The sequence below is a fragment of the Triticum dicoccoides genome, chromosome 1A (assembly GCF_002162155.2).
Source record: "Triticum dicoccoides isolate Atlit2015 ecotype Zavitan chromosome 1A, WEW_v2.0, whole genome shotgun sequence".
Lineage (NCBI taxonomy): Eukaryota > Viridiplantae > Streptophyta > Magnoliopsida > Poales > Poaceae > Triticum > Triticum dicoccoides.
In genome coordinates, this window is record NC_041380.1 from 138329226 (window position 1) to 138473404 (window position 144179).

Here is a 144179-nt window from a genome sequence, read left to right on the forward strand (position 1 = left end):
GTTGATAAAGGCTTAGTGGCCATATACCCCTGCACTAGGGGCTTCACACCTATAAAATAAGAGACAATAAAGCTCAATTTTTCATATTTTACTTTACGCTTTGTTTATTTCATATAACTTTTGTTCAGCACGCCCCTTTTTCAACTTAGTTGCTCTCTTTTTACAGATGAACGTGGTGGTGCGCCCGTCCAGGATACGGCACAACGGAGACACAGGCGCAGACATGCAGCAGGGACCCGTTCCAAGGATTCTTTTCAGATTAAGACCCTGCGTAAACCTTCTTTACTGTCTCTTGTTGATACACATCCCCTGGCTCTATGACCAAGGAGGAGGCTGGCGTCTTGGCATGTGGCCATGTCAGAATTCTTGCGCGTACCTGGACACTAGGGGCTTATACCTCAGAGCATTACCTCGCCCGCTCTCATAAAGACCGAATACCTTAAGGAGTGTTCGGCCTCGCGAGTTTGGCATTATATGCATCAGCTCCGAGTCATGATTTTGGTCAAATGTTGGGTTGCCCGGCTCCTGTGTTCGGCCGCCTTACGTTCCGCTCTATCGGCTAAGGAGGCACCAGGAGAACTACTGCGATTGTGCCCTGGTTCGGCCAGGCGAGCACCTCAGTAGAGAAAGCCGAAAACCGACTGTCATGATATGGCGTGAGACTGGTCAACCACTCGATGACTCTCCGGAATATGTAGGATTCCTCCGCATTAACGAAGGGCCGTTTCCCGGCCAGGCACATATGCACCCCGAATTTGGGTGAGCGCAGTCGCCACCAGGGGCTACCTAAATAGTCCCATTGTGAAGCTCCTATGGCTAAATGAAAGTGTTAAAGCATTATAGTCCGGTTGCCTAGCTCGCTGCGCTATCACCTCCTTTGTAGGACCAAGATGTTGGATTAAGTGTGAAAATGCGCCTTCTGCGAGCACCCCCGCACTATGTGCGTGGGGGCTGAAGCCAACGACTGCAATCTTTCAGATTTTGTATATATTTCTTAAAACGGCCGCACAAGAGGTGTTCCAAATACTTGAAGGCACAAGTATAAAAGGCTACTACAATTCATCAAAATATTGCTTTATAATTACATATGCTATCAAAACATAGCATCCTTCGAGCATTGCGCCTCTATTACACGAGCGCCTTCAAGGACTTCCTGAAAATAGTGCTCGGAGGGTACTCGGCTTTTGTCCGAATCTCGGGATGCAACAACGATGGTCTCCATCTGTGCCCAGTATGTCTTGACACGGGCGCCCTCTATGCATGTTGACCTCTTCATCGCATTGATATGTGGCACCGTGTCAAGGAATTGCTGCACCAAGCTGAAATAACTTTTCGGCTCTGATCTCCCCGGCCACAGATGACCCATGACGTACTTCATGGCGAGTCCGGACAATCTATTCAGTTTGGCCCATTGAGCCAGACGATTGTCCACTGCCAGTGGACGCTCTGGATTCTGGAATTGCGACCAGAAAAGCCTTTCCACTTCGCGATCTTCTTGATCTCGAAAGTATTCGGTCGCATCAGCAGCACTCGCTGCCAAATCCAGATAGGTGTTGAGGGAGTCCCGGATTAGGGGGTGTTCGGGTAGCCAGACTATACCTTCAGCCGGACTCCAGGACTATGAAGATAGAAGATTGAAGACTTCGTCCCGTGTCCGGATGGGACTTTCCTTGGCGTGGAAGGCAAGCTTGGCGATGCGAATATTCAAGATCTCCTACCATTGTAACCGACACTATGTAACCCTAACCCTATCCGGTGTCTATATAAACCGGAGGGTTGTAGTCCATAGGCAATCAACTCCATATACAGCAATCATACCATAGGCTAGCTTCTAGGGTTTAGCCTCCTTGATCTCGTGGTAGATCTACTCTTGTACTACCCATATCATCAATATTAATCAAGTAGGATGTAGGGTTTTACCTCCATCAAGAGGGCCCGAACCTGGGTAAAACATCGTGTTCCCTGCCTCCTGTTACCATCCGGCCTAGACGCACAGTTCGGGACCCCCTACCCGAGATCCGCCGGTTTTGACACCGACATTGGTGCTTTCATTGAGAGTTCCTCTGTGCCGTCACAATCAGGAAGGATGCCTCCTCCCGTCTATAAAGACGGCACCGTTGCTAAGGGAGCCTTGGCTGTCGGCCAAACCCTCCGGCTAGGTGGTTTCCTCATGACCGCCTGTTCGGCTGTTGCACCGACGGTGACCTCTCGGGTCATCAAAAGCAACCTACACGTCAGCTCGGAGCTCGTCGAGCAGCTAGATCCAATGGAGCTCTCTTCCGTAAACGAGCTCTTGGATCGCATCACCGCCCTGGGGGTCGCTACGGATTACGACCAGGTTGGGCTTAAACCCGATCTAAGAGAAATTAACTCTCCCCAAGTCACCCACCACGTTGCTGTGGTAGAAACGCTGTGCGGCGACCCTTCATCTATTTTAAGGACTAGCTACGTCCGAATTCCCGACCCCTCCAAGCCGGATACCCGCGGAGGGGGAGATATAACTCAAGACCTGAGCTTAGGATCAGGCAACGGGCCAGATTCATTGGACAACATCCAAGAATCCGAACTTTAGAGTTCGGAAACTCTTCGGCCTTCGAATCTTGGATTGGGTGAGGTTTCAGATTCAACGACACCCACCCACCCGATCATAAGCGATCTCTCCCAAATCAGGCAGAGGCCCGAGGAAACAGTACATCATTACTGGGCCAGATTCCTCCTGGTTATAAACAGGATAAAGGATTGCCGCGAGGAAGACGCAATCTCATTTTTTTGCAGTAATTGCACGGACAAGGGAATCCTTAACGCCGTAAGTCTGTCGTGATATCACACGCTTCGCTCACTTGGCGTCCATAGTACAAAAATACTGTGCGATCGAAAGCGCCTGGAAAAACGAAATAAATTTTTGGGATAATCCGGCCTTGAATAGTAATCCCGTCCGAACTAAGAGGGTGCATTATCATAAGACACCCGGGATAAACACCAAAAAACCAAAACCCTCTACAGGGCATGGAACCGTACTGGAAAGATGGCTTGATGGACCCTGTAGAATTCACAGTACAGAGGACGCCACACCAACTCACAGCCTTAGAGCATGTTGGATACTCCGGCAGGTGGCCAAAATCGGCGAAGACCTCTTAATTCCGGAGGCCACAGAAAGCCAGCCCAAGGACACCAGTACCATTCTCACAGTCTTTGAGACTTTTGCATCAAACAATGTGCGAAAAAGAACACTCCGCAGCCTCGCCGAAGTCTATCAAGTTGCAACAATAAATCCATGGAGCGACACTGCCATTACCTTCAACGCAAGTGATGAACCTAGATTCCGAACAGCCCGAGCACCAGCCGCATTGGTCCTCAGTCCCATAGTGGACGGCTTTCGCCTCACAAAGGTGCTCATGGATGGAGGCAGCGGACTGAACCTCATTTATGAGGAAACCCTTCAAAAAATGGAAATATACTGGAACCGCGTCGAGCGAAGCAGCACAACCTTTAGAGGAATAATCCCCAGTCGGGAAGTGCGCTGCACAGAAAAAATCACACTAGAAGTCCGAAGAAGTCACGTTTCAGGTGGCCCCGTTCAAAAGCGGATATCACGCTTTACTAGGGCGGGAAGCATTCACAATCTTCCAAGCAATACCCCATTACGGGTACATGAAGCTTAAGATGCCCGGGCCCAATGGAATTATCACTCTAGCTAGTGATCCGGACATAGCACTCTGCGCCAAAAACAAGACGGCCGCATTAGCCCTTGAGGCGCTATCCGAAGCCTTAGCGGCCGAGGAACTGACTGTGCTGCGCTCCACGGTTAACAGGGATGATGTGATACTCGATAAGAGATCCAAATCCACGTCCTTCAAGCCAGCTGACAAAATAGTCAAATTCCAGGTCCATCCAACGGACCCTAATAAAACAGCTTCCATCGGGGCACGACTGACCCCTGATGCAGACGCCGCACTGCGAGAGTTCCTACGAGAGAACCGGGACATCTTCGCCTGGCACCCTTCAGACATGCCAGGGATCCCACGCAGGCTGGCCGAACACAGCTTAAATATCCTAAAAGGATTTAAACCTGTCAAACAAGCCCTTCGGTGTTTTTCCAAACCCAAGAGATAGGCTATGGGAGAGGAGCTAGCCAAGCTATTAGAGGCTGGATTCATCAGAGACATAAAACATTCGGACTGGCTAGCAAACCTGGTCATGGTACCAAAGAAGGACAAATCCTGGTGTCTGTGTGTCGATTTTAAAGACCTTAACAATGCTTGCCCAAAGGATCCCTTCCCCCTCCCCCATATCGATCAAATTATCGATGCCACCGCAGGACACGATTTGTTGTGTTTCCTCGACGCATACTCCGATTACCATCAAATCAAGATGGCAGAATCAGACCAAGCTGCAACAGCATTCATCACACCATACGACCCATTCTGCTTCAACACAATGCCCTTCGGGCTGAAAAACGCCGGCGCAACATATCAGCGCATGATCCAGACATGTCTGGCAAACCAGATCGGCAAAACAGTGGAGGCGTATGTGGATGATGTGGTCGTCAAATCAATACATGTCGAATCCCTAGTAAATTACTTGAGGCTTACATTCGATAACCTCCGAAAATATGAGATCAAGCTCAACCCAGAAAAATGCGTCTTTGGCGTTCCAGCCGGAAAGCTCTTGGGCTTCATTGTATCCGGTAGAGGAATTGAAGCAAACCCAGCCAAGATCCGAGCTTTGTCACAATTGGATGTCCCAAAGGACCTTAAACAAATACAAAAACTAACTGGATGCGTGGCGGCTTTAAGCCGCTTCATCTCCCGCTTGGGAGAAAAGGCACTACCCCTTTATCGCCTCCTTCGGCGCACCGAACACTTCGAGTGGACGGATGCCGCCACGGCCGGACTTGATGAAATAAAAGCCATAATGGCAACAAACCCAGTCCTGGCCGCGCCAATCACCGGCGAACCGATGTTATTGTACATTGCAGCAACACACCAAGTTGTCAGCGCAGTGCTCGTTGTCGAGCGGGAAACAGACGGACACAAATTCCCCCTTCAAAGGCCGGTCTACTACGTGTCCACTGTCCTCACTCCATGCAAATCACGGTACATGCATTATCAATAGATTGCATACGCGGTATTCATGGCATCCCGGAAGCTATGACACTACTTTCAAGAGTGTTCCATAACAGTGGCCTCGGAAGTACCACTCAACGATATTATCAACAACCGCGATGCAACGGGCCGGATTGCAAAATGGGCCATCGAGCTTCTCCCGTTCGATATAACCTATAAGCCACGGCGAGCTATTAAATCGCAAGTTTTGGCCGACTTCGTCGCAGAATGGACAGAGGCCGAGCTCCCTAAAGAGTACGACACATATTCAAACTGGATTATGCATTTCGACGGCTCCAAAATGTTGGCCGGACTGGGGGCTGGCGTCGTCCTGACGTCCCCCACAGGAGACATAGTCCAATATGTGCTCCAGATCATGTACATGGATTCCAACAATGCAGCCAAATATGAGGCCCTCCTACATGGTCTCCGGATAGCAGTATCCATGGGTATCCAGCGCCTAGAGGTACGCGGGGATTCAAACCTCGCGATATCCCAAATAAATGGAGACTTCGACGCCAAGGACCCAAAAATGGCAGATTACCGCAACGTCGTCCTAAAAATGTCAGCTCGGTTCGAAGGGCTGGAGTTTCACCATATAGCCCGAGAAAACAATCAAGCAGCGGACGTCCTGGCACGCATCGGAGCAAAACGCGATGCAGTCCCCCCCAACATCTTTTTGGAAAGATTGTTCAAGCCATCTATAGCATGGGAGGGGAACCTGCAAATAACAGCTCGGACCCAGCCGCACCACTCGACGCCGAACAATCTGACACAATTGGAGGCTCTGCCAATGAAATTACACCTTCAGCCCACGTAATAATGGCGGTTATCGCCCCGTGGACAGAACCATTCCTAGCCTACCTTACTAGGCAGGAACTCCCGGAGGACCAAAACGAGGCCCGCTGCATAGTGCGGCGATCTAAAGCCTATAGAGTCCATGAGGGAGAACTTTATAAGAAAAGCACTACCGGAGTCCTTCAAAGGTGCATCTCCGAAGAGGAAGGGCGGAACCTTCTGGCTGAAATTCATGCCGGACTCGGTGGTCACCACGCCGCTGCTTGGTCCCTTGTTAGCAAGGCTTTATGTACAGGCTTTTATTGGCCAACGGCCCGGGCAGACGCTCAGGACCTAGTCCAACGATGCGCTGTTGCCAACTTTTTGCCAACCAAAGCCATATGCCACCCACCGCACTCCAAACTATACCCATCACCTGGCCTTTTGCAGTCTGGGGGCTTGACATGGTCGGACCCCTTAAAGGTGGGACCGATAGGAAAAAATACTTACTGGTCATGGTGGATAAATTCACCAAATGGATAGAAGCCAAGCTTGTTAAAACGACCGAATCCGGACCTGTGATAGATTTCATATCCGGGGTAGTACACCGTTATGGCGTTCCCCACAGCATCATAACCGATAACGGTACAAACTTAACCGCCGACGAGGTAAAACTCTGGTGCAAAAACATGGGCATCAAGCTCGATTATGCTTCCATCTATCACCCACAAACCAACGGCCAGGTCGAACATGCAAATGGTCTTATCATGAGCGGCATTAAACCCAGACTGGTGCGGTCCCTCAAGGAATCTAACACGCACTGGGTAGAGGAGCTCGACTCCGTGCTATGGGGGCTGCGGACCACGCCAAATCGCACCACCGGATACACACCATTTTTTATGGTGTACGGCGCAGAGGCAGTTCTGCCCTGCGACATAATTCATGACTCACCTAGAGTGCGCATGTACGAAGAAAGAGAAGCCGAGCTTGATCGGCAGGACAGCTTGGACACCTTGGAGGAGGAGCGTGACATGGCAAAAGCCCGTTCCGCATTTTATCAACAGCAGGCCCGAAGATATCAAAGCAGAGAAGTACGGGCCAAAAATTACAATGTTGGCGAACTAGTTCTACGCCTGCCGGATAATAAAAAGGACAAACTCAAGCCTAAGTGGGAAGGTCCATTCATAATCGACCAAGTCCTGAGTGGTGGGGCGTACCGCCTGCGAGATGCGTCGGATAACCGACTCGAGCCGAACCCGTGGAACGCCACCCATCTCCGAAGATTCTACACCAAGCGCCGGACTTTGTGTTCGTCTCCTTCCTCTGTCCATTTTTTGCATTTTTCTGTCTTACATTTCTCTCCTTCCCCTCTTTTCTTTTATAGCCCTTAAAGGCTCATCTAGTGACGCGCCACTCACACTCATTAAACCTGGGGGCTTCTTTAACAGAAGCTTATTTATACGGGCTTCACGCCCAACACATGCGTCAAACTTCCGCATGTACCTTTTTCTTCACCATTATATGCATCGATATGACTTAAGTTTTGGCCAAGCTGGGTTGCCTGGCTCCTGTGCTTACCCCTACGTTCCCGATTGCTCGGCTAGGCGGTAAAGGGAGCACCTCTGCGATTGTTACTGCCGGGTCAACCGGATGTGTACCTCAGACTGGGTGAAGTCGAAAGCTAGCGTTCTTAAGGGAATATTCGGTCGGTGAAATAAAAGATGATCTTTTTACTCATTTTACGCGCCCCCAGATGCTTTTTTCTGCGTCTTTTCACGCAGTCCGGACATGCACTTTAGGGCATGCCTCCCAGCGAAAGGATCCCCTAACGGAACTATTCTCTTTGGAAGATGTTTCTTACTAACCATGTAATATAACATAACTAGTTGGGCACTTGTCTGATAAAGCACTAATGACCCCTACGCTTGGTGTCCACGCATACCCCGGTTCTTATATAACCGCTATGGTATTCGGACACACTCCGGACCGTCAGGTCCCGAGGTTGAAGCGAAAAGGTCGGCAATGACAAACGATCTACAATCCGGCTAGAAGGCATTACACATGTCAATTCAAAATTACATAGTCATCCTGACTGATTGTATTCCTCTTCTATACCATCTAACAAGCTGTCTAATTTACAGTCCTGCTGGGAATACTTCGCGGCCAACTCTACTTGGCCGTATACTAAGCTCACAGGGATCTCCTTCCCGTCAGGCCCCACTGGTCCGACCTCGGCCATGTGGTTTGGGTCAGACTTCGTAAAACGGGTCTTCACCATGGCCCAGGCCTCCCTAGCGCCTTGTCGGCAGGCCGATATCTTCCACAATTGGAAGCGCCGCTGAGCTCCCTTCAGCTTCTCCACAAGCTCTCCAAGGCCCTCGGGCACGGAGTGGGCAGGCCATAAGGCTTGGGCAATACCCCGCATCACCTGCCGAATTCGCTCGTGCAGTTGCAAGAGTTCGGGAAGAAGGTCACCCGTAGAACCGGGCATCTCCTCTGCAGGACGACCTGTGAGCATACCTACAGACATTACTCTGTTAGTCGACTTCCTCGCTGAAGTTTTTTTTTCGAAGTTCGTTCAAGCACTTACTAAAAATGCCGCGTCGAAGCCGCTGATTCTCCTTCATGGAGTCCGACAGCTGGCCACGAACATCTTTAAGTTTGACGTCCAGCTTGGTGTTGGCATCCTGAAGATCATTCTTCTCTCGCCTCACCTTTGTCAACATACTCTCACCGGCCTTTAGCCGGCGCAAGAGTTGTTGCTTGTCCGGATCGAGTCTGGCGCCATCTGCAATATGATTTGTCAGATTTGCACCCACACCGCACAATACTAATCTTTCAAAGTGTATCTTACCTGAGGGGGTCTCTTTGGGCTCCCCTGCTACGGCTAGTGCGGCCTCTAGTTGGGCCTTGCACTTTTCCAGCTCCTGGGATAGTACGGTATTCTTCTCTGTAAGAACCTGCATATTAAATGATCCTTAAATCAGTTGCTCTAACTGCTTCAAGTCTCGGGGGCTACTGGCATATATATGTTTAACCAAAACTTTCTTACCCGTATGTCTTTTACATACTGCTCCGTGGCTCTGGCTAAACCATTTTGAGCGGCACGGAGGTACGCATCTCCCGAATTAAAGGCATCTAAAGCCTCTTGGGAGAAACAAGCGTCGCGTAGAACTGTCCGGCGACGCCTATGGTTCATGGCACTCTCCACTTCAGAATTTGTGGCAGACAGCCTGTCCGCATCCTCTGTCGGAGGAGCGTCCGGTGCGCGCCTTGTGCTCGCCTCCACTTCTTGGCCAGACGTTGGAGCCTGGCTGGTGGAGGCGCGATTGGCAACCTCTCCGGATGTAGTCCGGCGAGGTCTCTTCATTCTGAAGATAGCACGAACGTCAATATGCCCTAACAGAATAAACACCAGGGAAACAGAGGGTGCGCTATACCTTTGCGCCGGCATCTCAGTCCGGACTGCATTCCTTTTTGTCCACAGGGCCCTGCGGCCCCTCGTTGGCTAGCCACCGCAGGTTCGGCCTCCTGCCTCGGAAATCTCCCCTGCAAAACACGGTTGTCGTCAGAAACACTGGAATACGTGAGAGTGGAATCTCTCTCAAGGGAATGAGACTCCGGTTTCTGTCACCTGGGAGGTCGGGATTAACCCTGGGTAATCAGCCGTGATGGCTACCAAGGTATTGTCCTTGCTTAGCTGATAGAACACCCCGTCGATAAGCTCCACCGATATGTCCTGATCCTCTTCAGAGTCCGGATCGAGGGACCGTTCTGGGTCCTCGGGCTATGGAGGGCGGCTGTTTATATCCTTTACCTCCTATCGCAGTTCCTGCACTGAAGTCGTTAGACTACATATCTAACTGTGGGAGTATAAAACAAACGGGCAAGCGCAATTGTTCACTTACCCAACTTGGAGGATCGTACATAGTAAATCCGGCCTGTGGGTTGACGCGGAGGAATTCCTCCTTTTCTCCCTTGTACAAAGAGGATAAGATCTTTACTAGAGCGGCAGCTGAGGCCGGCCCCTTACGACCGTAAAGGGTGGCGTCATCCTCCCCGTTGAAGTCCCACATGGGGTGGCCTCTATATTGAAGCGGCTGCACCCCCCGCATAATGCATGCGGCCATGACTCCAATCATGGTTAGTCCGGAATGAGCCAACAGTCTTATCCGGCTCATCAAGTAAAGGACGTCTCTGTCGTTTTCTCTCTGAGAGCTCCGCGGACGCCAGCTCAAGCGTTTCTTCAATGGAGCACTATTGAACTCAAGGAGACCGACCTGGATAGGGTCCGGTAGCGGGACGTCATCTATGTAAAACCATTCCGAAGGCCAGTCCTCGGATGCCTCCTTTGGGGTTCTGGATAGGTATCCGGTCCCGGCGTGCGCCATACTTCGGCTCCACCCACTTGGTATATGGACCCCTCTTGAGAACGGGGCACCAGGCAGAATAACCTCTTCCACAGTGCGAAATGAGCCTCAACGCCTAAAAATAGCTCGCAAAGGGCGACAAAACCCGCGATATGCAATACGGATGCGGGCGTGAGATTGTGCAGCTGGAGGCCGTAGAACTCCAGAAGCCCGCGGAGAAATGGATGAATTGGAAATCCCAGTCCCCTTATTAGATAGGGGACGAGGCACACCCGCTCTCCTTTAGAAGGATTAGGGGTGCTCTCCGCTTGTTTTCCGTCATTGTAGGTGGCGAGACCGGCTCGGACCGGGACCATGTATGCCTGAGGGAGAAATCCCTTGGCCTGAAGCGACACTAACTCGCTATGCAGGATGGTGCAACTCTCCCAGTCCCCGGGTTTGGGACCGGGGGGGCGAGGGGAGGAGCTGCGACGGCTGGTCATGTTGGAATGGACCTTTGCTGGAAGCGCTCTAATGATAACTCGTGGAGAGGAGAGGATGTGATTTGGACCTAAATCCCCATCCCGTTAAATAGGCGGCTCGTTTATATGGCTAGGGGTGTGGATGTAAAAACGCCTCGGCTTTCCGCATTCGTTTGACACATGGAAGACGGCCATTATTGGGCGTGGAAGCCGAGGAGCACTACATTACAAAAATCGGACATTATTCCTACAGGTACACAAGATTTGGAGAAGAACCCGCCTTGCAATGCCGAACAATCTGCGTGCCGGACTCGTCGTCATTGAAGCCTGGTTCGGGGGCTACTGAGGGAGTCCCGGATTAGGGGGTGTTCGGGTAGCCGGACTATACCTTCAGCCGGACTCCAGGACTATGAAGATACAAGATTGAAGACTTCGTCCCGTGTCCGGATGGGACTTTCCTTGGCGTGGAAGGCAAGCTTGGCGATGCGGATATTCAAGATCTCCTACCATTGTAACCGACTCTATGTAACCCTAACCCTATCCGGTGTCTATATAAACCGGAGGGTTGTAGTCCATAGGCAATCAACTCCATATACAACAATCATACCATAGGCTAGCTTCTAGGGTTTAGCCTCCTTGATCTCGTGGTAGATCTACTCTTGTACTACCCATATCATCAATATTAATCAAGCAGGACGTAGGGTTTTACCTCCATCAAGAGGGCCCGAACCTGGGTAAAACATCATGTTCCCTACCTCCTGTTACCATCCGGCCTAGACGCACAATTCGGGACCCCCTACCCGAGATCCGCCGGTTTTGACACCGACAGGTGTCCTCCGCACTCCACATCCGGTCCAACGGAGTAAACTTCGGATCGCAAAACTTCCTCCGCAGCATAAAGGGCTTTCCAGCCGCAATCTGTCCGGCCTGACGCAGCTCCTCCTTCGCAACTCTCATCACAGAGCGAGCGTCCTTGGCATCAGCAACGGCCTTCTCTAAGTCCGTTTGTCTTGCCCAGTCTTCTTTCTCAAGAAACTTGCAACAGTCAGCAGCAGTTTTTAACTTCACGGCTGTCTCGGCCATCTCCTTCTTGCTTCGGTAGTGAGCAGCCTGTTCGGCTCTCAGGTCTTCAAGGGCCTTCTCGGCAGCCGCATCACTTTTCCTGGCTTGTTCCTTAGCTCGGGCAAGTTCCGCCCGAAGACTCTCCACGGTGGCCGCACCATCTGCGTCAAGCACACACATTGTAAGATACTGGCATAAAGCTCCTCTTACCAGATGCCGCCCGAGGAATTGCATACCTTGAGCCTCATCAAGCCGCTCGTTGACGAGCGCGATGTCGGCATTTGCCACGTCAAGTTGTCGCTTTAGTTCGGCAAAATCATCAGTTCGGCTCGATTCCGGACACTTCGCCACCTGTATACAAAGGCGACATTTTAGACCTGGGATTATGATCCTCTGCGCGCCGTCAATTTTGACAACGCACAGAGTCTCAGGGGCTACTATATACATAGGGTGCATCTTGTTTATGCGCAACTGACAAAGAAGTACATTATCAAACGTACCTCAAAACCCGTCAGCAAACTTCTGACGGCCTCATGCAATCTGCTTTCCGCGGACGAAATCCTTCCAATAACCATACCCATCAATGCACGGTGCTCCTCTGAGATAGAAGCTCGCCCCAGCAGAATCATCAGCTCCTCCAACCACGCATCGGATGGTGCCGGACTCGTCCTATGACCTCCATCGAAAGCCGGACGCGGAGAACCTTGGGGGGACATATGTCTACCTTCCACCCCTGCCGGATTCGGAGAAACCCTCCGCGACGACACCTCAGGGTCGCCCGCCTCGCCAGGCGGTACGGCAGGGGGAGGCGTTCCACTGTCCATCATCTCCGGAAGAAGATCCCCCGAAGACGAGCTCTGCTGAGAAGGGCCGAGGTCCGAGCTACAAAGTAAAAATTCGGTTAATATTCTCAGATGAAAAGCAAGGATTTCTCTCATCCCTCTAAAGGAAAATCTTTCTCTACTTACGGCTCACTGGAGGGCTGATCCCTTTGAGGGCGTAGTTCGGCCGAGGATCTCCCCGGCATCGGACCCTCTGACGAGGACTTTTTTCCCTGCTTTGAGGCTATGGTCTCTGGGTCGTCAGAGGCGGCCCTCTTCTTCCCCTTAGGAGAGGAATTGTCGGTTCCTCCCTTTGGAGCAGCCTCCTTCGAGGAGGCCATAGTTTCCTTGTCCTCCCCCTCACTTCCCTCCAAAGGCACGATCTGACTAGCACGGGATCCGGCCTGGTCTCAGGAAGGGGAGCCGGACACCTGATCAGCTTTTCCTTCGCTATCCACTCTTGTTTAAAAGGACAACTCTTTTAGGGGCGAATTTATGACAATTTTACGAATAGTGAGTCCGGGCACAAGGTTACTTACTTGAGTATCCGGGCGATTGCAGCTTAAACCTGCGTCCTCGGTCAAATCCGGACACATTGCTTGTGATCTGAAGAACATTTTATACATCTCCACGGGCGTTGCACCCATAAAATGCTGGAGAGCTCGTGGTCCCTCCGGATTAAACTCCAACAGACGAAGGGAGCGACGTTTGCCGGGTAGTGTTCGGCGAATCAGCATGACCTGCGTCACCTTGACCAGGTTGAGGTCTCTTTCTAAGAGATCCCTAATGCGGCCCTGCAACAAGGGCACGTCTTTGGATAACCCCCAATCTAATCCTTTGTTGACCCATGACCCTAGCCGTGGTGGGGGACCCAAGGGAAAGGCAGGAGGCGCCACCCACTTGGTGCTCCTGGGAGCGGTGATATAGAACCACTCTCGTTGCCACAAGCCGAGCTCCTCTCGAAAGGAGCCCTCGGGCCATCGAGCATCGGCATTCTTACTTATGATAGCACCTTCGCACTCTGCGTGCCGTCCCTCGATCATCTTCGGCTCCACTCCAAAAGTCTTGAGCCATAATCCGAAGTGAGGAGTAACACGGAGGAATGCTTCGCACACAATGATGAATGAGGAAATGTGGAGGATGGACTCCGGAGCTAAGTCATGAAATTCCAACCCATAATAGAACATCAGCCCCCTCACGAAGGGATCCATCGGGAAGCCTAACCCCCGAAGGAAGTGAGACATGAACACTACGCTCTCACCGGGCTGGGGACTGGGAATAGCCTGCCCTTGAGCAGGCAACCTATGCGAAATTTTGGCGGTCAAGAACTTAGCCTCTCTTAACTTTAGCACATCCTCCTCCGTGACGGAGGAGGGCATCCATCGGCCTTGAAGGTCGGAACCGGACATTGTCGAAGGTCCGAAGCGCCGGGAATCTGGAGCCTAGGGTGTTGGAACTCGAGGCGACGGGCGAACTCGTTTTGAGATTGGGGAAAAGGGGTAAGGCCCTGGTCTCTTTATAAGAGGTTGAATACTAGGAGCCCTCCCCGTAACCGTTTGGGACTCGCCTTTAATTGAGAAGACATGCTAACGGGCATGATTGGGTTACCCACGTCCGTATTGATGAGAATCCCGTAAATAAAGGGGATACGATCTCTGCTTTAACAAGACGTGCCAAGGAAACCGCCTCGCAAAACACGCTGAGGTGAAAAAGTGAAAATGATTCGAATAAAGGCTTGGCCGTAGTGTGATGTCACACCGTGGAATGCATCAGCAGATTAGATTTGTGTTAATATTATTCTCTCTATGGCAATACATGGAAACTTATTTTGCAGAGCCGGACACTACTCTTGGTGTTTACAAACTTTTATGAAGAATTTGGAGGAGGAACCCGCCTTGCAATGCCGAAGACAATCTACGCGCCGGACTCGTCATCATTGAAGCCTGGTTCAGGGGCTACTGAGGGAGTCCTGGATTAGGGGGTGTTCGGGTAGCCGGACTATACCTTCAGCCGGACTCCAGGACTATGAAGATACAAGATTGAAGACTTCGTCCCGTGTCCGGATGGGACTTTCCTTGGCGTGGAAGGCAAGCTTGGCGATGCGGATATTCAAGATCTCCTACCATTGTAACCGACTTTGTGTAACCCTAACCCTCTCCGGTGTCTATATAAACCGAAGGGTTTTAGTCCATAGGACAACTTCATCATACAACAATCATACCATAGGCTAGCTTCTAGGGTTTAGCCTCCTTGATCTCGTGGTAGATCTACTCTTGTACTACCCATATCATCAATATTAATCAAGCAGGACATAGGGTTTTACCTCCATCAAGAGGGCCCGAACCTGGGTAAAACATCGTGTTCCTTGCCTCATATTACCATCTGGCCTAGACGCACAGTTCGGGACCCCCTACCTGAGATCCGCCGGTTTTGACACCGACAATGGGTACTTGGTATGTTGACTTTTGCACAGACTCCCCGACAACGGCGCCAGAAATTCTTCTTGCTACCTCTTGAGCACTGCATTGGATTTCCCCAAAGTGGAGAGGATGATGCACCAAAGTAGCGTAAGTATTTCCCTAAGTTTTTGAGAACCAAGGTATCAATCCAGTAGGAGGCTACGCGCGAGTCCCTCGTACCAACACAAAAACAATAGCTAACGCAACCAACGCGCTTAGGGGTTGTCAATCCCTTCACGGTCACTTACGAAAGTGAGACCTGATAGAGATGATAAATAATATTTTTGGTATAATGATGCAAAGTAAAAAAGTAAAAGCAAAGCAATAATAAAGTGATGGAGATTGATATGATGTGAAAGACACCCGGGGGCCATAGGTTTCACTAGTGGCTTCTCTCAAGAGCATAACTATTCTACGGTGGGTGAACAAATTATTGTTGAGCAATTGACAGAATTGAGCATAGTTATGAGAATATCTAGGTATGATCATGTATATAGGCATCACGTCCGAGACAAATAGACCAACTCCTGCCTGCATCTACTACTATTACTCCACTCATCGACCACTATCCAGCATGCATCTAGAATATTGATTTAAAAATAGAGTAACGCCTTAAGCAAGATGACATGATGTAGAGGGATAGTTTCATGCAATATGATAAAAACCCCATCTTGTTATCCTCGATGGAAACAATACAATACATGCCTTGCTGCCCCTTCTGTCACTGGGAAAGGACACCGCAAGATCGAACCCAAAGCTAAGCACTTCTCCCATGGCAAGAACAACCAATTCTAGTAGGCCAAACCAAACTGATAATTTGAAGGGACTTGCAAAGATAACCAATCATACATAAAAGAATTCAGAGAAGATTCAAATATTATTCATAGATAGACTGGATCATAAACCCACAATTCATCGGTCTCAACAAACACACTGCAAAAAGAAGATTACATCGAATAGATCTTCACAAGAGAGGGGAGAACATTGTATTGAGATCCAAAAAGAGAGAAGAAGCCATCTAGCTACTAACTATGGACCCGTAGGTCTGAAGTAAACTACTCACACTTCATCGGAGGGGCTTGGATGATGATGTAGAAGCCCTCCGTGATCGATGCCCCCTTCGGTGGAGCTCCGGAACAGGCCCCAAGATGGGATCTCGTGGATACAGAAAGTTGCGGCGGTGGAATTAGGTTTTTGGCTCTTTCCACGATCGTTTGGGGATACGTAGGTATATATAGGAGGAAGGAGTAAGTCGGTGGAGCTTCGAGGGGCCCACGAGGCAGGGGCACGCCCTAGGGGGCACGCCCTCCACCCTCGTGACCGCCTCGTGGCTTTCTTGATGGAGGGTCCAAGTCTCTTGGATCTTATCTGATGAGAAAATCACGTTTCCGAAGGTTTCATTCCGTTTGGACTCCGTTTGATATTTTGTTTCTTCGAAACACTGAAATAGGCAAAAAAACAGCAATTCTGGGCTGGGCCTCCGGTTAATTGGTTAGTCCCAAAAATAATATATAAGTGGAAAATAAAGCCCAATATTGTCCAAAACAGTAGATAATATAGCATGGAGCAATAAAAAATTATAGATACGTTGGAGACGTATCAGACTACACGCAAGTCCCTCGTACCTACACAAACAAATAAGAACCTCGCAACCAATGCGATAAAGGGGTTGTCAATCCCTTCACGGTCACTTACGAGAGTGGGATCTGATAGAGATAATAATAAGATAGGTATTTTTGGTATTTTTATGATATAGATTGAAAGTAAAGATTGGAAAATAAAATAGTTTGGAAACTTTATATGATAAAAGATAGACACGGGGCCATAGGTTTCACTAGTGGCTTCTCTCAAGATAGCATAAGTATTACGGTGGGTGAACGAATTACTGTCGAGCAATTGATAGAAAAGTGCATAATTATGAGAATATCTAGGCATGATCATGTATGTAGGCATCACGTCCGTGACAAGTAGACCGAAACGATTCTGCATCTACTCCTATTACTCCACACATCGACCGCTATCCAGCATGCATCTAGAGTATTAAGTTCATAAGAACATAGTAACGCATTAGGCAAGATGACATGATGTAGAGGGATAAACTCAAGCAATATGATATAAACCCCATCTTTTTATCCTCGATGGCAACAATACAATATGTGCCTTGCTGCCCTTGCTGTCACTTGGAAAGGACACCGCAAGATTGAACCCAAAGCTAACCACTTCTCCCATTGCAAGAAAGATCAATCTAGTAGGCCAAACCAAACTGATAACTCGATAAACTTCATCATAAACCCACAATTCATCGGATCTCGGCAAACACACCACAAAAAGAGTTACATCGAATAGATCTCCAAGAAGATCAAGGAGAACATTGTATTGAGATCCAAAGAGAGAGAAGAAGCCATCTAGCTAATAACTATGGACCCGAAGGTTTGTGGTAAATTACTCACACATCATCGGAGAGGCTATGGTGTTGATGTAGAAGCCCTCCGTGATCGATTCCCCCTCCGGCAGAGCTCCGGAAAAGGCCCCAAGATGGGATCTCTTGGTTATAGAGTTGCGGCGGTGGAAATAGGGTTTCATGGTGCTCCTGGATGTTTTTGGGTTATATGGACATATATAGGAGAAAAAAAGTAGGTTGGTGGAGCTACGAGGGGCCCATGAGGGTGGGGGGGGGTGCCTCCCTGCCTCATGGCCTCCTCGTTGATTTCTTGATGTCTACTCCAAGTCCCCTGGATCACGTTTGTTCCAAAAATAACTCTCCCGAAGGTTTCATTCCGTTTGGATTCCGTTTGATATTCCTTTTCTGCGAAACACTGAAATAGGCAAAAAAAATAGCAATTTGCACTGGGCCTTGGGTTAGTAGGTTAGTCCCAAAAATAATATAAAAGTGTATAAATAAGCCCATTAACATCCAAAACAGATAATATAATAGCATGGAACAATAAAAAATTATAGATATGTTGGAGAAGTATCAAGCATCCCCAAGCTTAATTCCTGCTCGTCCTCGAGTAGGTAAATGATAAAAACATAATTTTTGATGTGGAATGCTACCTAGCATAATTCTCAATGTAATTTTCTTTATTGTGGCATGAATGTTCAGATCCGAAAGATTCAAGACAAAAGTTTAATATTAACATAAAAATAATAATACTTCAAGCATACTAACAAAGCAATCATGTCTTCTCAAAATAACATGGCCAAAGAAAGTTATCCCTACAAAATCATATAGTCTGGCTATGCTCTATCTTCATCACACAAAGTATTTAAATCATGCACAACCCGATGACAAGCCAAGCAATTGTTTCATACTTTTGATGTTCTCAAACTTTTTCAATCTCCACACAATATATGAGCGTGAGCCATGGACATAGCACTATAGGTGGAATAGAATGGTGGTTGTGGAGAAGACAAAAAAGGAGAAGATAGTCTCACATCAACTAGGCGTATCAAGGGGCTATGGAGATGCCCAGCAATAGATATCAATGTGAGTGAGTAGGGATTGCCATGCAATGGATGCACTAGAGCTGTAAGTGTATGAAAGCTCAACAAAAGAAAGTAAGTGGGTGTGCATCCAACTTGCTTGCTCACGAAGACCTAGGGCATTTTGAGGAAGCCCATCATTGGAATATACAAGCCAAGTTCTATAATGTAAAATTCCCACTAGTATATGAAAGTGACAACATAGGAGACTCTCTATCATGAAGATCATGGTGCTACTTTTAAGCACAAGTGTGGCAAAAGGATAGTAACATTGTCCCTTCTCTCTTTTTCTCTCATTACTTTTTTTTCATTTGGGCCTTCTCTCTTTTTTATGGCCTCTTTTATTTATTTATTTTTCATCTGGAGTCTCATCCCGACTTGTGGGGGAATCATAGCCTCCATCATCCTTTCCTCACATGGGACAATGCTCTAATAATGATGATCATCACACTTTATTTACTTACAACTCAAAAATTACAAAGTATGACTCTATGTGAATGCCTCCAGTGGTGTACCGGGATGTGCAATGACTCATGAGTGACATGTATGAAAGAATTATAAAGGTGGCTTTGCCACAAGTACAATGTCAACTACATGATCATGCAAAGCAATATGACAATGATGAAGCGTGTCATAATAAATGGAACGGTGGAAAGTTGCATGGCAATATATCTCAGAATGGCTATGGAAATGCCATAATAGGTAGGTATGGTGGCTGTTTTGACGAAGGTATATGGTGGGCTTATGGTACAGGCGAAAGTTGCGGTACTAGAGAGGCTAGCAATTGTGGAAGGGTGAGAGTGCGTATAATCCATGGACTAACCATTAGTCATAAAGAACTCACATACTTATTACAAGAATTTATTAGTTATCGAAACAAAGTACTACGTGCATGCTCCTAGGGGGATATATTGGTAGGAAAAGACCATCGCTCGTCCCCGACCGCCACTCATAAGGAAGACAATCAATAAATAAATCATGCTTCGACTTCATCACATAACGGTTCACCATACATGCATGCTATGGGAATCACAAACTTTAACACAAGTATTTATCAAATTCACAACTACCCAACTAGCATATCTCTAATATCACCATCTTCATATCTCAAAAAAATCATCAAGTATCGAACTTCTCATAGTATCCAATGCACTTTTTATGATAGTTTTTATTATACCCATCTTGGATGCCTATCATATTAGAACTAATTTTATAACCAAAGCAAATTACCATGCTGTTCTAAAAGACTCTCAAAATAATATAAGTGAAGCATGAGAGATCAATAATTTCTATAAAAATAAAACCACCACCGTGCTCTAAAAGATATAAGTGAAGCACTAGAGCAAAATTATCTAGCTCAAAATATATAAGTGAAGCACATAGAGTATTCTAATAAATTCCAATTCATGTCTGTGTCTCCCAAAAGGTGTGTACAGCAAGGATGATTGTGGTAAACTAAAAATCAAAGACTCAAATCATACAAGACGGTCCAAGCAAAACACATATCATGTGGTGAATAAAAATATAGTCTCAAGTAAAGTTACCGATGGAAGAAGACGAAAGAGGGGATGCCTTGCGGGGCATCCCCAAGCTTAGGATTTTGGTTGTCCTTGAATTTTACCTTGGGGTGCCTTGGGAATCCACAAGCTTAGGCTCTTGCCACTCCTTATTCCATAATCCATCAAATCTTCACCCAAAACTTGAAAACTTCACAACACAAAACTCAACAGAAAATCTCATGAGCTCCGTTAGTATAAGAAAAAAATCACCACTTAAGGTACTGTAATGAACTCATTCTTTACTTATATTGGTGTTAAACCTACTGTATTACAACTTCTCTATGATTCATACCCTCCGATACTAGCCATAGATGCATCAAAATAAGCAAACAGCACACGAAAAACAGAATATGTCAAAAACAGAACAGTCTGTAGTAATCTGTAATTTTAGAATACTTATGTAACCCAAAAAATTCTGAAATAAATTTTTGGACGTTAGGAATTTTTCTATTAATCATATGCAAAAAGAATTAACCTAATTGCACTCTCCAGTAAAAAAAGGCAGCAAATCTCGTGAGTGCTAAAATTTCTGTTTTTTACAGCAATATCACAAAGACTTCCCCCAAGTCTTCCCAAAGGTTCTACTTGGCACAAACACTAATTAAAAACATAAAACCACATATAAACAGAATCTAGATGAATTATTTACTACTAAACAGAAACAAAAAACAAGAAACCAAAAATAAAATTGGGTTGCCTCGCAACAAGCGCTATCGTTTAACGCCCCTAGCTAGGCATCTATAATTTTAATGATGCTCACATGAAAGATAGAAATTGAAACACGAAGGGAGCATCATGAAGCATATGAAAATCACATCTAAGTCTAACATACTTCCTATGCATAGGCATTAGATAATCAAAACAAATTATCAAGACAAGCAAAAACTAGCATATGCAAGGAAGGAGAAAGAAACAATAGCAATCTCAACATAATGAGAGGTAATTTAGTGACACGAAAATTTCTACAACCATATTTTCCCCTTTAATAATAATTACATGTAGGATCATAAGCAAATCCAACAATATAGCTATCGCAAAACATATTCTTAAGACGATCCACATGTATGCAAAGTTGACACTCTTCCAAAATAGTGGGATTAACATTAACTAAAGTCATGACCTATCCAAACCCACTTTTATCAAAAATACCATAAGATTGAACATTCTCCAAATATGTGGGATCTAAAGTTGACACTCTTCCAAACCCACTTTCAATATTATTGAAAACACAATTATCAATCTCATATTCATCATGGGGCTTAAATAAATTTTCAAGATCATAAGAAGAATCACCCCAGTCATGATCATTGTTGCAACAAGTAGTAGACATAGAAAAACTAGCATCCCCAAGCTTAGGGTTTTGCATATTATTAGCACAATTGACATCAATAGAATTTATAGTAAAATCATTGCAATCATGCTTTTGATTCAAGGAACTATCAAGTATGGGTGCAATAGCAGTAATCTCGTGTTTAACATAAGGAACTATAGCAAATTCATCTCCATAAATATTGGCATCATGGCCATAAGAATAGCAAGCATCATGTTCGTCAAGGGATATTTCAATCAAATCATTGGAATCATAATTATCTACAGATTCATGCATATCCATTATTTTCTTCCAAAGCAACGGTCATTCTCTCAATAAATTCCTTAACATAGGCATTGCGAGCATAGTTTTCATAGCAATATTTAAGTATGTAGGAATTTTTAGATTTGTAGAGAGTAATATCGTACTTTTCAATCAAAGAAGCAACTTCATGAGCACCCTTAAAAACGACAAATTCTTCAATTTGTTCGATATCATAGTAACTATAAACACCCTTTCCATAAGAAGATAAGATTTCATTATCATTAAACTCACATAGGTAGGGAAGGTGTTTTTTAGGGTTCTTAGAGCAACAATTAAAGTCATAAATTTCACAAAGATTCGAAGCATAGCATAGAAAACTATTTATTTAATACCATAAGAGCTTCCCCTTTTCAGACAAACGATGACGCACAAAATGAGCATGCTCATCTAAAGATTTCCCATCAACTAGGCTAGTTGGGGTTTTAGCACGAGCGCATAAGGATCGAAGATGATCCAAGTAGAACACTTTAAGTGGATCCATATCAATAGATTTTTAGCAAGCAAAGATGCAAGCAAATAGAAGGCATATGGAAACACAAACAAAAAGGCATACGGGAAGAACGCGAAGAAAAGGAAAAGGTTAAGTGGGGGAGAGGAAAACGAGAGGCAAATGGCAAATAATGTAATGCGAGGGATAAGAGTTTGTGATGGGTACTTGGTATGTCTTGACTTGTGAGTAGATCTCCCCGGCAACGGCGCCAGAAATCCTTCTTGCTACCTCTTGAGCACGGCGTTGGTTTTCCCTTGAAGAGGAAAGGGTGATGCAGCAAAGTAGCATAAGTATTTCCCTCAGTTTTTGAGAAGCAAGGTATCAATCCAGTAGGAGACTACACGCAAGTCCCTCGTACCTACACAAACAAATAAGAACCTCGCAACCAACGCAATAAAGGGGTTGTCAATACCTTCACGGTCACTTACTTACGAGTGAGATCTGATAGAGATAATAATAAGATAAATAATTTTTGGTATTTTTATGATATAGATTGGAAAATAAAATAGATTGGAAACTTTATATGATAAAAGATAGACCCGGGTTGGCTTCCTTCAACGACAAAACCCAGGCGGAGGATTTCCCCAATCCATCTGCGGGGGAACGAGTGTACTTCATCCCCTATCTGCTGAGGGGAATGGGATTTCCAATTCACCCATTCCTCCGAGGGCTTCTGGAGTATTATGGCCTCCAACTGCACAATTTTACCCCGGCCTCCATCCAGCACATTGCGGGTTATGTCATTTTATGCGAACTATTCCTGGGTTGTGAGGCCCATTTTGATCTGTGGAGAAGGTTGTTTTGTCTTGTCCGACGCAACCATGAGGGATCGATATTTGAAATGGGCGGGGTCGAAATATGGTGCATTGCTGAGACCGGATACCTATCCGGCACACTGAAGAAAGCTTCCGAAGAGTGGACCTCTGAATGGTTTTACATTGAGGACGTCATACTTCCAGATCTAGTCCGGATGGGCCTCCCCTAATTTTCAAGTGCTCCATTGAAGAAACGCCATAGCTGGCGTCCTCGGAGCCTCGAGGAAGAGGATAGTGCAGGCTGCTGGGTAAGATTAAGATGTTTGCCCAGTCCGGATTGTCAATAGTCGAGGTAATGGCTGTCTCCATAACGCGGGGGGTCCAACCACTCCAATGTAGAGGGCTACCCATGTGACATTACAATGGGGAAGATGACGCCTCCCGCTGTGGTCGGAAGGGCCCGAAGACTCCCGCCGCTCTGGCCAAAATATTGGCCGAACTGTATAAAGGGGAGCAGGAGGAGTTCACTCGTCTCCAATATCGAGACGGGTTTTCCATGTACAACTCTCCTAGCTGGGTAAGCTCTAACTCCACTATTCGACTCCTCTCCCAAAATTATTTTTGAAGGGCGATATATTATTCATTCATGACAGGAATGGCGAAAGGCTGTTGAGGGGATCCATGACCCCGCCCCTCAGCCGAAGAATCGCAATCGGGATCTTGACCCCGGATATGAGGAAGATCCTGACATATTCGTGGAGCTCAAAGATGGAGTTTTCTATCAGACGTGCTATGATGGCACGGATGTACCCATCATCGCCGATTACCCCGGCCTCCTGCCTGCTTCGCACGTAAGTAATTTTAGCCGGTACTTTCTTCTAGAGAGTTCCCTTACTATGCCTCACCCACCACACTATTCCGTGTTTCAAAGGGGAGACGCTCAGTACCACAACATGCACCAGAAGCGTCTCCGAGGAGAGCAGTGTCCGCACCTGGCACATGTTCGAAGAGGAAGGCCAATGATAGCACGGCAGAACCCTCGTCAAAGAGGTAAGGCTTTTATTTTCAAGAATACCCGTTCTGATCGTCACATCCAACTCAAATGCCACTCACCGTATTCCAGTAGGAAAAGTATCCTTCAGACTGTGTCCTGGGATCGGCCGATCGTGCCTTTACTAGGCACGTTCCGGACTCCGCCCAAAGAACGGGGGCTGATACGGGAGCGGCGCCGGACTGTCGTCCCACAGAGGATTTGGACGATGTGTCCGTCACGAACTCTAAAGTGGAGAGCGCTATGAATCATCGTCATCGGAGGGCCATTCTTCGTAAACCTGGTTTTTCGAAAGCATCATTTGATGCCTTCAATTCGGCCAATGCGTATATTCAAGATGCTCGGGATGGGCTTGTCAGAGCCACAAACCAGCATCTGAAAGATATGCAGGTAAGCGTAGATTTAATAATCATACACCAGTAGCCCCCAAGACTTAAAGTAGTTGCTACAACTGATTTAAGGATCAATGTATAACCAGGTGCTTACGAAGAAGAACACCCTCTTAACTTGGGAACTAGAAAAGTGTTGGAGCCAGCTAACTGCTACCAATGCCGAACTAGAGAAATCCAAGAAGGCATCCCGTGGTAATGTTTCCCTCCATCGAGAAAACACAATGGTACACTAATAATGCTAACTTGGTTGCTTACCTTTTTATTGGATCATTAGACCAACTACAAGAACAACTGGACGCCGCTCGAAGCGGAGAACCTGGAGCCAAAAAACTACTAGCCGTGGACGAGTGTGTGCTAACAAAAGTTGTTCAGGAGAAAAACAAGCTCCAGGATTCGAACACCCAAATGAGCGAGGAACTGAAAGATGTACGGGCCCAGCTAGCAGACTCCGTAAAGGAGAATAAAAGGCTGCAAGGCGGCATATTCAGTATGTAGTTCGAACTTACCTTCGAATAATTTGGAGGTAGAAAGGGCTGACAGACTTATGTCTGCAGGTATGCTAACTGGTCGTCCCGAAGAGGAGATGTCCGGATCGTCAAGCGATCTACTACAAGAACTATCACAGGTGCACGAGCAGGCTCATCAGGCGATGCGAAGTGTTGCAAGGGCCCTATGGCCAGCCGCCTCCCTTCCGGGAAAGATGGAGGAGCTGATACAACTATTTAAGGGAGTGCGGCGACGCTTTCGACTTTGGAAGATATCGGCCTGTCGGAAAGGCGCACGGGAAGCCTGGGCCATGGTGAAAACGCAGTATACCAAGCTTGATCCGAATCATATGGCTCGGGTCGGACCTTTATGGTCAGATGGAAAATAAATTCCCATGAATTTGGTATGTAACCAAGTAGAAGTAGCCGCCAAATATTCCCAACAGGATTGTAAATTAGACCGCCTGCTGGACGGCATAGAGGAGGAAATTTTTGAGTCGTGGTGACTATGTACTTTCCCTGACATATGTGATTCTAGCTGGATTATAAAAATAATTGTCATGGCCGACCTTTTCGCTTCGACCTCTGGACCCGAAGGTGCGGAGTGTTTCTGAATACCCTAGCGGTAGAATATACCGGGGTATGCATGGGAACCAGGCGTAGGGGTCATAGTTGCTTGAACAGACAATGTGTATCCAGCTAGTTATGTTATATTACATTATGTAAGAAACATCTTCCAGAGAAAATAGTTCAGTTAAGGGTTCCTTTCCCTGGGTGTGCATGCGTTTAATGTGCATGTCCGAACTGTGATTGAAAAAATCGTAGAGTGAGTAACTTCTGGGGTTTCACAATGGAGTGCATGCGGAAACGTCTTTAATTCACCGACCGAACATTCCCTTAAGAACACTAGCTTCCGGCTTCACCCAGTCTGAGGTACACATCCGGATGACCCAGAAGTAACAATCATAGAGGTTCTCCCTTTATGCCCTAGCCGAACTAACGGGAACGTAGGGCATAAGCACAGGAGCCAGGCAACCCAGCTTGGCCAAAACTTAAGTCATATCGATGCATATAATGGCGAAGAAAAGGTACATATGGGAATAACGCATATGTGGTGAGCTTGATGCTCAAAGAATAATAGCAAGCTTCTATACAAGAAGCCCCCAGGTATAATGGACGTACATATTTGGAGATGTACGCATCAGGGGAGCACGGTCTAGCCGTAGGGCTAAAGAGCAAAACAAGAAGAGATAAAAACAAAAAGAGAGAAAAAATAACGTTAACAACAGGAGGAAGGAGACGAACACAGAGTTCGGCGCTAGGCATAGAATCGTCGGAGTCTGGACGCATTCCAGGGGTTCGGCTCTAAGTGATTGTCTGACGCATCACGCAAGCAGTACGCTCCTCCGGTGAGAACTTCGTCAATGATGAAGGGACCCTCCCACTTTTGCTTGAGTTTGTCCTTTTTCTTCTCCGGTATGCATAGAACGAGTTCACTAACGTTATAAGTCTTGGCTCGCACTTCTCTGCTTTGATACCTGCGAGCCTGCTATTGATAAAATGTGGAACGGGCTTTTGCGACATTGCGCTCCTCCTCCAGGGCATCTAAGTTGTCCTGCCGATCAAGATCGGCCTCTCTCTCTTCGTACATGCGCACTCGAGGTGAGTCATGAATAATGTCGCAGGGTAACACTACTTCCGCACCGTACACCATGAAGAAAGGTGTATATCCAGTAGTGCGGTTGGGCGTGGTCCGCAGCCCCTAGAGTACGGAGTCAAGTTCCTCCACCCGGTGCTTGTCTGATTCTTTCAAAGACCGCACTAGTCTAGGTTTGATGACGCTCATAATAAGACCATTAGCCCGTTCGACTTGACCGTTTGTCTGTGGGTGATAGACAGAGGCGTAATCAAGCTTAATGCCCAGATTAGCACACCAACTTTTCACTTCATCGGCTGTGAAATTGGAGCCATTATCAGTGATGATGCTGTGTGGAACACCATAACAGTGTACCATGCCGGATATGAAATCTATTACCGGCCCCGCCTCGGCCATTTTGACTGGTTTAGCCTCTATCCACTTAGTGAATTTATCCACCATGACCAGCAGATACTTTCTCTTATGGCTTCCTCCTTTAAGGGGTCCAACCATATCGAGTCCCCAGACCGCAAAAGGCCAAGTTATGGGGATTGTTTGTAAGGCAGTGGGGGCATATGGCTTTGGTTGGCAAAGAGTTGGCATCCGACACAATGTTGGAAAAGGTCCTATGCATCTGCTCGGGCCGTCGGCCAATAAAACCCTAAACGGAAGGCCTTGCTAACAAGGGCCCGAGCTGCGGTGTGGTGCCTGCCGAGACCTGCATGAATCTCAGCCAGAAGTTGTCGCCCCTCCTCTTCAGAGATACATCTTTGAAGGACTTCGGTAGCGCTTTTCTTATAGAGCTCTCCGTCATGAACCATGTAGGCCTTTGAACGCCGAACAATGCAGCGGGCCTCATTCTGATCCTCGGGAAGCTCCTTCTTATTAGGGTAGGCTAGGAATGGTTTGGTCCATTGGGCAATGACTTCCATAATGTGATGGGCCGATGGTGTTATTTCAGTGGTTGAGCCTCCGACGATATCGGTGTGTTCAGAATCTGGGGTTGTGTTCGGATCCGGACTAGTGTTGCCGCCCTCCCCCTGCCACACCACGGATGGCTTAAAAAGCATTTCCAGAAAAATGTTAGGTGGGACGGGGTCGCGCTTAGCACCTATGCGAGCAAGAATGTCCGTCGCTTGATTACTTTCTCTGGCCACATGATGGAACTCGAGTCCCTCGAACCGAGCCGACATTTTTAGGACGGCATTACAATAAGCTGCCATCTTCGGGTCTTTGGCATCGAAGTCTCCATTTATTTGAGATATTGCAAGGTTTGAGTCCCCGCACACTTCCAGGTGATGTATGCCCATGGAGACAGCCATCCGGAGACCATGCAATAAGGCCTCGTATTCGGCTGCGTTATTGGAGTCTGTGTATAGTATTTGGAGTACATACTGAATGACGTCTCCAGTAGGGGACGTTAAAACGACGCCCACCCCTAGTCCTGCCAGCATTTTGGAGCCATCGAAATACATAACCCAATTGGAATATGTGTCGTACTCTTTAGGGAGTCCAGCCTCTGTCCATTCGGCGACGAAGTCAGCCGGTACTTGGGATTTAATAGCTCGACATGGTTTATATGTAATGTCAAATGGGAGGAGCTCAATGGCCCATTTGGCAATCCGACCCGTGGCATCGCGGTTGTTTATTATGTCGTTGAATGGTACTTCAGAAGCCACCGTGATCGAACACTCCTGGAAGTAGTGGCGTAGCTTTCGGGATGCCATGAAGACCGTGTATGATATCTTTTGATAATGGGGGTACCGGGATTTTCATGGTGTAAGGACAGTGGATACATAGTATACTGGCTTCTGAAGCGGGAATTTGTGTCTGTCCTGTTCTCGTTCAACGACGAGTACGGTGCTCACCACCTGATGTGTTGCCGATATGTATAGCAACATGGGTTCGCTAACGTTTGGTGCGGCCAGGATTGGGTTGCTCGCTAGAAGGGTTTTTATTTCTTCCAGTCTAGTTGTTATCGCGTCCATCCATTCGAAGTGATCGGTTCGTCGTAGAAGACGGTAGAGTGGCAGTGCCTTTTCTCCCAATCTGGAGATAAAGCGGCTTAGAGTTGCCACGCAACCCGCGAGTTTTTGGACTTGTTCAAGGTCTGTTGGCGTAGCCAATTGTGACAGACCTCGGATTTTGGCTGGATTTGCTTCAACTCCTCTATTGGAAACGATGAAGCCCAACAGCTGTCCTGCAGGGACGCCAAAAACACACTTTTCCGGATTGAGCTTAATGTCATATGCGCGGAGGTTGTCAAATGTGAGGCGTAGGTCGTCTATTGGTGTTTCGACGTGCCTTGTCTTGATTACGACGTCATCCACATAGGCTTCAACTGTCTTTCCGATCTGTTTCTCCAGGCATGTTTGGATCATGCTTTGATAAGTGGCGCCAACGTTCTTGAGTCCGAACGGGATAAAAACTGACGGAGATTTTTTTGGGAATATATATGATTTTTGGGAATAAAAATCCACGCGAGACAGTGCCCGAGGGAGGCACGAGGCAGGGAGGCGCACCCCACCCCCCTGGGCACGCCCCTGACCCTCGTGGCCACCCTGTAAGGCGGTTGGTGCCCTTCTTTTGCCGCAAGAAAGCTAATATCCGGATAGAGATCGTGTTAAAATTTCAGCCCAATCGGAGTTACGGATCTCCGGGAATATAAGAGACGGTGAAAGGGAAGAATCTGAGAACGCAGAAACGGAGAGAGACAGAGAGACAGATCCAATCTCGGAGGGGCTCTCGCCCCTCCCATGCCATGGAGGCCATGCACCAGAGGGGAAACTCTTCTCCCATCTAGGAGGAATGTCAAGGAAGAATAAGAAGAAGGGGGGATCTCTCCCCCTCGCTTCCGGTGGCACCGGAGTGCCACCGGGGGCCATCATCATCACCGCAATCTTCACCAACAACTTCACCGCCATCATCACCAACTCTTCCCCCCTCTATGCAGCGGTGTAACCTCTCTCTTACCCGCTATAATCTCTACTTAAACATGGTGCTCAATGCTATATATTATTTCCCAATGATGTATGGCTATCCTATGATGTTTGAGTAGATCTGTTTTGTCCTATGTGCTATTTGATGATCAAGATTGGTTTGAGTTGCATGTTTTATTATTGGTGTTGTCCTATTGTGCTCTCCGTGTCGCACAAGCGTGAGGTATTCCCGTTGTAGGGTGTTGCAATACGTTCATGATTCGCTTATAGTGGGTTGCGTGAGTGACTGAAACACAAACCCGAGTAAGGGGGTTGTTGCGTATGGGATAAAAGGACTTGATGCTTTAATGCTATGGTTGGGTTTTACCTTAATGATCTTTAGTAGTTGCAGATGCTTGCTAGAGTTCCAATCATAAGTGCATATGATCCAAGTAGAGAAAGTATGTTAGCTTATGCCTCTCCCTCAAATAAAATTGCAATAATGATTACCGGTCTAGTTATCGATTGCCTAGGGACAAATAACTTTCTCGTAACAAAAAGCTCTTTACTAAAACTAACTTAGTTGTGTCTTTATCTAAACAGCCCCTACTTTTTATTTACGTAATCTTTATTATCTTGCAAACCTATCCAACAACACCTACAAAGTACTTCTAGTTTCATACTTGTTCTAGGTAAAGCGAACGTCAAGCGTGCGTAGAGTTGTATCGGTGGTCGATAGAACTTGAGGGAATATTTGTTCTGCATTTAGCTCCTCGTTGGGTTCGACACTCTTACTTATCGAAAACTATTGCGATCCCCTATACTTGGGGGTTATCAAGACCTTTTTCTGGCGCCGTTGCCGGGGAGCAATAGCGTGGGGTGAATATTCTCGTGTGTGCTTGTTTGCTTTATCACTAAGTAATTTTTATTTGCTGTTCTAAGTTGTTCTCTATCTTTATTTATGTATATGGAACACGAAATACCAAAAAAGTAGGTGTACTTGCTGCTCATCGAGATGAGGAACCTCCTAAAACCCTCGATGCTCGTTATGTGACAGATATTATGTACTACTTTGATAATCCAGAGAAAACCCCATTCAATTTGGTAATGGGAGACACGTTGGATCAACATGAATACTTTAGGGATTATCGCTTAACTCAAAAAGGGAAACTATTATGGGATCAAATTTATGTGTTGTATTGGTATGCTAGGCAACTATGCTTGTGATATGATTATACTTGTTGCTCTAGGATGAAGGCTCCACACCTTCTGTTTTCATGCAAATTTAATGATAATTAAACCTTGGCTTCTTATGCTAGAGGTATATATGATTACTATGATGTGGAACAAATAGAAGAATTTGTTGCTTTTATGGGTGCTTATGAAATTGAATCTATGTTCAAAGAGTTTGAAAATCTTTATGATGTTGTTTATAGACCTAAAAATTTAGCTATCCTTTAATATTCCTATGCCAATTATGAATTCAATTCCGATATTGATGCATTTATTGAGAAAGTCTCCGCTGTCCAAGAAGAGACTAATATTTTGCAGGAGTCTATGGAAGAAGAATTGATGAAACTATGAGCTCATTGGATGAAAAAGATGAGGAGGAGAGCGAAGAACAAAAGGAGGAAGAGCGGATTGATCACCCATGCCCACCTTCTAATGAGAGTAACTCTTCAACTCATACATTGTTTAATTTCCCTTCATGCTTGCCGAAGGATGAATGCTATGATAGTTGCTATGATCCCGTTGATTCTTTTGAAATATCCCTTTTTGATGATGCTTGCTATGCTTGTGGCCAAGATGCCAATATGAATTATGCTTATGGAGATGAACTTGCTATAGTTCCTTATGTTAAACATGAAATTGTTGCTATTGCACTCACACATGATAGTCCTATTATCTTTTTGAATTCTCCAAACTACACTATATCGGAGAAGTTTGTGCTTATTAAGGATTATATTGATGGGTTGCCTTTTACTACTACAGGTGATGATTTTGATAGATATAATACGCATGTGCTTGCTGCTCCTACTTGCAATTATTATGAGAGAGGAACTATATCTCCATCTCTCTATGTTTCCAATACGATAAAATTGCAAGAAACTGTTTATACTATGCATTGGCCTTCACTATGTATGCATGAATTGTTCTTTTATGACATGCCGATGCATAGGAAGAGAGTTAGACTTCGTTGTTACATGATATATGTTACTTTGTGCTCACTACTAAATTACAAATCATTGTTAATTAAAATTGGCTTTGATATACCTTGGGATCCGGGTGGATTCACTACTCGAGCACTATATGCCTAGCTTAATGGCTTTCAAGAAAGCGCTGCCAGGAAGACAACTCGGAAGTTTTAGAGAGTCATTTCTTTCTGTTGAGTGCTTTAATATAGTTTAAAAATAAAAAAATAAAGAGGGGAACCAAAACTTTTCAAAAAGAAAAGCGAAAGTGAGAAAGACAAGCATTGTTGAAGTGGGAGCTAGTCTTGAACTTTGTTCATGCTCACGGAAACTTTGTGAATCTTGATTACAGAAACTTTTCAACAAAAATAATTATCCCCTTGTACAATTCCATTTTATTATAAAAATAATGTGCCAAGGTTTGCCTATAGGATGTTTACAATGCTTGTTGGTTTGTGCGGTGCAGGACAGAAACTTTGGCTGTAGTGCGCGATTTTACATTTTTTTACTGGAACGTCAAATGGTTATGATTCTTTTTGAACTGTCTTTCTAAACAAATTGTTTATTTTTCCTAATTTTTGCAGAATTTTTGAAGTATCAGAAGTATGGTGAATGTTCAGATTATTACAGACTGTTCTGTTTTAGACAGATTCTGTTTTTGATGCATAGTTTGCTTGTTTTGATGAAACTATCGATTTATATCAGTGGATTAAGCCATGAAAAGTTATATTAAAGTAGATACAATGCCAAAACAAAATATGAATTCGTTTGCAATAGTACTTAGAGTAGTGATTTGCTTTATTATACTAACGGATCTTACCGAGTTTTCTGTTGAAGTTTTGTGTGGATGAAATGTTCGGTGATCGAAAAGGTCTCGATGTGAGAAGAAGGAAGAGAGGCAATAGCTCAAGCTTGTGTATGCCCGAGGCACCCCAAGTAAATATTCAAGGAGATTTAAGCGTCTAAGCTTGGGGATGCCCCAGAAGGCATCCCCTCTTTCTTCAACAAGTATCGGTATGTTTTCGGATTTGTTTCGTTCATGCGATATGTGCAATCTTGGAGCGTCTTTTGCATTTAGCTTTCACTTTTCTTTTATGCACGATGCTGGTATGAGATAGTCCTTGGTTGATTTATAGAATGCTCTATGCAATCCACTTATATCTTTTGAGTATGGCTTTATAGAATGCTTCATGTGCTTCACTTATATCATTTGAAGTTTGGATTGCCTGTTTCTCTTCACATAGAAAACCGCCATTTGTAGAATGCTCTTTTGCTTCACTTATATTTGTTAGAGTGTGGGCATATCTTTCGTAGAAAGAATTAAACTCTCTTGCTTCACTTATATCTATTTAGAGAGATGACAGGAATTGGTCATTCACATGGTTAGTCATAAAATCCTACATAAAACTTGTAGATCACTGAATATGATATGTTTGATTCCTTGCAATAGTTTTGCGATATAAAGATGGTGATATTAGAGTCATGATAGTGGGTAGTTGTGGATTAGTAGAAATACTTGTGTTGAAGTTTGTGATTCCCGTAGCACGCACGTATGGTGAACCGTTATGTGATGAAGTCGGAGCATGATTTATTTATTGATTGTCCTCCTTATGAGTGGCGGTCGGGGATGAGCGATGATCTTTTCCTACCAATCTACCCCCCTAGGAGCATGCACGTAGTCCTATGTTTCAATGACTAATAGATTTTTGCAATAAGTATGTGAGTTCTTTATGACTAATGTTGAGTCCATGGATTATACGCACTCTCACCCTTCCACCATTGCTAGCCTCTCTAGTATTGCGCAACTTTCGCCGGTACCTTAAACCCACCATATACCTTCCTCAAAACAGCCACCATACCTACCTATCATGGCATTCCCGTAGCCATTCCGAGATATATTGCCATGCAACTTCCATCATCATCAAATACATGACTTGAGCATTCATTGTCATATTGCTTTGCATGATCGTAAGATAGCTAGCATGATGTTTTCATGGCTTGTCTGTTTTTTGATGTCATTGCTACGCTATATCATTCCACATCCCGGTATACCGCCGGAGGCATTCATATAGAGTCATATCTTTGTTCTAGATATCGAGTTGTAATATTGAGGTGTAAGTAAATAAAAGTGTGATGATCATCATTATTAGAGCATTGCCCCGGTGAGGAAAGGATGATGGAGACTATGATTCCCCCACAAGTCGGGATGAGACTCCGGACTTTAAAAATAAATAAAAGAGGCCAAAGAAGCCCAAATAAAAAAGAGAGGCCAAAGAAGCCCACCAAAAAAACAAAAACAAAAAACAAAAAAATGAGAGAAAAAGAGAGAAGGGGCAATGTTACTATCCTTTTACCACACTTGTGCTTCAGAGTAGCACCATGATCTTCATATAGAGAGTCTCTTGAGTTATCACTTTCATATACTAGTGGGAATTTTCATTATAGAACTTGGCTTGTATATTTCGATGATGGGCTTCCTCAAACGCTCGAGGTCTTCATGAGCAAGCAAGTTGGATGCACACCCACTTAGTTTTCAGTTTGAGCTTTCATACACTTATAGCTCTGGTGCATCCGTTGCATGGCAATCCCTACTCACTCACATTGATATCTATTGATGGGCATCTCCATAGCCCGTTGATACGCCTAGTTCATGTGAGACTATCTTCTCATTTTTGTCTTCTCCACAACCACCATTCTAGTCCACCTATAGTGCTATGTCCATGGCTCACGCTCATGTATTGCATGAAAGTTGAAAAGTTTTGAGAACGTCAAAAGTATGAAACAATTTCTTGGCTTGTCATCAGGGTTGTGCATGATGTGAATATTTTGTGTGGTGAAGATGGAGCATAGCTAGACTATATGATTTTGTAGGGATAACTTTCTTTGGCCATGTTATTTTGAAAAGACATGATTGCTTTATTAGTAGGCTTGAAGTATTATTGTTTTATGTCAAATGATAGACTATTGCTTTGAATCACTTGTGTCTTAATATTCATGCCATGATTAGATACATGATCAAGATTATGCTAGGTAGCATTCCACATCAAAAATTATCTTTTTTAGCATTTACCTACTCGAGGACGAGCAGGAATTAAGCTTGGGGATGCTGATACGTCTTCGTCGTATCTATAATTTTTGATTGTTCCATGCCAATATTCTACAACTTTCATATACTTTTGGCAACTTTTTATACTATTTTTGGGACTAACATATTGATCCAGTGCCTAGTGCCAGTTCCTGTTTGTTGCATGTTGTTTGTTTCGCAGAATATCCATATCAAACAGAGTCCAAACAGATAAAAACTGATGGAGATTTTTTTGGAATATATATGATTTTTGGGAATAAAAATCCACGCGAGACAGTGCCCGAGGGAAGCACGAGGCAGGGGCACGCCCCACCCCCTGGGCGCGCCACTGACCCTCGTGGCCACGCTATAAGGCGGTTGGTTCCCTTCTTTCGTCGCAAGAAAGCTAATATCCGGATAGAGATCGGGTTAAAATTTTAGCCCAATCGGAGTTACGAATCTCCTGGAATATAAGAAACGATGAAAGGGAAGAATCTGAGAACGCAGAAACAGAGAGAGACAGAGACAGATCCAATCTCGGAGGGGATCTCGCCCCTCCCGTGCCATTGAGGCCATGGACTAGAGGGGAAACCCTTCTCCCATCTAGGGGGAAGGTCAAGGAAGAAGAAGAAGAAGGGGGGCTCTCTCCCCCTCGCTTCCGGTGGCACCGGAGTGCCACCGGGGGCCATCATCATAACCGCAATCTTCACCAACAACTTCACTGCCATCATCACTAACTCTTCCCCCCTCTTGTCACAGCCCTAGATTTTGATTGCAATTAGTTTCATAAGCATCCATGCATCATGTCTATATTTGTTTGAAATTTGAAATGGGGATGACAAGCCCTAGCACTAAATGAAATGCAATTAGGATCAAAATAAAAATATTTTCAATGAACCCAGAATGCCCTTTAGAAAAGTTAATTATTTTTGATAAAGGTGAAAACCTCTGCCAAAAATGATGCACATATTTTTTAGGCCATTCTGGATTTTTGAATAACCCATATTGTATTTGAATTGGGGCACTTAAATACTATTAATATCTTTAAATGCTCCAATAATTCTGAAAATAGTTAAGGGCCTCTGTAATAATTAATTTAATGGCCACAATTATTTTCCAGGATTTATTAAAATGATTTGGGCTATAAACTAAATCAAAACAAAATAACAAAATTAGAAAAGCAAAACAAATTAGACAGAGGAGAGAGATACGGCTTACCTGGCGCTCACCTGACATGGCCCAGCATGGCCCAGCCCACCAGAGCCAGGCACCAGTCATCTCCTTCCTTGCCAGGAGGACGACGGTGTGGCGCACGCACATGAGGCAAAGCCACCTCCTGCTTCCACCTCCTGCTTCCTCCCCCGTCCTCACTCGAGTGCCACGGAGACGCCCGCAACCCCCTGATCACTCTCCCCCTCTCTCCTGTGCCTATCCCTCGTCTGTCCCCGTCGCCGCCGCTCACCGTCACCGTAGCTACTGCCCACGCCGAGCCCTGTTGCCGTGTCCCACTAGTCCGCCGTCGAGCACCGCCTCACCAAGACGAAGGTCACATCGCCGGACTCCCTGTGACGATGCCTCCGAGCTCGTCACCGCCGCCTCTGCTGCCGGACTTCGCACGTCGATCTGCGTTGTCTAGTGCCTCCCCGAGCTCAACGACGGCGCCGTTCGAATCTCTGTGAGCTCCCGCATCGGAACCCCCCTCTCCTCGAGCTCGTTTGCGCCGTGTAGCCACCGTTTCACCCGAGCCGAAAGCTCACAGCCACCGACCATCTCGCCATCGTGGCCACAACTGTCGCCGCTCGCTTTTGAGCGTGTCCTCGTGCTCTCTGTGCTCCCAGGAGACCGCCCAGATGCCTAGCTCGCTAGCTAGCCAAGCGTAGTGCCTCACCGTGCTAACCCGTACTCTGGCCGCCGCCCGTCGTCATTGCAGCCGACGCTGTGGACCACCCCAGCCGCTGCTACCTGCTCCTTTGGACGCGGACGAGCATCAGCTACACGCCGGGCCCCTCCGCCGTCCATTTGGTCGACGGAGGGCGAAACCCGACGCGCTCCGCCGCCACTGACCTCGCCAGCGACAAGCCGCCGGCCTAATCCCGGTTTAGTTAGCACTAATGACCCGCTAAACACCCCTAGAACCACTACCATGTGGGCCCCTGTGCCTGTTTAGGTAGTTTAATTCCTTGTTTAGAATAGTGCTAATCCTGTGGACCCCACGTGTGAGCTTTGACTTTGACCAAGTCAGCGCTGACCGGTCCCACATGTCATCCACACAAACCAGCCCCAAGACACTGACGTGTGGGTCCCAACCGTCGGGTTGACCTGGACTGGACCTGTTGACCGTTGACATCACAGTGACATCATGCTGACGCAGTAATCCTTTTCTGGAATTTAAATAAATCTTAAATGATTTATTTATTTCAGAAAATAGCCAAAACTTCTAAAAATCATAGAAACTTATCTATAACTCCAAATGAAATAATTTATATATGAAAATGATCAGAAAAATCCAATATTTCCATCCGTACTAGTTTCATGCATGTTAGAACACTTTAACCTTGCTGTTTAGGTGAAACAAGTTAATGCACTAATATGACTTCATAAAATGGGTTTGCATTTGAATCTTTGGTTCAAATGGACTCATTTCAATATGTTCTACCTTGCATTAGCCCAAAACACATTCATATTGCCATGTCATAGCATGCATCATATTGTTGCATATTGTCATGTGTTGATTATGTTCTTTCTGTTGGGGAACGTAGCATAAATTCTAAATTTTCCTACGTGTCACCAAGATCTATCTATGGAGTCATCTAGCAACGAGGGAGGAGTGGATCTACATACCCTTGTAGATCGCGAGCGGAAGCATTCAAGAGAACGGGGTTGATGGAGTCGTACTCGTCGTGATCCAAATCACCGATGATCCTAGCGCCGAACGGACGTCACCTCCGTGTTCAACACACGTACGGAGCAGCGACGTCTCCTCCTTCTTGATCCAGCAAGGGGGGAGGAGAGGTTGATGGAGATCCAACAGCACGACGGCGTGGTGGTGGAAGTAGCGGGATTCCAACAGGGCTTCGCCAAGCGCTGTGGGAGGAGGGAGATGTGTCATGGGAGGGAGAGGGAGGCGCCAGGGCTTAGATTGGATTGCCCTCCCTTTCCCCCACTATATATAGGGCCAAGGGAGAGGGGGAGGGCGCAGCCTTGCCCCTTCCTCCAAGGAAGGGTGCGGCCAAGGGGGGGAGGAGTCCATCCTCCCCAAGGCACCTCGGAGGTGCCTTCCCCCTTTAGGACTCTTCCTTTCCCCTCTTCTCTTGGCGCATGGGCCTCTTGGGGCTGGTGCCCTTGGCCCATATGGGCCAAGGCGCACCCCCTACAGCCCATGTGCCCCCCCGGGGCAGGTGGCCCCACCCGGTGGACCCCCGGGACCCTTCCGGTGGTCCCGGTACAATACGGGTGACCCCGAAACTTGTCCCGATGGCCGAAATAGCACTTCCTATATATAATTCTTCACCTCCGGACCATTCCGGAACTCCTCGTGACGTCCGGGATCTCATCCGGGACTCCAAACAACTTTCGGGTTACCGCATACTAATATCTCTATAACCCTAGCGTCACCGAACCTTAAGTGTGTAGACCCTACGGGTTCGGGAGACATGCAGACATGACCGAGATGACTCTCCGGTCAATAACCAACAGCGGGATCTGGATACCCATGTTGGCTCCCACATGTTCCACGATGATCTCATCGGATGAACCATGATGTCAAGGACTTAATCAACCCCGTATACAATTCCCTTTGTCTAGCGGTACGATACTTGCCCGAGATTCGATCGTCGGTATCCCGATACCTTGTTCAACCTCGTTACCGGCAAGTCTCTTTACTCTTTCCGTAACACATCATCCCGTGATCAACTCCTTGATCACATTGTGCACATTATGATGATGTCCTACTGAGTGGGCCCAGAGGTACCTCTCCATTTACACGGAGTGACAAATCCCAGTCTCGATTCATGCCAACCCAACAGACACTTTCGGAGATACCTGTAGTGTACCTTTATAGCCACCCAGTTACGTTGTGACGTTTGGCACACCCAAAGCACTCCTACAGTATCCTGGAGTTGCACAATCTCATGGTCTAAGGAAAAGATACTTGACATTAGAAAAGCTTTAGCATACGAACTACATGATCTTTGTGCTAGGCTTAGGATTGGGTCTTGTCCATCACATCATTCTCCTAATGATGTGATCCCGTTATCAATGACATCCAATATCCATGGTCAGGAAACCGTAACCATCTTATTGATCAACGAGCTAGTCAACTAGAGGCTTACTAGGGACATGGTGTTGTCTATGTATCCACACATGTATCTGAGTTTCCTATCAATACAATTCTAGCATGGATAATAAACGATTATCATGAACAAGGAAATATAATAATAACTAATTTATTATTGCCTCTAGGGCATATTTCCAACACTTTCTCAGTTGCCGGTGCTTGTCCCCCCTCAGTAGACGTTGATTCAGCGATGAATTCGATGACACCGATGAAGAACTATACTATCTTCAGAAGTGCCAGGCAAGCAAAACCCCCTTGTTCATTCCGATACAATCCCACTCTCTCGCTCCTGCTATCTTTTACTGCATTAGGACAACAACGTTTCAACTGTTACCTGTTGCGGTAGCTGAACCCCTTTCCCTGCATGACCTGTCATTGCCATAGTAAATAGATGAAACCCACTAGCATGAGTAGGAGTTGTTTGAGCCTTGATGTGTCTACTCATTCATGCTTGTTGTCATGCCTGCTACTGCTTAGAGTTGAGATAGGTATGATTCATCGGGAATGAATTGGAACGTGGTGAACATGTCCTACCGTTGAGAGCTAAGTGTGTGAACACGGTTTGGTAAACGTAGCGGTCAGAGGCCATGTAGGAGTACATGGTGGGTTGTCTCATTGCAGCCTTTCTCAGGAACTGAGTTTTGTGTTTGTGATCCATGAACAGTTACTACCACACATTGGGTTCCAGTAACTTGGCCCCTCTTGGCTTATTAATCAACTCGATCCCCGTCCAGGAGTTGCAACTAGTTTCTGGTGTTTGTAGGTAGTGTTAGTAGTCTACCAAGTGGCACCCGGTACAGGTGGGCTTGGGACAGACTAGGCACAGTGGCACGGTGTACCAAGTGGCACCCAGATGGTGGGCTTGGGAGCCCTGCTCACATCGTTTGGGGCCGTGAGTGACACCCCGGCCGGATCTCCTTGCAGATGGAACCCGAATAGGCAATAAACCTGGACTAGAGACTTGTTGGTTAGTCAGGTCGTGGCCGACTCCCTCGCCCGGCTTCCGCTTGAAGGTTGCCGAGGTACATGACGTGTACAGGGCGATAAGTGGCGAGAGCGTGTCTGAAGAAGTACACCCCTGCAGGGTTATCATTATATATTAGAATAGCCGGATTCCTCAGATATGGAAACTTGGACCCCTTGCATAGTTCGTAGACAAGTGAAATTGGATACTCCAAAATGCGCAAGATAAGCAAGAGTGCTACTACGCTATATTTGGAGCTATTCCAAATAACTGTTCTACTATACGAATCCAGTCTACTACTCAGAATAATCTGGATTAGTGTCAAGGTATGTGCTCATTTGAAAGTACCATTAAGTGTTTTGATCTATCCTTATAGATCTTGATGCTCTATGTTCAAGTAGCTTAATCCAGGCTTTCCATTGAAAAACACTTTCCAAATAACCCTATATGCTTTCCAGAAATTCTACGTCATTTCTGATCAACAATATGTCAACAACATATATTTATCAGAAATTCTATAGTGCTCCCACTCACTTCTTTGGAAATACAAGTTTCTCATAAACTTTGTATAAACCCAAAATCTTTGATCATCATCAAAGCGTACATTCCAACTCCGAGATGCTTACTCCAGTCCCTAGAAGGATTGCTGGAGCTTTGCATGCTTATTAGCATCTTTCAGGATTGACAAAACCTTCCGGTTGTATCACATACAACCTTTCCTCAAGAAAATCGTCGAGGAAACGATGTTTTGACATCCTATCTGCAAGATTTCATAAATAATGCAGTAATCGCTAATATAATTCCAACAGACTCTTAGCATCGCTACGAGTGAGAAAGTCTCATCGTAGTCAACTCTTTGAACTTGTCGGAAAACATCTTAATGACAAGTCGAGCTTTCTTAATGGTGACATTTACCATCATTGCCCGTCTTCCTTTTAAAATCCATCTGCACTCAACAGCCTTATGACCATCGAGTTGTTCTGTCAAAGTCTACACTTTGTTTCCATACATGGATCCTCTCTCGGATTTTATGGCCTCGAGCCATTTATCGGAATCCAGGCCCACCATCGCTTCTCCATAGCTCGTAGGTTCATTGTTGTCTAGCAACATGACTTCCAAGACAGGATTACGTACCACTCTGAAGTAGTATGCATCCTTGTCATCCCATGAGGTTTGGTAGTGACTTGATCTGAAGTTTCATGATCACTATCATAAGCTTCCACTTCAATTGGTGTAGGTGCCACAGGAACAACTTCATGTGCCCTGCCACACACTAGTTGAAGAGACGGTTCAATAACCTCATCAAGTCTCCACCATCCTCCCACTCAATTCTTTCGAGAGAAACTTTTCCTCGAGAAAGGGCCCGATTCTAGAAACAATCCCTTATTGCTTTCAGATCTGAGACAGGAGGTATACCCAACTGTTTTGGGTGTCCTATGAAGATGCATTTATCCGCTTTGGGTTCGAGCTTATCAGCCTGAAACTTTTTCACATAAGCGTCACAGCCCCAAACTTTTAAGAAATGACAGCTTAGGTTTCCCTAAACCATAGTTCATACGGTGTCATCTCATCGGAATTATGTGGTGCCCCTTTTAAAGTGAATGTGGTTGTCTCTAATGCCTAACCCATAAACTATCATGGTAATTCGATAAGAGACATCATGGTTTGCATCATATCCAATAGGGTGCAGTTATGATATTCGGACACACCACCACACTACGGTGTTCTAGGCAGTATTAGTTGTGAAACAATTTCCACAATGTCTTAATTCTGTGCCAAACTCGTAATTCAGATATTCATCTCTATGATCATATCATAGATATTTTATCCTCTTGTCACGACGATCTTTCAACTTCACCCTGAAATTACTTGAACCTTTCAATAATTCAGACTCGTGATTCATCAAGTAAATATACTCAACATCTACTCAAATCATCTGTGAAGTAAGAACATAACGATATCCACTACATGCCTCAGCACTCATTGGACTACACACATCAAAATGTATTACTTCCAACAAGTTGCTTTCTAGTTCCATTTTACTGAAAACGAGGCTTTCAGTCATCTTGCCCATGTGGTATGATTTGCATGTCTCAAGTGATTCAAAATCAAGTGAGTCCAAACGGTCCATTTGCATGGAGTTTCTTCATGCATATATACCAATAGGCATGGTTCGCATGTCTCAAGTGATTCAAAATCAAGTGAGTCCAAAGATCCATCAACATGGAGCTTCTTCATGCGTTTTATACCAATATGACTCAAATTGCAGTGCCACAAGTATGTGGTACTATCATTACTATCTTTTGGCATGAACATGTGCATCACTACGATCGAGATTCAATAAACCATTCATTTTAGGTGCAAGACCATTGAAGGTATTATTCAAATAAACAGAGTAACCATTATTCTCTTTAAATGAATAACTGTATTGCGATAGACATAATCCAATCATGTCTATGCTCAACGCAAACACCAAATAACAATTATTTAGGTTTAACACCAATCTCGATGGTAGAGGGAGCGTGTGATGCTTGATCGTATCAACATTGGAAACACTTCCAACACATATCGTCAGCTCACCTTTAGCTAGTCTCCGTTTATTCCGTAGCTTTTATTTCGAGTTACTAACATTTAGTAACCGAACCGGTATCTAATACCCTGGTGCTACTAGGACTACTAGTAAAGTACACATTAACATAATGTATATTCAATATACTTCTATCGATAGCCTTCTCATCTACCAAGTATCTAGGGTAATTCTGCTCCAGTGGTTGTCCCCTTTATTACAGAAGCACTTAGTCTCGGGTTTGGGTTCAACCTTGGGTTTCTTCACTAGAGCAGCAGCTGAATTGCCGTTTCATGAAGTATCCCTTCGTGCCCTTGCCTTTCTTGAAACTAGTGGTTTCACCAACCATCAACAATTGATGCTCCTTCTTGATTTCTACTTTTGTGGTGTCAAACATCGCGAATATCTCAAGGATCATCATATATGTCCCTGATATATTATAGTTCATCACGAAGCTCTAGCAGCTTGGTGGTAATGACTTCGGAGAAACATCACTATCTCATTTGGAAGATCAACTCCCACTTGATTCAAATGATTGTTGTACTCAGACAATCTGAGCATAAGTTCAACAATTGAGCTTTTCTCCCTTAGTTTGCAGGCTAAGAAAATCGTCGGAGGTCTTATACCTCTTGACGTGGGCACGAGCCTGAAATCCCAATTTCAGTCCTCGAAACATCTCATATGTTTCGCGATGTTTCAAAAATGTCTTCGGTGCCTCAACTCTAAGTCGTTTAACTAAACTATCACGTAGTTATCAAAATGTGTATGTCAGATGTTCGTAACATCCACAGACAACGTTCGAGGTTCAGCACACTGAGAGGTGCATTAAGGACATAAGCCTTCTATGAAGCAATGAGGACAATCCTCAGTTTACGGACCTAGTCCGCATAATTGCTACTATGAACTTTCAACTAAATTTTCTCTAGGAACATATCTAAACAGTAGAACTAAAGCGCGAGCTATGACATAATTTGCGAAGACCTTTTGACTATGTTCAGGATAATTAAGTTCATCTTATGAACTCCCACTCAGATAGACATCCCTCTAGTCATATAAGTGATTACATGATCCGAGTCAACCAGGCCGTGTCCGATCATCACGTGAGACGGACTAGTCAACATCGGTGAACATCTTCATGTTGATCGTATCTACCATACGACTCATGCTCGACCTTTCGGTCTTCTGTGTTCCGAGGCCATGTCTGTACACATGCTAGGCTCGTCAAGTCAACCTAAGTGTTTCGCGTGTGTAAATCTATCTTACACCCGTTGTATGTGAACGTTAGAATCTATCACACCCGATCATCACGTGGTGCTTCGAAACAACGAACTGTCGCAACGGTGCACAGTTAGGGGGAACACTTTCTTGAAATTTTAATGAGGGATCATCTTATTTACTACCGTCGTTCTAAGCAAATAAGATGTATAAACATGATAAACATCACATGCAATCAAATAATAGTGACATGATATGGCCAATATCATATAGCTCCTTTGATCTCCATCTTGGGGCTCCATGATCATCTTATCACCGGCATGACACCATGATCTCCATCATCATGATCTCCATCATCGTGTCTTCTTGAAGTTGTCTAGTCAACTATTACTTCTACTACTACAGCTAACGGTTAGCAATAAAGTAAAGTAATTACATGACGTTTATGTTGACACGCAGGTCATAAATAAATTAAGACAACTCCTATGGCTCCTGCCGGTTGTCATACTCATCGACATGCAAGTCGTGATTCCTATTACAAGAATATGATCAATCTCATACATCACATATATCATTCATCACATCCTTTTGGCCATATCACATCACATAGCATACCCTGCAAAAACAAGTTAGACGTCCTCTAATTGTTGTTTGCATGTTTTACGTGGCTGCTATGGGTTTCTAGCAAGAACGTTTCTTACCTACGCAAAAACCACAACGTGATATGCCAATTGCTATTTACCCTTCATAAGGACCCTTTTCCTCGAATCCGATCCGACTAAAGTGGGAGAGACAGACACCCGCCAGCCACCTTATGCAACTAGTGCATGCCAGTCGGTGGAACCGGTCTCACGTAAGCGTACGTGTAAGGTTGGTCCGGGCCGCTTCATCCCACGATGCTGCCGAATCAAGATAAGACTAGTAACGGCAAGCATATTGAACAAAATCAACACCCACAACAACTTTGTGTTCTACTCGTGCATAGAAACTACGCATAGACCTAGCTCATGATGCCACTGTCGGGGAACGTAGCATAAATTCTAAATTTTCCTACGTGTCACCAAGATCTATCTATGGAGTCATCTAGGAACGAGGGAGGAGTGGATCTACATACCCTTGTAGATCGCGAGCGGAAGCGTTCAAGAGAACGGGGTTGATGGAGTCGTACTCGTCATGATCCAAATCACCGATGATCCTAGCGCCGAACGGACGGCACCTCCGTGTTCAACACACGTACGGAGCAGCGACGTCTCCTCCTTCTTGATCCAGCAAGGGGGGAGGAGAGGTTGATGGAGATCCAACAGCACGACGGCGTGGTGGTGGAAGTAGCGGGATTCCAACAGGGCTTCGCCAAGCGCTGTGGGAGGAGGGAGATGTGTCATGGGAGGGAGAGGGAGGCGCCAGGGCTTAGATTGGATTGCCCTCCCTTTCCCCCACTATATATAGGGCCAAGGGAGAGGGGGAGGGCGCAGCCTTGCCCCTTCCTCCAAGGAAGGGTGCGGCCAAGGGGGGGGGGAGGAGTCCATCCTCCCCAAGGCACCTCGGAGCTGCCTTCCCCCTTTAGGACTCTTCCTTTCCCCTCTTCTCTTGGCGCATGGGCCTCTTGGGGCTGGTGCCCTTGGCCCATATGGGCCAAGGCACACCCCCTACAGCCCATGTGGCCCCCCGGGGCAGGTGGCCCCACCCGGTGGACCCCCGGGACCCTTCCGATGGTCCCGGTACAATACCGGTGACCTCGAAACTTGTCCCGATGGCCGAAATAGCACTTCCTATATATAATTCTTTACCTCTGGACCATTCCGGAACTCCTCGTGACGTCCGGGATCTCATCCGGGACTCCGAACAACTTTCGGGTTACCGCATACTAATATCTCTATAACCCTAGCGTCACCGAACCTTAAGTGTGTAGACCCTACGGGTTCGGGAGACATGCAGACATGACCGAGATGACTCACCGGTCAATAACCAACAGCGGGATCTGGATACCCATGTTGGATCCCACATGTTCCATGATGATCTCATCGGATGAACCACGGTGTCAAGGACTTAATCAATCCCGTATACAATTCCCTTTGTCTAGCGGTACGATACTTGCCCGAGATTCGATCGTCGGTATCCCGATACCTTGTTCAACCTCGTTACCGGCAAGTCTCTTTAGTCATTCCGTAACACATCATCCCGTGATCAACTCCTTGATCACATTGTGCACATTATGATGATGTCCTACTGAGTGAGCCCACAGATACCTCCCCGTTTACACGGAGTGACAAATCCCAGTCTCGATTCGTGCCAACCCAACAGACACTTTCGGAGATACCTGTAGTGTACCTTTATAGCCACCTAGTTACGTTGTGACGTTTGGCACACCCAAAGCACTCCTACGGTATCCGGGAGTTGCACAATCTCATGGTCTAAGGAAATGATACTTGACATTAGAAAAGCTTTAGCATACGAACTACATGATCTTTGTGCTAGGCTTAGGATTGGGTCTTGTCCATCACATCATTCTCCTAATGATGTGATCCCGTTATCAATGACATCCAATGTCCATGGTCAGGAAACCGTAACCATCTTATTGATCAACGAGCTAGTCAACTAGAGGCTTACTAGGGACATGGTGGTGTCTATGTATCCACACATGTATCTGAGTTTCCTATCAATACAATTCTAGCATGGATAATAAATGATTATCATGAACAAGGAAATATAATAATAACTAATTTATTATTGCCTCTAGGGCATATTTCCAACACTTTCTCAGTTGCCGGTGTTTGTCCCCCCTCAGTAGACGTTGATCCAGCGATGAATTCGATGACACCGATGAAGAACTATACTATCTTCAGAAGTGCCAGGCAAGCAAAACCCCCCTTGTTCATTCCGATACAATCCCACTCTCTCGCTCCTGCTATCTTTTACTGCATTAGGACAACAACGTTTCAACTGTTACCTGTTGCGGTAGCTGAACCCCTTTCCCTGCATGACCTGTCATTGCCACAGTAAATAGATGAAACCCACTAGCATGAGTAGGAGTTGTTTGAGCCTTGATGTGTCTACTCATTCATGCTTGTTGTCATGCCTGCTACTGCTTAGAGTTGAGATAGGTCTGATTCATCGGGAATGAATTGGAACATGGTGAACATGTCCTACCGTTGAGAGCTAAGTGTGTGAACACGATTTGGTAAAGGTAGCGGTCAGAGGCCATGTAGGAGTACATGGTGGGTTGTCTCATTGCAGCCGTTCTCAGGAACTGAGTTCTGTGTTTGTGATCCATGAACAGTTACTACCACACATTGGGTTCCGGTAACTTGGCCCCTCTCGGCTTATTAATCAACTCGATCTCCGTCCAGGAGTTGCAACTAGTTTCTGGTGTTTGTAGGTAGTGTTAGTAGTATACCAAGTGGCACCCGGTACAGGTGGGCTTGGGACAGACTAGGCACAGTGGCACGGTGTACCAAGTGGCACCCGGATGGTGGGCTTGGGAGCCCTGCTCACATCGTTTGGGGCCGTGAGCGACACCCCGGCCGGATCTCCTTGCGGATGGAACCCGAATAGGCAATAAACCTAGACTAGAGACTTGTTGGTTAGTCAAGTCATGGCCGACTCCCTCGCCCGGGTTCCGCTTGAAGGTTGCCGAGGTACGTGACGTGTACAGGGCGATAAGTGGCGAGAGCGTGTCTGAAGAAGTACACCCCTGCAGGGTTATCATTATATATTAGAATAGCCGGATTCCTCAGATATGGAAACTTGGACCCCTTGCATAGTTCATAGACAAGTGAAAGTGGATACTCTAAAATGCGCAAGATAAGCGTGAGTGCTATGGATGGCCTTCTCTGAGGGAGACGGGAGCGGATCCATAGTGGTGTATTGATATGGTGAATATGTGGACTCGTGTGCGCCACCCCAAAAGAGTTACTCGCAGTCGTAGTATAGGATAGCCACTGAGTCAAAGCTGGCTTACTGCAGTCAAACTCCACCACCCCCTTTATTGATACTGATGCATATGTAGTTAGTTCTGATGTAAGTCTTGCTGGGTACATTTGTACTCACGTTTGCTTATTTTATGTTTTGCAGAGAGACTTCAGTCTCGCTAGTAGTTCCACGTGGACTTCGACGTTTAGCTTGTTACCTCAGCTATGATCTTGTACCCTTGGGAGGGTCTTGTAGATAGTCAGGCTTCTGAGCCTTCTTCATTTGTAGTTGTCTGTACTCAGACAACTTAAGCTTCCGCATGTGCTTGTTGCTTGTATGCTCTGTATGTTGGGTCATGAGACCCATGTTTGTAATATCTCGCTCCTCGGAGCCCAATGAATAAATACTTGAGTCGTAGAGTTATGTTGTGATGCCTTGTTGTATTTACACATATCGAGCATATTCTGTATATGATTGAAATGCTTGGTATGTGTGGGATCCAAAAACCTAGTTGTTTATCCTTGGTAGCCTCTCTTATGGGGAAATGTAGTCTTGTGCTTCCATGAGCCATAGTAGTCCGCTACAGCCCGGTTCACCGGAGTCCAGCTAGCCCAACACTACTGCTCCGGAGCACTTGACTGGCCGGCATGTGATTCACTTTGTTCCTGTGTCTGTCCCTTCGGGGAAATGTCACACGGTGACATCCGGAGTCCTGCCTAGCCTGCTACAGCCTGGGTTCCTGGAGTCCTGTTAGCCCAGTGCTATAGCCCGGATTCACACGCTGCTGACCGACATGCTCGATGTTGATTCATGTATGCCTGTCCCCGTAAGTTAGTGCCACTTTGGGTTCATGACTAGTCATGTTGGCCCGGGTTCTCTGTCATATGGATGCTAGCGGCACTATCATATACGTGAGCCAAAAGGCGCAAACGGTCTCGGGCCATGGTAAGGCGACACCCGTGGGAATACCGTGCGTGAGGCCGTAAAGTGATATGAGGTGCCATAGGCTAGATCGGTGTGACTTAGAATCGGGGTCCTGACAGCTTTGGTATGAGAGCCTGACTGCCTGTAGGATTACCAAGCCAAGCCGGTCGAAGTTGAGTCTAGAAATGCTTTAGTTATATAAGGGAATTGATTGTGGATGGGAACGTAAGGCTCTTTTTACTCCTTATACCTCATGCCCTCTGATCTGGTTCATCCTCTTCCTTTCTACGGGGATTAAGAACTAGGCTTCTCTTCTATCTCTCAGGATGACATGTTACTAAACCGTAGTTGCCTAGGATTGTTGGGTTCAAGCCTCAGTTCAGTTCCTCCTACTTCCATATGTTCATAGATGGCCTCAGAACCTTGATATTGCGATGTTGAGTGGTTATGCCACCATTTTTGCAGGATGTCTCAAATCATTTTGAGCATTTGCAGCCGTTATGCTGTCCGAGTCATCCCAGGTCTCTAAATAGTCTGATGCACTTGCAAATCTTTCCTCCATGTTTCCGTTGTATTTTTAGGCCAGATTAAGCACACTAATCGGTGTGTTGAGGTACTCCGTTGTCTTGACGTGTATGTTGGAGTTAGTATTATGACCCTAGGTGTCCTTGAGAATTTAGCAATGCTTTCGTATCCCCAGTGTGATGATTCTGGCCATCATTCTTGAAAGCATCCCGTGATGCCATTTAGTAGTAGATATTCTATTTCTGCGTTCTTAAGCCCAAGATTCACCCTACTTGCTTCATGTTGATAGTGTTGCTAGTTCCTTTAGGATATTAGTAACCTTGCGATAGTCCTCGAGGTTTGTGGTATTTCCTTCTTCCAAATACCATGAAGTGCTTGTGGCAGAAGTTCTTTTGAACCAAAAGATCACAACCAGAGTGCTCTTAATGAGTTCTCCATTCTACATTGTGACTCTGCCAGTTCTACCTTTCTGCATGGGTTATCCGGAAGAAATATGTTGAACTCGTTCGGCATACTAATCTATGCATCCACAACTCAGAAAGTTAATACGTTCCTTTGAGTTGTCCCTCTCTTTAGTTGTATCTTGATCTCCGTCTATCACTTGATAGTTAAGAGCATGTCTTGCATTCATGCTCATCGATACCTCTTATTCTTGTGGTCTGTCAAGCCATTCTATTCTAGAATGACTAGGAGAAATAAGCTCCGGTACCTCATCCATTTCCAGGATTCGGTCAAAGAAGTTGTATTCTATAGATCAAATGCAATCAAGCTTTTGGTCTGTTCTACCCTAAAGTATTACCCACTTTATGTTAGGAACGTCATGAGAATTGCACCTTCTCTTATGAATTCTTGACGTAGTGACACTTCTCGCCATCATTATTCATTCCTCGGTGTCGTGTTATCGCAACCGGAATGCCGACAAGTGAATCGTCATGTGTGAAATCAATACTCCTAGCAACCGTGTTGCTTGGTAGTTAACGGAGAATAATATCATTCTTAGCGTGTTGGATTTTGGACCACTATTCTAAGACTGATTGTGCTATCTAGTCCATTTTCTTGGTGCACCCTTCGATCAATGAGTTAGGATTGTGTCAATCCCTCGCTCTTTTGATCATGTCATCTTGCCTTGAAAAGCAAGATTGTTCTCGAGCTTAGTAACATATCGGTGGTTCGTGATTTTCCGGATATCTTCTCGGAAGTGTTACCAGGTTGTCACCTTACCGCTATGTTGAGTTCGTGATCAAGTTGGTTTCTTGTAAACCACTCCTTCTCCAAGAATCCGTGTTGGACACCCCTGAGCTAGTTGGTTAAGCTAAACAACAACTTGGAGAGTTGGAAGATAAAAGCTTACCAAATTTAGTTCGTTTCAAAGGGATACCCTTGTGTTGTGTGTTAGTTGAAGAAAGATATCTTCATCAATTGGTCCCTGTGATCAGTTGTTGGGCCTATTATCTTATCTAGTCTTTGATTTGAGCATGGGCTATCGTCAAATCAAATCAGAACCAATGATGTTCATAATGTTTTATTACTCGTGGTTGATCCCTCGAGCATACACCATTATATCTTTTGGATCTGACCAATGCTATCACTTGTTCACATAATTATGGAATTCCATCTCCATGGAAACCTGGATGAATTGCTGTTGAGCCCATCAGCAACACTGCTACCTTCTCCATGATTTGTGTTGAACATCCAGCTAGCATTAGAAACTTTATAAGCATTATCTTCATGTTTCGTTCATGAAGCATATGTTTGGATGAAGAAAGTGACTACCTTTGATTCACGTGCATTTGGTGAAAGTTGCTGCCGTGAATTCGAGAAAGTTAGTTTTGCTTTCTCTGGAATCATCCCAAGTCAGCCATGCACATGTGCGAAGTATTCTATGGTTTGGAGACTTGCAACCTTCATTCTATATGTATCCCTAGCACACGAAGCCACTGATTGATTTGTTCAAGGATTCAAATGCTATTCTCGAAGGGCCAGACGGACATGCACAAGACTTCTTTATTTCAATGATGGTTCCAATCAGAACTCGGTAGTGTTTCGTTGTAAGACTACTATGTGGTCATGCTTGTCTGCGATAACGTGTTCACATGTATGTAGCAGAACCAGCTCATGTTTTGGAGCTTGCTATCTTAGTTCATTCCTCGAGAAAACTCGCAACGCCATCTCGTCGACTTCTGTTGCAAACTTTCTTTTTAGACATGCTGAGTCTGAAGTATCCTATCACCAATCGGATCTGAATCTCAGGCAGATATGATGGTTGGAACATTCCCAACAGTTGCATTTTGTTCCCAGCTTGCACCGCCGTTGTGCCAATTTCCCATGGGCTGCCCTTCTCAGCAGTTGTTGTCCAAGATCATCTTCAAAAGTGGACATACCATGGGTCCCATCCATTTCCGATGATAAGCTAGAAATCATCCATTGTGTTGTCTTCAACAAGGTAGTCCACACCATCCATTCTAGTATGAGTATGCCATTTCTTTAAGCTCCTTCACACGATCGTTTGTGATTGCCTCAGGCTGGTGAGAAGAGTTTCAATGATCTCTAAATCAAAAGTAATTCTTTTTGCCACTTAAGGGAATAATTCTACGAGTCACCTTCCCCGAGGTGTTCCGTTATGGTATCATGGGCAACTTAACTCCTCGCTACTTTGAAACCCCCCTCACCATCTACTTAAGCGTCGAATTGTTGCCTACCAACTTGAACCTTTGTCATCTATTTCTTCCATACCTCTCGATGTGTTTTTCGTGTCTCAGCTCAAGAGGTGTTTCAACATCTCACTCCATGAGTTGATCGTGTATCGTTTGATTTTTGAGAAGATCGATTCCTATAGAGTTTCTTTTTGTCATCATCATGTTGGATGAAGATCTCAAAAGCAAAGACGTCAAGATCAACTGGAGCAATGAATCAACATCTTCGAGAAGGGCAATCGGATCATGAAGATCGTGTTAGCTTTGTGACCCCTCTGTCTTCTTACCTCATGTCTTGAATCTCGGGATGAGATTCCTGTTTAGTGGGGGTGAGTTGTCACAGCCCTAGACTTTGATTGCAATTAGTTTCATAAGCATCCATGCATCATGTCTATATTTGTTTGAAATTTGAAATGGGGATGACAAGCCCTAGCACTAAATGAAATGCAATTAGGATCAAAATAAAAATATTTTCAATGAACCCAGAATGCCCTTTAGAAAAGTTAATTATTTTTTATAAAGGTGAAAACCTCTGCCAAAAATGATGCACATATTTTTTAGGCCATTCTGGATTTTTGAACAACCCATATTGTATTTGAATTGGGGCACTTAAATACTATTAATATCTTTAAATGCTCCAATAATTCTGAAAATAGTTAAGGGCCTCTGTAATAATTAATTCAATGGCCACAATTATTTCCAGGATTTATTAAAATGATTTGGGTTATAAACTAAATCAAAACAAAATAACAAAATTAGAAAAGCAAAACAAATTAGACAGAGGAGAGAGATACAGCTTACCTGGCGCTCACCTGACATGGCCCAACACGGCCCAGCCCACCAGAGCCAGGCGCCAGTGGTATCCTTCCTTGCCAGGAGGACGGCGGCGTGGCGCACGCACAGGAGGCGAAGCCACCTCCTGCTTCCACCTCCTGCTGCCTCCCCCGTCCTCACTCGAGCGCCACGGAGACGCCCGCAACCCCTGGTCACTCTCCCCTTCTCTCCCGTGCCTATCCCTCATCTGTCCCCCTTCCCGAGCACCACCGGGCGAAGCTCGTCGCCGCCGCTCACCGTCGCCGTAGCTACTGCCCACGCCGAGCCCCGTTGCCGTGTCCCACTGGTCCATCGTCGAGCACCGCCTCACCAAGACGAAGGTCACATCGCCGGACTCCCTGTGACGACGCCTCCGAGCTCGTCACCGCTGCCTCTGCCGCCGGACTTCGCCCGTCAATCTGCGTCGTCTAGTGCCTCCCTGAGCTCAACGAAGGCGCCGTTCGAATCTCTGTGAGCTCCCGCATCGGAACCCCCTCTCCTCGAGCTCGTTTGCGCCGTGCATCCACCGTTTCACCGGAGCCGAAAGCTCACCGCCACCGACCATCTCGCCGTCGTGGCCACAGCTGTCGTCGCTCGCTTTTGAGCGAGTCCTCATGCTCTTTGTGCTCCCAGGAGTCCGCCCAGATACCTAGCTCGCTCGCTAGCCAAGCGTAGTGCCTCACCGTGCTAACCCGTACTCCGGCCGCCACCCTTCGTCGTTGCAGCCGATGCTGTGGACCACCCCAGCCGCTGCTGCCTGCTCCTTTGGACGCGGACGAGCATCAGCTCCACGCCGGGCCCCTCCACCGTCCATTTGGTTGACGGAGGGCGAAACCCGACGCGCTCCGCCGCCACTGACCTAGCCGGCGACGAGCAGCCGGCCTAATCCCGGTTTAGTTAGCACTAATGACCCTGCTAAACACCCCCAGAACCACTGCCATGTGGGCCCCTGTGCCTGTTTAGGTTAGTTTAATTCCCTGTTTAGATTAGTGCTAATCTTGCGGACCCCACGTGTCAGCTTTGACTTTGACCAAGTCAGCGCTGACCGGTCCCACATGTCATCCACACAAACCAGCCCCAAGACACTAACATGTGGGTCCCAACCGTCGGGTTGACCTGGACTGGCCCTATTGACCGCTGACATCATAGTGACATCATGCTGACGCAGTAATCCTTTTCTGGAATTTAAATAAATCTTAAATGATTTATTTATTTCAGAAAATAGCCAAAACTTCTAAAAATCATAGAAAATTATCTATAACTCCAAATGAAATAATTTATATATGAAAAATGATCAGAAAAATCCAATCTTTCCATCCGTACTAGTTTCATGCATGTTAGAACACTTTAACCTTGCTGTTTAGGTGAAACAAGTTAATGCACTAATATGACTTCATAAAATGGGTTTGCATTTGAATCTTTGGTTCAAATGGACTCATTTCAATATGTTCTAGCTTACATTAGCCCAAAACACATTCATATTGCCATGTCATAGCATGCATCATATTGTTGCATATTGTCATGTGTTGATTCTGTTCTTTCTTAGTTGTCGGTGTTTGTCCCCCCTCAGTAGACGTTGATCCAGCGATGAATTCGATGACACAGATGAAGAACTATACTATCTTCAGAAGTGCCAGGCAAGCAAAACCCCCTTGTTCATTCTGATACAATCCCACTCTCTCGCTCCTGCTCTCTTTTACTGCATTAGGACCACAATGTTTCAAATGTTACCTACTGCAGTAGCTGAACCCCTTTCCCTGCATGACCTGTCATTGCCACAGTAAATAGATGAAACCCACTAGCATGAGTAGGAGTTGTTTGAGCCCTGATGTGCCTACTCATTCATGCTTGTTGTCATGCCTGCTACTGCTTAGAGTTGAGTTAGGTATGATTCATCAGGAATGAATTGGAACATGGTGAACATGTCCTACTGAGGGAGTCCTGGATTAGGGGGTGTCCGGATGGCCGGACTATACCTTCAGCCAGACTCCTGGACTATGAAGATACAAGATTGAAGACTTCGTCCCGTGTCCGGAAGGGACTTTCCTTGGCGTGGAAGGCAAGCTTGGCGATAGGGATATTCAGATCTCCTACCATTGTAACCGACTTTGTGTAACCCTAACCCTCTCCGGTGTCTATATAAACCGGAGGGTTTTAGTCCGTAGGACAACGTACACATCAACAATCATACCATAGGCTAGCTTCTAGGGTTTAGCCTCTCTGATCTCGTGGTAGATCTACTCTTGTACTACCCATATCATCAATATTAATCAAGCAGGACGTAGGGTTTTACCTCCATCGAGAGGGCCCGAACCTGGGTAAAACTTCGTGTCCCTTGCCTCCTGTTACCATCCGGCCTAGACACACAGTTCGGGACCCCCTACCCGAGATCCGCCGGTTTTGACACCGACATTGGTGCTTTCATTGAGAGTTCCTCGGTGTCGTCGCCGTCAGGCTCGATGGCTCCTACGATCATCGATAGCGATGCGGTCCAGGGGGAGACCTTCCTCCCCGGACAGATCTTCGTCTTCGGCGGCTTCGCACTGCGGGCCAATTCGCTTGGCCGTCTGGAGCAGATCGAAAGCTACGCCCCTGGCCGTCAGGTCAGATTTGGAAGTTTAAACTACACGGCTGACATCCGCAGGGAGTTGATCTTCGACGGATTCGAGCCACTGCCGAGCGCGCTGCACTGTCACGACGAGCATGATCTAACTCTGCCACCGAATAGTGCCCTGGAGGCCGCACCAGCATCGGCTCCGACCCTTAGTTCGGAGCTAATTGCGTCGATCGAGGATGGGTGGTTGGACGCCACCTCGGGGGCTGCGACCCCAACAGCGATTGAGCTGAACACCAGCCCCGTACTCTGCGAGACTCGTGACTCCAAGGAGCCGGACTCCTCTCCAGACTCCGAACCCTCCGCACCCCTGCCGATCGAATCCGATTGGGCGCTGATCATGGAGTTCACTGCCGCGGACATCTTTCAGCACTCGCCTTTCGACGATATCCTGAAGTCACTGAAGTCTCTCTCTTTATCAGGAGAGCCCTGGCCGGACTACGTTCAGCAAGGTTGGGGTACGAACGATGAAGAAATTCAAAGCCCACCCACCACCCACTTTGTAGCCACTGTCGACGACTTAACCGACATGCTCGACTTCGACTCCGAAGACATCGACGGTATGGACGCCGATGAAGGAGATGATGAAGAACCAGCGCCTACTAGGCCCTGGAAAGCCACCTCGTCATATGACATATACATGGTGGACACCCCAAAAGAGGGAGATGGCGATGGAACAGCGGAGGATGACCCCTCCAAGAAACAGCCTAAGCGCCGGCGTCAGCGGCGCCGCTCAAAATCCCGCCAAAACAAAAACGGTGATTCCAGCACGTGAGACAATAATACTCCGGAAAGTGCCGAAGAAAACCCCCTCCAACAAGACTTAGCACAAGAGGATGGAGAAACCAGCCCTCATGAGAGAGTGGCAGACAGAGCGGTCGAGGACGATAATTATATGCCTCCCTCCGAAGACGAGGCAAGCCTCGACGATGACAAATTCGTCGTGCCAGAGGATCCCATTGAGCAAGAAGCCTCAAGAAAAAATAGCAGCAGCTCAGAGCTGATCAAGATTTGCTAGTCGATATATGGACTAAAGTCCTTGCGGCCGAAGAGCATAAACTCCAACGCCCCTCCAAGAGCTACCCAAAGCGCAGGTTGCTACCCCGATTACAGGAGGAAGCACTTGATGCGGCTGACCGGCCACCTCGTGGCCGCGACAGAGAGGCCTTTCGGCCCTCCACTCAAGCCGCACCCCGTTCCAAGGCACGGGAATATGCGCCGGACTTACGAGATATGTTGGAGGACAAGGCAAGGCAAACAAGATCGATCTATGGATCGCGGGGGCACCCCACGGCTCGAGACGGTAACCGTCACGCCGGCCACAAATTCGGCAGGCCCGAACACAGTAGACAAAGCTCATTGGAGCTACGTCATGATATAGCCCAGTACAGAGGCGCCGCACACCCACTATGCTTCACAGACGAAATAATGGATCATCAAATCCCCGAGGGTTTCAAACCCGTAAACATCGAATCATATGATGGCACAACAGATCCGGCGATATGGGTCGAGGATTATCTCCTTCATATCCACATGGCCCGCGGCGATGATTTCCACGCCATCAAATACCTCCCACTCAAGCTTAAAGGACCAGCTCGGCATTGGCTTCATAGCTTGCCAACAGGATCAATTAGTTGTTGGGAGGACCTGGAAGCTGCATTTCTCGATAATTTCCAGGGCACTTATGTGCGACCTCCAGACGCCGATGACCTAAGCCACGTAATTCAGCAGCCAGATGAATCGGCCAGGCAATTCTGGACACGGTTCCTAACAAAGAAAAATCAAATAGTCGACTGTCCAGACACAGAGGCCCTAGCAGCCTTCAAGCACAATATCCGTGACGAGTGGCTTGCCCGGCACCTAGGACAGGAAAAGCCGAAATCCATGGCAGCACTCACGACACTCATGACCCGCTTTTGCGCGGGAGAAGACAGTTGGCTTGCTCATAGCAACAATATGACCAAGAACCTTGGTAATTCGGATACCAGGGACAGTAGCGGCAGGTCGCGTCGCAACAAGCAGAAGCGCCGCATTAACGGCGACAATGCTGAGGATACGGCAGTTAATGCAGGATTCAGAGGCTCTAAATCCGGTCAGCGGAAAAAGCCATTCAAAAGGAATCCTAGGGGCCCGTCCAGTTTGGATCGAATACTCGGCTGCTTGTGCCAGATACATGGCACCCCCAAAAAGCCAGCCAATCACACCAACAGGGATTGTTGGGTGTTCAAGCAGGCAGGCAAGTTAAACGCCGAAAATGAAGACAAGGGGCTGCATAGCGATGGCGACGAGGAGCCCCGGCCGCCGAACAACAGTGGACAGAAGGGTTTTCCCCCACAAGTGTGGACGGTGAACATGATATACGCAACCCACGTCCCCAAAAGGGAGCGGAAGCGCGCGTTAAGGGACGTATACGCGGTAGAGCAAGTCGCCCCAAAGTTCAACCCATGGTCCTCCTGCCCGATCACCTTTGATCGAAGGGACCATCCCACTAGCATCTGTCATGGCGGATTCTCCACATTGGTTCTAGACCCAATTATTGATGGATTTCATCTCACTAGAGTCCTTATGGATGGCGGTAGCAGCCTGAACCTGCTTTACCAGGATAAAGTGCGGAAAATGGGCATAGATCCCTCGAGTATTAAGCCCACCAAAACGACCTTTAAAGGCGTAATACCAGGTGTAGAGGCCAACTGTACAGGCTCAGTCACACTTGAAGTGGTCTTTGGATCTCCGGATAATTTCCGAAGCGAGGAGTTAATCTTCGACATAGTCCCATTTCGCAGTGGTTATCACGCACTGCTCGGGCGAACCGCATTCGCTAAGTTCAATGCGATACCCCATTACGCATACCTTAAGCTCAAGATGCCAGGCCCTCGAGGAGTGATATGGTCAATGGAAACACCGAACGCTCCCTCCGAATAGAGGAGCACACAGCGGCCCTTGCAGCGGAAGTACAAAGCAGCCTCTCCAGGCAGTTCTCCAGTCCGGCCACTAAACGACTGGACACCGTCAAGTGCGCCCGGAGTAACCTACAACAAGACCGCCTGGCACGATCCGAGCAGGCGTAGCAATGCGGCCCCAACCCCAACCCTCGCAAAAAGGCGACACCAGTACTTCACATACATAACTACGCTCTAGAGATACCATGGGTACAGGGGGAGGAGCACCATCACGGCACGCCCGAAACGCGGCTTAAACCGCACCAGGGGCTGCCGATTTTCTAATTTTCTCTTACTTTCAGGACTCCATTCTTTGAAAAGCCTGTTCGGCAGTTCAATTGCCGCACAAACGATGCACGAACCAGGGAGGTAGACAAGCCACGCCGCATTACGGAACTCCCAGGTGGTCTCTATCACGAGCAGTATACCTGTTTCGCATACTATTCCGCAGCTTGCCCCTGGAGCAGACATGTTAAATAGTCCAACTTTTTGTTTATCACATTATTTGTATCGTTCTGCTTTGATTGCAGCCCTTTTTAATAAACAATGCATAGCTTTCGTCTATTTTTGCATTACCTTTTTTCTTTATATATATATATGTTCCTTAATGACATGTTGCACCCGTACACGTTGGTACGGCCAAAATACGCCAGGGGATTTAGTACCCCTCAATATGGTGTGAGAAGTCCGAACACTTTCACAAGTGCGGCACCCCAAACTTATAGCATTATATGCATCGGCTCCGAATCATGTCTTGGGTTAATAGTTGGGTTTTCCCGGCTCCTATGTTTTGGTGCCTTACGTTCCACTATATCGGCTAAGGTAGCACTAGGAGAACCACTGCGATTGTGCCCCAGTTGAGCTGGGCCGAGCACCTCAGTGGAGAAAGCTAAAACTGATTGTCATGATGAAGCGAGAGCTGGTCGCTGTTTGAGAGGTTTTTTCAAGTCCCTAAAGACTTATGCCGCTTAGGGCGAGGAGTCAGCTCTGTCCGGCCAAGGCGTGAATAGCGCCTCGAACTCGGTCTTCCGAATACTAGGGGCTTCGCCGAAATTTAAAATTATAGAATTCTATGGCTAAGTGAGAGTGTTCCCGCATTATAGTCCGATTGCCTTGTTCCTTGGGCTGAGTGCCTCCCTCGAAGGACCCAAATATGGGGAAAAGAGCGCCCAGGTTTATCCCCGAACACCCCAGCACTAGCGGCACGGGGGCAGAAGCCGATGACTCGCCATCTCTCAGTATTGATAAACAGCCGCACAGAAGGTAATATTTTAAATTCCAACAACATTGCTTAGCGCATATGAACAAGTTTTCAGTGCACAGGATAACACGAGCGAGTTTTACTCAAAAAATACATCCTTGGTACATTCATCCGCCACAAGGCAGGCACCCTTCAGAACATCCTTATAATAATTCTCGGGCTTGCGATGCTCTTTCCCCGATGGTGGCCCGTCCTTCACAAGCTTCTCAGCATCCAGCTTTCCCCAGTGCACCTTAGCATGGGCAAGGGCCCTACGGGCACCTTCAATGCAGACGGAGCGCTTGATGTCTTCAAGCCTCGGACAGGCCTCCACCAGCCACCGCACCAGCCCGCAATAGCTCCGAGGCAGAGCCTCTCCAGGCCACAGCCGAACTAGGAGGCCCTTCATGGCCTGTTCGGCCGCCTTGTGGAGCTCGACCAGTTGCTTCAGCTGGTCGCTCAGGGGCACGGGGTGTCCGGCCTCAGCGTACTGAGACCAGAACACCTTCTGTGTCGAGCTACCCTCCGCGGCTCGATAGAATGCGGCGGCATCGGATACACTCCGGGGAAGATCTGCAAACGCTCCTAGAGAGCTCCGGATTCGGGTAAGTATCAAGTAACTCATGTTTATGTGTTTACTTTGCATAAAGAATGCCTTACCCTCCGCTATCTTCTTCACCTCATCCAACTCCTGGAGGGTCCTCTGGGACTCGGCCTTGGCAGACTTGGCATTTTCAATAGCCACTGCGAGCTCGGACGCTCGCGTCTTCGAGTCAAGCTCCAAACTCTCATGTTTTTCCATGAGAGCCTGGAGCTCTTGCCGCACCTTGCCAACCTCGGCCTCATACTTCTCCCGCTCGGTGCGCTCTGAAGCTGCCCTCTTCTCGGCCTCGACCAGCGCTTGCTTAAGGGTCGCCACTTCAGACGTGGCCCCTACAATAGCCACGATAATCCTGTCATTTTTTTGCAATTGCACCTTTTTTATATACATATTCAAACAAGGTATTTCTTACCTTCCCTCTCCTCGAGCTGCTTCCTAGCATGCCCGAGCTCTTGCTTGGACTTCTCGAGGCTCTGCTTCAGCGTGTCCACTTCTGCAGTCAGTGCGGCGGACGCCAGCAGAGAAGCCTGCATACACATATTGACTCCTTTTGTTAGACTCCTGCGAATTCTTTGATCCTCTATTCGGCTCTTCTTTCCGAACACCCAACGGCCAACATCCTGGTGTAAATATTATTCTCTCTATGGCAATATGTGGAAACTTATTTTGTAGAGCCGGACACTATCTTTGTATTCAAAATCTTCTATGAAGTACTTGGAGGAGGAACCCGCCTTGCAATGCCGAAGACAATCTGCGCGCCGGACTCGTCGTCATTGAAGCCTGGTTCAGGGGCTACTGAGGGAGTCCTGGATTACGGGGTGTCCGGATGGTCGGACTATACCTTCAGCCGAACTCCTGGACTATGAAGATACAAGATTGAAGACTTCGTCCTGTGTCCAGAAGGGACTTTCCTTGGCGTGGAAGGCAAGCTTGGTGATACGGATATTCAGATCTCCTACCATTGTAACCGACTTTGTGTAACCCTAACCCTCTCCGGTGTCTATATAAACCGGAGGGTTTTAGTTCGTAGCACAACGTACACATCAACAATCATACCATAGGCTAGCTTCTAGGATTTAGCCTCTCTGATCTCGTGGTAGATCTACTCTTGTACTACCCATATCATCAATATTAATCAAGCAGGACGTAGGGTTTTACCTCCATCGAGAGGGCCCGAACCTGGGTAAAACTTCGTGTCCCTTGCCTCTTGTTACCATCCGGCCTAGACGCACAGTTCGGGACCCCCTACCCGAGATCCGCCGGTTTTGACACCGACACCTATCGTTGAGAGCTAAGTGTCTGAACACGATTTGGTAAAGGTAGCGGTGAGAGGCCATGTAGGAGTACATGGTGGGTTGTCTTATTTCAGCCGTTCTCAGTAACTGAGTTCTGTGTTTGTGATCCATGAACAGTTACTATCACACATTGGGTTCCGGTAACTCGGCCCCTCTCGGCTTATTAATCAACTCGATCTCTATCCAGGAGTTGCAACTAGTTTCTGGTGTTTGTAGGTAGTGTCAGTAGTCTACCAAGTGGTACCCGGTACAGGTGTGCTTGGGACAGACTAGGCACAGTGGCATGGTGTACCAAGTGTCACCCGGATGGTGGGCTTGGGAACCCTGCTCACATTGTTTGGGGCCGTGAGCGATACCCCGGCCGGATCTCCTTGCGGATGGAACCCGAATAGGCGATAAACCTGGACTAGAGACTTGTTGGTTAGTCAGGTCGTGGCTGACTCCCTCGCCCGGCTTCCGCTTGAAGGTTGCGGAGGTACATGACGTGTACAGGGCGATAAGTGGCGAGAGTGTGTGTGAAGAAGTACACCCCTGCAGGGTTATCATTATCTATTCAAATAGCCGGATTCCTCGGATATGGAAACTTGGACCCCTTGCATAGTTCATAGACAAGTGAAAGTGGATACTCTAAAATGCGCAAGATAAGCGTGAGTGCTATGGATGGCCTTGTCATAGGGAGACGGGAGCGGATCCATAGTGGTGTATTGATATGGTGAATATGTGGACTTGTGTGCGCCACCCCAAAAGAGTTACTCGCAGTCGTAGTATAGGATAGCCACTGAGTCAAAGCTGGCTTGCTGTAGTCAAACTCCACCACCCCCTTTATTGATACCAATGCATATGTAGTTAGTTCTGATGTAAGTCTTGCTGGGTACATTTGTACTCACGTTTGCTTATTTTATGTTTTGCAGAGAGACTTCAGTCTCGCTAGTAGTTCCACGTGGACTTCGACGTTTAGCTTGTTACCTCAGCTACGATCTTGTACCCTTGGGAGGGTCTTGTAGATAGTCAGGCTTCTGAGCCTTCTTCATTTGTAGTTGTCTGTACTCAGACAAGTTAAGCTTCCGCATGTGCTTGTTGCGTGTATGCTCTGTTTGTTGGGTTATGAGACCCATGTTTGTAATATCTCGCTCCTCGGAGCCTAATGAATAAATACTTGAGTCGTAGAGTTATGTTGTGATGCCATGTTGTATTTACACATATCGAGCATATTCTGTGTATGATTGAAATGCTTGGTATGTGTGGGATCCGACAACCTAGTTGTTTATCCTTGGTAGCCTCTCTTATGGGGAAATGTAGTCTTGTGCTTCCATGAGCCATAGTAGTCCGCTACAGCCCGGTTCACTGGAGTCCTGCTAGCCCAGCACTACTGCTCCGGAGCACTTGACTGGCCGGCATGTGATTCACTTCGTTCCTGTGTCTGTCCCTTCGGGGAAATGTCACGCGGTGACATCCGGAGTCCTGCCTAGCCTGCTACAGCCTGGGTTCCCGGAGTCCTGTTAGCCCAGTGCTACAGCCCGGATTCACACGCTGCTGACCGACATGCTCGATGTTGATTCATGTATGCTTGCACCCGTAAGTTTGTGCCACTTTGGGTTCACGACTAGTCATGTCGGCCCGGGTTCTCTGTCATATGGATGCTAGTGACACTATCATATACGTGAGCCAAAAGGCGCAAACAGTCCCGGGCCATGGTAAGGCGACACCCATGGGAATACCGTGCATGAGGCTGCAAAGTGATATGAGGTGTCACAGGCTAGATCGGTGTGACTTAGAATCGGGGTCCTGACACCTCTATGCAGCGGTGTAACCTCTCTCTTACCCGCTGTAATCTCTACTTAAACATGGTGTCCAAACGGGATAAAAACTGACGGAGATTTTTTTGGGAATATATATGATTTTTGGGAATAAAAATCCACGCGAGACAGTGCCCGAGGGAGGCACGAGGCAGGGAGGCGCACCCCACCCCCCTGGGCACGCCCCTGACCCTCGTGGCCACCCTGTAAGGCGGTTGGTGCCCTTCTTTTGCCGCAAGAAAGCTAATATCCGGATAGAGATCGTGTTAAAATTTCAGCCCAATCGGAGTTACGGATCTCCGGGAATATAAGAAACGGTGAAAGGGAAGAATCTGAGAACGCAGAAACGGAGAGAGACAGAGAGACAGATCCAATCTCGGAGGGGCTCTCGCCCCTCCCATGCCATGGAGGCCATGCACCAGAGGGGAAACTCTTCTCCCATCTAGGAGGAATGTCAAGGAAGAAGAAGAAGAAGAAGAAGGGGGGATCTCTCCCCCTCGCTTCCGTGGCACCGGAGTGCCACCGGGGGCCATCATCATCACCGCAATCTTCACCAACAACTTCACCGCCATCATCACCAACTCTTCCCCCCTCTATGCAGCAGTGTAACCTCTCTCTTACCCGCTATAATCTCTACTTAAACATGGTGCTCAATGCTATATATTATTTCCCAATGATGTATGGCTATCCTATGATGTTTGAGTAGATCCGTTTTGTCCTATGGGCTATTTGATGATCAAGATTGGTTTGAGTTGCATGTTTTATTATTGGTGCTGTCCTATGGTGCTCTCCGTGTTGCGCAAGCGTGAGGGATTCCCGCTGTAGGGTGTTGCAATCCAATCATGATTCGCTTATAGTGGGTTTCGTGAGTGACTGAAACACAAACCCGAGTAAGGGGGTTGTTGCGTATGGGATAAAGAGGACTTGATGCTTTAATGCTTTGGTTGGGTTTTACCTTAATGATCTTTAATAGTTGCGGATGCTTGCTAGAGTTCCAATCATAAGTGCATATGATCCAAGTAGAGAAAGTATGTTAGCTTATGCCTCTCCCTCAAATAAAATTGCAATAATGATTACCGGTCTAGTTATCGATTGCCTAGGGACAAATAACTTTCTCGTAACAAAAAGATCTTTACTAAAACTAACTTAGTTGTGTCTTTATCTAAACAGCCCCTACTTTTTATTTACGTAATCTTTATTATCTTGCAAACCTATCCAACAACACCTACAAAGTACTTCTAGTTTCATACTTGTTCTAGGTAAAGCAAACGTCAAGCGTGCATAGAGTTGTATCAGTGGTCGATAGAACTTGAGGGAATATTTGTTCTGCCTTTAGCTCCTCGTTGGGTTCGACACTCTTACTTATCGAAAACGGTTGTGATCCCCTATACTTGTGGGTTATCAGGATGCGGTTTTATTCTCAGTGCGGAGTGCTCTGTCCGGATCATTAGCTAGAGTGATTATACCGTTGGGCCCAGGCATCTTAAGCTTCATGTATCCATAATGGGGTGCCGCTTGGAAGCACGTAAATGCATCTCGCCCTAAGAGGGCATGATATCCGCTGTTGAAAGGGGCCACTTGGAAGGTTATTTCTTTGGACCGATAGTTCTCCAGTGTGCCGAATACCACGTCGAGTGTGATTTTTCCCGCACACAGTGCCTCCCGACTGGGAATGATTCCTCAGAATGTTGTGTTGCTTTGCTCGATGCGGCTCCTGTCTATTTCCATTTTTTTGTATTGTATCCTCATAGATGAGGTTTAGTCCGATGCCGCCGTCCATGAGAACCTTGGTGAGCCAAAAGCCGTCCACAATTGGGCCGAGGACCAAGGCGGCTGGTGCTCGGACGGTCCTGTATTTTGGCTCGTTGCCAGCATTAAATGTTATCGCTGTGTCATTCCAAGTGTTTATTGTTGCAATCTGGCAGACTTCGGCGAGTTCGCGGAGTGCCCTTTTGTGCCTATTGTTTGAGGCGAATGTCTCGAAGACTGTCAATACTTTGAGGTCGTCGTATTCTGGGGGTTGTTGCTCTGGGGTATTCATGGTGAGGATATCTTCACCGCTCTTGGCCACCTGCCGGAGTATCCAACATGCTCTAAGGCTGTGGGTTGGTATGCTATCCGGTGTTGTGTGTATTTTGCATGGCCCGTCGAGCCATCCTTCCAGAATGGTTCCGTGCCCCATAACGGGCTTGTGTTTCTTTACCAATTGTCCCGGCGTGCCATGAGGGTGCGCCCTTTTTGTCTGAATGAGGGGTTGAGTGGGGACTGCCGGTCCCCACCGTGCTGCCTGAGTTTTCCAGGCGCTTTCCATTGCGTTGTGCTTCTGCACGATAGTTGCCAAGTCAGCAAAGTGTAATATGTGATGGCGGTTGATGGCGTTGAGGATTCCCTCGTCCGTGCAGTTGTTGTGAAACGCTGAGATTGCGTCTTCGTCGCGGCAATCTTTGATGTTATTTTTGACAAGGAGCAATCTGGCCCAAAAGTGGTGGACCATTTCCTGAGGATGCTGTTGCGTGCTCAAGAGAGCGCTTATATCTGGGTGGGTGGGTGGAATTAAATCCGAACCTTGACCAAATTTTGGGTCCGGAGTCGGAAGATCTTCCGGACTTCATGGTTTGAGCTCCGGGATATCAACTGGTTTTTGAAGCTTATCGTCCGATTCTATGTTCGGAGGACAAGGCATGTCTTTCTGCTGGTAGGTGTCCGGCTTCTCGAGATCGGAGATCTGAATGTAGTTCGTCCTCAATATATAGGAAGAGTTATCTTGCTCCTCGACTACCGCTATCTGGTGGGTGATCGGTGGAGATTTAATTTCTCTCTGGTCGAGTTTAAGCCCAATCCGATCGTAGTCTGTAGCGACCCCCAAGGCGGCAATGCAATCTAGGAGTTCGTTTAAAGACAATAACTCTGTCAGATCCATCCGTTTGCGTATTCAGAATACCCTACGTCCTGCTTGATTGATCTTGATGAATATGAGTATTACAAGAGTTGATCTACCACGAGATCGTAATGGCTAAACCCTAGAGGCCTAGCTTGTATGGTTATGGTAATGTATGTCCTCCGAACTAAGTCCTCCGGTTTATATAGACACCGGGAGGATCAAGGGTTACACAAGGTCGGTTACAAAGAAAGAAATCTACATATCTAGTCGCCAAGCTTGCCTTCCACGCCAAGGAGAGTCCTATCTGGACACGGCTGCAGTCTTCGGTCTTCCTATCTTCACAGCCCACCAGTCCGGCCCATGACTAACAGGCCGGACGCCCGAGGACCCCTTAGTCTAGGACTCCCTCAGCTCCCGCTCGCCCTGCGGCAGGCATGCGGCGACCTCCGTCTCCGACGACAGGTGCCTAGTGGCGTGGAGCTGGGCGATGTCCTCAAGGGTGACGGTCGAGCCCATCCACGAGCCCGACGGCAGCGCCATCGACAAAGAAGAAAGAAGAGAAGAAGAAGAAGGCAACCGCAAGGCTCTGCTCGGAGCAGCGGGTGTCGCAGCGCGTGGCGTTCGCAAGCTGTAGAAGAAGGAAGACTGTGGCAGAAGGGCGCGGGTGTGAATGGTTTCCACCGCCCCCTCCTCGCCCCAATTTATAAGCCATTGTTCAAAACGTGGGCAAGTGGGATCGTTTGCGCTCGCCTCCCCCACTTCCCCGCAATAACTGCGCACGTACACGCGCAGTAACTGCCTCGAGAATGGCAACCAACTCGCGGACGCCACAATAAATCCGCGCGCGTGGGCCGTGGGCGTGCGGCTCCGGGCCACTGTGTGTCGCCCTCACCTATCATGCGCGTGGCCTGTCAGGCCCCTCCGGCTCCCGAACACCATGTGGCATCCGCGCAAGGCCCGAAGGATTGCCTCCAAGATTCGGCGGACTCCTCGGTTTCCCGCCACTATCAAGACGACGCGATCCGGCTTCCGGAAGCCGGCACACAGTGGGTTGTCGGACCTGGCGGCCTCAAGATTCACCTCCATCAAGGGGGAAACTGCGAAGGCCCTTCCACCCGAAGACGGCGGACCTTCACAGCTTCGGGGACTACTATCGGGGGGATGGACCCCGGGCAGGCAACGGAACCCGGATCCTTTGAAAAACCAACAAGGCCGACATCGCCCCTCAAGACGGCTCGCACTCGGCCGAGTCGCTCGACCCGGCCAGCCCCCTCAACCCGGCCTAATCCGCGAGACTTCTCCAACAAGCTACCCAGAGCGATCGAGCCCAGCGCACCAAGACTTACCCAACAAGCCAACACCCCTTGGCGTGTACTCCAACCCGGCCAAGGGTCAGCGGCCGTCCCATCCCAACCATACGATGGGGCGAGTCGCCACCAACTGATGACCGAAGCCACAGTGTCCTACCCATGCCTTTGGTCAGCGGACGAGGCAACAGTGCCCCCACCTACCCGCTGACCAAGCTCGGCATGGCAACAGTGCACCCGTCGTCACCCCTGGCGCCAGCAAGCGGCGACCTGACGGAGCGCCACTGTAGCTGACTCGACTCCGCCACGCCCTGACGATCGACAAGACGGCCAACAGTGCCACCGTACCCGGCGGGCCCCGCGCCCGGGGAACCCGGCGAGACCTGGTACCTGGAAGGTCCCAGCATCGGGTCCCTAGACGCTGACAACCCGGCCCCACGGTCCTGTAACATTACCATTGTACCCCTAGGGGGTTGACCTATAAACCCCCCCAGGAGGCCTCCATGCACGAGAGTGAGAAACACAGTAGTAGAACACCCACGTATAGGGAGAGAGCAGAACAAGCCTCGGCCTCCCTTTCTTCTTCCCCGATACAGCTCAAGGAGCAACTCTGTACTGTAACACATAAACCACACTCAGCAGGACTAGGGGTGTTATCTCTCCGGAGAGCCCCGAACCTGGGTGTATGTCTTGCATCCTGTGCTCGCTCATGCCAACCTCGCCTCCGGAGCCCACCAGTGCCCTCGAGCCTCCTCCTCTCTTTAGCCATCCCATGGCATCTGTCGTGTCACAACCCTAGAATTTGATTGCAATTAGTTTCATAAGCATCCTGCATCATGTCTAAATTTCTGAAACTTGAATTGAGGAAAGTGGAAGCCTCAAAAACTTAAATAAAAAAGGGGTAAGAACACTTAAGCTTGCATTCAGTGAAACCAAAATGGCCTTCATTAATGTTTGATAATTTTGGCAAGGGTTTGTATCCAAACCAAAAAATATATTGAACATTTTTAAGGAATTATTTTGGCACTGAATTTAAATCATTATTGTATTTTAATTTGGAATTATATTCATAATATATGGGATATATTTTCAATTAACTTTGAAATGTTTTATGTGTTGTTGGAAAAGTCCATCTAGCAACATAAAATTATTCAAAGGGTTTTGTCACTGTTTTGAAATTCTTTTGAATTTGAATCAGTGGCAAAATGATTAAATAAAAAGAAAACAACACAGAAAATAAAACAGAGCAGAGGCTTACCTGTGCAGCCACTTACCTGGCGCTCACCTGACCTAGCCCAGAACGGCCCGGCCCAGCTGGCCGATGCCAGTCATCTCCCTCCTCTCGCCAGAAGGACGAGAGTCGCGTGCTTGCTGCGCGCGTCCACGTGCCCGAGCCACCTCCTGCTTCTGCCGACGCTGGAGGCTGGCTGGAGACGCCACGCGACCCCCCCCCTTGATCCCCTCTCATTTTCCTCTCTCTCCCTGGACCTCTTCCCCCTCCTCTACTCTCTCTCTCGCCCGGGTCCGAGCGTGTCTAAGAGCGCCGACGAGCACCACCGCACCCAGAGTCTCCCCCCCGACCAATCTCCGTGCCCTAGAGCTCCTCTACGACCTCTTCTTCGTCCTCGACGAGCTACGCATCGTCGGACGCCCCCGAGCACTCTCCCTGTCGTCTTCTTCAACCACGGATGCCGAGATCGCCGGCGTCCTTCCGTCGTCTTCAGCCCTTCCCCGAGCTCAAAGAGGCCGCCGCTGCAACCGCCGTGAGCCCCTCACCCGAACCCCCCTCTCCCCTTCCTCGTTCGCATCGCGTAGCTATCGAATCCGCCGGAGCCGTGAGCTTCTGCCCGCCGGTCATGTCAACATCGCGGACACGGTCACTGCAGCCTGTGCCCGAGCACACCAGTGTGCTCAGAACCTCTCCGCGCACCCGTAGCCACCACCAGCTCCTCCTTCCAAACACCCTAGCGAGGAACTCGAGCACGGCCGAACCACGGCCGCCGCAAACCTCGTCGCCGGCGTTGATTCCGGCGACCATCTGGTTTAGCTCCACCACCCACAGATGCAACTCAGCCCCAGCTCTCCATAGAACCCAACCACGCTCCAAACCGTGCCCTGTAGCGCAATCCCGACACAGACGCCGCCGCGATCTGAGGTCGCCGGCGGTTAAACGCCGATGGCCGACGTGGCGTCATTAGTTTAGGAGCTAACCGTAGTTAACTAATGCTGGTGCCACTGACGGATGGGCCCCACGCCCTAATTAACCCCAGGTTTTATTTCCTGTTTAGTTTAGATTAACCCAGAGGGACCCGCGCGTCAGAGTTGACCCTGGTGACGTGGCCGTTGACCTGGCCCACCTGTCAGCGAGCTAAATAGCCCTGTGTCACTGACATGTGGCCCCCACACGTCAGGTTTGACCTAGCTGACTCTGTTGACCAGCTGACGTCATCATGACCTAGTGCTGACGTAATAAAGCTTTTCTGGCGTTTAATTAATTCAGGAAATTCTAGAAAATTGCCTAAACTTCTAAAAATCATAGAAATTAATCTATAGCTCCAAATCAAACAAATTATATATGAAAAATTATCAGAAAAATCCAAGGAATCTGTTTATGGCATTTTCATGCATGTTTGAGCAAGCTAACCTCACTGTTTAGTCCAAAACATGAAAATGCACTATTTGAATTCATAGTTTGAATTTGAATTTGAACCTTGAGTTCAAATCAACCCAAAACCTTTCTGTTACTAGTTGCATTAGCTCAAATCACAACATATTGTCATGCCATGATCATGCATCATATTGTGCATTGCATTGATTGTGCTCTTCCTTGTTTGCCGGTAATTGTCCCCTCTCGGTAGACGCTGCTCCGACGCTGTGATCGTTGACACTGATGAAGACTCAATGTTATCTTCAGAAGTGCCAGGCAAGCAAAACCCCCCTTGTTCATTCCGATATGATCCCACTCTCTCGCTCCTGCTCTCTTTTACTGCATTAGGACAACAGCGATTCAACTGTTACATGCTGCGGTAGCTGAACCCTTTCCTCTGCATGACCTGTCATTGCCACAGTAAATAGATGAAACCCACTAGCATGAGTAGGAGTTGCTTGAGCCCTGATGTGCCTACTCATTCATGTTGTTTGTCATGCCTGCTACTGCTTAGAGTTGAGTCAGGTCTGATTCATCGGGGATGAATTCGAATGGTGTTGAACATGTCCTACTGTGTGTGAGCTAAGTGTGTGAACACGATTTGGTAAAGGTAGCGGTGAGAGGCCATGTAGGAGTACATGGTGGGTTGTCTCATTGCAGCCGTCCTCAGGAACTGAGTTCTGTGTTTGTGATCCATGAATAGTTACTACCACACATTGGGTTCCAGTAACTCGGCCCCTCTCAGCTTATTAATCAACTTGATCTCTGTCCAGGAGTTGCAACTAGTTTCTGGTGTTTGTAGGTAGTGTTAGTAGTCTACCAAGTGGCACCCGGTACAGGTGGGCTTGGGACAGACTAGGCACAGTGGCACGCTGTACCAAGTGGCACCCGGATGGTGGGCTTGGGAACCCTGCACACATCGTTTGGGACCGTGAGCGACACCCCTGCCGGATCTCCTTGCGGATGGAACCCGAATAGGCGATAAACCTGGACTAGAGACTTGTTGGTTAGTCAGGTCATGGCCGACTCCCTCGCCCGGTTTCCGCTTGAAGGTTGCCGAGGTACATGACGTGTACAGGGTGATAAGTGGCGAGAGCGTGTCTGAAGAAGTACACCCCTGCAGGGTTACCATTATCTATTCGAATAGCCGGATTCCTCGGATATGGAAACTTGGACCCCTTGCATAGTTCATAGACAAGCGAAAGTGGATACCCTAAAATGCGCAAGATAAGTGTGAGTGCTATGGATGGCGTTCTCGCAGGGAGACGGGAGCGGATCCATAGTGGTGCATTGGTATGGTGAATTTGTGGACTCGTGTGCGCCACCTCAAAGAGTTACTTGTAGTCGTAGTTCAGGATAGCCACCGAGTCAAAGCTGGCCTGCTGCAGTTAAACTCCACCACCCCCTTTGTTGATACCGATGCATATGTAGTTAGTTCTGATGTAAGTCTTGCTGGGTACATTTGTACTCACGTTTGCTTATTTTATGTTTTGCAGAGAGACTTCAATCTCGCTAGTAGTTCCACGTGGACTTCGATGTTTAGCTTGTTACCTCAGCTACGATCTTGTGCCCTCGGCAAGATCTGGTAGATAGTCAGGCTTCTTAGCCTTCTTCATTTGTAGATGACTGTACTCAGACATGTTAAGCTTCCGCATGTGCTTTGACTTGTATGCTCTGAATGTTGGGTCATGAGACCCATGTTTGTAATATCTCGCTCTTCGGAGCCTAATGAATAAATACTTGAGTCGTAGAGTTATGTTGTGATGCCATGTTGTATTTACACATGTCGAGCATATTGTGTGTATGATTGAAATGCTTGGTATGTTTGGGATTCGACAACCTAGTTGTTTATCCTTGGTAGCCTCTCTTATGGGGAAATGTAGTTTTGTGCTTGCATGAGCCATAGTAGTCCGCTACAGCCCGGTTCACCGGAGTCCTGCTAGCCCAGCACTACTGCTCGGGACACTTGACTGACCGGCATGTGTTTCACTTCGTTCCTGTGTCTGTCCCTTTGGGGAAATGTCACGCGCTGACATCCGAAGTCCTGCCTAGCCTGCTACAGCCCGGGTTCCCGCAGTCCTATTAGCCCAGTGCTACAGCCCGGATTCACACGCTACTGACCGACATGCTCGATGTGATGCATGTATGCCTGTCCCCATAGGTTGGTGCCGCTTTGGGTTCACGACTAGCCATGTAGGTCCGGGTTCTCTGTCATATGGATGCTAGCGACACTATCATATACGTGAGCCAAAAGACGCAAAGGGTCCCGGGCCATAGTAAGGCGACACCCATGGGAATACCGTGCGTGAGGCCGCAAAGCGATACGAGGTGTTACATGCTAGATCAATGTGACTTGGAATCGGGGTCCTGACAGCTTTGGTATCCTACTGTGTGTGAGCTAAGTGTGTGAACACGAGTTGGTAAAGGTAGCGGTGAGATGCCACGTAGGAGTACATGGTGCGTTGTCTCATTGCAGCCGTCCTCAGGAACTGAGTTCTGTGTTTGTGATCCATGAACAGTTACTACCACACATTGGGTTCCGGTAACTCGGCCCCTCTCAGCTTATTAATCAACTCGATCTCTGTCCAGGAGTTGCAACTAGTTTCTGGTGTTTGTAGGTAGTGTTAGTAGTCTACCAAGTGGCACCCGGATGGTGGGCTTGGGAACCCTGCACACATCGTTTGGGGCCGTGAGCAACACCCCGGCCGGATCTCCTTGCGGATGGAACCCGAATAGGCGATAAACCTGGACTAGAGACTTGTTAGTTAGTCAGGTCATGGCCGACTCCCTCGCCTGGTTTCCGCTTGAAGATTGCCGAGGTACATGACGTGTACAGGGTGATAAGTGGCGAGAGCGTGTGTGAAGAAGTACACCCCTGCAGGGTTATCATTATCTATTCGAATAGCCGGATTCCTCGGATATGGAAACTTGGACCCCTTGCATAGTTCATAGACAAGCGAAAGTGGATACCCTAAAATGTGCAAGATAAGTGTGAGTGCTATGGATGGCGTTCTTGCAGGAAGACGGGAGCGGATCCATAGTGGTGTAATTGTATGGTGAATTTGTGGACTCGTGTGCGCCACCTCAAAGAGTTACTTGCAGTCGTAGTTCAGGATAGCCACCGAGTCAAAGCTGGCCTGCTGCAGTTAAACTCCACCACCCCCTTTGTTGATACCGATGCATATGTAGTTAGTTCTGATGTAAGTCTTGTTGGGTACATTTGTACTCACGTTTGCTTATTTTATGTTTTGCAAAGAGACTTCAATCTCGCTAGTAGTTCCACATGGACTTTGATGTTTAGCTTGTTACCTCAGCTACGATCTTGTGCCCTCGGCAGGATCTGGTAGATAGTCAGGCTTCTCAGCCTTCTTCATTTGTAGATGTCTGTACTCAGACATGTTAAGCTTCTGCATGTGCTTTGACTTGTATGCTCTGAATGTTGGGTCATGAGACCCATGTTTGTAATATCTCGCTCTTCGGAGCCTAATGAAAAACTACTTGAGTCGTAGAGTTATGTTGTGATGCCATGTTATATTTACACATGTCGAGCATATTGTGTGTATGATTGAAATGCTTGGTATGTGTGGGATTCGACAACCTAGTTGTTTATCCTTGGTAGCCTCTCTTATGGGGAAATGTAGTCTTGTGCTTCCATGAGCCATAGTAGTCCGCTACAGCCAGGTTCACCGGAGTCCTGCTAGCCCAGCACTACTGCTCAGGACACTTAACTGGCCGGCATGTGTTTCAGTTCATTCCTGTGTCTGTCCCTTCGGGGAAATGTCACACGGTGACATCCGGAGTCCTGCCTAGCCTGCTACAGCCCGGGTTCCCGGAGTCCTGTTAGCCCAGTGCTACAGCCCGGATTCACACGCTGCTGACCAACATGCTCGATGTGATACATGTATGCCTGTCCCCATAGGTTGGTGCCGCTTTGGGTTCACGACTAGCCATGTCGGCCCGGGTTCTTTGTCATATGGATGCTAGCGACACTATCATATACGTGAGCCAAAAGACGCAAACGGTCCCGGGCCATAGTAAGGCGACACCCGTGGGAATACCATGCGTGAGGCCGCAAAGCGATATGAGGTGTTACATGCTAGATCGATGTGACTTGGAATCGGGGTCCTGACAGCTTTGGTATCAGAGCTTGACTGCCTGTAGGATTACCAAGCCAAGCTGGTCGAAGTTGAGTCTAGAAATGCTTTAGTTATATAAGGGATTTGATTGTGGATGGGAACGTAAGGCTCTTTTTACTCCTTATACCTCATGCCCTCTGATCTGAGTCATCCTCTTCCTTTCTACGGGGATTAAGAACTAGGCTTCTCTTCTATCTCTCAGGATCACGTGTTACTAATCCGTAGACTTATAGGATTGATGGTTTCAAGCCCCTGTTCAGTTCCTACCACTTCCATGTGTTCATAGTTGATCTTGGAATCTTGATATTGTGCTTCTGAGTGGTTATGCCACTATTTTGCAGGATGTCTCAAATATTTTTGAGCATATACAGCCGTTATGCTGTCCGAGTCATCCTAGGTTTCTAACGAGTCTGATGCATTTGCAAATCCCTTCTTTCCGTTCTCGATGTTCCTTTGGGCTAGATTAAGCACACTAATCGGTCTGTTGAGGTACTCCATTGCCTTGACATATATGTTGGAGCTAGTATTATGACCCTAGGCATCTTAGAGAACCACCCAGTAATATGGCCATGTTTTGTGTTCGCAGTGTGATGAATCTGGCCACCATTCTTGAAAGCATCCCGTGATGCCATTTAGTTAGTAGGCATTCTATTCCTGGGTTTTGAACCCGAGACTCACCCTACTTGCTTCATGTTGATAGTGTTTGCTAGTTCCTTAGGACATTTGTAAACCTTGTGATAGACCTCGAGGTTCGTGGTACATCATTCTTCCAGTACCATGAACCAATATGGCAGAAGTTCTTGAACCAAAGATCACGACCAGAGCTCTTGATGAGTTCTCGATTCTATATTGTGACTCTGCCAGTTTTACCCTTCTGCATGGGTTATCCGGAAGAATTATGTCGAACTCGTTCGACGTGCTAATCTATGCATCTACAACTCAGAAAGATATATGTTCCTTGAGTTGTCCCCCTTTAGTTGTATTCCGACCTTAGCCTATCAGTTGATAGTCAAGAGTATGTGTGCATTCGTGTTTATCGGTGCCTTTTACTCTTGTGGTCCGTCAAGCCATTCTATTCCAGAATGACTAGGAGAAACAAACTCCAGTACCTCATCCATTTCTAAGATTGGGTCAAAGCAGTTGTATTCCGCAGATCAAATGCAATCAAGCTTTTGATTCTGTTCTACCCTGAAGTATTACCCACTTTATGTCAAGAATATCATGAGAATTGCACCATCTCTTATGAATTCTTGATGCAGTGATACTTCTTGCCATCATTTTTCATTCCTCGGTCCCGTGTTGTCGCAACCGGAATGCCGGCAAGTGAACTTTGATGTGTGAAATAAATACTCCTAGCAACTCCGCTGCTTAGTAGTTAATGGACATTAATATCATTCTTAGTGTGCTGATTATTGAATCATCACCCTAAGGTTGATCGTGCTACCTAGTCCTTATTTCTGGTGCACTCTTCGATCAATGAGTTAGGATTTTCAACCCCTTTCTTATTGGATCATATCATCTTGCCTCGAAAGCAAGATTGTTCTCGAGCATAGTAACATATCGGTGGTTTGTGATGTTCCGAATATCTTCTCGGAAGTATTACCAGGTTGACACCTGACCGCTATGTTGAGTTCGTGATCATCCTGGTTTTCCTCCAAACCACCCATTCTCCAAGAATTTGTGTTTGATACCCCTGAGCTAGTTGATTAAGCTAAACAACAACTTGGAGAGTTGGAAGATGAAAGCTTGTCCCGCTTAGTTCATCTCCAAAGGGATATCCTTGTGTGTTGTGTGTGTGTTGAAGAAAGATGATATCTTCATCGATTGGTCCTCATGATCAGTTGTTGGATCTATTTGTCTTGTCAAAACTTTGACTTGAGTATGGGCTATCCTCAAGTCAAATCAGAACCTTCAATGTTCGTAATGTTGTCTTACTCGTGGTTCATCCCTCGAGCATACACTATTACATCTTTTGGTCTGACCAATGCTATCACCATGTTCACATGATGGTGGAAGTCCAGTGATATGGAAATTCTAATGAGTTGCTATTGGGCCCATCAGTAGCATCTTGTCTCCCCCATGATTCATGTTAAACATTAAGCTAGTGTTGGAAACTTTGTAAACAATGCCTTCATGTTCCGTTCATGAAGCATATGTTTGGATGAAAGAAGTGACTTCCTCTCATTCATGTGCATTCGATGCAAGTTGCCACCGTGAATTTGAGAGAGTTAGTTTTGCTTCCTTTGGAATCGTCCCAAGTCAGTCATGCATGTGCAAAGTATACTATGGTTTGGTAGATTAATTACCTCCACTCCATATGAATTCCGTAGCCCACCAAGCCACTGATTGACTTGTTCTAGGTAAAGAAGTCTAATTTAAGTGCACAGGACTTCGATATCCTTGATGATGGTTCCCAACCAGGACTCGGTAGTGTTTCATTGTAAGACCACCATGTGGTCATGCTTGTCTGGGACAGCGTATTCACGTGTGTTTAGCAGAACCAGCTCATGTTTTGGAGCTTACTACCATAGTCCATTTCCTGAGAATCTCACAATGTCATCTCGTCGATTTGTGTTGCAAACTTTTATTGTCTTTCTAGACTTGATGAGTCTGGGATATCGTGTTACCAACCAGATCTGAATCTCGGGCAGATATGATGGTTGGAATTTTTCCAAGATCTATGATGTAGGCCCCGACAAGGCTGATGTTCTGGCTGACACACCTAGCCAGAAGGTCTATCATTGTAGTAACTTGATTGAGTTATTTGACCATCTTCTCCATGAGGATTTAGTGCAACTTATTCTAGGAGTTGTTCCTTGGGGGTTCTTGTGCTCTTAGTTTCTTCAGTTATTCTATAACTACTCAAAAGTGGAATCACTTTGAGTTTTTCTCCAGTTACTAGAATCATTCCCAGCATTTGCATTTTGTTCCCAGCTTGCACCCGCCTTTGTGCCATTTTACTATGGTCTGCCTTCTCAGTAATTTTTAATTTAGGATCATCCTAAAAAGTGGGCTTACCCTAGACCCTATCTTTTTTCGATGATAAGAAGAAATTATCCATTGTGTTGTCTTCAACAAGGTAGTCCACATCATCCATTCTAGTATGAGTATGCCATTTCTTCAAGCTCCTTCACGCGATCATTTGTGATTGCCTCAGGCTGGTGAGAAGGGTTCCAATGATCTCTGAATCAAAAGTAATTCTTTTTGCCACTTAAGGGAATATTTCTGCGAGTCACCTTCTTTAAGATGGCCCGTTATGGTATCATGGCAATTATCTCCTCGCTACTTTGAAACCATGCACCATCATCTTAAGCGTGGAATTGTTGCCTACCAAATTTGAACCTTTATCATCCGCTTCTTTCCATCACCTCTGATGTGTGTTTCATGACTCCGCTCAAGAGATGTTTTATATCTCACTCCATGAGTTGATCTTGAGTGCTCGATCCTCGAGGAGATCGATTCCTGTAGAATTTCTTTATGCCGTCATCATGCTGGATGAAGATCCCGAAAGCAAAGACGTTAAGATCAAGATGATGCAATGAATCAACATCCTCGGGAAGGGCAGTTGGATCGAGAAGACTGCGATAATTTTGTGACCCCCCTTCCTTCTTACCTCCCATCTCGAATCTCGGGCCAAGATTCTTGTTTAGTGGGGGTGAGTTGTCACAGCCCTAGAATTTGATTGCAATTAGTTTCATAAGCATCATGCATCATGTCTAAATTTCCGAAACTTGAATTGAGGAAAGTGGAAGCCTCAAAAACTTAAATAAAAAAAGGGGCAAGAACCCTTAAGCTTGCATTCAGTGAAACCAAAATGGCCTTCATTAATGTTTGATAATTTTGGCAAGGGTTTGTACCCAAACCAAAAAAATATTGAACATTTTTAAGGAATTATTTTGTCACTGAATTTAAATCATTATTGTATTTGAATTTGGAGTTATATTCATAATATATGGGATATATTTTCAATTAACTTTGAAATGTTTTATGTGCTGTTGGAAAAGTCCATCTAGCAACATAAAATTATTCAAAGGGTTTTGTCACTGTTTTGAAATTCTTTTCAATTTGAATCAGTGGCAAAATGATTAAATAAAAAGAAAACAACACAGAAAATAAAACAGAGCAGAGGCTTACCTGTGCAGCCACTTACCTGGCGCTCACCTCGCCTGGCCCAGCACGGCCCAGCCCAGCTGGCCGATGCTAGTCATCTCCCTCCTCTCGCTAGAAGGACGAGAGTCGCGTGCTCGCTGCGCGCGTCCACGTGCCCGAGCCACCTCTTGCTTCTGCCGACGCTGGAGGCTGGCTGGAGATGCCATGCGACCCCCCCTCGATCCCCTCTCATTTTCCTCTCTCTCCCTGGACCTCTTCCCCCTCCTCTACTCTCTCTTGCCCGGGTCCGAGCGTGTCTGAGAGCGCCGACGAGCACCACCGCACCCAGAGTCTCCCCCCCGACCAATCTCCGTGCCCTAGAGCTCCTCTACGACCTCTTCTTCGTCCTCAACGAGCTATGCATCGCCGGACGCCCCCGAGCGCTCTCCCCGTCGTCTTCTTCAACCACGGCCACCGAGATCGTCGGCGTCCTTCCGTCATCTTCAGCCCTTCCCCGAGCTCAAAGAGGCCGCTGCTGCAACCGCCGTGAGCCCCTCACCCGAACCCCCCTCTCCCCTGCCTCATTTGCATTGCGTAGCTGTCGAATCCACCGGAGCCGTGAGCTTCCGCCCGCCGGTCATGTCAACGCCGCGGCCACGATCACTGCAGCCCGTGCCCGAGCACACCAGTGTGCTCAGAACCTCTCCGCGCACCCGTAGCCACCACCAGCTCCTCCTCCCGAACACCCTAGCGAGGAACTCGAGCACGGCCGAACCACGGCCGCCGCAAACCTCGTTGTCGGCGTTGATTCCGGCGACCATCTGGTTCAGCTCCACCACCCACAGATGCGGCTCAGCCCCAGCTCTCCATAGAACCCAACCACGCTCCAAACCGTGCCCTGTAGCGCAATCCCGACACGGACGCCGCCTCAATCTGAGGTCGCCGGCGGTTAAACACCGATGGCCGACGTGGCGTCATTAGTTTAGGAGCTAATCGTAGTTAACTAATGCTGGTGCCACTTATGGATGGGCCCCACGCCCTAATTAACCCCGGGTTTTATTTCCTGTTTAGTTTAGATTAAACCAGAGGGATCCGCGCATCAGAGTTGACCCTGCCGACGTGGCCGTTGACCTGGCCCACCTGTCAGCGAGCTAAACAGCCCTGTGTCACTGACGTGTGGCCCCCACACATCAGGTTTGACCTAGCCGACTCTGTTGACCAGCTGACGTCATCATGACCTAGTGCTGGCGTAATAAAGCTTTTCTGGCATTTAATTAATTCAGGAAATTCCAGAAAATTGCCTAAACTTCTAAAAATCATAGAAATTAATCTATAGCTCCAAATCAAACAAATTATATATGAAAAATTATCAGAAAAATCCAAGGAATCTGTTTATGGCATTTTCATGCATGTTTGAGCAAGTTAACCTCACTGTTTAGTCCAAAACATGATAATGCACTATTTGAATTCATAGTTTGAATTTGAATTTGAACCTTGAGTTCAAATCAACCCAAAACCTTTCTGTTACTAGTTGCATTAGCTCAAATCACAACATATTGTCATGCCATGATCATGCATCATATTGTGCATTGCATTGATTGTGCTCTTCCTTGTTTGCCGGTAATTGTCCCCTCTCGGTAGACGCTGCTCCGACTCTGTGATCGTTGACACTGATGAAGACTCAATGTTATCTTCAGAAGTGCCAGGCAAGCAAAACCCCCCTTGTTCATTCCGATATGATCCCACTCTCTCGCTCCTGCTCTCTTTTACTGCATTAGGACAACAGCGATTCAACTGTTACATGTTGCGGTAGCTGAACCCTTTCCTCTGCATGACCTGTCATTGCCACAGTAAATAGATGAAACCCACTAGCATGAGTAGGAGTTGCTTGAGCCCTAATGTGCCTACTCATTCATGTTGTTTGTCATGCCTGCTACTGCTTAGACTTGAGTCAGGTCTGATTCATCGGGGATGAATTGGAATGGTGTTGAACATGTCCTACTGTGTGTGAGCTAAGTGTGTGAACACGATTTGGTAAAGGTAGCGGTGAGAGGCCATGTAGGAGTACATGGTGGGTTGTCTCATTGCAGCCGTCCTCAGGAACTGAGTTCTGTGTTTGTGATCCATGAACAGTTACTACCACACATTGGGTTCCGGTAACTCGGCCCCTCTCAGCTTATTAATCAACTCGATCTCTGTCCAGGAGTTGCAACTAGTTTCTGGTGTTTGTAGGTAGTGTTAGTAGTCTACCAAGTGGCACCCGGTACAGGTGGGCTTGGGACAGACTAGGCACAGTGGCACGGTGTACCAAGTGGCACCCGGATGGTGGGCTTGGGAACCCTGCACACATCGTTTGGGGTCGTGAGCGACACCCCGGCCGGATCTCCTTGCGGATGGAACCCGAATAGGCGATAAACCTGGACTAGAGACTTGTTGGTTAGTCAGGTCCTGGCTGACTCCCTCGCCTGGTTTCCGCTTAAAGGTTGCCGAGGTACATGACATGTACAGGGTGATAAGTGGCGAGAGCGTGTGTGAAGAAGTACACCCCTGCAGGGTTATCATTATCTATTCGAATAGCCGGATTCCTCGCATATGGAAACTTGGACCCCTTGCATAGTTCATAGACAAGCGAAAGTGGATAACCTAAAATGCGCAAGATAAGTGTGAGTGCTATGGATGGCGTTCTCGCAGGGAGACGGGAGCAGATCCATAGTGGTGTATTGGTATGGTGAATTTGTGGACTCATGTGCGCCACCTCAAAGAGTTACTTGCAGTCATAGTTCAGGATAGCCACCGAGTCAAAGCTGGCCTGCTGCAGTTAAACTCCACCACCCCCTTTGTTGATACTGATGCATATGTAGTTAGTTCTGATGTAAGTCTTGCTGGGTACATTTGTACTCACGTTTGCTTATTTTATGTTTTGCAGAGAGACTTCAATCTCGCTAGTAGTTCCACGCGGACTTCGATGTTTAGCTTGTTAGCTCAGCTACAATCTTGTGCCCTCGGCAGGATCTGGTAGATAGTCAAGCTTCTCAACCTTCTTCATTTGTAGATGTCTGTACTCAGACATGTTAAGCTTCCGCATGTGCTTTGACTTGTATGCTCTGAATGTTGGGTCATGAGACCCATGTTTGTAATATATCGCTCTTCGGAGCCTAATGAATAAATACTTGAGTTGTAGAGTTATGTTGTGATGCCATGTTGTATTTACACATGTCGAGCATATTGTGTGTATGATTGAAATGCTTGGTATGTGTGGGATTCGACAACCTAGTTGTTTATCCTTGGTAGCCTCTCTTATGGGGAAATGTAGTCTTGTGCTTCCATGAGCCATAGTAGTCCGCTACAGCCCGGTTCACCGGAGTCCTGCTAGCCCAGCACTACTGCTCAGGACACTTGACTGGCCGGCATGTGTTTCACTTCGTTCCTATGTCTGTCCCTTCGGGGAAATGTCATGCGGTGACATCCGGAGTCCTGCCTAGCCTGCTACAGCCCGGGTTCTCGGAGTCCTGTTAGCCCAGTGCTACATCACGGATTCACACGCTGCTGACCGACATGCTCGATGTGATACATGTATGCCTGTCCCCATAGGTTGGTGCCGCTTTGGGTTCACGACTAGCCATGTCGGCCCGTGTTCTCTGTCATATGGATGCTAGCGACACTATCATATACGTGAGCCAAAAGACGCAAACGGTCTCGGGCCATAGTAAGGCGACACCCATGGGAATACCGTGCGTGAGGCCGCAAAGGGATATGAGGTGTTACATGCTAGATCGCTGTGACTTGGAATCGGGGTCCTGACATGTCGTGCGCCCACCACGACATCTCTCGCACATGCGTGTGCGGGCGCTCGCTAACAAAAGTCGAGCGAGACGTTCGCTTACTGAACCTGAGTGATTGATCGACGCCACTACACATTGAAGTCGATCGATCCCACTACGTTCTGAAGCCGACCGATCCTTTCGCTGCTAATTGAACCTGAGTGATTCTTTCACTGCTAACTGAACCCGAGCGATCCCTTCGCTGCTTATTAACCCCAACTGAGCCCTCATGCGGGACGTAGCTAGCCGGTTGGGTTTCGTCTGGATGAACAACCCCTATTGCTGCCGCGCGTGTGATACGTAGGGCGAGTCGACCTAGCCGGTTGGTTGGATGTGGATGAACAGTTTCTGGTGGGGGTTGGATGAACAGAACCCCGGCCGTGTAGGATGTTGCCACTGGATGAACAGGACCCCGTGAAGGCCACCACACATTCCACGGGCGTCCTACTAGTGGGAGTAACAGAGAAATCCATATCTGGTTGTGTTCGCGGGGAAACCCTTAATTAATCGTAGTAATAACCGGCGAGTGGAAACTGCGATGGTGGCATACGTGATATGGAGTTTACTTCTAGTAGAATATTTGTACAGAGAACCACCCACTTATGCATTTAAACAAATAATGAGGCTAGGCAACTCGCTCCCAGGGCGTTCCCTCGATTTCTTCCTTCGATAGCCGTTCGATCCTGGTCAACACAGTATTTTTCTCGTTCCTGTCCGTTTGATCTTCGTTGGGAATTGACCTCTGCATTTTGACCCGCAGTAGATCCTGGGCAGGGGATGACTTGTAGGGCTCGCGCTCGGTTTGATTGGCTGGGTGCCGGTTTCTTCGATGCGCGCGGCAGCCTCTCCTGCCGTGCCGCGTGCGCACGAAGGCCGCGTCGTGGGCGCTGTGCGGGTTATGCGCTGCTCGGCCGACGCATATTATACCTGGTTTTTATGCCCGCACCTGCGCTGGACCGATGACGGGTGGATCTGTGCTGCTACTAGCCCCGCTTGTCGGTTGAATTGGCTGCATGTCCCACAGTATTTCTCTCGGGTCAAACATGCCTGGGGCCGCCGCTCGCACGCACGATGCTTGCCTCGTCCGCTGCGCCCGCGTCGTGCGTTATGGGAGCAGCTGCGCAGGGCTCGGCCGGTGCATGTGTACCTGGCTTATGCACCAGCGTCTCTCCTATTGTGATGATAGGTGGGCTGGTCCTGCTGCTGGTCCCGCTCGTCAGCTGCGCGGACTGTGTCATGGTGGTTTGTTGTTTGGACTGCGCCGGGTTGGCTGGGGCATGTTCGCGTGGACCCCTGGCTGACCGATGCATCATGTGCGTGTCCTACGTGTGTCACCTCCGTCTGCGGTTGGAAAGAGGAGATGGACTGACAAAATATCTCACGAGCCCAGCTCCCACATCTCCATCGACCTGTATGGAGGCGAGCTTCCCTGGCAGCCGCGGTGACCTGCAGGCAAAGGGTGACGGCAGGGGCGGCGCTCGATTAGATCTGCAGAAGAGAGAGGGAGAGAGAGGATGAGAGGGGGAGGTAAGGAAGAAGATGAGAGGGAGAGAGAGAGGGCTTCTACGTCGCCGCTCTCTAGATGCATGCCATCCACCCGTGCACGCTCGCCACCAACCTCGCGGGCTTTGCCCGGTTCGGCTGCCTCAAGGACCTCCCCGAGATCCTCTATCGTTTCCTCCACGGCCCCCGCGACGAGCGCAAGGACCTGGACGACGTCTCCGCGGCGGCTCCGGGGGCAAGAGCGGCAAGTAGCGCTACGTCGGTGGCCTTCCCGCCGCCGTGGCTGAGGCCGCCAAGGCCCGGCGCGAGAAGGAAGCGGAGCATGCGCAGGCCGTGCTCGCGCGCTACGACTCTAACGAGGCCTTCCGCAACCTCTATGATGGCATCACCAACCTCTTCGTCGGGCTGCTCAAGTCGGACCTGGAGCACATGCGCACGGGCGACACGGCCAAGATCGTGGTCGCCGCCAAGTGGTGCCCGTCGCTGCACTCGTTGTACGATGGCGCGACACTACTCTATGAGGCCATCGCACGCCGGGTCTTCCCGCGCGACTCGAGCCCCGAGTACCTCGCTATCCCCAACAAGCACTACGCCTACCGCGTCCGCAACCGGCTACGCCACGAGGTGCAGGTGCCGCTCCGTGATGTCTACTACACAACCTTCTTCTTGTAGACGTTGTTGGGCCTCCAAGTGCAGAGGTTTGTAGGACAGTAGCAAATTTCCCTCAAGTGGATGACCTAAGGTTTATCAATCCATAGGAGGCGTAGGATGAAGATGGTCTCTCTCAAGCAACCCTGCAACCAAATAACAAAGAGTCTCTTGTGTCCCCAACACACCCAATACAATGGTAAATTGTATAGGTGCACTAGTTCGGCGAAGAGATGGTGAAACAAGTGGTATATGGATAGTAGATAATGGTTTTTGTAATCTGAAATTATAAAAACAGCAAGGCGACTAATGATAAAAGTGAGCGTAAATGGTAATGCAATGATAGGAAACAAGGCCTAGGGTTCATACTTTCGCTAGTGTAAGTTCCCTCAACAATACTAACATAATTGGATCACATAACTATCCCTCAACATGCAACAAAGAGTCACTCCAAAGTCACTAATAGCGGAGAACGAACGAAGAGATTATGGTAGGGTACAAAACCACCTCAAAGTTATTCTTTCCAATCAATCCGTTGGGCTATTCCTATAAGTGTCACAAACAGCCCTAGAGTTCATACTAGAATAACACCTTAAGACACAAATCAACCAAAACCCTAATGTCACCTATATACTCCAATGTCACCTCAAGTATCCGTGGGTATGATTATACGATATGCGTCACACAATCTCAGATTCTCAAATTCATCTATGCAGGGTGCCGGAACAGGGTCCCGATTGACTTTTGGTGGCTACGGAGGCTTCTGGCGGCGGAACTCCCGATCTATCTTGCGTTCTGGAAGTTTTAGGGTACGTGGAGTTATATAGGCGGAAGAAGTACGTCAGGGGAGCCACGAGGGCCCCACGAGACAGGGGGCTCACCCTAGGGGGGGCGCGCCCCCACCCTTGTGAGCACCTCGTTCCTTCCTTGACGTGGGGTCCAAGTCCATCAGGTGTGTTTCCTTCCAAAAATAACTTCTCCAGTTGATTTCGTTCCGTTTCGACTCCGTCTGATATTCCTTTTCTTCAAAACACTAAAATAGGCATAAAACAGCAAATCTGGGTTGGGCCTCCGGTTAATAGGTTAGTCCCAAAAATAATATAAAAGTGGATAATAAAGCCCACTATTGCCCAAAACAGTAGATAATATAGCATGGAGCAATCAAAAATTATAGATATGTTGGAGACGTATCAAGCATCCCCAAGCTTAATTCCTGCTCGTCCTCGAGTAGGTAAATGATAGAAAAAGATAATTTTTGATGTGGAATGCTAGTTGGCATAATTTCAATGTAATTCTTCTTACTTGTGGCATGAATATTCAGATCCATAAGATTTAAGACAAAAGTTCATATTGACATAGAAATAATAATACTTCAAGCATACTAATAAAGCAATTATGTCTTCTCAAAATAACATGGCCAAAGAAATCTATCCCTACAAAATCATATAGTCTGGCTATGCTCCATCTTCACCACACAACATATTTAAATCATGCACAACCCCGATGACAAGCCAAGCAATTGTTTCATACTTTTTATGTTCTCAATCTTTTTCAATCTTCACGCAATACATGAGCGTGAGCCATGGACATAGCACTATAGGTGGAATAGAATGGTGGTTGTGGAGAAGACAAAAAAAAGGGTAAAGATAGTCTCACATCAACTAGGCGTATCAACGGGCTATGGAGATGCCCATCAATAGATATCAATGTGAGTGAGTAAGGATTGCCATGCAACGGATGCACTAGAGCTATAAATGTATGAAAGCTCAACAAAAGAAACTAGTGGGTGTGCATCCAATTTGCTTGCTCACGAAGACCTAGGGCACCTGAGGAGGCCCATTATTGGAATATACAAGCCAAGTTCTATAATGAAAGATTCTCACTAGTATATGAAAGTGACAACATAAGAGACTCTCTATATGAAGAACATGGTGCTACTTTGAAGCACAATATATGAGACTCGCTATATCATGGTGCTACTTTGAAGCACAAGTGTGGAAAAAGGATAGTAGCATTGTCCCTTTTTTATTTTTTTTATTTGGCCTTTCTTTTTTTATTTGGCCTTCCCCCTTTTTTATTTGGCCTTTCTTTTTTTATTTGGCCTTTCTCTTTTTTTGGGGACAATGCTCTATTGAATGATGATCATCACACTTCTATTTATTTACAACTCGATGATACAACTCAATACTAGAACAAAGATGACTCTATATGAATGCCTCCGGCGGTGTACCGGGATATGCAATGAATCAAGAGTGACAAGTATGAAGAAATTATGAACGGTGGCTTTGCCACAAATACTATGTCAACTACATGATCATGCTAAGCAATATGACAATGATGAATGTGTCATGATGAACTAGATGGTGGAAAGTTGCATGACAATATATCTCGGAATGGCTATGGAATGCCATAATAGGTAGGTATGGTGGCTGTTTTGAGTAAGGTATATGGTGGGTTTATGGTACCGGCGAAAGTTGCGCGGTACTAGAGAGGCTAGCAAAGGTGGAAGGGTGAGAGTGTGTATAATCCATGGACTCAACATTAGTCATAAATAACTGATATACTTATTGCAAAAATCTACAAGTTATCAAAGCAAAGTACTACGCGCATGCTCCTAGGGGGATAGATTGGTAGGAAAAGACCATCGCTCGTCCCCGACCGCCACTCATAAGGAAGGCAATCAATAAATAAATCATGCTCCGACTTCGTTACATAACGGTTCACCATACGTGCATGCTACGGGAATCACAAACTTCAACACAAGTATTTCTCAAATTCACAACCACTCAATTAGCATGACTCTAATATCACCATCTCCATATCTCAAAACAGTTATCAAGTATCAAACTTCTCATAGTATTCAACATACTCATAAGAGAATTTTATTATTCTTGAATACCTAGCATATTAGGATTTTAAGCAAATTACCATGATATTTAAGAATCTCAAAATAATATAAGTGAAGCATGAGAGTTCATCTATTTCTTCAAAATAAAACTACCACCATGCTCTAAAAGGTATAAGCGAAGCACTAGAGCACCAACAAACTACTCCGAAAGATATAAGTGAAGATCAATGAGGAGTTGAATAATTATGAAACTATGTGAAGACTCTCTAACATTTAATAATTTAAAATCTTGGTATTTTATTCAAACAGCAAGCAAAGCAAAATAAAATGACATTCTAAGAATATCAAACATCATGTGAAGAAGCAAAAACTTGGGATCAACCGATACTAACCGATAGTTGTTGAAGAAGGTGGGATGCCAACCGGGGCATCCCCAAGCTTAGACGGTTGAGACTTCTTGAGATATTATCTTGGGGTGCCTTGGGGATCCCCAAGCTTAGGCTCTTGCCACTCCTTATTCCATGGTCCATCAAATCCTTACCCAAAACTTGAAAACTTCACAACACAAAACTTAAAGTAGAAAACTCGTGAGCTCCGTTAGCGAAAGAAAACAAAACACCACTTCAAGGTACTGTAGTGAATTCATTATAAATTCATATTTGTGTAATATCTACTGTATTCCAACTTTTATATGGTTCATACCCTCCGATACTACTCATAGATTCATCAAAATAAGTAAACAACACATGAAAAACAGAATCTGTCAAAAACAGAACAGTCTGTAGTAATCTGGATCAAACGCATACTTCTGGAACTCATAAAATTCTCAAATAAATTTCCGGACCTGAGTAATTTATCTATTAATCATCTGCAAAAAGAATTAACTAAATATCACTCTCCAAATAAAAATGGCATCAATTCTCGTGAGCGCTAAAGTTTCTATTTTTGACAGCATGATCAACAAGACTTTCCCCAAGTCTTTCCAAAGGTTCTACTTGGCACAAAAACTAATTAAAAGCGTAAAACTACATCTAAACAGAGGCTAGATGAATTATTTGTTACTAAACAGGAGCAAAAAGTAAGGAACAAAAATAAAATTAGGTTGCCTCCCAACAAGCGCTATCGTTTAATGCCCCTAGCTAGGCATGATGATTTCAATGATGCTCACATAAAAGATAAGAATTGAAAGATAAAGAGAGAATCATGAAGAATATTACTAGCACATTTAAGTCTAACCCACTTCCTATGCATAGGGATTTTGTGAGCAAACAACTTATGGGAACAATAATCAACTAGCATAGGAGGGTAAGGCAAGCATAACTTCAAAACTTTAAGCACATAGAGAGGAAACTTGACATTATTGCAATTCCTACAAGCATATATTCCTCCCTCATAATAATTTTCAGTAGAATCATGAATGAATTCAACAATATAACCAGAACATAAAGCATTCTTTTCATTATCTACAGGCATAGAAATTTTATTACTCTCCACATATGCAAAATTCTTCTCATTCGGAACAGTGGGAGTATCATAAGAGACTTGAATACTATAAATTGTTTCCACGTTAAAGGAATAATGTTCAGAGAAAGGGTACTCATAATCATGACAAGTTTTATAAATATAATCATCACTACTCTTTATAGCATAAGTTTTATCACAATAATCATCATAAGTAGCAACTTTGTTCTCATCATAATCACTTTGCATATCAAAACATGGAAGGCTAAAAATATCATCATTATTAAACATAGCATCCCCAAGCTTGGGACAAACATTAATTGCAGCAAATATATTCGCAAATATGTCATCCTCATCAAACATAGCTTCCCCAAGATTGGGCCTTTTCGTATCATAAGCATAATCACTCTCATCATTAATAGTATGGATAGCACCAATAGTATAGCAAACATTATTATCATATTCTTCCAAGCAAGTACCAAAAAGATTTTCAAGATCATAAGAAGTATCATTATCTTCCCAATCATAATCATCACAACAAGCAATAGGCATAACGAGATCATCATAAAGTGTATCATCTTCATTTTCATGAGGCACAGCAATAATAGGAGCAACTTTATTTGGGAGAGATATCTTTTTACCTCTCTTCCTTTTTCTTTTCTTCTTCTTCACCACATCATGTGTGGGCTCAATCCTCTTTTTGGAGCTCCTTATTAATGAGATTGGTTGAATAGGAGGCTCCTCCTCATTACCTGATTCATCATAAGAAATAATAGGAGGATATTGGGAAGTCTCTTCCCTTTCATTAGTATTCTCTTCATCCTCTATTTGTTTTCTTTTCTTTATGTAATTGGAAATATAAGGATTTTCAATGCAATTCACCGCACAAAACATATAAAACTTCTCTAGATCAAAACGAAGAACTTTATCAAGATTAAACTTTGGAATACCCTCAGTTATACGTTTCATTTCTTCATAACCCAAAAGAAGGCTAAGCTCTTTATGATGCTCAAGGGAAATCAAATTATCACAATGTTTGGACACGGCTTGATCATGAAACAAATAGCATTGGAGCTTTAAATGACCATGTTCATTGCAAAGTTCACAAGGGGCACAAAAAATATTGAATTTTTTAGCACATTCATCTAGCTCTTCTTGCAACAATTTGGTTTCTAAGTACTTATGCCTCTTGCAATATCTATCTTCCCTATTTGGTGTGTACTTGCAAACCCAGTCTACTCCACAAAAATTGACATGTTTATAGGAGGCATTTTCATCATAACTAGTGCAATCATCATTAGTATCATGGATATTCAAAGAATTCATACTAACAACATTGTAATCATGCTCATCATTCAAATATTTAGTGCCAAACATTTTATAGATTTCTTCTTCTAGCACTTGAACACAATTATCCTTTCCATCATACTCACGAAAGATATTAAAAAGGTGAAGCGTATGAGACAAACTCAATTCCTTTTTTTACAGTTTTCTTTTATAAACTAAACTAGTGATAAAACAAGAAACTAAAAGACTTGATTGCAAGATCTAAAGATATACCTTCAAGCACTCACCTCCCCGGCAACGGCGCTAGAAAAGAGCTTGATGTCTACTACACAACCTTCTTCTTGTAGAAGTTGTTGGGCCTCCAAGTGCAGAGGTTTGTAGGACAGTAGCAAATTTCCCTCAAGTGGATGACCTAAGGTTTATCAATCCGTAGGAGGCGTAGGATGAAGATGGTCTCTCTCAAGCAACCCTGCAACCAAATAACAAAAAGTCTCTTGTGTCCCCAACACACCCAATACAATGGTAAATTGTATAGGTGCACTAGTTCAGCGAAGAGATGGTGAAACAAGTGGTATATGGATAGTAGATAATGGTTTTTGTAATCTGAAATTATAAAAACAGCAAGGCGACTAATGATAAAAGTGAGCGTAAATGGTAATGCAATGATAGGAAACAAGGCCTAGGGTTCATACTTTCGCTAGTGTAAGTTCCCTCAACAATACTAACATAATTGGATCACATAACTATCCCTCAACATGCAACAAAGAGTCACTCCAAAGTCACTAATAGCGGAGAACGAACGAAGAGATTATGGTAGGGTACGAAACCACCTCAAAGTTATTCTTTCCAATCAATCCGTTGGGATATTCCTATAAGTGTCACAAACAGCCCTAGAGTTCGTACTAGAATAACACCTTAAGACACAAATCAACCAAAACCCTAATGTCACCTATATACTCCAATGTCACCTCAAGTATCCGTGGGTATGATTATACGATATGCGTCACACAATCTCAGATTCATCTATTCAACCAACACATAGAACCTCAAAGAGTGCCCCAAAGTTTCTACCGGAGAATCACGACGAAAACGTGTGCCAACCCCTATGCATAGGTTCCCAATGTCACGAAACCCGCAAGTTGGTCACCAAGACATACATCAAGTGGCACATGGTATCCCATTGTCACCACAGATATCCACGGCAAGACATACATCAAGTGTTCTCAAGTCTTTAAAGACTCAATCCGATAAGATTACTTCAAAGGGGAAACTCAATTCATTACAAGAGAGAAGAGGGGGAGGAGAAACAAAGATCCAACTATAATAGCAAAGCTCGCGATACATTAAGATCGTGCCAAATCAAGAACACGAGAGAGAGATCAAACACATAGCTACTGGTACATACCCTCAGCCCCGAGGGAGAACTACTCCCTCCTCATCATGGAGAGCACCGGGATGATGAAGATGGCCACCAGTGACGGCTCCCCCCTCCGGCAGGGTACCGAAACAGGGTCCCGATTGACTTTTGGTGGCTACGGAGGCTTCTAGCGGCGGAACTCCTGATCTATCTTGCGTTCTGGAAGTTTTAGGGTACGTGGAGTTATATAGGCGGAAGAAGTACGTCAGGGGAGCCACGAGGGCCCCATGAGACAGGGGGGCACGCCCTAGGGGGGCGCCCCCCACCCTCGTGAGCACCTCGTTCCTTCCTTGACGTGGGGTCCAAGTCCATCAGGTGTGTTTCCTTCCAAAAATAACTTCTCCAGTTGATTTTGTTCCGTTTCGACTCCGTCTGATATTCCTTTTCTTCAAAACACTGAAATAGGCATAAAACAGCAAATCTGGGCTGGGCCTCCGGTTAATAGGTTAGTCCCAAAAATAATATAAAAGTGGATAATAAAGCCCACTATTGCCCAAAACAGTAGATAATATAGCATGGAGCAATCAAAAGTTATAGATACGTTGGAGACGTATCACTCTGCAAGGTGCTCGAGCTCCCAGAGGTCTACATGAGCGCCCGCAAGTGGGACGAGCCGCCCTACGCGTGTGCGTGGCATCCACGGCCATGCGCCAGTACAAGGAGGCGTCCTGGTTGTGCTTCTTTCTTCTGGTAATGCACTGCTCCTTAGCTTCTTTCTTTGCATTTCTTATGAGTTTTGCATATGCTGCTGCCTCTGCAAGTGATGGTATGTGCTTTCTTTTGCTTGGTATAATTTTGGTGTGTGTGTTTTCTGGTGCTAAGGCCCTACTTTTGTCTCTGGTTTAGGTGCTGCATATACCATGGGCTATGATGATGTTGGCATGGTTTATATTGTCTATTCTTTCTCCTTGATCAACTTACAATCAGATTGGTGTAGTGGAGCTAAAAATACATTGGCTAGTTGTGTCTCTTAGTTTGGCAGAAAGTGCAACATGTCAAATTGATCGGTGTCCATCTCCCTCAATTTCTGCATATTTATATTTGGGAAGTGAACCAGGCTACTCATCGATTAATAAAAGCTTTGTAGTTCTGTTCTCCTTCCATTCATTTCTTCAGTATTATCCATTTATTCTTTTAGATTAAAGGTATTATTGAGATGATGTCTTGTTGTTCTATATGTATTGGATGCAGGATGCGTCGTTGAACGACCTCTTCCCTTGTTGCAATTTCCCACGTGAGCTCCTTCTTCCTGCTCCTCGCTTTCCCTCCCCCTGCTCTGCCTCCTATCCCCCTGCTCCTTCTATGTATTTTTGATTTTTTTTTTGTGATTGTACTCAATGGTGCTTGCAGGTCCATGGAGGCCGTGGACCAGTGAAGTTCCCCGAAAAACTAGGAGCACCCCCGGGTGGCGATTAGGGTTTCGAGTGGAAAAACGGCGGCTGCCGATCGATCTCGTCGGAGGTGCGCACAGTGGAGGACTCGGGATGGCGATCCCGGAGTCGTCGAGTAGCAGGGAAGCTCTCTCGCCTAGAGCGGCGAGGGCGCGTATGGAGGAAGCTATGGGGAAACTTGATCTCACGGAGGAGGAGGCGACATCGCTGGTCCTGGATGATATTGATGAGGGGGCGAGGCAGGTTTGGGCGATCACGGGGAAGGTCTTGAACCGAAATTTGTTGCATATCCAGACGATCTCTAATGCCTTGTGCCCGACCTGGGAAACCCTAGAGGTCTGGTGTTTCACCCGGTGGGAGAGAATACCTTCGTGGCAGAATTTGAGACCCAACGTGATCGTGATCGCGTTTGGGAGGGATCTCCCTGGCATGTAAGCAAACATGCCGTGATGTTGACTGAGTTCAATGAGTGCATGCAGCCGTCAGAATTACAATTTGACAAGCTCCAGATGTGGGCTAGGGTTCTGAACCTTCCCTTCAATTTGAGGAACAGAGCAAGGGGGAAGGCAGTGGCACAGCAGATCGATCGGGATGCCTCAGAAATCCAGTTTGATCTTGTTGGTGGTTTTTTGCGGGCTAGGCTTACGATTGATGTTCGTAAGTCGTTGCGCAGATGGATCCTGATTGATTCCGCAGCGAGGAAGAGTAGGGACTGGTATGATATCCAGTATGAGAACGTCCCCGATTTCTGCTTCTCGTGTGGTCGATTGGGACACTCTGATCTTCAATGCCCGACGCCAGGCTCACGGGATGAAAACGGCGATCTACCCCTCAATACTAGCCTGAGAGTGTCGGATGAGAAAAAGAAAGCAACGTCTAATGAAAGTTCGTCAAAAGAGCAATGATCAAGCCAAAGCAGTAACAAGGATGCTCGTAAGGCGAAGGAGAAGGCGGGTGCTTACCCTGAGGTTCTCTCACCGGCTAAGAAAATTAATCATACAAACAAGAGAAAGGGAGGACCTCAAGTGCAAAAACAAGTGTACAGACAAATTGCCCTGCAACCAGCTGAGACTCAAGAGCAGGTGCAACAGGATGTGGCCGCCCATGCTATGGTGGTTTTCACAGCGGGAGGCAGTAAGCTGGGGGGAGAGGGAGTAGACCATGGAACAGAACCAAATCCAAAGAAGAAGAAACCCACTCCCACAAACTCTCAGAGCTCGGATAGTTCAGCGGCGGCTGCGAATCAGCCCCACCTGGATTAATGAGTTGCTTGAGCTAGAACTGCCAGGGGCTTGGGAACCCCGGGGCAGTTCGCGAGCTTCGCAATATTGTGAAGCAAGAAGGGCCCGACCTCCTGTTTTTTATGGAGACGAAGATTTCAGCGACACTAGTTGAAAGCCTACAGAACTTGCTTGGTTTCTCGGGCTGCTTTGTGGTAAGCAGTAGGGGACTGAGCAGTGGCATTGGTATGTTCTGGACCTCAAGTCTGGACATGGAACTGAAAAACTATAGTGCCGGCCATATTGATATAATGGTGCGGAAAAAGTACGATGCCACTAAGCAGTGGCGGGTGACTGGTTTCTACAGAGCTTCGAAAGTGGAGGATCGATGCCACAGCTGGAGATTTCTGAGAACGCTTTTTGCAATCCAACATGAAGCTTGGATGTGCATTGGAGATTTTAACGAGACCCTTGTCGTCTCGGAACACTTTTCCAGAACCCCCCGACCAGAACGGCAAATGCGGGTGTTTAGGGAAACGATGGATGAGTGTGCGCTCTCTGACCTAGGATGGTTAGGAACGGAATATACGTTGGACAATATGCAGTCGGGCCGGTCAAATGTGAGAGCCCAGCTTGATAGAGCTTTTGGAAATGCTGCATTCATGCAGATGTTCTCAAATGTAAGGATTAGACACATTGTCACAACAGAATCTGATCATTGTTTTGTTCTCGCGGACTTGCGAGAGAACCTCACGTCGACTACACCTAGAGGCCCTAAACCCTTCGGATATGAAGACATGTGGCAAACGCATGTAGACTATGACAAGCTGGTCCTAGATTCATGGCAAAAAGGTGCAGGTCAAGCAGGTTTGCAGGGTATAGCCCAGGCCCTTAGCTCGTTGCAAGGTACACTTGCTGCATGGGGGGCGAGAGAGTTTGGGTGTTTGTCACACAAGATCAAAAAGCTACGCGAGCAGCTAATTAGACTGCGTGGTCAAGCTTCAAGAAGGGGGCCAACAGATGAGGAGAAAGCAGTTGCGAAGAAGCTGAAACTTGCACTGCATCAAGAAGAAATTTGGCTCCGACAGAGATCGAGAGTCCCGTGGCTACGGGAAGGAGATCAGAACACGAGTTATTTCCATGCTCAGGCAGCTCAGCGTAAACGGGTGAACAAGATAGAGAAGCTCGTGCGCGCTGATGGAACAATTTTTGATACTCTGGAAGAAGATCGCGATGAGGTTCAGAGCTTCTACGAGCAGCTCTACACTTCGCAAGGCTTCAATCAGATGCAAGAGCTTTTGGATGTTATAACTCCCCGGGTGACACCTTTGATGAATACTGATCTTGAAAAAACATACACGGAAGAGGATGTTCATAGAGCTCTCTTTCAGATGGCCCCATCAAAGGCCCCAGGGGTGAACGGATTCACAGCGGGTTTTTATCAGCGCCACTAGAAACTGCTCAAGGATGATATTGTTCCAGCAGTGCTTGATTTCCTAAATGAGGGAGAACTGCCAACGGGCTTAAATGACACGTCTATAACTCTTATCCTGAAGGTACGTTCCCCATAGAGAATTACCCAATATCGCCCTATATCACTCTGCCTGGTTTTGTATAAGATCACTGCCAAAGCAATCGCTAACCGAGTTCGTGAGTGTTTGGATGAGATTGTCGGTGCAGAACAGAGTGCCTTCGTCCCCAGCTGGCTGATAACTGATAATATCCTCATTGCACATGAGAGCGTGCATGCAATGAGAAGAAGGAAAAAGGGGGTAATCCAGTTTGTGCAATCAAGCTAGACATGATGAAAGCCTACGACCGGGTCGAATGGCACTATCTATAGGCCGTCATGCTCAAACTTGGTTTTGGAGTGGAGTTTGTTCGCCTTGTCATGAAGTGCGTCTCTTTTGTCAGATTTTCCATTCGTGTCAATGGCGAGCTCCTTCCGTTCTTTACCCCGTCGAGGGGTTTACGACAGGGGTGTCCCATGTCTCCATACCTTTTCTTGCTTTGTGCGGAAGGACTAACATCATTATTGAACCGTTTCGGTGGACAGGAGGTGGATAAAGGTATAAGAGTAAGCTACTGCTCACCATGGATCAACCATCTCTTGTTTGCGGACGACAGTTTGATCTTTATGCAAGCAAAGGAGCAGAGTGCTCACAGACTAAATGAGATTTTGAGAATATATGAGGAAGGTTCGGGCCAAGCGGTTAACAAGGAAAAAGCTCTATTTATTTTAGTCCAAACACTCCGGCTCCGACTAAGTTGCTGCTAAAGCAAACACTGAATATTTCAGTGGAAGCTTTTAGCGAGCGCTATCTGGGTCTACCCACCGCTGTGGGTAGGATCACAAGTGGGACGTTCGATCATATTGGGGAGAGGATTCTAAACAAACTCCAAGGTGGATCAAAACGTCTGATTTCTTGTGCTGGACAGGAATTACGGATTAAGGCAATTGCCCAGGCCATTCCCATGTTCAGTATGAGTTGCTTTAAGCTAACCAAGAAGCTATGTAAGAGTCTTGTCTCTTACTCGGCTAAATATTGGTGGAGTAGTTCCCTTGATCGCAGATCATTACACTGGAAAGCATGGGACGCTTTAACCAAGCCAAAGGCGAAAGGAGGGATGGGATTCCGGGACCTCGAGCTGTTTAACACGGCTCTACTCGGGAAACACGGATGGCGATTGATGACAAATCCTGATTCTCTGTGTGCTCAAGTTCTCAAAGGAAGATATTACCCTACATGTGATTTTATGCAAGCCACAGCTCCTCGGTTCTCCTCTTCAACTTGGCGCGCTATCATTGCTGGGAGGGACGCATTGCAGATTGGTCTCCTTAAGCGTATAGGAGATGGCACTACAATTTCTATATGGAACGACAAGTGGATTTCGGGCACTATATCTATGTCACCGGTCTGTGGAATTGGTACTGCTCAGGTGAATTTTGTGGTGGACCTCATTGACCCCAGCAATGGGTCGTGGCTGGTGGATGTGGTGCGCGAGAACTTCATACCCCCAGATGCCGATGCTATTCTCAACATTCCATTGAGGCAGGGAGGGGGTGATGATTCGTTGGCATGGGCTTTTGAACGATCGGGTTGCTACACTATAAAATCAGTGTATTGTGCTCTAAGGACTCGCAACGAGCATATTGCTCTAGAGGAAGGGATGACTACCGAATCTTCAATGACAGATAAACAGATGTGGTCTCGTTTGTGGAAGCTCAAAGTCATTCCTAGAGTGAGAGTCTTCTGGTGGCGGGTGTTGCAAGGCATTCTCCCCGTCGAAGCCACTCTGAAATACCGCCATATTGCGATGGTAAGCACATGCAAATTGTGTCTTCAGTCTGACGAAGATATGATGCACGCACTACTGGAGTGCCCTCACGCCAGACAGTTTTAGGATGCAACACCAGAGTGGCTAAATGTTAAAAGGCCGACCCTGCACCCGCTAACCTGGTCAAGGGATATCCTATGTGACGATATATTTTCAGAGTCTGAAAGAGCGACTCTAGTGACTGTTATGTGGACGATTTGGACCTCTCGAAACAATATCACCCACGACAAAGCTGCGTTCAATCCTAGCCAATCCATGAGAAAGGTGCGGGAAACCCTAGCAGTTCTGGAGCTGCCTCGTGAGCATGCCCGTACTTTGTCGGGCCATGGCTGGCGCCCACCAGAGTTGGGCTGGATCAAAATAAATATTGATGGAAGTATTGCAATGGATGCAAGAAGGGGAGGGACGGGGGGAGTTGCTCGATCTTGGTCTTCCTTTCTTGCGGCATGGTGCAAACCCTACCCTGGGATCACGGATCCACTGATAGCTGAAGCTCTTGCCATTCGCGAGGAGTCATCTTCACTCATCTGAGAGGCTATGCAGAAGTGGTTCTTGAGTCTGACAATTTGGAGATTGTGAATCTCTGGAATTCGCGCCAAACATCCCGTGCGGTGGTTGCGCCTATCTTCTTAGAAATTGGGGAGCATGTTCCTTCTTTTAAGTCCTTTGTAGCTCAACATGTTGGTAGGGCAGGCAACGTCTCCGCTCATCTCTGTGCAAAGCAAGCGAGCACATTAGATGTTACGGAGTGTTGGCTTCAATCTACTCCTAGTTTTCTTGTAACCAGCCTCCTAGCAGATTCTGCTGGTGCTGTCGATGTTGAATAAAGAGCTCCCGATTTACTCGCCAAAAAAAAGGTCCATGGACATTGTCATAATGGTCACCTTATTGTAGTGTATTATTTTTGGATCTCATATTCCTCAAGGTAATGAACAAGAATTTGTGTACTCGCTTGGCTAATGTTTTACTAGACCTAAAGATTTTCCCTGCTCTGCTCTGTTAGGCGCTCCATCCTCTGATTTGATGTCGGCCGATCTGAGAAATAAGAGGAGGAATAATCCAGCAGAAGAATTTGGTGAAGAAGAACAAGGTGATATTTCTCTCGTGTGAACACAATCATTGTTTTCTTGATGTTATCACCCATGTGTTAATGTTGTAGATTATCATTTGATTTCTTCTTTTAGGTTTAATTTGTGTTTAATTAATGCCCACAGATTGTGATGTTCATATATGGGGATTTTTTTGTCAATTTTGTTGCTTCAATATGTAGGTGCTACTGTCCATGTGGGATATATAATAGGTCAGACTGGTTTGCTAGCTTAATTTTTTAGCTCGATGTTTCCATTTAGGGGTGTCCTCCTCTTCAGCTGCATCTTTTGTGCAGCTCCAAAATTCTATGTTTCAAAACACTGATTTCCATATTCTGTTTATTATTTTTAAGTCATGAAAACTCTTTTCGGTGTGCTTGCTCACTCCACTTCCATGTTTATCCTTGCAGAAAATAATACCTTTATCCTGATAGGCATGGAAACACCAGTTCGCATTGAGTGCATCATCGCTAATTAGCTACTATGTATGGTCAGTGGACATGCTTGCTTATTCCTGTAGCATATCATTACTCTATCTGCTTAGCCTTTCTAACTTTTAAGATTTGATCAATTCTTTAGAAGTTCGTATAGATCTAGAAGTATTTGGTTTTGTTGGTCAAATCCATTACCTGTCTGTCCTTATTTATTTTATTATTCGAACAAGATATCATATCACCTACATTCATTATTCTTGATTACAGTCTCATAATAAAGTAGTCTAAAATGGTCTGAATAGTTGTAGTAATTCATAAATATTTTCAGTATAGTTCTTATTTGGTTTCTAGGCATAGAATTTACTTCAAAAATTTGATCTTTATTTGGTTAGTAAGGCTCTAGAATAAAACAAACCAATGATATATATACAAACAAACACAATAGGAGTTAACGGGTACCTAGCTTTTGAAACCTCTGATATATACAAAATATTATTTGAGTAGAACAGGAGAGATGCAATCTTATGGATATTTCCGCATTTGTAAGAAACTCTCCAGCTTGGCAAGAGGGCTTGACTAGCCATGTGTAGGACTTAGCCATGCTGCCTTCCAAATGATTAGTCCTTCGTGTTTTCTTATGTTCATGTTAGTCCAAGTGCATCGGATAAGTAGACTGTTATGTTGAAAAAAGGAAAGAGACTATTCTTTTGTTACTTATAGTACAAATATATGCTATAACATATTACCTTTATGCTCTCAATTTCAGTATACTCCTGCGAACAAGTAAGTCAGTAATATCAATGCCTAAGAATTACTTTGTTTGTCATTCTAATCATTACATCAGAGAGTAATGGATATAGAAGAAATATGTAAACAGTTGTCCCTAGAAGAAATATGCAACAACTTATTCAGGTTACTTAATTAATAATGCCTCTATATCATTCCGTACACATACTGAATGTGCCTTTTGAGAGTGAGCTTCTATCAGTACCTCACACTTATCTTATATGCCATTCCAACTATCTGTTGTAGTAGAGAGCAAGGGACATATAAGAAATCTCTAGGCAGCTTCACTTAGATGCATCATGTTTTGCTAGGAGTCAGCTTGAAGAACGACCTTCTCAGGTTAATTCTTGCGTCAGTGTTTCACATTTTTTCCATTGGTTCATAAAAACCGCATGGTAACTTGACTTCACATAGAACCTGTTGCACTATAACTTTGGTCTTTTTTAGAAAAGGACTATAACTTTGGTTAATCTGTCGATAATGCCCATGAGTATATTCTTAGTGTATGTTTGACCAGATTGTTTTAACTTATGTTGTTCCTATGCTTCAGGAGACTGCAACTGACATGCTGGATGGGGAATAACCAAATTTATGGACAAAGATAAAGAGTTCATCGCAAGGGGTGGTGTTTAAGATATATACACAAAATAGGAAACTTTCTTTTGTACAGAACCAAATTATATGATGTAATTGACCAATATTTCTAAGAAATGTTCATCATGTATTAAATACATTTTATTGTGTCACTTTTTTTCAGGGGTAGCTTTATTCATCAAACACCACAAAGTGTGTGATAGAGTTCATCAAACCAGGCTTTATTGTGTCACATATGTTTACCTTCTTTTTTACTGTGTCGCCTATGTTTACCTTCTTTTTAGTGTAAGCTATTTGGACTTTCTAATTGGAGGTGTGACGCCCTCGATTCCATCGTCCACTAATCATACACGCAAATGTGTACGATCAAGATCAAGGACTCATGGGAAGATATCACAACACAACTCTAGACACAAATGAAAATAATAGAAGCTTTATATTACAAGCCAGGGGCCTCGAGGGCTCGAATACATAAGCTCGAATACACAAGAGTCAGCGGAAGCAACAATATCTGAGTACAGACATAAGTTAAACAAGTTTGCCTTAAGAAGGCTAGCACAAACTGGGATACCGATCGAAAGAGGCGCAGGCCTCCTGCCTGGGATCCTCCTAAACTACTCCTGGTCGTCGTCAGCGGGCTGCACGTAGTAGTAGGCACCTCCCGAGTAGTAGTAGTAGTCGTCGACGGTGGCGTCTGGCTCCTGGGCTCCAACGTCTGGTCGCAGCAATCGAGTATAGAAAGGGGGAAAAGGGGGAGCAAAGCAACCGTTAGTACTCATCCAAAGTACTCGCAAGCAAGGAGCTACACTACATATGTATGCATTGGTATCAAATGGAAAAGGCTATCATATGTGGACTGAACTGCAGAATGCTGGAATAAGAGGGGGATAGCTAGTCCTATCAAAGACTACGCTTCTGGTAACCTCCATCTTGCAGCAGGAGAAGAGAGTAGATGGTAAGTTCACCAAGTATCATCGCATAACATAATCCTAATCGATGATCCTCCCTTCGTCGCCCTTTGAGAGAGCGATCACCGATTGTATCTGGCACTTGGAAGGGTGTGTTTTATTAAGTATCCGGTTCTAGTTGTCATAAGGTCAAGGTACAACTGCGGGTCGTCCTTTTACCGAGGGACACGGCTATTCGAATAGATTAACTTCCCTGCAGGGGTGCACCACATTTCCCAACACGCTCGATCCCATTTGGTCGGACACACTTTCCTGGGTCATGCCTGGCCTCGGAAGATCAACACGTCGCAGCCCTACCTAGGCACAACAGAGAGGTCAGCACGCCGGTCTAAATCCTATGGCGCAGGGGTCTGGGCCCATCGCCCATTACACACCTGCACGTTGCGTACGCGGCTGAAGAGCAGACGTAGCAACCTCCATTACAAAGGAAGTTGCGTTACGCGGTCCAACCTGGCGCGCGCCGCTCAGTCGCTGACATCACGAAGGCTTCGGCTGATACTACGACGTCGAGTGCCCATAACTGTCCCCACGTAGATGGTTAGTGCGTATAGGCCAGTAGCCAGACTCAGATCAAATACCAAGATCTCGTTAAGCGTGTTATTTTGAAATAACCATGGACGCCGACCAGGGCCAGGCCCACCTCTCTCCTAGGTGGTCTCAACCTGCCCTGTCGTTCCGCCACAAAGTAACCGTCGGGGGCCTTCGGGAACTCAGGCCCACCTCTACCGGGATGGAGCCACCTGCCCCTTCAGCCCCCAACATCGGAATCACTCGCGGGTACTCCTACGAGCCGACCCGACTTTAATCACCACAAGTATCATATATTATGTATAAGTATATACCCGTGACCACCTCCCAAGTGATCACGGCCCGATAGTATAGCATGGCAGACAGACAAGAATGTAGGGTCACTGATGATAATCTAGCATCCTATACTAAGCATTTAGGATTGCAGGTAAGGTATCAACAGTTGTAGCAACAATGACAGGCTATGCATCAGAATAGGATTAACGGAAAGCAGTAACATGTTACACTACTCTAATGCAAGCAGTATAGAGGAGAGTAGGCGATATCTAGTGATCAAGGGGCGGCTTGCCTGGTTGCTCTGGCAAGAGAGAGGGGTCGTCAACACCGTAGTCGAACTGGGGTTCGCCGGTAGTCTCGAGGTCTACCGGAAAGAAGTAACGGAGGGGGAACACAATAAATAACAAAGCAGTCAAAGCATCACAAAGTTTAACATGGCATTACGCGGTGGTAGAGGTGACCTAGCGCGGTATGAGGTGGTACCGGTGAAGGGGGGAAACATCCGGGAAAATATCCCCGGTGTTTCGCGTTTTCGGACAGGCGAACCGGAGGGGGAAAGTTGTGTGTTTGCTATGCTAGGGATGCGTGGCGAATGAACGGGTTGCGTATTCGGGTTCATCTCGTCGTTCTGAGCAACTTTCATGTATAAATTATTTTAATCCGACTTACGGTTTATTTTATATGATTTTCTAAAGTTTTAGAAATATTCTGAAATTATTATTAATTCGAAATTAATTGGAAAAAATGCTATGCGCACCCAGCACAGGGTACACAGAAGTGTACCCAGGGGATGACAGGTGGGCCAAGGGGGGCCCAGTTGACCAGTCAAGGTTTGACTGGTCAACAGGTGGTGGGGCCCTCATGTCATTGAGACATCTAACTAATTACAGATTAGTTAGACTAACTAAGTAATTGATTTAGTTAAACCATTTTAATTAAGCTAATTAATTAACTAATTAACAAATTATTATTATTATTATTCATTTATTTTAATTTTTGTTGAAAAAAGGGGCGTGGGGCCCCTGGGTCAGTGGCCCAGGGGGCCAAAACAGGGGGGGACGGTGTAGCGGGCGCGTGCGGGGCGAAGCCCGCCCGGGCGCAGGGGATGGCCGCGGGGCGAGGGCGGTCGCCGGCGGGGCGCAGGACGGCGGCGAGCCAGGCGGCTGCAGGCATGGCCAGGTGCGGGGCGCGGCACCGCGGGGCAGAGGCCGAGCCCCGGGGGAGCCGGTCGCGGAGCGGTGGAGGCGAAGCAGGGGCGGCCGCGGCGGCTCGGCAATGGAGGTGAGGCGGTTGGGGGTGACGGCGGCGGAGAACACCAGCAGGCGAGCAGCGGTAGGCGGCGGGGGAGGCGCGGTGGCGCGGGGGGCAACAGAACGGCACGAGCGCGCGCTCTAGCAGCAGGGAGGTGGCGATGCGAGGAAACGCGGCGAGCAAGACAGGGAGGGAGCAGCGAAGCAGAGCAGCATCAGGCAGAAGGGCGAGCGGGGCGGACGGTCGAGGCACGGCGTATGTGGGTAGACGAGCACGTGCGTGGTCGCACGAGATGAGCCGCGGTACGAGGAGCAACGCGAGCAGGTCCATGAGTGATTGTGCGCGTGGGACGCGGAACAGAGCACTGGCCATGATGGTGGAATGGCGATGGAGGGCACGACAGGACCAACAGATGATTGCTACGGGTTCCTACGGTGATGTTGAGCACGATGAGGTGCTCAGGTGTGAGTTTCGGTAGTTGTGCACGCGGTGGCGACAAGGACGGCGGCGACGAGCTACGGCAACGGCAGAAGCTAGGCTACGGACATGGATTCAAAGGGGGAACCGAGGGGTTTTGACAAGGGGCTCACCGTGAGTTTGCAGAGGTGCTTAGCGGGCTCGGGGAGGGCTCGATGGCGCCGGAATCAAGGACGAACGCTGGCGGGTTCGAGGAAGAAGAGGACGGAGATCCAGCGATGTAGCGTTGCCCAGCTAGCGCTGGTGCTCGAAGTGAAGAAGAAGAAGCAGGCGGAGCTCTTGGCACAATCTCAGCCGGCGAGGACGACGATGGTCGCGGCGAGGAACTAGTCGATGGTGACGATGGCGTCGGGTGTGCGTCGAGCGGTGGATCTGAGGCGAGAGAGGGGGAGTAAGGGTGCTAGGGCATCCAGGGGAGCGAGGGGAGCCTTGTAGGCACGGGGGAGGCTCCGGATGGCTGCCTCGTGGCAATCGGCGTCGTGGACGTGCACCCTGCGTCCACGAGGTGCGTGGTGAATAGAGGAAAGGGACGACCCAACTGGTGGGCTGGGCTGCACTGTGGCATATGGGCCCTAAGTGCTCAGTCTATTTTCCTATTTCTATTTTATTTTATTTTTTGTATTTTGTTCGCTATTGTACATTTAGTTTGTGTACTAGATGAATTTTTCCAGGGTTGAAACTTGGCACGTAATTCCATTGCAATATTTTGGTGATGTACAAAAAGTCTCACAACAATTGGAATCGTCTAAACATTTTTATAAATTGAAATGGTTGGTTAAATGGTTGCTGGTCCACTGTTTAATGTCCAGGGGAAATTTTATATTTTGAAACATGTTAATTCTTTCATGAAAAATTGTTAGTGAATATATGCAACCCACCGAACAATTTTGTTTTACCTTTTGAAGAAATAATAATTTGACTTTATTTTAAATTTGAATTTGAATTGGGTTTGAATCAACACGATATTAACGATAGTAATCATTGTAACGTGGCATCATTAGTTGAGGGTTACCGTAGCTTAAGTATCGGGACGTCACAGCAGGCTCAGCTATTTGACCCACCGATGTTCTAATTTGTTGCATAATTACATTAAGCAATTATTTACATTTCATTCTTTGTTTGAATTTTTTTTTAAAACTTATGCCTCCATGTTCCTAAATAACATAACAAATTATGCATGCTCAAGTATATTTTTGAAAGACAAGTCTATTCTTTTTTATAAAAGTAGTTACAATTCGTGTCCTATGTGATTGCTCAAGCCTATAGTTATTAACAAATGCAAATATTTTCAAAGTGTTCATGGTTTTAAATGGGCCTCTGCGCCATTTGGTGCAACGGGTCATCCAGAGAGCACATCACTTGGAAGCCCTTCTCATGCATAGAGCTGCTTCCGCACATCTTGATGGTGGGGATTGATGAGGCAGAGGAAAGCATACCAGTATATTGCAATTCCAAAACTTAGAAAAATGAGAAAGATGCCCAAACGGACAACCTACGGATTTGTAATTAACATTTAGCACTACATGTTGCCACTGGGTCATTCTGCCATTTAATGTTCTTATATAAAATTTTATTTTCAAACTCAGATTTCTCAGCGTGATAACCATATTTTGAACTAAAAAAGCTTCCTTAACTGATCTATACATGTTATACAAATATGGTTTGTTTTTCACACTTAGATTTCTCGACATGATAAACATATTTTCAATATACCAGGATCTAACACATGTGCTTTCTACTAGCAGTATTGAATATGTTCTTGCAAAATAAAACCATTTTCATCAACAACATGGCTTTAGCAGGTCTGTGCACCATTTGGTGCAACTGGTCAACTAGTATGAATAATGGATTAGAGATAAGATGATTCACTTTAGTAGTGATGACTCCGGAACCATCGATAATCCTTTACTGCTCAAGCATCGTCTCTACTAATTTAGTGACTCTTATTTCTTGTGTTTTTATCTTTCGTCCATAGTCTAGATATGTAACGCCCCGAGACCAATGCGCCAGGTGTCTTCCAGTTATTCGTTGTTGTTGCCTTGGCTTTCGCTTGCGTGTTGCATCTTGCCATGTCATCATGTGCATTGCATCGTCATGTTTTCAAAACTTGCATCCGTTCGGGTTTCCCCAGTTCCATCTGTTGTCCGTTCTGAGCCCAGACACACTTGCACGCGCCCGCGACACGTCCGAAATATTATTTTACAAGTGGCATAAAAATGTTCTCAGAATGGGTTGAAAGTTGGCATGCGGTCTTATTATAGTGTAGATAGACCGTCTGTCAAGTTTCATCGCATTCAGAGCTCGTTTGATAGCCCAACCATTAAACTTACAGCTGCAATATAGTCATTTTATTTGTCGGATGTTTCGGTCCCCGAAACTGCCGCTGGGCCTCTCCTTCTCTTCTCTCTCTTTTCTGAGCCCATCAAGTTTCATCGCATTCAGAGCTCGTTTGATAGCCCAACCATTAAACTTACAGCTGGAATATAGTCATTTTATTTGTCGGATGTTTCAGTCCCCGAAACTGCCGCTGGGCCTCTCCTTCTCTTCTCTCTCTTTTCTGAGCCCATCAAACCCCCCTTGCCTCCGTGGCCTTTTGTCAGACCTCCTCTCCGCATAGTTCTCAGATCCCCTCGCGCGTCCCGAAAACTTCCCCGAACCCGACCGGGCACCCATGACCGTTGAGTCCGGATCAACCCCGAAATACAACAATATTTTTCTGTCGTTTATTCTTCTGACTACCCAATTGACCCGGAGCCGTCCGATGACGATCAGACGCCCCTAAAACCCCTCCCGCCTGCTACATATATATATATATATATATATATATATATATATATATATATATATACCAACCCTAAAATTTAGGGAGATGTCCCATCCTCCCAGCCAGCCACCGCCGCCACTCCACCAAATCTCTCTCGGGATCCATTCCCTCCTCGTTTTCACACAACAGCCAACCAAATCCATCCCCTCCTCGATCCCGTTGAACCCGACCTTTGTGTTGACTGCCTCCTCCTCGTCGCCTTGGAGCCCGAGCGCGCCACCACCTGCTGGCGACCTCACCGAACCAGGCCACCCCGGCCAGCCTCCGACCTCCGGCGGTCCGACCCCGTCGCCGCTGCTCCCCTACTCCCTTCCCCGTTCTCTTCTCTCAAGCTCTCTCTGTCTCACCTGTCTCCCTCTCTCTCTGATGCATCCACAGGAGGAGCAGCACCCTCGCCGAAGCAAGCGCGTCCCCAAACCCGGACCTCTCCGACTCGTCCCCGGCACCCTCGCTGGATCCGGTCGTCCCCGGCTCGTGGAACCCCGCCGTGCCACCGACGCCCACTTCCAGTCCCGGCCGACCCCGTCGCCAAGTCCATCTTCATGCCAAGCCGCCGCCGTGAAGCTTCTCCGGCGCCAAGCCCCTTTGCTCGACCCACCAAGTCCGGTGCCGCCATCCTGTGCCTCGCCCGTGCGCCGGCGTCTTCTGCTTCGCCATGCTACCATGCCCAGCCGTTGCTGCTGCAGGTCTGATACGTCCATTTTGCATCATGCTTTTATATCGATATTTATTGCATTATGGGTTGTTATTACACATTATGTCACAATACTTATGACTATTCTCTCTTATTTTACAAGGTTTACATAAAGAGGGCGAATGTTGGCAGCTGGAATTCTGGGCTGGAAAAGGAGAAAATATTAGAGACCTATTCTGCACATCTTCAATAGTCTTGAAACTTCGCGGGAGCACGTTTTAGAATATATAAAAAATATTGACCGCAAGAAGTACCAGATGTTGGGGAATGTAGTGATTTCAAAAATTTCCTACGCACACGCAAGATCATGGTGATGCATAGCAACGAGAGGGGAGAGTGTTGTCTACGTACCCTCATAGACCGAAAGCGGAAGCGTTAGCATAACGCGGTTGATGTAGTCGTACGTCTTCACGATCCGACCGATCAAGTACCGAACGTATGACACCTCTGAGTTCAGCACACGTTCAGCCCGATGACGTCCCTCAAACACCGATCCAGCCAAGTGTTGAGGGAGAGTTTCGTCAGCACGACGGCGTGGTGACAATGTTGATGTTCTACCGACGCAGGGCTTCGCCTAAGCACCGCTACAGTATTATCGAGGTGGACTATGGTGGAGGGGGGCACCGCACACGGCTAAGAGATCAAGAGATCAACTGTTGTGTCTATGTGGTGCCCCCTGCCCCCGTATATAAAGGAGCAAGGGGGTGCGGCCGGCTAGGGAGAGGGCGCGCCAGGAGGAGTCCTACTCCCATCGGGAGTAGGACTCCCCCCTTTCCTAGTTGGAATAGGATTCGGGAGAAGGAAAGAAAGAGGTGAAGAAGGAAAGAGGGGGCCGGCCCCCTTGCCCTAAACCAATTCAGTTTGGGCCTTGGGGGCGCGCCCCACACTTCCCTTGCTGCCCTCTATTTCCACTAAGGCCCATGTAGGCCCATTAAGCCCCCGGGGGGTTCCGGGAACCTCCCGGTACTCTGGTAAAATCCCGATTTCACCCGGAACACTTCCGACATCCAAATATAGGCTTCCAATATATCAATCTTTATGTCTCGACCATTTCGAGACTCCTCGTCATGTCCTTGATCACATCCGGGACTCCGAACAACCTTCGATACATCAAAACATATAAACTCATAATATAACCGTCATCGTAACGTTAAGCATGCGGACCCTACGGGTTCGAGAACTATGTAGACATGACCGAGACACGTATCCGGTCAATGACCAATAGCGGAACCTGGATGCTCATATTGGCTCCTAGATATTCTACGAAGATCTTTATCGGTCAAACCGCATAACAACATATGTTGTTCCCTTTGTCATCTGTATGTTACTTGCCCGAGATTCGATCATCGGTATCTCAATACCTAGTTCAATCTCGTTACTGGCAAGTCTCTTTACTCGTTTCGTAATACTTCATCCTGCAACTAACTCATTAGTTGCAATGCTTGCAAGGCTTAAGTGATGTGCATTACCGAGAGGGCCCAGAGATACCTCTCCGACAATCGGAGTGACAAATCCTAATCTCGAAATACGCCAACCCAACAAGTACCTTTGGAGACACCTGTGGAGCACCTTTATAATCACCCAGTTACGTTGTTATGTTTGGTAGCACACAAAGTGTTCCTCCGGTAAACGGGAGTTGCATAATCTCATAGTCATAGGAACATGTATAAGTCATGAAGAAAGCAATAGCAACAAACTAAACGATCAAGTGCTATGCTAACAGAATGGGTCAAGTCAATCACATCATTCTCTAATGATGTGACCCCGTTAATCAAATGACAACTCATGTCTATGGCTAGGAAACTTAACCATCTTTGATTCAACGAGCTAGTCAAGTAGAGGCAAACTAGTGACACTCTATTTGTCTATGTATTCACACATGTATTATGTTTCCGGTTAATTCAATTCTAGCATGAATAATAAACATTTATCATGAAATAAGGAAATAAATAATAACTTTATTATTGCCTCTAGGGCATATTTCCTTCAGCCTCCCACTTGCACTAGAGTCAATAATCTAGTTCACATCGCCATGTGATTTAACATCAATAGTTCACATCACCATGTGATTAACACCCATAGTTCACATCGTCATGTGACCAACACCCAAAGGGTTTACTAGATTCAATAATCTAGTTCACATCGCTATGTGATTAACGCCCAAAGAGTACTAAGGTGTGATCATGTTTTGCTTGTGAGAGAAGTTTAGTCAATAGGTCTGCCACATTCAAATCCGTAAGTATTTTGCAAATTTCTATGTCAACAATGCTCTGCACTAAGCTACTCTAGCTAATTGCTCCCTCTTTCAATATGTGTCCAGATTGAGACTTTGAGTCATCTGGATCAGTGTCAAAACTTGCATCGACGTAACCTTTTACGACGAACCTTTTGTCACCTCCATAATCGAGAAACATATCCTTATTCCACTAAGGATAATTTTGACCAATGTCCAGCGATTTACTCCTAGATCACTATTGTACTCCCTTGCCAAACTCAGGGCAGGGTATACAATAGGTCTGGTACATAGCATGGCATACTTTATAGAACCTATGGCTGAGGCATAGGGAATGACTTTCATTCTCTCTCTATCTTCTGCTGTGGTCGGGTTTTGAGTCTCACTCAACTTCACACCTTGTAACACAGGCAAGAACTCCTTCTTTGACTGTTCCATTTTGAACTACTTCAAAATCTTGTCAAGGTATATACTCATTGAAAAACTTATCAAGCGTCTTGATCTATCTCTATAGATCTTGATGCTCAATATGTAAGCAGCTTCACCGAGGTCTTTCTTTGAAAAACTCCTTTCAAACATTCCTTTATGCTTTGCAGAATAATTCTACATTATCTCCAATCAATATGTCATTCACATATACTTATCAGAAATGATGTAGTGCTCCCACTCACTTTCTTGTAAATACAGGCTTCACCGCAAGTCTGGATAAAACTATATGCTTTGATCAACTTATCAAAGCGTATATTCCAACTCCGAGATGCTTGCACCAGTCCATAGATGGATCGCTGGAGCTTGCATATTTTGTTAGTACCTTTAGGATTGACAAAACCTTCTGGTTGCATCATATACAACTCTTCTTTAATAAATCCATTAAGGAATGCAGTTTTGTTTATCCATTTGCCAGATTTCATAAAATGCGGTAATTGCTAACATGATTCGGACAGACTTAAGCATAGATACGAGTGAGAAACTCTCATCGTAGTCAACACCTTGAACTTGTTGAAAACCTTTTTGCGACAATTCTAGCTTTGTAGATAGTAACACTACTATCAGCGTCCGTCTTCCTCTTGAAGATCCATTTAATCTCAATGGCTCGCCGATCATTGGGCAAGTCAATCAAAGTCCATACTTTGTTCTCATACATGGATCTCATCTCAGATTTCATGTCCTCAAGCCATTTCGCGGAATCTGGGCTCATCATCGCTTCCTCATAGTTCGTAGGCTCGTCATGGTCAAGGAACATGATCTCCAGAACAGGATTACCATACCACTCTGGTGCGGATCTAACTCTGGTTTACCAACGAGGTTTCGGTAGTAACTTGATCTGAAGTTACATGATCATCATCATTAGCTTCCTCGCTAATTTGTGTAGTAGTCACAGGAACAGATTTCTGTGATGAACTACTTTCCAATAAGGGAGCAGGTACAGTTACCTCATCAAGTTCTACTTTCCTCCCACTCACTTCTTTCGAGAGAAACTCCTTCTCTACAAAGGATCCATTATCAGCAATGAATATCTTGCCTTCGGATCTGTGATAGAAGGTGTACCCAACATTTTCTTTTAGGTATCCTATGAAGATGCACTTCTCCGATTTGGGTTTGAGCTTATCAGGTTGAAACTTTTTCACATAAGCATTGCAACCTCAAACTTTAATAAACGACATCTTAGATTTCTTGCCAAACCATAGTTCATACGGTGTCGTCTCAACGGATTTAGATGGTGCCTGATACGTCCATTTTGCATCATGCTTTTATATCGATATTTATTGCATAATGGATTGTTATTTCACTTTATCTCACAATACTTATGGCTATTCTCTCTTATTTTACAAGGTTTACATAAGGAGGGAGAATGCCGACAGCTGGAATTCTGGGCTAGAAAAGGAGCAAATATTAGAGACCTATTCTGTGCAACTCCAAAAGTCCTGAAACTCTATGGAACATCTTAAAATAAATAAAGAAAAATCCTCGCCAAAGATGAAGGCCAGGGGGCCCACACACTGCTCACGAGGGTGCCCCCCCTAGGGCGCGCCCCCCTACCATGTGGGCCACCTGGTGGCTCTCCGACGTCCATCTTCTCCTATATGAGGTCTTTCGATGACAAAAAAATAAGAAGGAACTTTTCGGGACGAGACTCCGCCGCCACAAGGCGGAACCAATCTAGAGCTCCGGCAGAGCTGTTCTGCCGGGGATACTTCCCTCCGGAGGGGGAAATCATCGGCATCATCATCACCAACGCTCCTCTCATCGGGAGAGGGCAATCTCCATCAACATCTTCACCAGCACCATCTCATCTCCAAACCCTAGTTCATCTCTTGTATCCAATTCTTGTCCCAAAGTCCGGGATTGGTGCTAGTAGGTTGCTAGTAGTGTTGATTACTCCTTGTAGTTGATGCTAATTGGTTTATTTGGTGGAAGATCATATGTTCAGATCCTATATGCATATTATTACCCCTCTGGCTATGAACATGAATATGCTTTGTGAGTAATTACGTTTGTTCCTGAGGACAAGGGAGAAGTCTTGCTATTAGTAGTCATGTGAATTTGGTATTCGTTTGATATTTTGATAAGATGTATGTTGTCTAGCCTCTAGTGGTGTTATGTGAACGTCGACTACATAGCACTTCACCATTATTTGGGCCTAGAGGAAGGCATTGGGAAGTAATAAGTAGATGATGGGTTGCTAGAGTGACAAAAGCTTAAACCCTAGTTTATGTGTTGCTTCGTAAGGGGCTGATTTGGATCCATATGTTTCATGCTATGGTTAGGTTTACCTTAGTACTTTTGTTGTAGTTGCGAATGCTTGCAATAGAGGTTAATCATAAGTGGGATGCTTGTTCAAGTAAGAACAGCACCCAAGCACTGGTTCACCCACATATCAAATTATCAAAGTATCGAACGCGAATCATATGAACATGATGAAAACTAGCTTGACGATATTCCCATGTGTCCTCGGGAGCACTTTTCCTATTATAAGAGTTTGTTCCGGCTTGTCCTTTGCTACAAAAAGGATTGGGCCACCTTGCTGCACTTTATTTACTTTTGTTACTTGTTACTCGTTACAATTTATCTTATCACAAAACTATTTGTTACCACTTATTTCAATACTTGCAGAGAATACCTTGATGAAAACTGCTTACCATTTCCTTCTGCTCCTCGTTGGGTTCGACACTCTTACTTATCGAAAGGACTACGATAGATCCCCTATACTTGTGGGTCATCAAGACTCTTTTCTGGCGTCATTGTCGGGGAGTGTAGCGCCTTTGGTAGGTGGAATTTGGTAAGGAAAAAATTATATAGTGTGCTGAAATTTATTGTCACTTGTTACTATGGAAAGTAATTCTCTGAGGGGCTTGTTCGGGGTATCTTCACCCCGTCAAGTAGAGCAAAGAGTTGCTCCTCAACCTACTGAACCTATTGAAAACGAAACTCCTTTTGAATTTCCTTCGGGTATGATGGAAAAACTGCTAGCTAACCCTTTTACAGGAGATGGAACAAAGCATCCTGATGAGCACTTAATATATGTGGATGAAGTTTGTGGATTATTTAAGCTTGCAGGTATACCCGATGATGTTGCTAAGAAGAAGGTCTTCCCTTTATCTTCGAAGGGAGACGCATTGATATGGTATAGGCTATGTGATGATATGAGATCATGGGACTATAAAAGATTGAAATTGGAATTTCATCAAAAGTATTACCCTATGCATCTTGTTCATCGTGATCGCAATTATATATATAATTTCTGGCCTCACGAAGGAGAAAGCATCGCTCAAGCTTGGGGGAGGCTTAAATCAATGTTATATTCATGCCCGAATCATGAGCTCTCAAGAGAAATAATTATGCAAAGTTTTTATGCTCGGCTTTCTGAAAACAATCGCACCATGCTTGATACTTCTTGTGTTGGCTCTTTTATGATGAAGACTATTGAATTCAGATGGAATTTATTGGATAGAATTAAACGCAACTCTGAAGATTGGGACCTCGACGAAGGTAAGGAGTCAGGTATGACACCTAAGTTTGATTGTGTTAAATCTTTTATGGGCACCGATATTTTCCATAAGTTTAGCACTAAATATGGACTTGACTCTGAGATAGTAGCTTCTTTCTGTGAATCTTTTGCTACTTATGTTGATCTCCCTAAGGAGAAGTGGTTTAAATATCATCCTCCCATAGAAGTAAAAGTAGATGCACCTATTAAAGTTGAAGAAAAGACTGTCACTTATAATGATCCTATTGTTCCTACTTCTTATGTTGAGAAACCACCTTTCCCTGTTAGAATAAAGGATCATGCTAAAGCTTCAACTGTTGTTCGTAAAAGCAATACTAGAACTTATACACCTCCTGAGCAAGTTAAAGTAGAACCTAATATTGCTATTGTTAAAGATCTCTTGTCTGATAATATTGATGGGCATGTTATTCAGTTCGAAGGTGAAACTGCTAGAATTGCTAAACCTTGTGATAAAGATAAACATAGACCTGTGGTAGGCGTGCCTGTTATTTCTGTTAAAATAGGAGATCATTGTTATCATGGATTAGGTGATATGGGTGCTAGTGCTAGTGCAATACCTATTGACTTATACAAACAAATTATGCATGACATTGCACCTGTTGAGTTAGAGGAAATTGATGTTACTATTAAACTTGCTAATAGAGATACTATTTCACCAATGGGAATTGTTAGAGATGTTGAAGTCCTGTGTGGGAAAACTAAATATCCTGCTGATTTTCTTGTTCTTGGTTCCCCACAAGATAGCTTTTGTCCCATTATATTTGGTAGACCCTTCTTAAATACTGTTAATGCTACCATAGACTGCAGAAAGAATGTTGTTACTGTTGGCTTTGATGATATGGTTCATGAGTTTAATTTCTCTAAATTTAGTAAACAACATCGTGAGGAAGAATTACCTTGTAAGGATGAAATTATTGGTCTTGCTTCTATTGTCGTACCTCCTAGTGATCCTTTAGAACACTATTTGCTAGACCATGAAAATGATATGTTCATGAATGAAAGAAGGGAAATAGATGAAGTATTCTTTAAACAGAAACCTATTCTGCAACACAATTTGCCTGTTGAAATTTTAGGGGATCCTCCTCCACCCAAGGGTGATCCCGTGTTTGAGCTTAAATCGTTGCCTGATAATCTTAAATTTGCTTATCTTGATGAAAAGAAGATATATCCTGTTATTATTAGTGCTAACCTTTTAGAGCATGAAGAAGAAATATTATTGAAAACTCTGAAGAAGCATCGTGCTGCTATTGGATATACTCTTGATGATCTTAAGGGCATTAGTCCCACTCTATGTCAACATAAAATAAATTTGGAGGCAGATGCCAAACTAGTTCGTGATCCTCAACGACGTATGAATCCTAAAATGAAAGAAGTGGTAAGAAAAGAAATACTACAGCTTCTGGAGGCAGGTATAATCTATCCCGTTGCTGATAGTGAATGGGTAAGTCATATCCATTGTGTCCCTAAGAAGGGAGGTATTATTGGTGTTCCTAGTGATAAACATGAATTGATTCCACAAAGAATTATCAGAGGTTATAGGATGGTAATTGATTTCCGCAAATTAAATAAAGCTACTAAGAAAGATCATTACCCCTTACCTTTTATTGATCAAATGCTAGAAAGATTATGCAAACATACACACTATTGCTTTCTAGATGGTTATTCTGGTTTCTCTCAAATACCTGTGTCGGCTAGAGGTCAATCAAAGACTAGTTTTACATGCCCTTTTGGTACTTTTGCTTATAGACGTATGCCTTTTGGTTTATGTAATGCACCTGCTACCTTTCAAAGATGCATGATGGCTATATTCTCTGACTTTTGTGAAAAGATTTGTGAGGTTTTCATGGACGACTTTTCCGTCTATGGTTCCTCTTTTGATGATTGCTTTAGCAATCTTGATCGAGTTTTGCAGAGATGTGAAGAAACTAATCTTGTCTTTATTTGGGAAAAGTGCCACTTTATGGTTAATGAAGTTATTGTCTTGGGGCATAAAGTTTCTGAAAGAGGTATTGAAGTTGATAAAGCCAAGGTCGATGCTATTGAAAATATGCCATGTCCCAAGGACATCAAAGGTATAAGAAGTTTCCTTGGTCATGCCGGATTTTACAGGAGGTTCATTAAGGACTTATCAAAAATTTCTCGGCCTCTGACTAATTTATTGCAAAAAGATATACCATTTGTCTTTGATGATGATTGTGTAGAAGCATTTGAAACACTTATGAAAGCATTAGTCTCTGCACCTGTTGTTCAGCCACCTGATTGGAATTTACCCTTTGAAATTATGTGTGATGCTAGTGATTATGCTGTAGGTGTTGTTGTAGGGCAAAGAGTTGATAAGAACTTAAATGTTATTCATTATGCTAGTAAGACTCCAGACAATGCTCAAAGAAATTATGCTACTACTGAAAAAGAGCTTTTAGCAGTTGTATTTGCTTGTGATAAGTTCATACCTTATATTGTTGATTCTAAAGTAACTATTCAAACTGATCATGCTGCTATTAAATATCTTATGGAAAAGAAAGATGCTAAACCTAGACTTATTAGATGGGTTCTCTTGCTACAAGAATTTGATTTGCATATTGTTGATAGAAAGGGAGCTGAGAACCCCGTTGCAGACAACTTGTCTAGGTTAGAAAATATTCTTGATGACCCACTACCTATTAATGATAGCTTTCTTGATGAAAAATTAAATGTTATAAGTACTTCTCGTAGTACTCCATGGTATGTTGATTATGCTAATTATATTGTTGCTAAGTTTATACCACCTAGCTTCACATACCAGCAAAAGAAAAAGTTTTCTATGATTTAAGACATTACTTTTGGGATGACCCACATCTTTATAAAGAAGGAGTAGATGGTGTTATTAGACGTTGTGTACCTGAGCATGAACATGAACAGATCCTACGCAAGTGTCATTCCGAGGCTTATGGAGGACACCATGCTGGACATAGAACTGCACATAAGGTATTGCAATCTGGTTTTTATTGGCCTACTCTCTTCAAGGATGCCCGTAAGTTTGTCTTGTCTTGTGATGAATGTCAAAGAATTGGTAATATTAGTAGACGTCAAGAAATGCCTATGAATTATTCTCTTGTTATTAAACCGTTTGATGTTTGGGGCTTTGATTATATGGGACCTTTTCCTGCCTCTAATGAATACACACATATTCTTGTGACTGTTGATTACGTTACTAAGTGGGTAGAAGCTATTCCAACTAGTAGTGCTGATCATAACACTTCTATTAAAATGCTTAAAGAAGTTATTTTCCCGAGGTTTGGAGTCCCTAGATATTTAATGACTGATGGTGGTTCACACTTTATTCATGGTGCTTTCCGTAAAATGCTTGCTAAATATGATGTTAATCATAGAATTGCATCTCCTTATCACCCATAGTCTAGTGGTCAAGTAGAGTTGAGCAATAGAGAGCTCAAATTAATTTTGCAAAAGACTGTTAATAGGTCTAGAAAGAATTGGTCCAAGAAACTTGATGATGCATTATGGGCTTATATAACTGCATAAAAAAACCCTATGGGTATGTCTCCGTATAAAATGGTTTATGAAAAAGCATGTCACTTACCTCTCGAACTAGAACATAAGGCATATTGGGATATTAAAGAGCTCAACTATGATTTTAAACTTGCCGGTGAGAAGAGGTTATTTGATATTAGCTCACTTGATGAATGCAGAACCCAAGCTTATGAAAATGCCAAGTTGTTTAAAGAAAAAGTTAAAAGATGGCATGACAAAAGGATACAAAAGCGTGAGTTTAATGTAGGTGATTACGTATTGCTATACAACTCTCGTTTAAGATTTTTTGCAGGGAAACTTCTCTCTAAATGGGAAGGCCCCTATGTTATCGAAGAGGTCTATCGTTCCGGTGCCATAAAGATCAACAACTTCGAAGGCACAAATCCGAAGGTGGTAAACGGTCAAAGAATTAAACATTATATCTCACGTAATCACATAAATGTTGAAACCAATATTATTGAAACCGTAACCCCGGAGGAATACATAAGGAACACTTTCCGGAACGTTTCAGACTCCGAAAAGGAATAGGTATGTGGTACGGTAAGTAAACCGACTCCAAAACAATTTTTAAGGCAATATTTCTCTGTTTTGGAATATTTAGAAAAATAGAAAAATAAGTAGCAGTCCGGGAAGGACACGAGGGCCCCATGAGGGTGGTGGGCGCGCCCTACCCCCCTGGGCGCGCCCCCTACCTCGTGAGCACATCGTGTGCCTTTCGGACTCCGTTTTCTTGCACGTTACGTATTTTGGTCGGTAAAAATTCATTATATAACCTCCCAAAGGTTTTGACTCCCGTATCACGCAATCCTCCTCTGCTTTTGTTTTCGAGCTGTTGTTGCTGCAGATTAGAACAAGATGTCTTCTCAAGAGTCAATCGGGGAGAGCCGGGTATCTAATCTGGCACCGGAACCAAGGGCAAACAGCGACACTGACCACTTTGGGCCAGCAACGGAGGAAGAGATGGAGGCTGACTTGATGAGAGTAGATGCCATGGAGGATGAAGAAGTCACCTCTCGCTTCCGAGCTGGATTCGCAATGGGGGAACTACAGAGCTCAGCCATTCCAAACTCGGTTATCCCTTCCAATGTTAGATTTATTTCTTATGAAAATATGAAGAGGAGTGTCACTTGTTCTCCCACAGCTATGCAACACCCTTGGGTGCAAGGAGCTTTAGCTATCACAGGAAAGCTTCGTAAGGAAATAATGGACCTCAAGCAGCAAGTCAATAAGCTCGAGGAGGAGAACCGCATCCTGAGGGGAATAATCGCCAAGAATATTACACCGACAACAAAGAAGGAGATATAATCACATGGGTATGGGCACTCCCCTTGGCAACTGCCAAGCTTGGGGGAGGTGCCCTGGTATCGTATCACAATCACAACTCCTATCTTTATCGTTTTTCTTAGTTCGATCCTATTAGTAGTAGCTTTATCTAGTAGAATAAGGTTTATGGCATGATCTAGTTTTGAGTTTGCTTTATGATCTCTCTTTGTAATCGAGTCCATGAGCTATATATAATAAAGATTAGTGTTGAGTCAAGGGCTTGACTATTTTGCCATGATCTTGGATGAATAAAAGAAAGAAGAAAAGAATAAAAAGAAACAAAAAGTTCATATTGATCTTATTGAGAGTAATGACTTCACATAGAAAGAGTATGATGATTAAAAGTTGTTGGGAGTTCGCAGACATAGCTTTGGTCATTGTTGCAATTAATAAGAAGTAATAAGGAAAGAGAGGTTTTCACATATAGATATATTATCATTGACATCTTTTATGATTGGGAGCACTCATTAAAATATGACATGCTAAAGGGTTGATGTTGGACAAGGAAGACAACGTAATGAGTTATGTCTTTCTTATATCTGAGATAAAGTATGTTGTCATGGATCCTCTAACTTGTTGAGCTTGCCTTTCCCCCTCATGCTAGCCAAATTCTCAGCACCAAGTAAAAATACTACTTGTGCTTCCAAATACCCTTAAACCAGTTTTGCCATGAGAGTCCACCATATCACCTATGGATTGAGTAAGATCCTTCAAGTAAGTTGTCATCGGTGTAAAGCAATAAAAATTGCTCTAAATATGTATGATTGATTGGTGTGGGAGAAATAAGCTTTATACGATCTTGTGATGTGGAAGTAATAAAAGCGACGGACTGCATAATAAAGGTTCATATCACAAGGGGCAATATAAAGTGACGTTCTTTCGCATTGAGATTTTATAAATCCAACCATAAAAGCGCATGGCAACCTCTGCTTCCCTCTGCGAAGGGCCTATCCTTTATTATTATCTTGTACCTTATGCAAGAGTCATGGTGATCTTCACCTTTTCTTTTTCATTTTATCCTTTGGCAAGCTCGGCATGTTGGAAAGAACATGATATATATATATATATATATATATATATATATATATATATATATATATATATATATATATATATAATTGGATGTAGGGGAGCATGAACCATTATTGTTGACATTACCCTTGAGGTAAAAGGTTGTGGGGCAAAACTATAAGCTCCTATCTTTCTCTGTGTCCGATTAAAACTCCGTAACCACAAGTATTGCGTGAGTGTTAGCAATTATGGAGGACTAAATGATAGTTGAGTATGTGGACTTGCTTTTTAGCTCTGACATAGACTCTTTTCGATGTTATTATAAATTGCAATTGCTTCAATGACTGAGATTATAGTTTGTCGGAGCCCAATAAGGTTTATGATTTATACTTTTGCATTGTGAATAGATCATCACTTGAACATAAGTAATCATATGACAAAATCTATATATGTTGCTGTTATGAGAATAATCATGATGCCTTCATGTCCGTATTTTTATTTTTATCGACGCCTCTACCTCTAAACATGAGGACATTTTTATTGTTATCAGCTTTTCGCTTGAGGACAAGCGAGGTCTAAGCTTGGGGGAGTTCATACGTCCATTTTGCATCATGCTTTTATATCGATATTTATTGCTTTATGGACTGTTATTTCACTTTATGTCACAATACTTATGGCTATTCTCTCTTATTTTACAAGGTTTACATAAGGAGGGAGAATGCCGGCAGCTAGAATTCTGGGATGGAAAAGAAGCAAATATTAGAGACCTATTCTGTGCAACTCCAAAAGTTTTGAAACTCCATGGAACATCTTAAAATAAATAAATAAAAATCCTCGCCAAAGATGAAGGCCAGGGGGCCCACACCCTGCTCACGAGGGTGCCCCCCCTAGGGCGCGCCCCCCTACCTCGTGGGCCCCCTGGTGGCTCTCCGACGTCCATCTTCTCCTATATGAGGTCTTTCGATGACAAAAAATAAGAAGGAACTTTTTGGGACGAGACTCCGCTGCCACGAGGCGGAACCTTGGCGTAGCCAATCTAGAGCTCGGGCAGAGCTGTTCTGCCGGGGATACTTCCCTCCGGGAGGGGGAAATCATCACCATCGTCATCACCAACGCTCCTCTCATCGGGAGAGGGAAATCTCCATCAACATCTTCACCAGCACCATCTCATCTCCAAACCCTAGTTCATCTCTTGTATCCAATTCTTGTCCCAAAGTCCGGGATTGGTGCTAGTAGGTTGCTAGTAGTGTTGATTACTCCTTGTAGTTGATGCTAGTTGGTTTATTTGGTGGAAGATCATATGTTCAGATCCTATATGCATATTATTACCCCTCTGATTATGAACATGAATATGCTTTGTGAGTAATTACGTTTGTTCCTGAGGACAAGGGAGAAGTCTTGCTATTAGTAGTCATGTGAATTTGGTATTCATTTGATATTTTGAAAAGATGTATGTTGTCTAGCCTCTAGTGGTGTTATGTGAACGTCGACTACATAACACTTCACCATTATTTGGGCCTAGAGGAAGGCATTGGGAAGTAATAAGTAGATGATGGGTTTCTAGAGTGACAGAAGTTTAAACTCTAGTTTATGCGTTGCTTCGTAAGGGGCTGATTTGGATCCATATGTTTCATGCTATGGTTAGGTTTACCTTAATACTTTTGTTGTAGTTGCGGATGCTTGCAATAGAGGTTAATCATAAGTGAGATGCTTGTTCAAGTAAGAACAGCACCCAAGCACTGGTTCACCCACATATCAAATTATCAAAGTATCGAACGCGAATCATATGAACATGATGAAAACTAGCTTGACGATATTCCCATGTGTCCTCGGGAGCACTTTTCCTATTATAAGAGTATGTTCCGGCTTGTCCTTTGCTACAAAAAGGATTGGGCCACCTTGATGCACTTTATTTACTTTTGTTACTTGTTGCTCGTTACAATTTATCTTATCACAAAACTATCTGTTACCACTTATTTCAGTACTTGCAGAGAATACCTTGCTGAAAACCGCTTATCATTTCCTTCTGCTCCTCGTTGGGTTCGACACTCTTACTTATCGAAGGACTATGATAGATCCCCTATACTTGTGGGTCATCAGTGCCCTATTTAACGTGAATGTAGTTGTCTCTAATGCATAACCCCAAAACGATAGTGGTAAATCGGTAAGAGACATCATAGATCGCACCATATCTAATAAAGTACGGTTACAATGTTCGGATACACCATTACACTGTGGTGTTCCAGGTGGCGTGAGTAGTAAAACTATTTCACATTGTTTTAACTGAAGGCCAAACTCGAATATTTTACTTCTACGATCATATCGTAGAAACTTTTATTTTTGTTACGATGATTCTCCACTTCACTCTGAAATTCTTTGAACTTTTCAAATGTTTTAGACTTGTGTTTCATCAAGTAGATATACTCATATCTGCTCAAATCATCTGTGAAGATCAGAAAATAATGATACCTGCCGCGAGCCTCAATATTCATCGGACCACATACATCAGTATGTATGATTTCCAACAAATCTGTTGCTTGCTCCATTGTTCCGGAGAACAGAGTCTTAGTCATCTTTCCCATGAGGCATGGTTCGCAAGCATCAACTAATTCATAATCAAGTGATTCCAAAAGCCCATCAGCATGGATTTTCTTCATGCGCTTTACACCAATATGACCTAAACGGCAGTGCCACAAATAAGTTGCACTATCATTATTAACTTTGCATCTTTTGGCTTCAATATTATGAAAATGTGTATCACCACAATCGAGATCAAACAAACCATTTTCATTGGGTGTATGACCATAGAAGGTTTTATTCATGTAAACAGAACAACAATTATTCTCTAACTTACATGAATAACTGTATTGCAATAAACATGATCCAATCATATTTATGCTCAACGCAAACAATAAATAACATTTATTTTAGGTTTAACACTAATCCCGAAAGTATAGGGAGTGTGCGATGATGATCATATCAAACTTGGAACCATTTCCAATATATATCGTCACTTCACCCTTAACTAGTCTCTGTTCATTCTGCAACTCCCGTTTCGAGTTACTATTCTTAGCAATTGAACTAGTATCAAATACTGAGGGGTTGCTATAAACATTAGTAAAGTACACATAAATAACATGTATATCAAATATACCTATGTTCACTTTGCCATCCTTCTTATCCGCCAATTACTTGGGGTAGTTCCGCTTCCAATGACCAGTCCCTTTGCAGTAGAAGCACTTAGTTTTAGGCTTAGGTCTAGACTTGGGTTTTTTCACTTAAGCAGCAACTTGTTTGCCATTCTTCTTGAAGTTCCCCTTTCTTCCCTTTGTCCCTTTACTTGAAACTAGTGGTTTTGTTTACCATCAACACTAGATGCTTTTCTTGATTTCTACCTTCGTCGATTTCAGCATCACGAAGAGCTTGGGAATTGTTTCCGTTATCCCTTGCATATTATAGTTCATCACGAAGTTCTACTAACTTGGTGATGGTGACTAGAGAATTCTCTCAATCACTATTGTATCTGGAAGATTAACTCCCACTTGATTCAAGCGATTGTAGTACCCAGACAATCTGAGCACATGCTTACTGCTTGAGCTATTCTCCTCCATCTTTTAGCTATAGAACTTGTTGGAGACTTCATATCTATTAACTCGGGTATTTACTTGAAATATTAACTTCAACTCCTGGAACATCTCATATGGTCCATGACGTTCAAAACGTCTTTGAAGTCCCGATTCTAAGCCGTTTAAGCATGGTGCACTAAACTATCAAGTAGTCATCATATTGAGCTAGTCAAATGTTCATAACATCTGCATCTGCTCCTGCAATAGGTTTGTCACCTAGCGGTGCATCAAGGACATAATTCTTCTGTGCAGTAATGAGGATAAACCTCAGATCACAGATCCAATCCGCATCATTGCTACTTAACATCTTTCAACTTAGATTTCTCTGGGAACATATCAAAAATAAAACAGGGGAGCTAAACGCGAGCTGTTGATCTACAACATAGATATGCTAATACTACCAGGACTAAATTCATGATAAATTTAAGTTCAATTAATCATATTACTTAAGAACTCCCACTTAGATAGACATCCCTCTAATCCTCTAAGTGATCACGTGATCCATATCAACTAAACCATGTCCGATCATCACGTGAGATGGAGTAGTTTGAATGGTGAACATCACTATGTTGATCATATCTACTATATGATTCACGTTCGACCTTTCGGTCTCAGTGTTCCGAGGCCATATCTGTTATATGCTAGGCTCGTCAAGTTTAACCTGAGTATTCCACGTGTGCAACTGTTTTGCACCCGTTGTATTTGAACGTAGAGCCTATCACACCCGATCATCACGTGGTGTCTCAGCACGAAGAACTTTCGCAATGGTGCATACTCAGGGAGAACACTTGTACCTTGATAATTAGTGAGAGATCATCTTATAAAGCTACCTTCGAACTAAGCAAAATAAGATGTATAAAAGATAAACATCAGATGCAATCAAAATATGTGACATGATATGGCCATCATCATCTTGTGCCTTTGATCTCCATCTCCAAAGCATCGTCATGATTTCCATCGTCACCAGCATGACACCATGATCTCCATCATCTTGATCTATATCAATGTGTCGTCACATGGTCGTCTCACCAACTATTGCTATCGCATAGCGATAAAGTAAAGCAAATATTTGGCGCTTGCATCTTATGCAATAAAGAGACAACCATGAGGCTTCTGCCAGTTGTCGATAACTTCAACAAAACATGATCATCTTATACAACAACTTATATCTCATCACGTCTTAACCATATCACATCACAACATGCCCTGCAAAAACAAGTTAGACGTTCTCTACTTTGTTGTTGCAAATTTTACGTGGCTGCTACGGGCTTAGCAAGAACCGTTCTTACCTACGCATAAAAACCACAACGATAGTTTGTCAAGTTGGTGTTGTTTTAACCTTCGCAAGGACCGGGCGTAGCCACGCTCGGTTCAACTAAAGTTGGAGAAACTGACACCCGCCAGCCACCTGTGTGCAAAGCACATCGGTAGAACCAGTCTCGCGTAAGCGTACACGTAATGTCGGTCCGGGCCTCTCCATCCAACAATACCGCCGAACCAAAGTATGACATGCTGGTAAGCAGTATGAGTTATATCGCCCAGAACTCACTTGTGTTCTACTCGTGCATATGACATCTACGCATAAAACCAGGCTCGGATGCCACTGTTGGGGAACGTAGTAATTTCAAAATTTCCTACGCACACGCAAGATCATGGTGATGCATAGCAACGAGAGGGGAGAGTGTTGTCTACGTACCCTCGTAGACCGAAAGCAGAAGCGTTAGCATAACGTGGTTGATGTAGTCGTACGTCTTCATGATCCGACCGATCAAGTACGCGAACGTACGGCACCTCCGAGTTCAGCACACGTTCAGCCCGATGACGTCCCGCAAACTCCGATCCAACCGAGTGTTGAGGGAGAGTTTCGTCAGCATGACGGCGTGGTGACGATGTTGATGTTCTACCGATGCAGGGCTTCGCCTAAGCACCGCTACAATATTATCGAGGTGGACTATGGTGGAGGGGGGCACCGCACACGGCTAAGAGATCAAGAGATCAACTGTTGTGTCTATGGGGTGCCCTTGCCCCCGTATATAAAGGAGCAAGGGGGTGCGGCCGGCCAGGGAGAGGGCGCGCCAGGAGGAGTCCTACTCCCACCGGGAGTAGGACTCCCCCCTTTCCTAGTTGGAATAGGATTCGGGAGAAGGAAAGAAAGAGGGGAAGAAGGAAAGAGGGGGCCGGCCCCCCTTGCCCTAAACCAATTCAGTTTGGGCCTTGGGGGGCGCGCCCACACTTCCCTTGCTGCCCTCTATTTCCACTAAGGCCCATGTAGGCCCATTAAGCCCCTGGGGGGTCCGGTAACCTCCCGGTACTCCGGTAAAATCCCGATTTCACCCGGAACACTTCTGACATCCAAATACAGGCTTCCAATATATCAATCTTTATGTCTTGACCATTTCGAGACTCCTCGTCATGTCCTTGATCACATCCAGGACTCCGAACAACCTTCAGTACATCAAAACATATAAACTCATAATATAATTGTCATCGTAACGTTAAGTGTGCGGACCCTACGGGTTCGAGAACTATGTAGACATGACCGAGACACGTCTCCGGTCAATAACCAATAGCGGAACCTGGATGCTCATATTGGCTCCTACATATTCTACGAAGATCTTTATTGGTCAAACCGCATAACAACATACGTTGTTCCCTTTGTCATATGTATGTTACTTGCCCGAGATTCGATCGTCGGTATCTCAATACCTAGTTCAATCTCATTACCGGCAAGTCTCTTTACTCGTTTCGTAATACATCATCCCACAACTAACTCATTAGTTGCAATGCTTGCAAGGTTTAAGTGATGTGCATTACCAAGAGTGCCCAGAGATACATCTCCGACAATCGGAGTGACAAATCCTAATCTCGAAATACGCCAACCCAACAAGTACCTTTGGAGACACCTGTAGATCACCTTTATAATCACCCAGTTGTTGGAAATATGCCCTAGAGGCAATAATAGAATGATTATTATTATATTTCCTTGTTCATGATAATTGTCTATTATTCATGCTATAATTGTGTTATCCGGAAATCATAATACATGTGTGAATATATAGACCATAACATGTCCCTAGTGAGCCTCTAGTTAACTAGCTCGTTGATCAACAGATAGTCATGGTTTCCTGGCTATGGACATTGGATGTCATTGATAACAGGATCACATCATTAGGAGAATGATGTGATGGACAAGACCCAATCCTAAGCATAGCACGAGATCATGTAGTTCGTTTGCTAGTGCTTTTCCAATGTCAAGTATCATTTCCTTAGACCATGAGATCGTGTAACTCCCGGATGCCGTAGGAGTGCTTTGGGTGTACCAAACGTCACAACGTAACTGGGTGACTATAAAGGTATACTACAGGTATCCTCGAAAGTATCTGTTGGGTTGACACGGATCGAGACTGGGATTTGTCACTCCGTGTGATGGAGAGGTATCTCTGGGCCCACTCAGTAATGCACCATCACAATGAGCTCAATGCGACCAAGTGTTTGGTCCCGGGATCATGCATTATGGTACGAGTAAAGTGACTTGCCGGTAACGAGATTAAACGAGGTATTGGGATACCGACGATCGAATCTCGGGCAAGTAACGTACCGATTGACAAAGGGAATTGAATACGGGCTTGATTGAATCCTTGACATCGTGGTTCATCCGATGAGATCATCGTGGAACATGTGGGAGCCAACATGGGTATCCAGATACCGCTGTTGGTTATTGACCGGAGAGTCGTCTCGGTCATGTCTGCATGTCTCCCGAACCCGTAGGGTCTATGCACTTAAGGTTCGGTGATGCTAGGGTTGTAGAGATATTAGTATGTGGTAACCCGAAAGTTTTTCAGAGTCCCGAATGAGATCCCGGACGTCACGAGGAGTTCCGGAATGGTCTGGAGGTGAAGATTTATATATAGGAAGTCCAGTTTCGGCCATCGGGAAAATTTCAGGGGTAATCGGTATTGTACCGGGACCACCGGAAGGGTCCCGGGGGTCCACCGGGTGGGGCCACCTATCCCGGAGGGCCCCATGGGCTGAAGTGGGAGGGGAACCAGCCCCTGGTGGGCTGGTGCGCCCCCCATGGGCCTCCCCCTATGCCTAGGGTTGGAAACCCTAGGGGTGGGGGCGCCCCACTTGGCTTGGGGGGCAACTCCCCCTTGGCCGCCCCCCCCCCCCCCAGGAGATCCCATCTCCTAGGGCCGGCGCCCCCCTAGGGGACCTATATATAATGGGGGGAAGGGAGGGCAGCCGCACCCAAGTCCCTGGCCCCTCCCTCTCCCCTCGTAACACCTCTCTCTCTCTCATTGGAGCTTGGCGAAGCCCTGCCGAGATCACTGCTGCTTCCACCACCACGCCGTCGTGCTGCTGGATCTCCATCAACCTCTCCTTCCCCTTGCTGGATCAAGAAGGAGGATACGTCTTCCCAACCGTACGTGTGTTGAACGCGGAGGTGCCATCCGTTCGGCACTTGGTCATCGGTGATTTGGATCACGACGAGTACGACTCCATCAACCCCGTTCTCTTGAACGCTTCCGCTCGCGATCTACAAGGGTATGTAGATGCACTCCCCTTTCCCTCGTTGCTAGATGACTCCATAGATTGATCTTGGTGATGCATAGAAAATTTTAAAATTCTGCTACGTTCCCCAACAGTGGCATCATGAGCTAGGTCTATGCGTAGTTTCTATGCACGAGTAGAACACAAGTTGTTGTGGGCGTTGATTTTGTCAATTTACTTGACGTTACTAGTCTTATCTTGATTCGGCGGCATCGTGGGATGAAGCGGCCCGGACCGACCTTACACGTATGCTTACGTGAGACTGGTTCCACCGACTGACATGCACTAGTTGCATAAGGTGGCTACGGGTGTCTGTCTCTCCCACTTTAGTCGGATCGGATTCGATGAAAAGGGTCCTTATGAAGGGTAAATAGAAATTGGCATATCATGTTGTGGTTTTGGCGTAGGTAAGAAACGTTCTTGCTAGAAACCTATAGCAGCCACGTAAAAACTTGCAATAACAATTAGAGAACGTCTAACTTGTTTTTGCAGCATGTGCCATGTGATGTGATATGGCCAAAAGGATGTGATGAATGATATATGTGATGTATGAGACTGATCATGTTCTTGTAATAGGAATCATGACTTGCATGTCGATGAGTATGACAACCGGCAGGAGCCATAGGAGTTGTTTTAATTTATTTATGACCGGCGTGTCAACATAAACGTCATGTAATTACTTTACTTTATTGCTAAAGCGTTAGCCATAGTAGTGGAAGTAATAGATGACAAGACAACTTCATGAAGACACGATGATGGAGATCATGGTGTCATGCCGGTGACGATGATGATCATGGTGCCCCGAAGATGGAGATCAAAAGGAACAAATGATATTGGCCATATCATGTCACTATTTGATTGCATGTGATGGTTATCATGTTTTTGCTTCTTATTTGCTTAGAACGACGGTAGTAAATAAGACGATCCCTCACAATAATTTCAAGAAAGTGTTCCCCCTAACTGTGCATCGTTGCGAAAGTTCATTGTCTCGAAGCACCACGTGATGATCGGGTGTGATAGATTCTAACATTCACATACAACGGGTGTAAGCCAGATTTACACATGCAAAACACTTAGGTTGACTTGATGAGCCTAGCATGTACAGACATGGCCTCGGAACACAAGAGACCGAAAGGTCGAACATGATTCGTATGGAAGATACGATCAACATGGAGATGTTCATCGATGATGACTAGTCCGTCTCACGTGATGATCGGACACGGTCTAGTTGAGTCGGATCATGTATCACTTAGATGACTAGAGGGATGTCTAATCTGAGTGGGAGTTCATTAAATAATTTGATTAGATGAACTTAATTATCATGAACTTAGTCTAAAAATCTTTGCAAAATGTCTTGTAGATCAAATGGCCAACACTCATGTCAACCTCAACTTCAACGCGTTCCTAGAGAAAACCAAGCTGAAAGATGATGGCAGCAACTATACGGACTGGGTCCGGAACCTGAGGATCATCCTCATAGCTGCCAAGAAAGCATATGTCCTAGAAGCACCGCTAGGTCAAGCACCCATCCCAGAAAACCAATACATTATGAACGCTTGGCAATCACGTGCTGATGATTACTCCCTCGTTCAATGCGGCATGCTTTACAGCTTAGAATCGGGGCTCCAAAAGCGTTTTGAGCAACACGAAGCATATGAGATGTTCGAAGAACTGAAAATGGTTTTCCAAGCTCATGCCCGGGTCGAGAGATATGAAGTCTCTGACAAGTTCTACAGTTGTAAGATGGAGGAAAATAGTTCTGTCAGTGAGCACATACTCAAAATGTCTGGGTTGCACAACCACTTGTCCCAGCTGGACATTAACCTCCCGGACGAGGCGGTCATTGACAGAATCCTTCAGTCACTCCCACCTAGCTACAAGAGCTTTGTGATGAACTACAATATGCAGGGGATGCTGAAAACTATTCCTGAAGTATTTTCAATGCTGAAATCAGCGGAGGTGGAAATCAAAAAGGAACATCAAGTGTTGATGGTCAATAAAACCACTAGTTTCAAGAAAGGCAAGGGTAAGAAGAACTTCAAGAAGGACGGCAAGGGAGTTGCCGCGCCCGGTAAATCAGTTGCCGAGAAGAAGTCAAAGAATGGACCCAAACCTGAGACTGAGTGCTTTTATTGCAAGGGAAAGGGACAATGGAAGCGGAACTGCCCCAAATACTTAGCGGACAAGAAGGCCGGCAACACTAAAGGTATATGTGATATACACGTAATTGATGTGTACCTTACCAATACTCGTAGTAGCTCCTGGGTATTTGATACCGGTGCGGTTGCTCATATTTGTAACTCAAAACAGGAGCTGCGGAATAAGCAGAGACTGGCGAAGGACGAGGTGATGATGCGCGTCGGGAATGGTTCCAAGGTCGATGTGATCGCCGTCGGCACGCTACCTCTACATTTACCTATGGGATTAGTTTTAAACCTCAACAATTGTTATTTAGTGCCAGCTTTGAGCATGAACATTGTATCTGGATCTCGTTTAATATGAGATGGCTACTCATTTAAATCCGAGAATAATGGTTGTTCTATTTATATGAGAGATATGTTTTATGGTCATGCTCCGCTGGTCAATGGTTTATTCTTAATGAATCTCGAACATGATGTTACACATATTCATAGTGTGAATACCAAAAGATGTAAGATTGATAATGATAGTCCCACATATCTGTGGCACTGCCGCCTTGGTCACATCGGTGTCAAACGCATGAAGAAGCTCCATACAGATGGACTTTTCGAGTCTCTTGATTTCGAATCATTTGACACGTGCGAACCATGCCTCATGGGTAAAATGACTAAGACTCCATTCTCCGGAACAATGGAGAGAGCAACCAACTTATTGGAAATTATACATACTGATGTGTGCGGTCCAATGAGCGTTGAGGCTCGCGGTGGCTATCGTTATGTTCTCACTCTCGCTGATGACTTAAGTAGATATGTGTATGTCTATTTGATGAAACACAAGTCTGAGACCTTTGAAAAGTTCAAGGAATTTCAGAATGAGGTAGAGAATCAACGTGACCGAAAGATAAAATTCTTATGATCAGATCGTGGGGGAGAATATTTAAGTCACAAATTTGGTACGCACTTAAGAAAATGTGGAATCGTTTCACAACTCACGCCGCCTGGAACACCTCAGCGTAATGGTGTGTCCAAACGTCGTAATTGCACTCTATTGGATATGGTGCGATCTATGATGTCACTCACTGATTTACCGCTATCATTTTGGGGATACGCTCTAGAGATAGCTACATTCACTTTAAATAGGGCACCGTCTAAATCCGTTGAGACGACACCGTATGAATTATGGTTTGGGAAGAAACCTAAGCCGTCGTTTCTAAAAGTTTGGGGATGCGATGCTTATGTCCAGAAACTTCAACCTAAAAAGCTCGAACCCAAGTCAGAAAAATGTGTCTTCATAGGATACCCTAAGGAAACCATTGGGTATACCTTCTACCTCAGATCCGAAGGCAAGATCTTTGTTGCCAAGAATGGGTCCTTTCTGGAGAAAGAGTTTCTCTCGAGAGAAGTAAGTGGGAGGAAAGTAGAACTCGATGAAGTACTGCCTCTTGAACCGGAAAGTAGCGCAGCTCAGGAAGATGTTCCTGTGGTGCCTGCACTGACTAGAGAGGAAGTTAATGATGATGATCAAGGTACTTCGGATCAAGTTGCTACTGAACTTCGAAGGTCCACAAGGACACATTCCACACCAGAATGGTATGGCAACCCTGTCCTGGAAATCATGTTGTTAGACAACGGTGAACCTTTGAACTATGAAGAAGCAATGGCAGGCCCAGATTCCAACAAATGGCTTGAATCCATGCAATCCGAGATAGGATCCATGTATGAAAACAAAGTATGGACTTTGACAGACTTGCCCGATGATCGGCGAGCGATAGAGAATAAATGGATCTTTAAGAAGAAGACGGACGCGGATGGTAATGTTACCATCTTTAAGGCTCGACTTGTCGCTAAGGGTTATCGACAAGTTCAAGGGGTTGACTACGATGAGACCTTCTCACCCGTAGCGAAGCTGAAGTCCGTCCGAATCATGTTAGCAATTGCCGCATACTATGATTATGAGATATGGCAAATGGACGTCAAAACGGCTTTCCTTAACGGCTTTCTTAAGGAAGAATTGTATATGATGCAGCCGGAAGGTTTTGTCGATCCTAAGAATGCTAACAAGGTATGCAAGCTCCAGCGCTCCATCTATGGGCTGGTGGAAGCATCTCGGAGTTGGAACATTCGCTTTGATGAAATGATCAAAGCGTTTGGGTTTATGCAGACTTATGGAGAAGCCTGCGTTTACAAGAAAGTGAGTGGGAGCTCTGTAGCATTTCTCATATTATATGTGGGTGACATACTTTTGATGGGAAATGATATAGAACTTTTGGCCAATATTAAGGCCTACTTGAATAAGTGTTTTCAATGAAGGACCTTGGAGAAGCTGCTTACATATTAGGCATCAAGATCTATAGAGATAGATCGAGACGCCTCATAGGTCTTTCACAAAGCACATACCTTGATAAGATATTGAAGAAGTTCAATATGGATCAGTCCAAGAAGGGGTTCTTGCCTGTGTTGCAAGGTGTGAAATTGAGCTCAACTCAATGTCCGACCATGGCAGAAGATAGAGAAAAGATGAGTGTCGTCCCCTATGCCTCAGCCATAGGGTCTATCATGTATGCCATGCTGTGTACCAGACCTGATGTAAACCTTGCCGTGAGTTTGGTAGGAAGGTACCAAAGTAATCCCGGCATGGAACACTAGATAGCGGCCAAGAACATCCTGAAGTACCTGAAAAGGACTAAGGATATGTTTCTCGTATATGGAGGTGACGAGGAGCTCGTCGTAAAGGGTTATGTCGACGCTAGCTTTGACACAGATCTGGATGACTCTAAGTCACAAACCGGATACGTGTATATTTTGAATGGTGGGGCAATAAGCTGGTGCAGTTGCAAGCAAAGCATCGTGGCGGGATCTACATGTGAAGCGGAGTACATGGTAGCCTCGGAGGCAACGCATGAAGCAATCTGGATGAAGGAGTTCATCACCGACCTAGGAGTCATACCCAATGCGTCTGGGCCGATCACTCTCTTCTGTGACAACACTGGAGCTATTGCCCTTGCCAAGGAGCCCAGGTTTCACAAGAAGACCAGGCATATCAAGTGTTGCTTCAACTCCATTTGTGAAAATGTTCAAGATGGAGACATAGATATTTGCAAAGTACATACGGATCTGAATGTCGCAGATCCGTTGACTAAACCTCTTCCGCGAGCAAAACATGATCAACACCAGAACTCTATGGGTGTTCGATTCATCACAATGTAACTAGATTATTGACTCTAGTGCAAGTGGGAGACTGTTGGAAATATGCCCTAGAGGCAATAATAAAATGATTATTATTATATTTCCTTGTTCATGATAATTGTCTGTTATTCATGCTATAATTGTGTTATCCGGAAATCATAATACATGTGTGAATATATAGACCATAACATGTCCCTAGTGAGCCTCTAGTTAACTAGCTCGTTGATCAACAGATAGTCATGGTTTCTTGGCTATGGACATTGGATGTCATTGATAATGGGATCACATCATTAGGAGAATGATGTGATGGACAAGACCCAATCCTAAGCATAGCACAAGATCGTGTAGTTCGTTTGCTAGAGATTTTCCAATGTCAAGTATCATTTCCTTAGACCATGAGATCGTGTAACTCCCGAATGCCGTAGGAGTGCTTTGGGTGTACCAAACATCACAATGTAACTGGGTGACTATAAAGGTATACTACAGGTATCCCTGAAAGTATCTGTTGGGTTGACACGGATCGGGACTGGGATTTGTCACTCCGTATGACAGAGAGGTATCTCTGGGCCCACTCGGTAATGCATCATCACAATGAGCTCAATGTGACCAAGTGTTTGGTCACGGGATCATGCATTATGGTACGAGTAAAGTGACTTGCCGGTAACGAGATTGAACGAGGTATTGGGATACCGACCATCGAATCTCGGGCAAGTAACGTACCGATTGACAAAGGGAATTGAATACGAGATTGATTGAATCCTTGACATCGTGGTTCATCCGATGAGATCATCGTGGAACATGTGGGAGCCAACATGGGTATCTAGATCCTGCTGTTTGTTATTGACCGGAGAGTCTTCTCGGTCATGTCTGCATGTCTCCTGAACCCGTAGGGTCTACACACTTAAGGTTCTGTGACGCTAGGGTTGTAGAGATATTAGTATGCGGTAACCCGAAAGTTGCTCGGAGTCCCGGATGAGGTCCTGGACGTCACGAGGAGTTCCGGAATGGTCCGGAGGTGAAGATTTATATATAGGAAGTCCAGATTCGGCCATCGAGAAAGTTTCGGGGGTAATCGGTATTGTACCGGGACCACCGGAAGGGTCCCAGGGGTCCACCGGGTGGGGCCACCTATCCCGGAGGGCCCCATGGGCTGAAGTGGGAGGGGAACCAGCCCCTGGTGGGCTGGTGCACTCCCCATGGGCCTCCCCCTGCGCCTAGGGTTGGAAACCCTAGGGGTAGGGGCGCCCCACTTGGCTTGGGGGGCAAGTCCCCCTTGGCCGCCCCCCCCCCCTTGGAGATCCCATCTCCTAGGGCCGGCGCCCCCCCCCCCTAGGCGCCCTATATATAGTGGGGGAAAGGTAGGGCAGCCGCACCCAAGTCCTTGGCCCCTCCCTCTCCCCTCGTAACACCTCTCTCTCTCTCTCTCGTTGGAGCTTGGCGAAGCCCTACGTAGATCACCGCTGCTTCCACCACCACGCCGTTGTGCTGCTGGATCTCCATCAACCTCTCCTTCCCCTTTCTGGATCAAGAAGGAGGAGACGTCTTCCCAACCGTACGTGTGTTGAACGCGGAGGTGCCGTCCGTTCGGCACTTGGTCATCGATGATTTGGATCACGACGAGTACGACTCCATCAACCCTGTTCTCTTGAACGCTTCCGCTCACGATCTACAAGGGTATGTAGATGCACTCCCCTTTCCCTCATTGCTAGATGACTCCATAGATTGATCTTGGTGATGCATAGAAAATTTTAAAATTCTGCTACGTTCCCCAACACCAGTTATGTTGTGATGTTTGGTAGCACACAAAGTGTTCCTCGGATAAACGGGAGTTGCATAATCTCATAGTCATAGGAACATGTATAAGTCATGAAGAAAGCAATAGCAACATACTAAACGATCAAGTGCTATGCTAACGGAATGGGTCAAGTCAATCACATCATTCTCTAATGATGTGACCCCGTTAATCAAATGACAACTCATGTCTATGGCTAGGAAACTTAACCATCTTTGATTCAACGAGCTAGTCAAGTAGAGGCATACTAGTGACACTCTGTTTGTCTATGTATTCACACATGTATTATGTTTCCGGTTAATACAATTCTAGCATGAATAATAAACATTTATCATGAAATAAGGAAATAAATAATAACTTTATTATTGCCTCTAGGGCATATTTCCTTCACCAGAGGGGGGCCACCCACCAGCCACGAGGGTGGGGGGCGCGCCCCTGCCTCGTGGGCCCCCTGGTGGCCCTCCGGTGCCCATCTTCTACTATATGAGGTATTTCTTCCAAGAAAAAAAAATCAGAAGCAAGCTTATGGGACGAAACTCCGCCGCCACGAGGCGGAACCTTGGCGGAACCAACCTAGGGCTCCGGCGGAGCTGTTCTGCCGGGGAAACTTCCCTCCGGGAGGGGGAAATCATCACCATCGTCATCACGAACGATCCTCTCATCGGGAGGGGGTCAATCTCCATCAACATCTTCACCAGCACCATCTCATCTCAAACCCTAGTTCATCTCTTGTATCCAATCTTTGTATCCAAACATCAGATTGGTACCTGTGGGTTGCTAGTAGTGTTGATTACTCCTTGTAGTTGATGCTAGTTGGTTTACTTGGTGGAAGATTATATGTTCAGATCCATTATGCACATTAATACCCCTCTAATTATGAACATGAATATGCTTTGTGAGTAGTTACGTTTGTTCCCGAGGACATGGGAGAAGTCTTGCTATTAGTAGTCATGTGAATTTGGTATTCGTTCGATATTTTGATGAGATGTATGTTGTTATCCCTCTAGTGGTGTCATGTGAACGTCGAATACATGACACTTCACCATTGTTTGGGCCTAGAGGGAGGCATTGGGAAGTAATAAGTAGATGATGGGTTGCTAGAGTGACAGAAGCTTAAACCCTAGTTTATGCGTTGCTTCGTAAGGGGCTCATTTGGATCCATATGTTTCATGCTATGGTTAGGTTTACCTTAATACTTCTGTTGTAGTTGTGGATGCTTGCAGTGGGGGTTAATCATAAGTGGGATTCTTGTCCAAGTAAGGACAGTACCCAAGCACCAGTCCACCCACATATCAAATTATCAAAGTACCGAACATGAATCATATGATCGTGATGAAAACTAGCTTGACGATAATTCCCATGTGTCCTCGGGAGCGCTTTCCTTCATATAAGAGTTTGTACAGGCTTGTCCTTTGCTACAAAAAGGATTGGGCCATCTTGCTGCACCTTATTTACTTTTATTACTTGCTACTCGTTACAAATTACCTTATCACAAAACTATCTGTTACCGATAATTTCAGTGCTTGCAGAGAATACCTTACTGAAAACTGCTTATCATTTCCTTCTGCTCCTCGTTGGGTTTGACACTCTTACTTATCGAAAAGGCTACGATAGATCCCCTATACTTGTGGGTCATCAAGACTTTTTTCTGGCGTCGTTGCCGGGGAGTGAAGCGCCTTTGGTAGGTGGAATTTGCTAAGGAAAAATTTATATAGTGTGTTGAAATTTACTGTCACTTGTTACTATGGAACATAATTCTTTGAGGGGCTTGTTCGGGGTATCTTCACCTCGACCAGTAGAGCAAAGAGTTGCTCCTCAACCTACTAAACCTACTGAAAATGAAAATGTTTACTTCAAAATTCCTTCGGGTATGATAGAGAAACCGCTAGCTAATCCTTTTGCAGGAGATGGAACATTGCATCCTGACTTACACTTAATCTATGTGGATGAAGTTTGTGGATTATTTAAGCTTGCAGGTATGCCCGATGATGTTATCAAGAAGAAGGTCTTCCCTTTATCTTTTAAGGGAGATGCATTGACATGGTATAGGCTATGTGATGATATGGGATAATGGGACTACAAACGATTGAAATTGGAATTCCATCAGAAGTTTTATCCTATGCATCTTGTTCATCGTGATCATAATTTTATATATAATTTTTGGCCTCGCGAAGGAGAAAGCATCGCTCAAGCTTGGGGGAGGCTTAATTCAATGTTATATTCATGCCCCAATCATGAGCTCTCAAGAGAAATGATTATTCAAAACTTTTATGCTCGGCTTTCTGACAACAATCGCTCCATGCTCGATACTTCTTGTACTGGTTCCTTTATGATGAAGACTATTGAATTCAAATGGAACATATTGGAGAGAATTAAACGCAACTCTGAAGATTGGGATCTCGGCGAAGGTAAGGAGTCAGGTATGACACCTAAGTTTGATTGTGTTAAATCTTTTATGGATACTGATGTTTTCCGTAAGTTTAGCACTAAATATGGACTTGACTCTGAGATAGTAGCTTCTTTCTGTGAATATTTTGCTACTCATGTTGATCTCCCTAAGGAGAAGTGGTTTAAATATAATCCTCCCATTGAAACAAAAGTAGTTGCACCTATTAAAGTTGAAGAAAAAACTATCACTTATGATGATCCCGTTGTTCTCACTGCTTATGTTGAGAAACCACCTTTCCCTGTTAGAGTTAAGGATCATGCTAAAGCTTCAACTGTGGTCAACAAGAGTAATATTAGGACACACAAACCCCCTGAGCAAATTAAAGTTGAACCTAATATTGCTATGGTTAAAGATCTCTTGGCCGATAATATTGATGGGCATGTTATTTACTTTTGTGATGAGACTGCTAGAATTGCTAAACCTGGTGCTAAAGATAAACATAGACCTGTGGTAGGCATGTCTGTTATTTCTGTTAAAATAGGAGATCATTGTTATCATGGCTTGTGTGATATGGGTGCTAGTTCTAGTGCAATACCTATTTCCTTATACAAAGAAATTATGCATGATATTGCATTAGTTGAGATAGAAGATATCGATGTTACCATCAAGCTTGCTAATAGAGATACTATTTCACTAACTGGGATTGTTAGAGATGTTGAAGTCTTGTGTGGGAAGGTTAAATATCCTGCTAATTTTCTTGTTCTTCGTTCCCCACAAGATAGCTTTTGTCCCATTATATTTGGTAGACCCTTCTTGAATACTGTCAATGCTAAGATAGACTACAATAAGGACATTGTTTCTGTTGGTTTAGGGGTTATGTCTCATGAGTTTAATTTTGCTAAATTTCGTAGACAACCCCATGATAAAGAATTGCCTAGTAAAGATGAAATTATTGGTCTTGCTTCTATTGTCGTGCCTCCTACTGATCCCTTAGAACAATATTTGCTAGACCATGAAAATGATATGTTCATGAATGAAAGAAAGGAAATAGATGAAGTATTATTTAAACAAGGACCCATTCTGAAACACAATTTGCTTGTTGAAATCCTAGGGGATCCTCCTCCACCCAAGGGTGATCCCGTGTTTGAGCTTAAACCATTACCTAATACTCTTAAATATGCTTATCTTGATGAAAAGAAGATATATCATGTTATTATTAGTGCTAACCTTTTAGAGAAGGAGGAAGAGAAATTATTGAAAACTCTGAAGAAGCACCGTGCTGCTATTGGATATACTCTTTATGATTTTAAGGGCATTAGTCCCACTCTATGTCAACACAAAATAAATTTGGAGAAAGACGCCAAACCAGTTATTGATCACCAATGACGGCTGAATCCTAAGATGAAAGAAGTGGTAAGAAAGGAAATATTAAAGGTCCTTGAGACAAGTATAATTTATCCCGTTGCTGATAGTCAGTGGGTAAGTCCTGTCCATTGTGTCCCCAAGAAGGGAGGTATTACTGTTGTTCCTAATTATAAAGATGAATTGATCCCGCAAAGAATTATTACAGGTTATAGGATGGTAATTGATTTCCACAAATTAAATAAAGCTACTAAAAAGATCATTACCCTTTGCCTTTTATTGATCAAATGCTAGAAAGATTATCAAAACATACACATTTTTGCTTTCTAGATGGTTACTCTGGCTTCTCTCAAATACCTGTGTCGGCTGATGATCAAGCAAATACCACTTTTACTTGCCCTTTCGGTACTTTTGCTTATATACATATGCCTTTTGGTTTATGTAATGCACCTGTTACCTTTCAAAGATGCATGATGGCTATATTCTCTGACTTTTGTGAAACGATATGTGAGGTTTTCATGGACGATTTCTCCGTTTATGGATCCTCTTTTGATGATTGCTTGAGCAACCTGGATCGAGTTTTGCAGAGATGTGAAGAAACTAATCTTGTTCTGAATTGGCAGAAACGCCACTTTATGGTTAATGAAGGTACTGTCTTGGGGCATAAAATTTCTGAAAGAGGCATTGAAGTTGATAAAGATAAAGTTGATGCTATTGAAATATGCCATGTCCCAAGGACATTAAAGGTCTAAGAAGCTTCCTTGGTCACGCCGGTTTTTATAGGAGGTTCATTAAGGACTTCTCAAAAATGTCTCGTCCTCTTACTAATCTATTACAAAAAGATATTCCTTTTGTCTTTGATGATGATTGTGTAGAAGCATTTGAAATACTTAAGAAAGCATTGATTTCGGCACCTATTGTTCAGCCACCTGATTGGAATTTACCCTTTGAAATTATGTGTGATGCTAGTGATTATGTTGTAGGTGCTGTTCTAGGGCAAAGAGTTGACAAGAAATTAAATGTTATTCAATATGCTAGTAAAACTCTAGACAATGCCCAGAGAAATTATGCTACCATCGAAAAAGAATTTTTAGCAGTTGTTTTTGCATGTGATAAGTTCAGACCTTATATTGTTGATTCTAAAGTAACTATTCACACTGATCATGCTGCTATTAAATACCTTATGGAAAAGAAATATGCTAAACCTAGAATTATTAGATGGGTTCTCTTGCTACAAGAATTTGATTTGCATATTATTGATAGAAAGGGAGCTGAGAACCTCGTTGCAGACAACTTGTCTGGGTTAGAAAATGTTCTTGATGACCCACTACCTATTGATGATAGCTTTCCTGATGAACAATTAAATGTCATAAATGCTTCTTGTACTGCTCCATGGTATGTTGATTATGCTAATTACATTGTTGCTAAATTTATACCACCTAGTTTCACATACTAGCAAAAGAAAAAGTTTTTCTATGATTTAAGACATTACTTCTGGGATGACCCACACCTTTACAAAGAAGGAGTAGATGGTATTATTAGACGTTGTGTACCTGAGCATGAACAAGAACAGATCCTACGCAAGTGTCACTCTGAAGCTTATGGAGGACACCACGCTGGAGATAGAACTGCGCATAAGGTATTGCAATCCGGTTTTTGTTGGACTACTCTCTTCAAGGATGCTCCTAAGTTTGTCGTATCTTGTGATGAATGTCAAAGAATTGGTAATATTAGTAGACGTCAAGAAATGCCTATGAATTATTCACTTGTTATTGAACCATTTGATGTTTGGGGCTTTGATTATATGGGACCTTTTCCTTCCTCTAACGGGTATACACATATTTTAGTCGTTGTTGATTACGTTACTAAGTGGGTAGTGTTGGGGAACGTAGTAATTTCAAAAAAAATCCTACGCACACGCAAGATCGTGGTGATGCATAGCAACGAGAGGGGAGAGTGTTGCCCACATACCCTCGTAGACCGAAAGCGGAAGCGTTAGCACAACGCGGTTGATGTATTCGTACGTCTTCACGATCCGACCGATCCAAGTACCGAACGCACGGCACCTCCGAGTTCAGCACACGTTCAGCTCAATGACGTCCCGCGAACTCCGATCCAGCAGAGCTTCACGGGAGAGTTCCGTCAGCACAACGGCGTGGTGACGGTGATGATGTTGCTACCAACGCAGGGCTTCGCCTAAGCACCGCTATGATATGACCGAGGTGGAATATGGTGGAGGGGGGCACCGCACACGGCTGGGAGAGATCAACTGATCAACTTGTGTGTCTTTGGGGTGCCCCCTGCCCCCGTATATAAAGGAGTGGAGGAGGGGGAGGGCCGGCCCTCTCTATGGCGTGCCCTAGGGGAGTCCTCCCATCGGGAGTAGGATTCCCCCTTTCCTAGTAGAACTAGGAGCCCTTCCAAGTAGTAGGAGTAGGAGGGAAGGAAAGGGAAGGGAAAAGGATAAGGAAGGAAGGGGGCGCCCCCTGTCGTGGTTCTAAGCCTGACAGTAGAGTGAGGGGTAGGTATGGAGAGGCAAGGTCCTAGCTATGGAGAGGTTGTAAACACAAGGGATGTACGAGTTCAGGCCCTTCTCGGAAGAAGTAATAGCCCTACGTCTCGGAGCCCGGAGGCGGTCGAGTGGATTATGAGTATATGAGTTACAAGGTGCCGAACCCTTCTACCTGTGGAGGGGGGTGGCTTATATAGAGTGCGCCAGGACCCCAGCCAGCCACATAGGAGAGGGTTTAAGGTGAGTTAAGTCTGGGGCGTTACTGGTAACGCCCCACATAAAGTGTCTTTACTATCATAAAGCCTACTTAATTACAGGCCGTTGCAGTGCAGAGTGCCTCTTGACCTCCTGGTGGTCGAGTGAGTCTTCGTGGTCGAGTCCTTCAATGCAGTCGAGTGAGTCCTTCGTTGGTCGACTGGAAGGCGACCTCTTCTAAGGGTGTCCTTGGGTAAGGTACTTAGATCAGGTCCATGACCCTACCCTAGGTACATGACCCCATCATTAGCCCCCGAATGGATTGAGGCTTCGAGTGAGGAAGGAGTTGATGTCGTTTCCGATTAACCTTTGCGCTCTGGTCGTGCGTTGTTCTGGACCAAAGAATCTCTTCGTCGACAGTGAGCAACTTGTCTTCAGTCGACTTGATCCATTCTCTTCTTGCGTCGAGTGATCTTTCGGGCTTCGACGATCTCCGAGCGACGGATCGCGGGAAACCCCGTGTCTGACAGACTGATCTGCTGTTCGTGGATTCCGCGGGATGCGAAATTTGGGGACGCGCGCGAAGCGGAGCGGACCGCGGCGTTCGGATGGGACAGGACATAGACGCCTCGATCTCCGCGCCGCTTTCTTCGCCACGTATCCCGTCTGCATAACTGTTCCTGGATATGATTAGATCGACCGGGCCCACCTGTCATCCACTCGGAAGGGACCTTATAAATGCGCCCGGTGAGGATTTCTATACTGTGCCTCAGCATTCTCTCTCTCTCTCTGCTCCCTTCGTCCCCGTCCAGCGCGCTCGCTCTCGCCCCCGCACAACTTCCCCACGCGCATCTCGCCGGCAACCATGGCCAAGGAGAAGACGGCGGCGCTGGAACGTGCGAAGAAGGCGTCGGCGTCGGAGAAGGCGAAGGGGAGATCTACCAGCCGCGGCGGGTCTTCGTCCAGATCCCGCCTGCCGAAGGGCTGGGTCCAAGGAGACTGGATCCAGTCGACCATCACAGAAAAAGACCTCCTCGACATGGCCAACGAGGGCTTGATCCCTCATGGAGCTGCGAGGCTTCCGGGGAAGGAGTGGCAGCCCCAGCCAGAAGAGGGTGAGTGTGTGCTCTTGGCCACCCATGTTGATCGTGGATTTTCTTTGCCGCCGAGTATTTTCTTCCGTGGCTTCTTGAACTTCTTTGGAGCGCAGCTCCACCACTTTACCCCAAATTCTATCGCCTATCTTGCCGCATTTGTGTCCATGTGTGAGGGTTTCTTGGGCTGTCGACCGCACTGGGGTTTGTTCAAGCATATATTCACGTGTCGCTCTCAGACCGTGAAGAAGGCGAGCCCAGGCGATGAAAGAACCCGAGTCGTCCAAATGTGTGGGGGTCTGGGGATCCAGGTGAGGAATAAGAGCACCTTCCCGCCCATGACCTTTCCCGAGTCAGTCAGAGGCTGGCAGTCGACCTGGTTCTACTGCCAGGACCAGTCGACGCCGGGGCAGTCGAGTGGACTCCCTCAGTTTACCATGGACCGAGTGAACAAGCCCTCCTCTCTGAAGTTGATTCCGGAGGAGAAAGCTGACGTGAAGATGTTGATGGAGCGCGTGGTGCAGTTGGTTCGGGAGGGAGTGACGGGCATGGACCTCCTGGAGGTCTTCCTTAGGCGTCGCATCCAGCCCCTTCAGTTCCAGAGCCACTGCATGTGGTTGTACTGTGGGACTGAAGACGAGACTCGAGTCCATCCAGAAGCAGTCGACGATGTCACTCTGGAAAGATGGATGGTAGCCGTTACCAGAAACAAGGATAACCCACGCGGAGCCAGAAGGATTCCTCCACTCGACCACAACAGCGATCCAAACAAGGTACGTTTGCTCTGCTCTCCACTGTGTTCTTGTCGCATTCATTTCCGTTTATCCTGCCGACTGGTCGACTGATCCTTGTCTTGATATCTGCTAGGCTCTCACCGAGCTGTACTCGATGCCCAATGGGGCACAAGCTCCGACTGAGGAGGGTGAGGCGAGTGGGGGCGAGAGCCAGGAAGAGGAGGAATGGGACTCGGACGTTGCAGAGGATGATGACGACGATGATGATGATGACGGTGATGAAGATGACGTTGAGGACGAGGAAGAAGAGGAGGAGGAGGTCGTACCACCGCGCTCAGAAAGGCGGTCGAAGCTTGTCCACGACCCTTCGACTGAACGTGTCAAGGGGGTTGCGACCGTTGTTCAGTCGACCAAGCGCCCTCGGACCACCTCTCCGGTGCCGACTGAAAAGGCGCCGAAGCAGCCCAGGGCGGCCTCGTCGAAGCCGATCAAGCTCCTGCCGAAGATGAAGGTGTCCATCCCCACCATATCAGGGTAATCGTGCTGCTTAAGTCTTCTTATTTTGTGTGAACTTTGTCTCTGGTCGACGCTGAAGTTAGTCGACTGATCCTTTGGAGTTGCAGTGCTGCTACTTCTGAAACCTCAGCCCGGGCTGATGACCACGAGATGGAGGACGCAGCAACTTCGAAACCAGGTACTGTATTCTTAACGCCGTTCTTAGTCGACTGACTCGCGATCTCTGATCCTGATTCTTCTCCGTAGCTCCACCCAATACTGTTATCAATCTCCCTGATGATGATGAGGATGAAGAACCACTGAAGCGCAGGAGGAGTAGGAAAGCGTCCGCCAGTAAGGTGCCCCAGGATGTGACGGCGCCTGAGATTCTGATTGCGGAGGAAGAGAACACCACTCGACACACGGTGTCCTTCGCAGATCCATTGACGAGTGCTCAGCAGCCCTCCCTCTTCACGACGCACCACGTCCCAGAGGACCAAGCTGGCGCGGCGAAGGAAGCGATACGCCAGGCGGGAATCATGATGGAGCAGTTAAAGACCATCCGGGATGCGAGCCAGGCGGCTTATGACGCCAGTTCTGCCCTTCAAAGCAATGTTCAGGTCAGTCGACCACTGTTTGTTCTGTTGGATATGCTACCAAAAACTTTTCCTTTCTGGAATTTATAGTAGTCACCCACTGGGTGTGTCGATTAAACTCCGTGTTAGCGGGGGCACGCTGAGTGCACCCGCTGGGTGTAGTCCCCAAGGCTAAGGTCGACTGCTGGCAGTCGGCCTTAGGCTTTATGATGTCAATCTTTTTGTCAGTCGACTATGTCGACTGGATTTCTCAAACCGGTGGGGGCACGCTGAGTGCACCCACTGGGTGTAGTCCCCGAGACTGTGGTCGACTGCTTGCAGTTGATCACAGTCTTAAAGAATACATC